Source organism: Nicotiana tomentosiformis, chromosome 6 (assembly GCF_000390325.3).
Source record: "Nicotiana tomentosiformis chromosome 6, ASM39032v3, whole genome shotgun sequence".
NCBI lineage: Eukaryota > Viridiplantae > Streptophyta > Magnoliopsida > Solanales > Solanaceae > Nicotiana > Nicotiana tomentosiformis.
Window position 1 is genome coordinate 131,864,992 of NC_090817.1, and position 144,179 is coordinate 132,009,170.

At 38.0% G+C, this 144,179-nt stretch overlaps 5 protein-coding genes, 2 long non-coding RNA genes and 1 pseudogene across 10 annotated transcripts; 6 read left to right on the forward strand and 2 right to left on the reverse strand.

Annotated features, from left to right (window-relative positions):
- The first annotated feature begins 30,871 nt into the window (after positions 1-30,871).
- LOC117273204 (cytochrome P450 734A1-like) lies at positions 30,872-46,694 on the forward strand (annotated as a pseudogene).
- A 1,702-nt stretch (positions 46,695-48,396) lies between these two features.
- Positions 48,397-54,666, forward strand: LOC104119264 (uncharacterized). Of its 4 annotated transcripts, none has more exons than XM_033652283.2 (3): positions 48,397-53,069; positions 53,242-53,334; positions 53,417-54,666. In XM_033652283.2, exon 1 carries the CDS (start codon positions 49,320-49,322, stop codon positions 50,346-50,348), a length of 1,029 nt encoding a protein of 342 aa, XP_033508174.2. In that variant the 5' UTR covers positions 48,397-49,319; the 3' UTR covers positions 50,349-53,069; positions 53,242-53,334; positions 53,417-54,666. The 4 variants fall into 4 exon arrangements, with proteins under 4 accessions (XP_033508174.2, XP_070033924.1, XP_070033925.1 ...); XM_070177823.1 differs by having other exon boundaries at positions 48,397-52,908; positions 53,017-53,069; positions 53,242-54,666; XM_070177824.1 differs by having other exon boundaries at positions 48,397-52,908; positions 53,021-53,069; positions 53,242-54,666.
- Positions 52,273-53,654, forward strand: LOC117273202 (serine/threonine-protein kinase SRK2H). The gene is made up of 6 exons (XM_070179511.1): positions 52,273-52,332; positions 52,520-52,612; positions 52,725-52,802; positions 53,242-53,349; positions 53,417-53,509; positions 53,598-53,654. Exons 1-6 carry the CDS (start codon positions 52,273-52,275, stop codon positions 53,652-53,654), a joined length of 489 nt encoding a protein of 162 aa, XP_070035612.1.
- On the forward strand, positions 54,501-58,582 carry LOC104119260 (putative cytochrome c oxidase subunit 5b-like). Its single transcript, XM_009630709.4, has 6 exons — positions 54,501-54,890; positions 55,009-55,091; positions 55,233-55,283; positions 57,623-57,689; positions 57,792-57,871; positions 58,257-58,582. The coding sequence occupies exons 1-6, from the start codon at positions 54,728-54,730 to the stop codon at positions 58,317-58,319; spliced, it is 507 nt and encodes a 168-aa protein (XP_009629004.1). The 5' UTR covers positions 54,501-54,727; the 3' UTR covers positions 58,320-58,582.
- Positions 58,583-63,240: 4,658 nt separating this feature from the next.
- On the forward strand, positions 63,241-64,415 carry LOC138895009 (uncharacterized). Its single transcript, XR_011409200.1, has 2 exons — positions 63,241-63,478; positions 64,149-64,415. It is a non-coding gene; the product is annotated as an uncharacterized lncRNA (long non-coding RNA).
- A 23,460-nt stretch (positions 64,416-87,875) lies between these two features.
- Positions 87,876-93,378, reverse strand: LOC117273201 (uncharacterized). Its single transcript, XR_011408861.1, has 2 exons — positions 92,867-93,378; positions 87,876-88,182 (listed from the first exon to the last, which is right to left on the reverse strand). It is a non-coding gene; the product is annotated as an uncharacterized lncRNA (long non-coding RNA).
- Positions 93,379-103,830: 10,452 nt separating this feature from the next.
- On the forward strand, positions 103,831-108,396 carry LOC104119258 (uncharacterized). Its single transcript, XM_009630708.4, has 10 exons — positions 103,831-103,936; positions 104,283-104,393; positions 105,063-105,177; positions 106,188-106,224; positions 106,349-106,418; positions 106,495-106,599; positions 106,878-107,028; positions 107,282-107,364; positions 107,831-107,924; positions 108,020-108,396. The coding sequence occupies exons 2-10, from the start codon at positions 104,363-104,365 to the stop codon at positions 108,102-108,104; spliced, it is 771 nt and encodes a 256-aa protein (XP_009629003.1). The 5' UTR covers positions 103,831-103,936; positions 104,283-104,362; the 3' UTR covers positions 108,105-108,396.
- A 530-nt stretch (positions 108,397-108,926) lies between these two features.
- LOC104119257 (monothiol glutaredoxin-S15, mitochondrial) lies at positions 108,927-112,624 on the reverse strand. The gene is made up of 7 exons (XM_009630706.4): positions 112,485-112,624; positions 111,720-111,826; positions 111,090-111,224; positions 110,837-110,936; positions 110,620-110,686; positions 109,218-109,296; positions 108,927-109,145 (listed from the first exon to the last, which is right to left on the reverse strand). Exons 2-7 carry the CDS (start codon positions 111,789-111,791, stop codon positions 109,086-109,088), a joined length of 513 nt encoding a protein of 170 aa, XP_009629001.1. The 5' UTR covers positions 111,792-111,826; positions 112,485-112,624; the 3' UTR covers positions 108,927-109,085.
- Positions 112,625-144,179: the final 31,555 nt, after the last annotated feature.

A 144,179-nucleotide genomic window follows, 5' to 3' on the forward strand; every position in this document is an offset into this window, starting at 1 on the left:
GTGATATTGTTCCTAAACTTCATAGCCTCTGAGAGATAAGTACAGATGTCTCCGTACCGATCCTTCAGACTCTACTAAGCTTTCTCGTGACTCGTGAGACCTATGTAACCTAGTGCTCTGATACCAACTTGTCACGACTCAGAATTCTCGCCGTCGGGACCGTGATGGCGCCTAACATTTCACTTGCTAGGCAAGCCAACGTTAGAGAATCATTTAAACCAATTCTTATTCTATTTAGTAAATAACAGCAATTAGCTAAGATAAATTATAGTGAGTGCGGGATAATATAAAGAAACTGTATTAATTAAGACCACCCGGATATGGAGTCACAATTCACGAGCATTCTAGAATTTACTACAAGAAATAGTCTGAAAGAAATACAACTATTTGGATAAAAAAATAGTAAAACAGAAAGGATAGACGGGGACTTCAAGGTCTGTGAACACGGACAGATCTACCTTGAGTCTCTGGATAGCGAGTCCAATAGCTAAAATCCCGATCAACCTGAGCCGGTACTAAAATCTGCACAGGAAGTGCAGAGTACAGTATCAGTACAACTGACCCCATGTACTGGTAAGTATCGAGCCTAACCTTGATGAAGTAGTGACGAGGCTAAGGCAAGGCACCTACAAATCAACCTGTACAATTTAACAGTGTATATACAAATAACAGTAATGAAGAGCTAAACAGGACATATCGGGAGGGGGGAAACATGCTGGGGAAAATACGAGATAAAGAACTATAGTAGAATGATAACTGAAACAACCAATATACTATGACTCAACAGAAATAACGAATACAGTAAAGGAAAAATGCACGGCATCACCCTTCGTGCTTTTACTCTCAATCTCACCATAAAACAATAGAAACGACACGGCATCACCCTTCGTGAATTAACTCTCATCTTATGGCACGACATCACCCTTTGTGCATTAACACTCACAATATGGCATGGCATCACCCTTCATGCATTAACACTCACAATATGGCACGACATCACCCTTCGTGCATTAACACTCACAATATGGCACGGCATCACCCTTCGTGCATTAACACTCAGAATATGGCACGTCATCACCCTTCGTGTATTAACACTCTCCCTTACCATAATGCAATGCATAAATAATAACAGGGAGATAGAATAACAAGTACAAGCCTTACTTCAATATTTGGTTCCACAATATCAATCTCAACTTTGAAATAAATACTCAATTATCACCAGAGAATCTGTAATCATGAAAGGAACGATAAATTTAACAACACCAGTCTAAACACGTAACAATTAGGCATATGAAAGAGACAATATAAGGAAAAGCGGGAGAAAACAGGGAAAACAAGTAAATTGGTGGTGCATAAGTACTCGTCACCTCACATATACGCCGCTCACATGAGTTTCACATAGCAAATAATCTGAGGTTCCTAATTCCCTTAAATCAGGGTTAGACACAACACTTACCTTGCTCCGAATGCTACTTAATTCTCAATCACAGCTTTTACTCTAGAATTCACCTCCAAACCACTCGTATCTATTCAAAATTGACTCAATAATATCAAATATTGCTAAAGGAATCAATTATATTGCATAAATTAAATTTTCCAAATTTACCTCCAAAAAGTCAAAAATCGATCCCGGGCCCGCTTGGTCAAAACCCGAGGTTCGGATAAAAATTCATTTACCCATTCACCCTCGAGCCCGGATATATAATTGGTTTTGGAATCCGACCTCAAATTGAGGTCTAAATCCCCAAATTTCCGAAATCCCTAGTTTCTACCCAAACCCCTAATTCTACCATGAAAACTCTAGATATTAGGTTGAAAATTCATGAAATGTAATGGGTAATTGAAAAAAAATGGTTTAGAATCACTTACCAACACTTTGGGGAAGAAATTAACTCTTGAAAATCGCCTCTAGCCCGTTTGTTTTTATGAAAGTTGCAAAAATGGCTTATTCCCGTTCTTGATTCTATTTTATGCACTGGGCGACATTGTGCATCGCGTTTGCAAGGCCACTATCGCGTTCGCAAAGAGTATCGGTTGACAAGCCTTCGCGTTCGCGATACCTTGCTCGCATTTGCGAAACATGGCTCGCGTTCGCGATGAGCCGGTCGCGTTCGCGAAGGGTAAATCCCCCATCACTTCGCGTTCACGACCAGGCCTTCGTATTCGCCGAAGAAGAAATTTCAGCCTCACCAGTTTACTCTTTGCGTTCGCGAGAGTACCTTCGCGAACGCGAAGAAAGACATGCCAGAACACCAGAATCTGCAGAAAACTAGATTTTTCCCAAGTCCTAAACATCTCGTGGCCTATCCGAAACTCACCCGAGCCCTCGGGGCTTATAAACAAACATTCACATAAGTCTAAAAATATCATAAAAACTTGTTCGCGCGATCCAATCGCCAGAATAACACCTAGAACTATGAATTTAGCACCAAATCAAATGAAATTCTCAAAAATACTTTAAAATTTCTATTTTCTCAACTGGACGTCCGAATCACGTAAAACCAACTCTGTTTCTCACCAAATTTCACAAATAAGTCATAAATTTTATATTGGACCTATACCGGGCTCCGGAACCAAAATACGGTCCCAGTATCAATAAGGCCAAACATCAACCAATTCTCAAAAACAACTAAATTTACAGACTTAATTTTCATCAAAAATTCATTACTCGAGCTAGGGACCTCTGAATTCGATTCTGTGCATACGCCTAGGTCCCATAATTCGATACGGACACACCAAGATTGTCAAAATACAGATCCGGACCCGTTTATCAAAAATATTGATCGAAGTCAACTAAAATCAACTTTTAAGACAAAAAATCTTATTTTTATCAATTTTCAACATAAAAGCTTTCCAAAAATATGTCCGAACTGCGCACGCAAATCTAGGAGGGTAAAATGAGATTTTTAAGGCTTAAGAGCGCAGAATCGAGTTCTTAAATATAAGATAACTTTTGGGTCATCACACTTGAGTTTATAGGCTTTTAGGCAATTCTATTTTTGAAGTCAATTCGGAATAGTTGAATCAAGGCTCATTTCATAACCTTTTTCATATCATTTCATTTCATTGGCTCCATTGGCCACAAGTATAACTTTCACTTATATCAATCATTGCATTTCATACTTCTTTCGCATCTTTTAATTCCATTGGCACCATTGGCCGCAAGTATAACTTTCACTTATATCAATTATTGCATTTCATACTTCTTTCACATCTTTATAGGTTATCAACAGTAAGACATTTCCAATCAAGGCTTTAGGTACACATATGAGCAATTAAAAGTCTTAAGCATATTGAGTTTTCTCGCATAATTTGGAATCATAACCTTCAATTGAAACACAATTCAAATACATAGCATTTTAATACACATATTATTCTTGAACACATTCCCATAGGATAACATAATGTGTTAGGAACATTAGGAACATAGAATAAGGAACTTGAGACAACCATACTTGAAACTTATGAGAACATAATTGAATTCAATTCTAAGAGAGTAGTTTAGCCAACATACCTTGCTTTGAGCTTTCCTTAAATTACTACAACGTTCCGGAAATTCTAGCAACCCCAAATCTATTTTGAGACATAACAAAATTGAACCATTATTAGGAAGATATTCATGATCTCAGCTCATCTGAGCATTTTATCAAATACTAGGTGTGCAAATTTGGCTACAAGGTTCTTCTACAAGATTTCCTTCATTCCATAACCCAATCCTTACTTATTTGAGCTCAACAATCTTCCCACAAACCTTATTGGTACATATATGTATACATAATACTCTCACACCTAAGAATCATACTTCTCATGACCTACGTTTAATCAAAATCCCAAAATTTAGGGCTAGGGAGTAGAATCTTACCTATTAGATGAAGATCTTATGAAATCTTCAAGCCTTGAGCAAGAATTGATGAACAAAATAGCTAGGTCTTCTCTTTCTCTCTCTAAGATAGCTATCTCTTCTCTATACAAAATCATATTTTACCTTCTAAAATGACCCCTAAGGCCTTATATCAAAATTGGATCGGATATGAAAATTTCCAAAAATAACCCCCGAAATCAATTATGTGGTGCAATTATGCTATAGCATAATCATTTTGTGGGCAGCAGAATTGCAGCATAATCAATTATGTGATAGAATAATTGCAGCATAATTGTTTGTCCGTCTCTACTCCACTTTGCGATGCTTATGCGGTCCGCGAAACCGTTTTGCGGTCGCGAAATTGATCGCAGATCCAGCCTTTGGTAATTTGGTCATAACTTCTTGTAAGAGTGTCCAAATAATGAACAGTTTGAAGCGTTGGAAACTAGACACATAGACCTTTCTTTTGATAGGTAATACACAATATTACGCTTCATATCAAGATAGGTATGCTCGTTTGTAGTTAGGTCTTGTGCGAACTCACTCGAAACTTTATCCCATCATAAAATTTTCAACTTGCCTTAGCCTTGGGGCTCTTCTTAGATCATAAACCATTCTTAATGCACCTCATACTTATATTATCATGATCAATTGATGTCATTCATATAATAGTCCTTGTCTACACACAAAATAATATAATTAGCGCACATCAACTTTCTTAATAGCACTTAAGTACTTCAAAATTTTTCAGGATGTTACAGTTATGGGTAATGTTTATCTTGAAAACAAATTAGAATCCGGGCGCGTGGGCCTAGGGGTTGACTCTGTTGACTTTTTAAGCGGGGTTGGGATTTGTTATGAATTGTTAAATTATGAGTATTGGAGTATATATTTATTGGTTTGCACGTTGTTTGACCAGTTTTGGATCGATGGGCATCAGTTTGGGGTGTTAGAGAGGCGTTGGAGCCAGTTACGAAACTTCGGAGTGAGGTAAGTCTCCTATCTAATCTTGTAAGGGTGAATTTACCCCGTAGGTATTATACTTATTACATGCTACATGTTATGGGAGCTACGCACGTATGAGGTGATGAGTTTCTGTGCGTATGCTAGAGTTCTTGATAATGTCCAGGTAGACTTAGATTCACGCCATGCTTTAATTGTACTAATTGAGTTATTCTTGCCTGTTTAATTACTTTAATTCGTATTATGACCTGAGACTAGACTCGCTATTTTAGATATTTGATGAGCTACTTGATTAGCCGTAAGAATTGTACTTCTCTTTCGGATTTCTCCCACGATGTGTGTATTCATCTGAAGGTTTCTCTTGAATTCCATAACTCACACGTATATTCGTAAGTGGGGTTTTATACCCGTAAAAGCTTCACACTCTTATGGGATCAGGTCGTTCACCTCGGCAGGATATTGTAACACTCTTATAGGATCGGGCTGTTCGCCTTGGTAGGATATTATAACACACACTTATGGGATCGGGTCATTCACCTCGGCAGGATACTGTAACACACTCTTATGGGATCTGGTCATTCGCCTTCGTAGGATATTGTAACACACTCTTATGGGATCGGGTCTTTCACCTCGGTAGGATACTGTAACACACTCTTATGGGATCGGGTCGTTCGCCTCGGCAGTATCACGTATCACACTCTTATAGGATCGAGTCGTTCACCTAGGCAGAATTATATATCACACTCTTATAGGATCGGGTCGTTCGCCTCGGCAGTTTTATGAAATAGTCTTATGGGATCGGGCTGCTCACCTTTGCAAAATCGTGCAAAAAACTTGATAAGGAGTCTGCGTACTCATGAGTTTCCTGACTTGAGATGTGACCGTTGATTTGGTATTTACCATTACGTATTACATTTGATGAGGTATCTGATAATTGAGGACTTTTGTGTTCATTGTTCAGTTGTAGACAGTATCATTTGCCTATATATATACTCATTGTTTACTTACCATGTTTCATACTTGTCTACTTGTTATATTTGATTTATTGAACCACTAGTAAGTGTCAATATCGACCCCTCGTCATTACCTTTTCGGGGTTAGGTTAGATACTTACTGGGTACACATTGATTTACGTAGTCATGCTGCACTTTTGCACTAAATGTTTAGGATCTGACAGGTTCATTTGGGCGCATAGGCGCAGTTGCGGAGGGGACTTTTTGGTGAATTGCATCCCATGCTACGATTCGCGACACACAAAGTTTCTATTATAATTATTTACTTTATCCTTTCTATCTTGTATTCCAGACAGATGTTGTATTGTTATTGTACTTCCTAGTAGATGCTCATGCACTTATGACACCGAGTTTTGGGGTGTTCTAGAATTTGTATATGGTTTGCGTTCTAGAATTTGTATATGGTTTGCTTTACATTGACACACTATTACTTCATATTGTAATTAAATTCTACGTATCTACGATTTTTTTATGCATTGATCTCTCTATCTAATAAGATTCAAGATTTTAAAAATAATAAAATGAATAATTCAGTTGGTAGTTCACCGTTGGCCTGCCTAACGGCAACGTTGGGCGCCATCACAACCTATATTGAGATTTGGGTCATGATAGTTTGGTATTAGAACACTAGGTTTACTTAGGTCTCATGAGTCATGAGCAAGTGGTGCTCCTTTAGAGGACCCCCGGGAGTATCTTGACAGCTGTCACGAGGTTCTGCGAAATATGGGTATAGTGGAGACCAATGGGGTCAATTTTGCTGCATTTCAGATGACTGGTTCCGCCAAGTAATAGTGGAGAGATTACATGTTGATCAGACCAGCTGGGTCGTCTGCTCTTACTTGGGACCAGCTCTCTGAGCTCTTCATAGAGTAGTTTCTGTCTATCACATTGAGAGAGGAGCATCGCCGTCAGTTTGAGCATCTCCGGCAGGGCAATATGACTATTACTCAGTATGAGATCCGTTTTGTGGATTTGGCCCGTCATGCCATTCTTCAGCTTCCCACCGAGAAAGAGAGGGTGAGGATGTTTATTGATGGACTTGCTCAGCCTATCAGATAGCAGATTGCTAAGGAGACTGGGAGTGATATTTCTTTTCAGGCGGCTGCTAATATCGCCAGACGAGTCAAAATAGTTCTTACTCAGGGAGGTCAGGGGTCTAACAAGAGGCCTCGTCATTCCGGTGAGTTCAGCGGTGCCTCATCTAGAGGCACGGGTACTTTTGGTAGAGGCCATCCTCCCAGGCCGTTTCATTCAGCGCTCCAGGCATCCCACGGTGCCTCAGGTGGTCGTGGCCCTCAGATGCATTATTCCGACCAGCTAGTCTACAGTGCACCACCAGCTCCTATTAGTGCACCTCCACTCCAGAGTTATCAGGGTGGTTATTCAGGTCGACAGGGTTAGCAGTCATAGCAGCCGAGGTTATGTTATACTTGTGGTGATCCGAGGCACATTGCTAGATTTTGCCCTCAGGCAACGGGCAGCTCACAGCAGCAGAGTTCTCATGCCATGGTTCCGGCACCAGTTGTTGCACCACCTGCTCAGCCAGTCAGAGGCAGGGGTCAAGCAGCCAGAGGTAGAGGCCAGACTGTTAGATGTGGAGGTCAGGCCGTTAGAGGTGGAGACCAGCCAGTTAGAGGTTGTCCCAAGGACGTAGTTCAGGGTGGTGGGGCACAGCCTCGGTGTTATGCCTTCCCAGCCAGGCCTGAGGCTAAGTCATCTGACGATGTTATCACAAGTACTATTTCAGTTTGCAGTAGAGATGCTTCAGTCCTATTTGATCCGAGATCTACTTACTCCTATGTGTCATCCTATTTTGCTTCCTATTTGGTTGTGCCCCGTGATTCTTTGAGTGCTCCTGTGTATGTGTCCACACCAGTGGGAGATGCTATTGTGGTAGATCGTGTTTATCGTTCGTGTGTGGTCACCATTGGGAGTCTTGAGACTTGTGTAGATCTTTTACTTCTTGACATGGTTGATTTTGCTGTCATACTGGGTATGGATTAGCTGTCACCTTATCATGCTATATGAGATTGTCACGCCAAGACGGTGACCTTAGCCTTGAAGAGGTTGCCTCGATTAGAGTGGAGAGGTAATCTTGGCCATTCTGCCAGCAGGGTTATCTCTTATGTGAAGGCTCAGCATATGGTCAAGAAGGGGTGTCTAGCTTATTTGGCTTATGTCCACGATTTTAGTGCAGAGGTTCCTTCCATAGATTAGGTGCCGGTTGTTCGTGAGTTTCCAAAAGTGTTTCCTACAGACCTGCCGGGGATGCCACCCGACAGGGATATTGATTTTTGCATTGATTTGGCTCTGGGCACTCAGCCTATTTCCATTCCGCCATATCGCATGGCCCCGCCAGAGTTGAAAGAATTGAAGGAGTAGTTGTAAGATTTGCTTGATAAGGGCTTTATTAGGCCTAGTGTCTCGCCCTGGGGAGCACCAGTGTTGTTTGTGAAGAAGAAAGATGGATCGATGAGGATGTGTATAGATTATCGGCAGTTGAACAAAGTCACTGTCAAGAACAAGTATCCATTGCCGAGGATTGATGATTTATTTGATCAGCTTCAGGGAGCCAAGGTGTTTTCAAAAATTGATTTGAGATCTGGCTACCATCAGTTGAGGATTAGGGCATCCGATGTTCATAAGACAGCTTTTCAGACTCGGTATGGGCATTATGAGTTTCTAGTAATGTCATTTGGGCTGACAAATGCCCCAGCAACATTCATGGATTTGATGAACTGTGTGTTCAAACCCTACTTAGATTTCTTTGTAGTTGTGTTTATTGATGATATCTTGATCTACTCCCACAATCGAAAGGAGCATGAGCAGCACCTTCGGATCGTTCTTCAGACTCTGAAAGACAGCCAGTTATATGCTAAGTTCTCAAAATACGAGTTTTGGTTAAGTTCAGTTGCTTTCTTGGGTCACGTTATATCAGCAGAGGGTATTCAGGTGGATCCTAAGAAGATTGAATCAGTCCAGAACTGGCCTAGACCCATATCAGTTACAGAGATCTGTAGTTTCCTAGGTTTGGCGGGCTATTACCGTAGATTTGTGGAGGGGTTTTCATCCATAGCAGCCCCGTTGACCAGATTGACCCAGAAGGGTGCCCCGTTCAGGTGGTCAGACGAGTGTGAAGCGAGCTTTCAGAAGCTTAAGACTGCTTTGACCATGGCACCGGTATTGGTGTTACCCACAGGTTCAGGATCATATACAGTATATTGTGACGAATCTTGTATTGCTCTGGGTGCGTATTGATGCAGGGTGGCAAGGATATTTCATATGCTTCACGAAAGTTGAAGGTTCACAAGAAAAATTACCCTGTTCACGGCGTGCCATGTGAGGTATTCGCTGATCATCATAACTTGCAGTATTTGTTCAAGAAGAAGGAACTCAATTTGAGGCAGAGAAAGTGGCTGGAGCTATTGAAAGACTATGATATCACCATATTGTATCATCCCGGGAAGGCCAATATGGTGGCCGATGCTTTGAGTAGAAAGTCAGTCAGTATGGGTAGCCTTGTATATATTCCAGTTGGTGAGAGACCGCTTGTATTGGATGTTCAGGCCTTGGCCAACCAGTTCATGAGATTAGATGTTTCTGAGCCCAGTTGTGTTCTAGCTTGTACAATTGCTCAGTCTTCTTTGTTTGAGCGCACCAGAGATGGGCAGGATGATGATCCTCATTTACTTGTCCTTAGAGACACAGTGCGACGCGATGGTGCCAAGCAGGTTACTGTTGGAGATGACAGAGTTTTGAGGATGCAGGGTCGTATTTGTGTGTCTAATGTGGATGGGCTTTCTGAGTTGATCCTTGAGGAGGCTCACAGTTCTCGGTATTCTATTCACCCAGGCGCTGCCAAGATGTATCAGGACCTGCGGCAGAATTATTAGTGGAGGAGGATGAAGAAAGATATAGTTGCTTACGTAGCTCGGTGCCTAAATTGTCAACAGGTAAAATATGAGCATCAGAGACCCGGTGGTTTGCTTCAGCAGATGGAGATTCCTGAGTGGAAGTGGGAGCGTATCACTATGGACTTTGTTGTTGGAATCCCACGGACCCATAGGAAGTTCGACGCTATATGGGTTATTGTGGATAGGCTGACTAAGTCAGCGCACTTCATTCCTGTGGCAGTTACCTATTTCTCGGAGCGGTTAACAGAGATTTATATTCGTGAAATCGTCCGACTTCATGGTGTGCCCATGTCTATCATTTCTGATCGAGTTACGCAGTTTACCTCGCACTTTTGAAGGGCAGTACAACATGAGTTAGGTACGCGGGTTGAGTTGAGCACAACATTCCATCCTCAGACGGACGGGCAGTCCAAGCCTACTATTCAGATCTTGGAGGATATGCTCCGCGCTTGTGTTATAGACTTCTGAGGATCGTGGGATCAGTTTTTTCCCCTTGCAGAGTTCGCCTACAACAACAGCTACCAGTCGAGCATTTAGATGGCTCCCTATGAGGCATTATATGGTAGGTGGTATTGGTCGCCGGTTGGGTGGTTCGAGCCGGGAGAGGCTCGGTTGTTGGGCACAGACTTAGTACAGGATGCCTTGGATAAGGTCAAGATTATTCAGGATCGACTTCGCACAGTTCAGTCCAGGAAGAAGAGTTATGCCGGCCATAGAGTTCGTGATGTTGCATTCATGGTCAGAGAGAGAGTGTTACTTCGGGTATCACCCATGAAGGGTGTAATGAGGTTCGGAAAGAAAGGCAAGTTGAGCCCTAGGTATATCGGACCTTTTGAGATTCTGGAGAGAGTGGGAGAGGTGGCTTACAGGCTTGCGTTGCCACCTAGTTTAGCAGTTGTTCACCAGTATTCCATGTGTCCATGCTTCGAAAGTATCACGGTGATCCAGTTGGACAAGGATTTGACTTACGAGGAGGAGCCGGTGGCAATTCTAGCCAGGCAAGTTTGCCAGTTAAGATCAAAGAGTTACCCTTTGGTTCGAGAGCAGTGAAGATGTCAGCCTATTGAGACAGCTACTTGGGAGTCCGAGTCCGACATGCGGAGTAGATATCCCCACCTTTTCACCAGCCCAGGTACTTTTCTATGTCCGTTCGAGGACAAACTGTTATTTTAGAGGTGAAGATTGTGATGACCCAAAAGGTCATCTTATATTTTAGAACTCGAATCTGTGCTCTTAAGCCTTAAAAATTTCATTTCTACCCTTCTTGATTTGCGTGCGCAGTCCTGACAGGTTTTCGAAAAGCTTTTATGTTGAAAACTAATAAAAATAAGAATTTTTGCCTTAAAAGATGATTTAGTTGACTTCGATCAATATTTTTGGTAAACAGGCCCGGATATATGTTTTGACGGTCCCGGTGGGTCCGTATCGTATTATGGGACCTGGGCGTATGCCCGGAATCAAATTCGGAGGTACCTAGCTCAAGTTATGAATTTTTGATGAAAATTAAAAGTTTCAAAATTAATTATTTTTAAGAATAGATTGATGTTTGGAATTGTTAGTACCGGGTCTTTATTTTAGTTTCGGAGCCCGGTACAGGTTCATTATGATATTTAAGACCTGTCTGAGAAATTTGGTGAGAAACGGAGATGATTTGACGTGATTCGGACCTTCGGTTGAGAAAATAGTAATTTTAAAGTGTTCTTGAGAATTTCATGCGATTTGGTGCTAAATTCGGAGTTCTAGGTGTTATTTTGGCGATTTGATCATGCGAGCATGTCCGTATGATGTTTTTAGACTTGTGTGCATGTTTGGTTTGGATCCCCGAGGGCTCGGGTGTGTTTCGGATAGGCTACAAGGTGATTTGCACTTAGAAAATCTGAGATTTTTGCTGCAGCAGCTGTTCTAGTGTGCCCTTCTTCGCATTCGCGTAGGTAGTGTCGTGAACGCGAAAGGTAAAATGGGGGCAGGGGAAATTTCTTCTTCGCGAACGCGAAGCGTTGGTGGTGGTACCCTTCGCGAACGCGATAGTTTAAGGGACCTGGGGGAGGGGGGGTCATGTTCTTCTACTCGAACGCGTCCACTGGGTCGCAAACGCGATAGGCCTCTCGCGAACGCGATGAAGGCCTGTCCAGTGACTTAAAACAGACTCTAAACACGGGTTTAAGCCATTTCTTCAACATTTTTCAAGAACCAAACGGGTAGAGGCGATTTTCAAGAGTCATTTCCTTCCCCAAAGTGTTGGTAAGTGATTCTAAACCATTTTCTTTCAATTACCCATTACATTTCTTGAATTATCAACCAAAAATCAAGAGTTTTCATGGTAAAATTAGGGGTTAGGGTAGAAACTAGGGATTTCAAAAATTTGGGGATTTAGACCTCAATTTGTGGTCGAATTCCAAAATGAATTATATATTCGGGCTCGGGGATGAATGGGTAAATGGATTTTGGTCCGAACCTCAGGTTTTGACCAAGCGGGCCCGAGGTCGATTTTTTGACTTTTTGGAGGAAAATTTGGGAAATTTAATTTATGCAATATAATTGATTCATTTAGCAATATTTGATATTATTGAGTCATTTTTGAACAGATACGAGTGGTTTGGAGGTGAATTCCAAAGGAAAAGCTGTGATTGAGAATTAAGTGGCCTTCGTAGCGAGGTAAGTGTCGTGTCTAACCCTGACTTGAGGGAATTAGGAACCTTAGATTACTTGCTAAGTGAAATTCATGTGAGCGGCGTATATGTGAGGTGGCGAGTATTTATGCGCCGCCAATTTACTTGTTTTTCATGTTTCTCTGTTTTTCTTATATTGTCTCATTCCTATGCCAAATTGCTACGTGTTATACTAGTGTTGTTTAATTTATCGTTCTTATCATGTTTACGAATTTTCTGGTGATAATTGAGTTTTTATTTCAAAGTTGAGATTGATATTATGGAACCAAATGTTGAAGTAAGGTTTGTACTTGTTATTCTATCTCCATATTGTTATTTATGCATTATATTATGGTAAGGGAGAGTGTTAATGTATGAAGGGTGATGTCGTGCCATATTGTGAGTGTTAATGCACGAAGGGTGATATCGTGCCATGATATGAGAGTTAATGCACGAAGGGTGATGCCGTGCATTTTTCCTTACTGTATTCACTATTCCTGTTGATTCATGATATATTGACTGCTCTGGTGATCATTCTGTTGTAGTTCTTTATCTTGTATTCCCCTCAGTATGTTCACCTCCCGACATTTCCTGTTTAGTTCTTCATTTTTGTTATTTGCATATACACTGTTAAATTGTACAGGTTGATTTGTAGGTGCCTTGCCTTAGCCTCGTCACTACTTCGTCGAGGTTAGGCTCGACACTTACCAGTACATGGGGTCGGTTGTACTAATACTGCACTCTGCACTTTCTGTGCAGATTTTGATACCGGCTCGGGTTGATCGAGATTTTGTTATTGTTCCGCTGTCCGGAGACTCAAGGTAGATCTGTCAGCGTTCACAGACCTTGAAGTCTCCGTCTATCTTTTCTGTTCTACTGTTTCTTTCATTCAGACAGTTGTATTTCTTTCTGACTATTACTTGAAGCAAATTCTAGAATGCTCGTGAATTGTGACTCCAGATCCGGGTGGTAGTAATTAAAACAGTTTTTATGATATTCCGCACTTATTATATTTTATCTTAGTTAATTATTGTTATTTACTGAATGGAAAAAAGGAATTGGTTTAATGATTCTCTAACGTTGGCTTGCCTGGCAAGTGAAATGTTAGGCGCCATCACGGTCCCGTCGGTGGGAAGTTTCGGGTCGTGACAATTTAACATCTAATTTCGGGATTTTGAGCTCATTTCTTCACTTTTATGTTCTTGGAGCTCATGTGGCGCGATTTAGGTGATTCTTGAAGATCATTTTCGCCATATATCATAAGGTAAGTTATTTCTACTCGTTTCGAGTTAAATACATGGGTTATATATAGATTTTAACATGGAATTTGATAGAAATTGTAGAAGTTTTGGAAGAAAACTTAAAAATGGTATTTTAGGATTTTGACCACAAAATTGAACATGGAATTAGGAATAAATTATATATTTGAGTTTGTGGTGTTATGGGTAATGTTTATCTTTAAAACAAATTGGAATCCGGGCGCGTGAGCTAATGGGTTGACTTTGTTGACTTTTCGAGCAGAGTTGAGAATTGTTAAATTATGAGTATTTGAGTATATTTTTATTGGTTTGCATGTTATTTGACTACTTTCGGATCAATGGGCATCGGTTTGGGGTGTTAGAGAGGCGTTGGAGCCGATTATTGAACTTCAAAGCGGGGTAAGTCTCATATCTAATCTTGTGAGGGGAAATTTACCCCGTAGGTGTTATACTTATTACATGCTACATGTTATGGGAGCTACGCATGTATAAGGTGATGAGTGTCCGTGCGAATGCCAGAGTTCCTGATTATGTCCGGGTAGACTTAGATTCACGCCATGCTTTAATTGTACTAACAGAGTTATTTTTGTATGTTTAATTAATTTAATTCGCATTATGACCTGAGACTAGACTCGTTATTTTAGATATTTGACGAGCTACTTGATTAGTTGTAAGAATTGTACTTCTCTTTCGGATTTATCCCACGTTGTGTGTATTCATCGGAAGGTTTCTCTTGAATTCCATAACTTACACGTATATTCGTGAGTGGGGTCATAGACCCGTAAAAACTTCACAATCTTATGGGATCAGGCTGTTCGCCTCGGCAAGATATTATAACACACTCTTATAGGATCGAGTCGTTCGCCTCGGCAGAAAATTATAACACACTCTTATGGGATCGGGTTCGCCTCGGTAAGATACCGTAACACACTCTTATGGGATCAGACCGTTCGTCTCGGTGGGATATTGTAACACACTCTTATGGGATCGGGTCGTTCGCCTCGGCAAGATACTGTAACACACTCTTATGGGATCAGGCTGTTCACCTCGACAGTTTTATGTATCGTATTCTTATGTGATCGGGTCGTTCGCCTCGGCAGAATTATGTATCACTCTTATGGGATCGGGTAATTCATCTCGGTAGTTCTATGAAACACTCTTATGGGATCGGGTCGCTCGTCTCGGCAGAATCGTGCGAAATACTTGATAAGCAGTCCGTTTACTCATGAGTTTCCTGACTTGAAATATGACCGTTGATTTGGTATTGACCATTACGTATTTCATTTGAGGAGGTATCCGATAATTGAGGACTTTTGTGTTCATTGTTCAGTTGTAGACCATATTAATTGCCTATATTTGTACTCATTGTTTACTTTCCATCTTTCATACTTGTGTGCTTTGTTATTATTGATTTACTGAACCACTAGTAAGTGTCAATGTTGACCCCCCGTCACTACCTCTTCGGGGTTAGGCTAGATATACTTACTGAGTATGCATTGATTTATGTAGTCATACTGCACTTCTACACTAAATATGCAGAATCTGACAGGTTCATTTGGTTGTCATTTGGGCGCGTAGGCGCAACTGCGGAGGGGACTTTATGGTGAGCTGCATTCCATGCTATGATTCGCAGCACACAGAGTTTTCATCATAATTATTTAGTTTATCCTGTCTATCTTGTATTCCAGACAGATGTTGTATTGTTATTGTACTTCCTAGTAGATGCTCATGCACTTGTGACACCGGATTTTGGGGTGTTCTAGGATTTGTTTATGGTTTGCTTTACATTGACACACTATTACTTTATATTGTAATTAAATTGTACGTATCTATAATTTTTTTATGCATTGATCTCTCTATCTAATAAGATTTATGATTTCAAAAATAATAAAATGAATAATTCAGTTGGTAGTTCACCGTTGGCCTGCCTAACGGCGACGTTAGGCACCATCACGACCTATATTGAGATTTAGGTCGTGACATCATGGAACATCAAGCAACATTGCCAATTCCATATCAATGTCCATCAAACATTATAGATCAATTAAAACGAAGCTATATAGGAGCTTACAAATATTAGTATGATAATTTATAATTAGCTACTAAGAGGCCTAGTTCAAATAAAACTCTTCCTAGAAGGTGGCTGCGTAGATTAGGTGCTCTTTAATAGATTTGTATTTGTATGTGAAATTTGAAACTTCTATTAATTAAACGGCTTTAGCCTTGAATGTTTTTTATGAATTGTCTTACTTAGTTACTTTATGGCTTGAGATTATATTAAATAAATTACAAGTCTATTATAATTACTAAAATATTTTGTTACAAGTTTTTTGTTTTAATACTTTATAATTTTTTACTTAGTTTCTTTATGATTTATTAAGTTTTAAGTTTATTTAAAAAAGTCAAAAAACTAGCCATTGCGAACTTTAAAAACTTAGTCATCGTCGACTTTAAAAAAAAATAATTGTTGCTATCTATAAAAAAAGTCATTGCCAGTTTTACTGCTTAAATATTTAAATGATTATTTTTAAAAAAGCCCATTTAGGGCTCACGTCCCGTCCCATCCCGTTTGTTAGTGGGACGGGAGGGGCCTACCGGATCGTCCCGTTTATTCCCTCCCGTTTAAGGCTCGTCCTGTCATTGTCCCGATAAAATTCTGTCCTGTTCCATCCTGATAATTTATCCCATCTCGTCTCATCCCGTTGGATAGCCATAGTATTACATCTTTCGTTAAAAGTTGGTAGTATCAATACCCTTATCGTAATCAAAAGTGCTCGTTTTTACCCTCCATTACCCCCTAGATGATAGAAAAATACTTTTGATATCTCAAAAAAGAAATATTCCAAAACTATGTCTAGATTCATTTTCTTACTATTATACTAATGATTCATTATTATAGTAATTATTTTAAATATATTTGTAACAGAAAATTAGTTTAATTTTGTAGTCAATTGGGACAAAATTAATTTGGCTATTGAATGAGACTTGAACGTTACTTTTGGTTACAACCGTTTGGCATATTGAGTAGCCTTAATCTTAATGGCTATAAAGTTTCTTAACGTCTATTACATTAAGCCTTAATGGCTTAAATCTTCATCAGATGTTCAATTTTTTTTGGGACTATTTATATATATTTCTTGTGATCATTTTGATGTATGAATAAAGTCTAAGAACAAAGTAAAAGCTTTTCTACTATTGTGTTGGTTATCTTTGTTAATCTTTGTTGTTTCTGCTCCTACTTTATACTAGAAGAGCTTGTTGAATCCTGGGGATACGCCTAATTTTATTTATCATGGTGTGGGCGAAATATCCTTTAGGACAGTGTCCTTGACATGCCTCAAGCTACATCTTATTCTCCATACTTCAATATTTTTACAACAATCTTAAGGATATTTTCACATTGTTATTATGGAGAATAACGCTGCTAATGTTGCTGTTGATACTACTACACCCGTTGCACCAACTGTTTCTGTTATAATTCCATCACCAATTACCTATGCCAAACATTTTTCTGATGTTTCGAAAATTGAGATTTTTGGTGGAGATAATTTTAAGCGTTAGCAGCGGGAACACGTGTATTCTATTTTGGATATGCATGGAGTTACTTTCGCACTTACTGATCCTAAGCCAACTAAAGCATCTTCTATTCAGATGGGTCAATGGATTCATGCTAATAAGGTATGGAGACATACTATAATTTCTACTATTTCTAATGAATTGTTCGATTTCTACGTTTCTTACAAGGCGGCAAAAGAAATTTGGGAGTCAATGATAACAAAGTACACTGCTGAATACGCTACCAAACAAAAATTCGTGATTGGAAAATTACTACAAGTGGGAGATGAGGATAAGGACATAACTGCACAAATCAACGAATATCACAAGCTGATTGAAGATCTCAAATCTGAAGATATCTCTGTGTCCGAATAGTTTGTTGCTGGTATGCTTATTGAAAAACTTCCCAAATCTTGGAGTGACTACAAATAACAATTGAAATACAGACACAAACAGTTGTTGCTGAAGGACTTGGTCAAGCACATTATAATTGAAAATACCAACCGTAAGCAAGTTGTTGCTGACAAAGGAAAGGAGATTGCTACAAGAGCCAACCTTGTGGAGGAAAACAAGTGGCTAAACAAATCAAACAACATGTACGATAAAAAAATGGTTATAAGCCCAAAACCAACAATCAAACCTTCAAGAAAAAAGGCAACTGCTGCTTTGCGCAATTATCTACAAGAATGTAGATGTTTGGCAAAGAAAAATTATCCTTTGGACTTGCTTTGTTCAGGTCTCTGTAGTCAACACAAACTCTAATTTTTCCATCCTTCTTTGGCACATGCACAACATTTTCCACCCAGGTGGTGTGTCGGACAGCTCTGACCACATTGACGCTTAGTTGCTTCATTATTTCCTCTTTGATTTTGTCACTCATGTCCGTTTTAAATTTTCGTTGCTTCTGTTGGACTGGTAGAAAATCAGGATTTGTGGGAAGCTTATGGACCACTAGATCAGCACTTAAACCCGGCATATCATCATAATACCAAGCAAACACATCTTTGTATTCAAATAAAAGTTGAAACAACAAATCTCTAGCTTTTTGTTCAGTGTGAATGCTTATCTTTGTTTCTCTAACTTCTTCCCGACTTCCGATATTAATTGGCTTAGTTTCATTGAGGTTGGGCTTAGGCATATTTTTAAATTGTTCCAACTCTCTTTTTATTTCCTCAACAGCCTCATCTTCATCATACTAAGATGTGATAAATGAGTGATAACGGTAAATCAAATTATGACAGGACGATGGAGTGTATACTCATGCGAAGGGAATAAAAAAGGAGACGGGCCTTGAAACAATAAAAGGGCATAAGCCATAAAGTCATATCCTCATTTCGAGAAATAAGTTGGTGACTCCAACGTAATTACCAAAAGGATAAGTTAGACCCCAGAGTAATAAAAATCTCTATGGGCTAGTGAACAAAATAAACTGAATATGAATTAGAGACCGAAGGATTTGATAATAGTTGGCATTGTGAGAATTTCAGAGACCGCGTTCCGCCAATAATAGAATGGACAACAGAAGAACAACATTTAAAGGCCATTCAGGAAGACTCTTCCCTAAAGCAAGCATTGTTAGTAGAGTTAAGCTTAAGGGACTACGTATGCCAATTACACTATATGTCACCCTCGCGAGATTGTGTAGCAAACCTGGCCACCATGCTGCTCAATGTCGGAAAAGGACTGGGAATGACAATCCCGCTAAGGCTAAAGTAAATTTAACTGAAGCCAAAGCAGATGGCATAATTGTTGCAGTTGTTTCCCAAGTGAACCTTGTGGCCAATGTGAAAGATTGGGTGTTAGATTCTGGTGTCCCTAGGCACATATGTGCTAACAAAAAAGACTTTGTGTCTTACACCCAAGTTGAGGAAGGAGAAGAGGTTGTATATCTTGGTGACTCAAGGACTACTCCAGTTCTTGGAAAAGGCAAAGTTCTTCTCAAAATCACATCTGAAAAAACACTGGCATTGAATGATGTGTTGCATGTTCCTAGTATCCAAGTCAATTTGGTCTCTGTGGGATTATTAGAAAAAGTGGAGGTGAAGGTTTCTTTTGAATTTGATAAGGTCGTGTTAACCAATAATAATAATTTTGTTGGCAAGGGTTATTATAGCCATGGCTTGTTTGTACTTAATGTTATGAATGAAAATACTAGTTCTTCTGCTTACTTGATTGATTCTTTTAATTTATGGCATGCTAGATTAGGACATGTTAGTTTATCTTATATTAAGAAAATGGATTCTGAAGGTCTTATTTCAAATATTGATAAGTGTGAAGTTGGTCCCGAAGCTAAACAAACTGAAAAATCATGTGCTTCTGTGTTTAGAGAATCTGAATTGTTAAGTTTAATCCATACCGATTTAGGAGACTTGAAACAAACTATGACTAGAGGAGAAAAAAATATTATGTGACATTTATAGACGATTTTTCTAGATATACAAAAGTTTATCTGTTGAGAAATAAAGATGAAGCTTTTGATAAGTTTTTAATTTATAAATCTGAAGTAGAAAATTAATTAGATAAGAAAATTAAAAGAGTTAGATCCGACAGAGGTGGTGAATTTATTTTGTTGAATGACTATTATGAGAAAGAAGGCATAATTCACGAGATAACTCTGCCATATTCTCCACAATCAAATGGTGTAGCGGAAAGAAAAAATAGGACATTAAAGAAAATAATGAATAGTATGCTTGTTAGTTCTGGTGCCCCGGATAATCTTTGGGGTGAAGCCATTTTATTTGCTTGTCATTTACAAAATAGGATTCCCTATAAGAAAACGGGTAAAACTCCCTATGAGTTGTATAAATGGTATCCTCCTAATTTGGAATATTTGAAAGTGTGGGGGTGCCTTGCCAAAGTTATGTTACCCGATCCTACAACAACAACAATAACAACATCCCAGTAAAATCTCATTAATGGGGTCTGTGGAGGGTAGTGTGTACGCAGACCTTACCCTTACCCCGAAGGAGTAGAGAGGTTATTTCCGAAAGACCCTCGGCTCAAGAAAACAAAAAGACAAAAGGACAAAAAGAGACAATATTAGTATCACCATATCAATCATAGGAAAAATTGGAATACCATGAAATCCAGAAGAGAGATGCAAAGCAAAAGTGATAGCTAGTAAATAGGACCTGTACTAAAAAGCGAAATAGTAAGATACAACATTGCCACTAGCTATCTTAGACAAAAACCCTACCTGTCTAGTCCCACAATGGTACGAAGTAAGGCAAGAATCAACTACCTCCTAACCTACAACCCTAATACTCGACCTCCACATCTTCCTATCAAGTGTAATGTTTCGGAAATCTGGAGCCTCGTCATATCCTGCCTAATCACATTTCCCCAATACCACTTAGGCCGCCCTCTACCTCTTCTCGTGCCCTCCACAACCAGCCGCTCGCACCTCTGTACCAGAGCATCTGGGCTTCTCCTCTGAACATGCTCGAACCATCTAAGCCTCGCTTCCCGCATCTTGTCATCAATGAGGGCCACGTGCACCTTCTCCCGAATATCATCATTCCTAATCTTATTTATCCTAGTGTGCCCACACATCCACCTCAACATTCTCATTTCTGCTACTTTTATTATTTGGATATGTGAGTTCTTAACGGGACAACACCCAGCCCCACACATCATGGCCGGTCTAACCACCGCTTTATAGAACTTACCTTTGAATATCAGTGGCACTCTCTTGTCACACAGGACTCCAGATGCTAACCTCCACTTCATCCATCCTACCCCAATACAGTGTGTGACATCCTCGTCGATCTCCCCTCCCCCTGGATAACCGAACCAAGGTACTTGAAGCTGTCTCTACTCGGGATGACCTATGATTCAAGTCTCATATCCACGTGCACTTCCCCCGGCTCAGCGCTGAACTTACACTCCACGTATTCCGTCTTCGTCCTGCTCAGCTTGAAACCCTTAGACTCAAGAGCCTGTCTCCAAACCTCCAGCCTCTCGTTAACACTGGCTCGCGACTCATCAATCAGAACTATGTCATCAGCGAATAGCATGCACCATGGCACCCCCCCTGAATATGGTGTGTTAACGAGTCTATCACTAGGGCGAATAAGAACGGACTGAGCACAGAACCTTGATATAACCCCATTACAACCGAAAAATGCTCAGAGTCACCTCCTACTGTCCTAACCCGAGTCTTAGCCCCATCATACATGTCCTTAATCGCCATAATGTAGGGAACCGATACACCTTTTGCCTCCAGGCATCTCGAGAGAACTTCTCTAGAAACTTTGTCATACGCTTTCTCTAGGTTAATAAACACCTTGCGCGGATCCTTCTTCCTCTCTCTGTACAGTTCCACCAACCTCCTAACAAGGTGTATAGCTTCTGTAGTCGAACGACCCGGCATGAACCCGAAATGGTTGTCGGATACAGACAATGCCATCCTCACCCTCGCTTCAACCACCCTCTCCCATACTTTCATGATATGACTCAGTAATTTGATACCTCTATAATTGTTACAACTATGGATATCACTTTTGTTCTTATACAATGAAACCACCGCACTCCACCTTCACTCATTCGGCATCCTCTTCACCTTAAAAATAACATTAAACAACCCAGTCAACCACTCCAAACCTGCTCTCCCCACACACTTCCAAAATTCCACAGGAATCTCGTCTGGACCGGTCGCTCTACCCCTACTCATCTTACGCATAGCTCTCACGACCTCCTCAACCTCGATACGCCTGCAGTATCCAAAGTCACGATGAGTCTCGGAATGCTCTAATTCGCCTAGCACAATATCCCGATCCCCTTCTTCATTCAGAAGTCTATGAAAGTAAGTCTGACATCTCCTTTTAATCTGGGCATCTTCCATCAATACTCTACCATCTTCATCCTTGATGCATCTCACTTGGTCCAAATCCCAAGCCTTCCTCTCTGTCAACTTGGCCAGTCGGAATAACTTCTTCTCCCCTCATTTTTTCTCCAGTTCCTCGTACATACAACTATAAGCTGCAGTCTTAGACTCTGTGACCGCCAACTTAGACACATTCCTAGCTGCCTTATACCTCTCCATGCACGCTCTCCTCTCCTCCTCACCTATACGTCCCACTAACTTCAGGTACACCGCCTTCTTCGCTTCCACTTTACCTTGGACCACTTTATTCCACCACTAGTCTCCTTTGTGCCTACCTGAGATGACCGTCGAGACCTCCTAACACCTCTCTCGCATCCTCCCTAATACAGTTTGTTGCCGCTGACCACATAGTGCTCGCGTCACCACTGCTCCTCCAAGCTCCCATAGCCGACAATCGCCCCTCCAACTCTTGGGCTTTATCCGTAGTTAAGGCTCCCCACCTGATTCTCGGTCTTCCTCAAGTAGACTTTTTCGTCCTCTTTAACATAATACCAACGTCCTGTTACACCCCATATTTTCATACATGAAAGTACGCCATAAGTAAATTGATATAAGCTCGAAAATAAGATATTATATTCCGCATTTTCGTACGTTAAAGTTTCGTCTTTAGTTAATCGACGTAGACTCGGGGATGGTATTATCTCGAGGTTATACGCATCTATACTATTTATAACGAGCGATAAGTAAGTGCCGTAAAAGATAAATGGTAAACGAATCAAAGAAAATGAGTTTCGTTGAAGGTTGTCGATTTGGGATAAAATACGGTCCTAGCTACAATACCCAGCATTTATGGACTAATGCCATACAAGGTACCCCACGACCACGATAGTAGGATACGTAAAGTGTATTAAAAGTGAGTAGTATTTTAAGTAATTTGAGATAATTTTTGATTATATGGATAATTGGGTAATTATAAATTTTTAGTGAAAGATTAACTAAATAATTAAGCTAATTAAGTAATTAAAGTTATGGATAACTTTAAAGGACCTAAATGTGGCAGCAAATTCCCTAGAAAATAATGGCTCTTAGTTCATTAAGGTTAGGTGGCATAGTTAGGAAGCCTTTAGGCAACACTTAGCCACAAAGTGGGCCCCATATGCTTACAAATTTAAGAGACTTTCTTCCCTTATCAAGATGGGATACAAGATTGCTAAGTTACGGATGAGGGCTCAAATTTTGTGTTTAAAACTTCATAATATGTCAAGAACAAAGACACCTCTTTTCTTATGATTTAAATACAAAGACTTGTAAGCAAGGTGGTAAGCACAAAACCTTTCATTTCTATTATTTGAATACAAAAGACTTTATATCAGAACTTAGCAACACTTCACTTCATAACGGAACGTTAGCAATTCTTACAATTCAAGTTCCTACAAAGACATTAATAACGAGATTTCTTCAACCAAATACAACGAAGAATTATTAGAAGCTTAACAACGTAAAAATTTTGCGGTTCTAAAAGAGTACGGTGCAACCTTTTTCAAGAATATTATACGGATTTTTTTTACTCCAGGTATGTTAAGGCTACCCCTTCTTTCTTTTGGCATGATCTATACGACACAAAAGAAACGAGCAAATGCACAATTTCCATAAATGACTCTACTCATAGAAATACTAGAGATGTCTATATTCTTGATTCCCATGTGAATTATTATTATATCTTGTGTTCATGGGTCTCAGAAAAATATGTATTTGATAAAGTTTATCCGAAAGGCATATTGATTTTTATGGTATTTTGAGAAAATCTTATTAACGTATTTCTTATGCATTGCATGCATTTATACATGTACATTGACCCATGACCAGATGACATTATATACACGTATATATGTATATTATATTTACATGGGATATGGGAAAAAGGATACGGTATTATATACGCACCACCACCTGATCAGCTGGTATACGTTGATGATTTTTCCCACAGTGGCTGAGATGATATGATGGGATGCCCTCAAAGGCCTGATGATGTTATGAAATATGTACCTATGCACGACATGACATTCATACGCATATGCATGATACTATGAGTATTTCATGATTTACAGAGTTATCCAGACTTACAAGTTGAGTCATTTACTCTATATTTCTCCCAGGTCTGTTATGTACTTATTTATGTGCCTTACATACTCGGTACATTATTCGTACTGATGTCCCTTTTGCCTGGGGACACTGCGTTTTATGCCAGCAGGTCCCGATAGACAGGTCGAGAGTCCTCCAAGTAGGCTATCAGCTCAGCGGAGGATGTTGGTGCGCTCCATTTACTCCGGAGTTTCTTGTTTGGTCAGTATGATTTACACGCATATTGTTTGATATGGCGGGGCCCTGTCTCGACCTTTATGTACTCTTAGAGGTTTGTAGACAGATGTCATGTATACGAATGCTTGTATGGCCTTGTCGGTCTATGTTTTGAGTATATGAAAGATCATACAGACCTTATCGGCCCGTATGTCATATGCATAAGTTTGGATTACATGTTGGGTCGTCCAATGTCGAGTATTTTCCCTATGTTTTATTCTATTTATCTCACGGCAACCTCTCTGGCTCATTTACCTATGGTAGTACGATACGAAAGATACGCTACGTAGGTACTCGGTTGAGTAAGGTACCGGGTGCCCATCGCTGCCCATCGGTTTGGGTCATGACACGTCCATTACCAAGAGCCTATGTTGCGTCGCGAGTATCTCACCCGGAATCACCTTACAATCCTTGCACATCCCTCTGTCACACCTCGTAAGGAGGAGATAATCAATCTGAGTCTTCGCCACTGCATTTTGAAAAGTAACCAAATGCCCCTCCCTCTTCGGAAAGCTAGAGTTCGCAATCACCAATCCAAACGCCTTAGCGAAGTACAACATCAATGTACCTCCTCCGTTCCTCTCCCCAAAATCGAAGCCTCCATGCACCTTGCCATAACCACCTGCGCTCGACCCAATATGCCCATTGAAATCCCCTCCTATGAATAGCTTCTCAGCAAGCGGAACCTGGCATACAATCTCATATAACCCCTCCCATAAGCGTCGTTTAACCTCCTCATCGAGGACCACATGCGGCGCATATGTGCTAATGACGTTTAGGGTGCACTCTCCAACCACTAACTTAATAATCATCAATATATCATTCACTCATCTAACCTCAACCACAGACTCTCTAAGTTCTCTATCCACCAAGATGCCCACTCAATTCTTACCTTTCTGGACTCCTGAGTACCAAAGTTTATACCCTTCTGTGTCTTTCGCCCTCGACCCTACCCACCTTGTCTCCTGGACACACGCTATATTGACCCTCCTCTTCTGGAGGATCTTCGCCAACTCTATGGACTTACCGGTCAATGTACCTACGTTCCATGACCTAATTCTCAACCTACAGACACCCTTGTTCCCTTTACCTCCCTTGCCTCATGCCCCACCCCCCGTTCCCCTGGAGGACATGACCTCACTCGACCATCCCAGACCACAACCAATATATCTACGGCAGAGTAAGGGGAATCACTATCATACGCAAGGCAACAGACTAAACCAGAAGAAGACAAGTTGCAACTACAGGCACACTAATACGGTGAATAAACTAATACGAACTAAGATGGCATCAATTTAACTAACACAACAAAGGGAAACTGAAAAACGGGAGGTACCAACTCCCGCGAGTAAAACCTTGTAATTGTCTTGGATAAAAGGATAAAAGGCAACTGACCCAATATTAACAAATAGCAAATTCTAAGCAAGAACAATAGAACCTGAAGTCACAACGAGTATCGAGAAAGGTGTTGTCCACAACAGCTATGTTTTGGAAGTTCCCGCCCGCTTCGCCTGAAGCTCGCTGGAAAATTATCTCAGCCTCCGCCGCCCCTAGGCTAGGTCAGTGCGCCAGAAAATAGGGGAACGAGGTGGAAGAGACGAGGTATAGGGGAGAGAAAAAAAAGAAGAAGAAGAAAAGTGAAATATAAGGGGGGGGGGAGATCTGAAAAGCAAGAGGAGGGGGGAGAAGCAGACAAGAAAGAAACAGAAGTAAAGAGGAAGAAGAAGAAAGCAGGAGAGAGAAAGAGAGGAAAAAAAGACAAGGGATGGGGTGGGTGGTGGTGGGGTGGGGGGGTCTTACCTGGTCCGGAGGTCCGGTGAAAGGGACGTTAGAGAGATCAGAGAGAGACGTTAGGAAATATTTGATTGTATCTAAAACATAGGATTTAAAACATTTGATTGTATGTTTATTGGGTATGCTGAAAGTAGTACATCATATAGATTTTTAGTAGTCAAAAGTGATGTGCTTGAACACAATACTATTGTTGAAACAAAAAATGTTAAATTTTTTGAAAATATTTTTCCTTTAAAATTTGAGAATATTTATGATGCTCCTATTATTCCAAGTGACAATATTTCACATCTTCCAATTATTCAAAATGATTTTGAAAGTGAGGACTTAAGAAGAAGCAAAAGACCAAGGAAAGAAAAATCTTTTAGTAATGATTTTTATACTTATCCTGTGGATAATGATCCTTTAACATATTCTGAAGCTATTTCTTCGTCTGATGCCTCATTTTGGAAAGAAGCTATTGATGTAGAAATAAATTCAATTTTACAAAATAAAACATAGATTTTAGTTGATTTACCTCCGGGAACTAAACCCATTGGCTGTAAATAGATTTTTAAAAAGAAACTCATTCCGGATGGTTCCATTGATAAATACAAAGCTAGACTTGTTGCAAAAGGTTTTACTCAAAAGCAAAATATTGATTATTTTGATACTTATGGCCCCGTAACTAGAATTTCCTCAATTCGTATTTTACTTGCATTGGCTTTTATTTATAACCTTTTTATTCACCAAATGGATGTTAAAACTGTATTTTTAAATGGCGATTTAGTTCTAGCCTTGATTTGGTACATAAATTCAATTTTTTCTGTCTTCTAATTTTGACATGAAAGACATGGGAGAGGCTATCGTTGTTTTAGGCATGAAAATTATAAGAGATGACAATAGCTTGATGTTGACTCAAGAACATTATATTGAAAGAATTCTTAAAAAATTTGACATTTTTGATATGGTACCTGTAAGCACTCCTTATGATGCTAGTAGTCAATTAAAAAATAATAAGGGAGATGTTGTAGATCAAAATAAATATGCTCAAATTATTGGTAGCCTAATGTATTTGATGAATTTCACTATACCTGATATAGCATATGTTATGTGTAGATTGAGTAGATATACCCAAAACCCGAGTCATAATCATTGGAATGCATTAGTAAGAGTATTGAAATATTTGAGAGGTACCATGAACTATGGTATCAAATATAGTAGATTTTCCACTGTATTAGAAGGATACATTGATGCTAACTGGATCTCTGATTCAGATGAGATAAAATTCACTAGTGGTTATGTGTTCACCCTTGGAGGGGGTGTTGTGGCATGGAAATCAGCTAAACAAACTATAATAGCTAGATCTACCAGGAAATCTGAGTTTGTAGTATTGGAATTGGCTGGCAATGAGGCTGAGTGGTTAAAGAACCTTTTGGCAAGTATTTCACTGGGAGTAAAACCGACACCTTCTGTGTCGTCGATGCATTGTGATTGCCAAGCTGCAATAGCCATTGCTAAAAATAAATCCTTTAATGGGAAGAGTAGACATATCCGATTGAGACATAATGTGATAAAGCAGCTGCTGAAAGATAGAATTATTTTCACAGATTATGTGAAGTCAGAAGTGAATTTGGCCGATCCTCTGACTAAACCTTTGGGAAGAAAATTAATATCTGAAACATCGAGGGAAATGGGACTATTGCCAATTTGAGTTATATCAACAATGATGGTAACCCAACCTATGTGATTGAAAATCCCATGAAGTAGGTTTATATGGGTAATAACAAGTCATTAGTTGATGTTTATATGGATAATAACAAGTCATTAGTTGATAAAATGTGCACTATTAGATTTTGTCCCTTCCTATGGTGTGTATATAGTGCAATTCTGCAAGGAATGAGAGGTTGAGTTATTAAAGTCTTAATCTAATCCATAGCCTAATTTTAGGTGGTGTATTGCGCTGCAGAATACACTTGATGGATGGACCTATATGAGTGTGGAGTGGGGTCGCTCCTATGAAATTTATGGCAAAAAATTTCTATAGCACTCATGAAAACTAGGCGCGCGCATGGCCTATTAGCGCAAAATCGCGATAAACAACAAAATGTGTGCGGGTGTAATGTGATAGATAAGACACTAAACTTACAAAAGAATTCTTGGTTCATAGAAGTTTTAAACTTCACCAATTATTCTGTAAGTTTAATCTTATTTTATCTAGGTCTTGTTCATAGTCCAAGAGACACGAGATTAGACGCATTATGCTCATTTGTAAAAATCCAGCAAATTATTTTATTATTTCATTATTTTTTAATATTCTTTTTGAGATATGTGGGGGATTGATAGAAAAATACTTTTGATATCTCAAAAAAGAAATATTCCAAAACTATGTCTAGATTCATTTTCTTGCTATTATATTAATGAGTCATTATTATAGTAATTATTTTAAATATATTTGTAACAGAAAATTAGTTTAATTTTGTAGTCAATTGGGACAAAATTAATTTGGCTATTGAATGAGATTTGAACGTTACTATTGGTTACAACCGTTTGGCATATTGAGTAGCCTTAATCTCAATGGCTATAAAGTTTCTTATCGTCTGTTACATTAAGCCTTAATGGTTTAAATCTTCATCGGATGTTCAAATCTTTTTTGGACTATTTATATATATTGCTTTGTGATCATTTTGATGTATGAAAAAAGTCTGAGAACAAAGTAAAAGTTTTTCTACTATTGTGTTGGGTTATCTTTGTTAATCTTTATTGTTTCTGCTCATAGTTTATACTAGAACTTTAGAAGAGCTTTTTAAATCTCGAGAAATACACCTAATTTTATTTATCATAGTGCGTGCGAAATATTCTTAAGGACAGCGTCGTTTACACGCCTCAAGCTACCTCTTATTCTCCGTACTTCAATATTTTTACAACAGAGGTCACTATCTTATTTGGCCAACAACCAAAAATAACCAAAAGCATCCACCTTCTATCTCCACCAAACTTAACCTCCGTCTTTTTAACCCAGATCTCATCAGTCTTCAGCTACGCCACCACCAATGGACAGACAAACCACCTTCAAATAAAAATAAAGAAGAGAAAGAGTAGTAGGGAGCCTTTAAATTAAATATTGAATTTAAAGTTTGTTTTAAATAAACTGAAAAAAATAAAACTCCATATTTATAGGTTACAAGCTCGAATCTAATTAGAGAAATCTGAAATTCTTGGTTCTAAATATTGTTTATTGCCGTTTGAGCTTAACTTCTTTGTAAGACACTAAATTTTGGTGTTGCCGTTGAAAATCGAATTTAAACTGGGTTTAGATTAAATCAATATTTAAAATTTGTGTTCAATACCTTAATTTAGTTGGTTAAGATTTGGATTGCAATTTATTGGATACAAATCTCGTTTGATAATAAATTCAAACCAATTAGATGATAGGAGTAACAATGAAATTGAGATTTAATAGAAAGATAATATATAATTAGGACAGAAAAGACTATATAGGTACAGAGTACAAAAATAATGAATATGGCTAAATAAGGTAGACTTATGAGTAAGAGTTCTAATAAAGTTGAGGGTAGGGGAGGGGATTTGGGGATCTAGTAAAAAGAAGGGAGAGGGGATTAATTTGGGACAGGTGGGTAAAAAAGTTTAGTTGGATTTAATTATACTGAAAAATGACTTTATTAGTCGAGAGGGGTATTTTTTTTTTAAACCCTTTTCCGTTTTTTGTATTGTCCCGTTTCAAATTATATAACTTGTTCTTCCTAGTTTACTTCAAAAGAACGACATCTTTTTCCTGATAAGTAGATTTTTAAATTGATCATTTTGTTTTATTCTTAATGAAACTTCGTTGCTGGAACTTATATGTAATATTTTTGGGATTGTCAATTATATATAATAATATTTTTTTCGAGTTTGTGAATATTTAATCGTTATGTATGATGTCATCACTTGTGAATTTGGACACGTCTAACTCCATTAATACCGCTTGGAGATTGTTATTCTCATTTCTTACTTTTAGCTAATTAAAAAAATTGTACGTGCAATTTTCACTTATTAGCGTTTGTTGATTAATTTCAACTTGAAATATTCTTTGAAGTTGGTATTTATTTGAGTTTTTTCAAGCAAAGCTTGCAAAAACAATCTTTCAAGTTCAAGTTTTTAAATTTGTACTTAGATAGTACGTTTATGAAGTATTCAGATCTTCAATTTTCAGAACTTCTTCTTTTCAAATAAATTATTCCTACTCAACTTTAACTTTCATAAATTTATTCCAACTGCAGCTTCTAAGTATTTTTCTGAGATTTATCTTCCTGGGATTTTTAAAAAGCGATTCTAAGTTATTCTTAGTTTCGGTGGCGTAGTCACATACATTGAATAGTGGTCAATTGAATATTCTTCATCAAAAAATTATACCGTGTATATAGAAATTTATATTATGTATATAGGTCAAAAGTTATATTTTATATGTATATTTTAAATTAGTTTAGTTTAGAATTTAAATAAATAACTTTGGAGAAAGTATGATTATAACACATATATAGTAATAGAATCTGAGATATAGTCAATCATTTATTTTATTTCATTATTAAGATAGTCTGATTACTTAGAAGTACTCTGAGATATATATAAGTAAAGCAAATATATGAAACAATTTCTGCTAGAAGAGAATCTTGTTGTTAATTGTACAGTAGTAGTGCATATATGGAAGACTGTGGTTACTGGTTATGTCTTCTTATACTATTTTCTTTCGTGTTACTGTTAATTGCAGAGAAAGTGGTGGTTAATCTCTGTTGGAAACCAAGGAGAATCCAACATCATTTCTTGAAGCAAGGGATTAGGGGTCTTAAATACCATTTCCTCTTGGGTAATCTCAAAGAAATTGCAAGTTTCAAACCTTCAACTCAGATCTTTCCTTTTTCCCATGACATTTTTCCTAGAGTTTTCTCCTTCTATCATCACTGGAAGAAAATCTATGGTAAGCTTACATTCTATGCACGTAGGTTATGAAACAAATATTTGCAAAATAAGGTCATTTATTAGATAATTATAGGTAAATTTTATGATAAATATTATTAATTAATTTCTGTTATAGCAAAAATGATAACTAACACGCTATAACAATTTAACACGCAATAATAGTGTTAAAAAAACAATCTCTACATTTTCAATATATATCGGCTATCACGTGTGAAACGACATACATTTTGAAAGTGAAAATATTTACACTTTCAGGTTACAAAATTTAAATTTAATTGTATTAGCTGTGCCAGTTTATATTAGCCTATTAAAGGAACTCTATTTTATTACACGCTAATGTCTTTGAGATTGTCATGTAGTATCTAATTAAGTTCTAATAATTTTTGGTTGTCTATAACGACTCATTAACTGCAGGTGCGATATTTCTTGTGTGGTTTGGCCCAACAGCTCGTGTCACCATCTCTGATCCAGCTCTTATTAGGGATATCTTCCTTCTAAAATCAGACTGCTTTGAGAAAACTGAAACATCTTCATTTGTCAAGAAGCTTGAAGGCGATGGTTTGTTGAATCTCAAAGGACAAAAATGGGCTTAATTACCACAGAAAGATATTAACTCAAACATTTTACACACAAAATCTTAAGGCAAGTCAGTGAATATATATATACAGTTTTTCATCTCTCCCTTTCTTACTTACTACTTTTACAGTTTTTGTCCTCTCTTTCTTTTTAAAATGAGTTTAACTTTTATACACCAACACGTTTGCCCTATTTGGAAGTATGACTAGTTTACAAAAGGTGGTAAAAATTCATCATTTTATGACTGCATTTATTATTTATTTTTCCTATTCCATATCTTAAACAGCTAATGATTCCTATGATGGGGAGGAGCATGAGCGATATGTTGGCCAAATGGTCGAAAATGTCGAACGGTGGCAAGGTGGAAATTGAAGTTTCAGAATGGTTCCAGACCTTGTCAGAAGATGTTATTACGCATATGGTGTTTGGAAACAACTATGAAGATGGGAGAGCCATTTTCGAGTTGCAAGCTCGGCAATTGATTTATGCTACTGAATCTTTTCAGCGAGTTTTAATCCCCGGATACAGGTAATTCCTCACAAATTTAACTTAGTGTAAAATTTAAATTAGTGAAAGAATTTGGTACGTAGTGATCCTTGTTGAGGTTTTTGTTATTTAAGATGAAATAGTCTTAAAATGAGGGTGAATGGGAAATGGAGGGAAAAATGAAATTTTTGAGTAAAATTTTAAGTTTCCCCCTCTTGACAATGAGACATTATCCCATATTGGAAGATGAAAAGATTTTTGGTGGGTATATATGTAATTGCTCTTCTTGTAGCTCTTAAAGAGTTAAGAAGAAAGCAAGCCTCGCGCCGTCGTCGTCGCTCGCTCTGCTCCGGCTCCGGCTCCGGCTCCGGCTCCGGCTCCGGCTCCGGCTCCATGAAAGGTGGAATGATCGATTGATTGATTGATTAATTTTTTGGACCAAATTTATTTGTTAATTGTAAATATTCCATGGAGGGTGGAGGGTCGTTCATCTTCAAAGCTGACTGCTATAAATATGTGCAGCAGCTGTTGAAGAAAAAAATACCAAACTGAAAACGCTCAACTTTGGCTATACATTGCACTCCTTCCTCTCAGCATTTCCATACGATTTTCTGAGTTTCTACTCCTTTGTTCTGCATTGTTTTAACTTCAAACAAAGCAAATGTAAGTGTGATTTGCTACCGAACTTTGTGTTCGCTGAAACACTGGGGTTTGAAGTACCGCTACACTAGTGTGTGATTCGTTCTATCCTGGGAGGAAATAATTTATAACCTTGGGTACTAGGAGGGGATTAAATTCCTTAAGGAAACACTGTGAATTCAGTGGGCTCGAATTAATTACTGTTTCATTACGATAACTTATATTTCCCAGAATTATTATTTACAAATACAGCAATATTGGCGGGACTAATAATCTTAAGAAATTTAATATTTATTTCTGTATTTGTGTTATTCTTATTATTCTGCAAACTAAAACCTTTGTGATTTTGTGTACTCCCGTTTTGGAGAGTAAAGCCTTCGTGGCGTTTTGTTGGAGATTAAAATCTACGTGATTTTTACTCCAATTTGAAAACGTTTATTAAACGTTTGTTTGTGTCATTCTTTTACATAAAAAATGACGACTGAAAGCAAAAACCAAGATGTTTCGACGGTGACTGCCAACGCATCGATAAGCCGAACACCGGCGTTGGCACCGGCAGAAAAACTCGAAAAATTTTCCGGGATTGATTTCAAGCGCTGGCAGCAGAAGATGTTCTTGTACTTAACTACGTTATGTCTATAGAAGTTCATCAAGGAAGATGTTCCTGATCTGCCAGATAAAACTCCAGAGAATGAACGCTTTATCGTGATTGAAGCGTGGAAGCATTCTGATTTTTTATGCAAGAATTATATTCTTAGCGGACTGGATGATAATCTGTATAATGTATACAGTGGCGTGGAGACGTCAAAAGAATTGTGGAATGCGCTTGAAAAGAAATATAAAACTGAAGATGTCGGGATGAAGAAATTCGTTGCCGCAAAATTTTTGGACTACAAAATGGTAGATAGCAAGTCTGTTATTACTCAAGTCCAGGAATTGCAAGTGATTATTCATGATCTACTTGCTGAAGGTCTTGTCATCAATGAAGCATTCCAAGTAGCAGCAATGATTGAGAAGTTGCCTATGTTGTGGAAGGACTTCAAAAATTATTTGAAACACAAACGAAAGAAAATATCCCTTGAAGATCTCATTGTTCGGTTGAGAATCGAAGAGAACAATAAAGCTGCTGAAAGGAGAGGCCGTGAAAATTCAACAATAATGGGAGCAAATATTGTTGAAGATAACAAAAAGAGGAAGAAGGCTTCTGTTCCGAAATACAACTCAAGCAAGAAGCGGTTCAGTGGAAACTGCTACAACTGTGAGAAAATCGAACACAAATCTACGGAGTGTCGTGCTCCGAAGAAAGACAAGAAAATAGGTCAAGCAAACATGGTAGTAAAGCATGATGATGTTGATAACTTGTGTGCCATGCTTTCTGAATGTAACTTGGTAAGAAATCCTAAACAGTGGTGGTTTGATTCTGGAGCCACTCGCCATGTTTGTGCAGTTAGAGAAGCTTTTGCTACTTATGCTCCTGCTGGACCCGGAGAGACAGTTTATATGGGAAATGCTTCAACAGCAAAAGTTGAAGGATATGGGAAGATATTTCTGAAAATGACTTCTGGCAAGGTCATGACTTTGAACAATATCCTTCATGTTCCCGAAATGAGAAAGAATTTAGTCTCTTCTGGACTTCTTGTTAAGCACGGTTTTAAATGTATTTTTGTGTCCGACAAGGTTGTCATAAGTAAGAATGAAATATTTGTACGAAAAGGTTACCTCACCGAGGGCCTTTTCAATTTGAATTTAATGGTTGTGGAAAACAATAATAATATTTCAGCTTCTTCTTACTTACTTGAGTCAAATAATTTATGGCATGTACGTTTGGGTCATGTCAATTATAAAACCTTGCGGAAAATGATTAACTTGGAAGTACAGCCTAAGTTTGAATGCGAAAAATCAAAATGTCAAACATGTGTGGAATCTAAGTATGTTAAACATCCTTATAAGTCAGTTGAAAGGAATTCAAATCCTTTAGACTTAATTCACACAGATATTTGTGATATGAAGTCAATACTATCTCGCGGTGGAAAGAAGTATTTCATAACTTTTATTGACGATGGTACTCGATATTGCTATGTTTACTTACTGAATAGTAAAGATGAAGCAATAGACGCATTCAGGCAATACAAAAATGAAATTGAAACGCAACTTAACAAGAAAGTAAAAATGATAAGAAGTGATAGGGGTGGTGAATATGAATCTCCTTTTGAAGAAATATATTTAGAATATGGAATTATTCATCAAACAACAGCCCCTTACACGCCCCAATCTAATGAGATTGCGGAAAGAAAGAATCGCACATTAAAGGAGATGATGAACGCGTTGTTGATAAGTTCTGGTTTGCCACAGAACTTGTGGGGGAAGCCATTCTTACGGCTAATCGAATATTAAATCGAGTGCCCCATAGCAAAACACAATCCATTCCATATGAAAGATGGAAAGGAAGGAAGCCCAACTTGAATTATTTTAAAGTGTGGGGGTGTTTAGCAAAAGTGTAAGTTCCTAAACCCAAAAGGGTAAAGATAGGACCGAAAATCGTTGATTGTATTTTCATAGGATATGCGATAAATAGTAAAGCATATCGATTTCTGGTTCATAAATCAGAAAATCCCGACATTCATAATAATACTGTTATAGAATCAGATAATGCTGAGCTCTTTGAAAATATATATCCGTATAAAAAGGAATGTGAGTCGTTTGGTGAAGGATCTAAACGACCTCGGAAAAAAACAAAAGAAAGTATATGTAATCAGGAGGATCCAAAACGTAGTAAACATCAAAGAACGTCTACTTCATTTGGACCAGATTTTGTGACTTTCTTATTGGAGAATGAGCCTCAAACATTTAAAGAAGCTATGACTTCTTCCGAATCATTGTTTTGGAAAGAGGCAGTCAATAGTGAAATAGAATTCATATTGAATAACCATACATGGGAATTGGTTGATCTTCCTCCTGGAAATAAAACTTTGGGTTCTAAATGGATTTTTAAGAGAAAAATCAAAGATGATGGCACTATTGATAAATTCAAGGCAAGACTCGTAGTCAAAGGGTATAGACAACGAGAAGGTCTAGACTACTTTGATACATACTCTCCAGTTACAATAATTACGTCCATATGGATGTTAGTAGCATTAGCTGCAGTGTATGGTCTTGAAATTCATCAAATGGATGTTAAGACGGCCTTCTTAAATTGAGAGTTGGAGGAAAAAATTTACATGGAACAACCTGAAGGGTTTGTGATTCCAGGTAAAGAAAAGAAGGTATGTAGACTTGTTAAGTCTCTTTACGGACTAAAACAAGCACCCAAACAATGGCATGCGAAATTTGACCAAACAATGTTGTCAAATGGTTTTAAGATAAATGAATGTGATAAATGTATGTACATTAAAAATGTTCCAAATCACATAGTCATTGTTTGCCTATATGTGGATGATATGCTGATAATGAGTAATGACATTGCCAACATAAATGCTACTAAGCATATGCTCAATAGCAAGTTTGATATGAAAGACTTGGGAGTTGCTGATTTAATTCTGGGAATTAAGATCCATAAGACTCCTCAAGGTCTGGCATTGTCACAATCTCATTATATTAAGACAGTACTTGAAAAATTCAAGCACTTGAGCTTTAAAGTTGCAAAGACTCCAATTGACGTGAATCTTGCATTAGCAAAAGAATAAAGGCCAAAGCATATCACAATTGGATTATGCTCGTGTGTTGGGATGCTTAATGTATATCATGAATTGTACACGACCAGATATAGCTTGTGTTATAAGTAAACTGAGTCGATATACGAGCAATCCAGGCCAATCTCATTGGATGGCAATGAAACGAGTTTTGTGATATTTAGAACATACCCAGAACTTTGACTTGCACTACAGTAAATTCTCTGCGGTGATTGAGGGATACTGTGATGCAAATTGGATCACCGGTTGAACTGATTCTAAGTCCACGAGTGGATATGTATTCACTATTGGTGGAGGAGCGGTATCTTGGAAGTCGTCCAAACAAACATGTATTGCCCACTCTACAATGGAGGCTGAATTCATAGCCTTAGATAAAGCCGGTGAAGAAGTTGAATGGCTTTGGAATTTCTTGGAAGACATTCCATTTTGGCCCAAACCGTTGGCACCAATATGCATACATTGTGATAGTCAAGCGGCAATTGGAAGGGCTGGGAGCGTTATGTATAACGGTAAATCTCGTCATATACGACGAAGACATAAAACCGTTAGGCAATTACTCTCTAGAGGAATTATCACGATTGACTATGTAAAGTCAAGTGATAATGTGTCGGATCCACTTACAAAAGGCCTAACTAGAGAGGTAGTTGAGAAATCATCAAGGGGAATGGGGCTATGGCCGAGAACAAGTCATTGTGGCGGTAACTCTACCTAGAAGACTGGAGATCCCAAGATCTAGGTTCAAGGAGATCAAACAAAGTCATTAATGACGGTTCAACATTGTCAAATAAAATTTTAGTCTGTTCTCGTGATGAGACAATGTTCAGTACCAAGGATAAAGCATTAAGGCTTTTTAATGATTTCTAAATTTGATACGGGGTATATCAAATAGTGTATCTACAGGATGACACGTTTAGGAATCATCTATGTAAGTGTGAAGTGTTAGCCACTTCAAGGAGAACTTTGTAAGGCCAGTTTTCTACGCACTTATGAAACCAGGCGGTGTTCATGGCTGAAACGAACACAACAATGAGAACCAAAGACGGTTAAGGGTTGATTGTATGACTTATGGTTGTCTAGGTATACACCAAAGATCGACGGAAAGATATCAAATCTACCGATTGACCGAGTATATCCGACATAAGTTCACTACGGAAAGTTCAAAGGGAAACCTACTTATCCAGATGCGATTAATCTTTACTTGCAAATCACACAGTTTTTCCATGCATACTTTCGTGATATAGCCATTCCCCATTTATGTGGGGGATTGTTGAGGTTTTTGTTATTTAAGATGAAATAGTCTTAAAATAAGGGTGAATGAAAAATGGAGGGAAAATAAAATTTTTGAGTAAAATTTTAAGTTTTCCCCTCTTGACAATGAGACATTGTCCCATATTGGAAGAGAAAAAGATTTTTGGTGGGTATATATATAATTGCTCTTCTTGTAGCTCTTAAAGAGTTAAGAAGAAAGCAAGCCTCGCGCCGTCGCCGTCGTCGCTCGCTCTGCTCGGCTCGGCTTCGGCTTCGGCTTCAGCTTCAGATTTGGATTTAGATTTGGTCAAATGATCGATTGATTGATTAATTTTTTGGACCAAATTTATTTGTTAATAGTAAATATTAACGTAAGATTATCCGTATTTGTAACGGATATATTCCAATCCGTGTATTGACCACCAGCTGCAATAGCAGCCGCCTAATGCTCTTCCCACCATGGCCAAGTGCTTGCTCCACAAACAAGCTAGTGCATGCTCCACCATGTAGGGTAGAAGGTCGTTCATCTTCAAAGCTGACTGCTATAAATATGTGCAGCAGCTGTTGAAGAAAAAATACCTAACTGAAAACGCTCAACTTTGGCTATACATTGCACTCCTTCCTCTCAGCATTTTCATACGATTTTCTGAGTTTCTACTCCTTTGTTCTGCATTTTTTTAACTTCAAACAAAGCAAATGTAAGTGTGATTTGCTACCGAACTTTGTGTTCGCTGAAACACTGGGGTTTGAAGTACCGCTACACCAGTGTGTGATTCGTTCTATCCTGGGAGGAAATAATCCATAACCTTGGGTACTAGGAGGGGATTAAATTCCTTAAGGAAACACTGTGAATTCAGTGGGCTCGAATTAATTACTGTTTCATTATGATAACTTATATTTCCCAGAATTATTATTTACAAATACAGTAATATTGGCGGGACTAACAATCCTGTCGCAAAATCGCAATCTTAATATTTATATAACTCAAACTAAAAAGAATGTGTATGTATACTATTCCATGGTTCTTGGCTACTAAGAAGAACAAAATTTCTTGGAGATTGGATAAAGATGTGAGAAAATCTTTGATGAACCTCATTGAGCAAAGGAGAAAAAGTTTGGACTGTGATAAGGTGCAATCATCAGACGAAGGTCCTAATGATTTGTTGGAAGTAATGATCAAAGCTAGCTAGAGAGAAACAAGTGAATATACAAACAGTTCAGCTTCAAATCCTTGTTCGTCTTCGATTATTCAAGTTCATGACATTGTTGAGGAATGTAAGACTATGCTTTTTGCTCACAAATATACAACGTCTTGTTATAAATTCTATATTGCTGTAATAAATAATTAAACTTTCTGAAAAAATAAAACAGAAAGTTAGTAATACTTGTTTAACGAAATAGATTCTGAAAAACAAAAAAAAAACAGTATAGGAATAAATCGAGCCCACTGAATACACAGTGTGTCCTTAAGGAAATTATTCCCCTCAAGTACCCGAGGTGCTGGAATATATCCTCCCACGATAGAACGATTTAACTCACCAGTGTATTGGTACCAAAAACTCTGATGAACTGCGAACCACTCAATGGTCATAAAACACACTGAAAAATATTGTGCAGAAGAAGAGGAAGAAGAAGAAGAAGAAGAAGCTCAGAAAAGTTCGTAAGGAAAGATTCTGGGATTCAAACTCTATTTATAGAGTTGCTGGCAATGTCAACCTTTCAGAAACAGCCATGGCTGTTGGAAAAGGGGTGTTTGAAATATTGCGGGAAAGGAATTTTGTCCAAAAAGATTAATCAATCAATCGATCTTTGACCAAATCCAAATCCGAATCAGAAGCCGTAGTCGTAGCCATAGCCGTAGCCGAAGCCAAAACCGAAGCCGAGCCGAGTGAGCGACGACGACGACGGCACGAAGCTTGCCTTTTTCTTAACTCTTTAAGATCTAGAAGAAGAGCAATTATATATATACCCATCAAAAGCCTTTTCTTCCTCCGATATGGGACAATGTCCCTTTTCCAAGGGAAACTCAAATATTTTATTTTCCCTCCATTTCTCATCCATCCTCTTTAAGCTACACAAGCTTAAAATCCCAACAATCCCCCACATGAATGGGGAATGGCTATAAAATAAAGGAATGCACAGACGCGTGTGTATCAAGAATTAATTGTATCTGGATAAGTAGGTTTCCCTTTGAACTTTCCGTAGTGAACTTATATCGGATATACTCGGTCAATCGGTAGATTTGATATCTTTGAACCGTCGAGCTTTGTTATATACCTAGACAACATAAGTCACACAATCAATCCTTAACCATCTATGGTTCTCACGGTTGTGTTCGTTTCAGCCATGAACACCGCTTGGTTTCATGAGTGCTTAGAGAATGGGTCTTTACTTTCATTCCCCTTGAAGCGGCTTACACTTCACACTCACATAGGTGATTTCTAAACGTGTAATCCTATAGACACACTATCTGGTCATATCCTGCCAGACTTAGCAAATCATTAAAAAACCTTTAAGCTTTGTTGACTCATCAAAAAGCCTTAATGCTTTACCTCGATTTCTGAACATTGTCTTCATCACGAGAATGGGTTGAGTTATTTGACAATGTTGAACCGTCATTCATAACTTTGTTTGATCTCTTTGAACCTAGCTCGTGGGATCTCCAGTCTGCTAGGTAGAGTTACCGTCATGATGACTTGTCCTAGACCTTAACCCCATTCCCTTTGATGATCTTTCAACTGCCTCTCTAGATAGGCCTTTTGTAAGTGGATCCGACACGTTATCTCTTGACTTTATGTAGTCAATTATGATAACACCACTAGAGAGTAGTTGTCTAACGGTATTGTGTCTCCGTCGTATATGACGAGATTTTCCGTTATACATAATGCTCCCTGCCCTGCCTATTGCCGCTTGACTATCACAATGTATACAAATAGGTGCCAAAGGTTTGGGCCAAAATGGAATATCTTCCAAGAAATTCCAGAGCCATTCAGCTTCTTCACCGGCCTTATCTAAAGCTATGAATTCAAATTCCATTGTAGAACGGGCGATGCACGTTTGTTTGGATGATTTCCAAGACACTGCTCTACCCCCAATTATGAAAACATATCCACTCGTGGATTTAACTTCAGATGATCCAGTGATCCAATTTGCATCACTATATCCCTCGATCACGGAGGGATATTTGTTATAATGCAAAGCGTAATTTTGGGTATATTTGAGATACCCCAAAACTCGTTTCATTGCCATCCAATGTATGTGATTGGGATTACTTGTAAACCGACTCAGTTTACTAATAGCACATGCTATATCTGGTCGTGTACAATTCGTGATATACATCAAACTTTCCAATACTCTTGCATAATCCAATTGTGAGTCACTTTCACCTTCATTCTTTTGAAGTGCATAACTCACGTCAATTGGAGTCTTGGCAATTTTGAAATCCAAATACTTGAACTTGTCAAGTACCTTTTCAATATAGTGAGACTGTGATAATGCTAGACCTTGTGGAGTCTTGTGAATTCTGATTCCTAAGATCACATCAGCAACTCCTAAGTCTTTCATATCGAATTTGCTAGCCAACATGCATTTAGTAGCATTTATACCTGCCATGTTTTTGCTCATTATCAACATGTCATCAACATATAAACAAACAATGACTTCATGACCTGGAGTGTTTTTAATGTAAACACATTTGTCGCACTCGTTGATTTTAACCCCACTTGCCAACATTGTTTGGTCAAATTTGGCATGCCATTGTTTGGGTGCTTGTTTAAGTCCATAAAGTGACTTAACAAGTTTGCACACTTTCTTTTCTTTACCAGTTACCACAAAACCCTCAGGTTGTTCCATGTAAATCTCTTCCTCTAATTCTCCATTTAAGAAAGTTGTTTTAACATCCATTTGATGGATTTCAAGACCATACATGGCCGCTAGTGCCACTAACACCCTAATAGATGTTATCCTCGTTACTGGCGAGTAAGTGTCAAAGTAATCAAGGCCTTCCTTTTGTCTATAACCTTTGACAACAAGTCTTGCCTTATATTTGTCAATAGTGCCATCAGCTTTCACTTTTCGTTTAAAGATCCATTTCGAACCTAAAGGCTTATTTCCTGGAGGAAGATCTACCAATTCCCATGTATGGTTATCCAAAATTGATTGAATCTCACTATTGACTGCCTCTTTCCAAAACGCTAAATCAGAAGATGACATAGCTGCTTTAAAAGTTTGAGGCTCATTTTCAAGCAAGAATGTCACAAAATCTAGTCCAAAGGAAGTAGATGTTCTTTGACGTTTACTACGCCTTGGATCTTTTATACTTGGAGTATTTTCCTTTGGTTCTTCCCGAGGTCGTTTAGGTCTTTCACTTAACAACTCATATTCAGTTTTATACAGATAGATGCTTTCAAAGAATTCAGCATTATCTGATTCCATTACCGTATTAACGTGAATTTCAGAATTATTGGATTTATGAACCAAAAACCGACATGCTTTACTGTTTGTAGCATATCCAATGAAAACGCAATCAACAGTTTTTGGTCCGATTTTAACCCTTTTAGGTAAAGGAATTTGTACCTTTGCTAGACAACCCCACACTTTGAAATATTTCAAGTTGGGTTTTCTTCCTTTCCATTTTTCATATGGAATAGATTGTGTTTTGCTGTGGGGTACTCTGTTGAGTATTCGGTTAGCTGTAAGGATAGCTTCGCCCCACAAACTCTGCGGTAATCCGGAACTTATTAATAAAGAATTTATCATTTCCTTTAATGTCCGATTTTTCCTTTTCGCAATTCCATTGGATTGAGGTGTGTAAGGTGCAGTAGTTTGATGGATAATTCCATATTTCGAACATATTTCTGCAAAAGAAAATTCATATTCTCCACCCCTATCACTTCTAATCATTTTGATCTTTTTATTAAATTAATTCTCCACGTCATTCTTGTATTGCTTAAATGCTTCAATTGCTTCATCCTTACTATTAATCAAATAAACATAATAATATCGAGTGCAGTCGTCAATAAAAGTAATAAAATACTTTTTCTCACCTCGAGATGGTGTCGACTTCATATCACAAATGTCAGTATGAATTAAGTCTAAAGGATTTAAATTCATTTCAATAGACTTATAAGGATGTTTTACAAATTTAGACTCAACACATATTTGACATTTTGATTTATTACACTCGAATTTAGGCAACATTTCTAAATTAATTAACTTCCGCAAGGTTTTGTAATTGACATGTCCTAAACGAATATGCCATAAATCATTTGACTCCAATAAATAAGAAGAAGCTGCAATTTTATTCATACTGTCAACAACCATTACATTTAGTTTGAAGAGACCCTCTGTGAGGTAGCCCTTTCCAACATACATTTCATTCTTGCTTACAACATCTTTATCAGAAACAAATACACATTTGAATCCGTTCTTAACAAGCAAAGAAGTAGAAATTAAATTCTTCCTAATAGTAGGAACATGAAGAACATTGTTGAGCGTTAACACCTTGCCGGAAGTCATCTTCAGGAATATCTTCCCATAACCTTCAATCTTGGCTGTTGCAGTATTTGCCATGGAAAGCTCTTCTTCGGGACCAGCAGTAGAGTAAGTCGCAAATGCTTCCTTGACAGCATAAACATGTCGAGTGGCTCCAGAGTCAATCCACCACTCCTTCGAATTTCCAACTAGGTTGCATTCCGAAAGAATTGCACACAGATCATCAATATCATAATTCTTCTCCACTATGTTGGCATGTCCCTTCTTCTTATACTTTTTCGGGAGACGACAATCAGGGGCTTTGTGACCGGTTTTTCCACAATTGTAGCAGCTGCCCTTGAATTTCTTTTTGTTCTGCTCCTTAGTCTGTCCAGAAGACCTCTTTCTCTTTTTTACTTTTTGGAGCAGTCTCCTCAACGATATTAGCTCCCATGATCGTTGAATTTTCACGAGACTTCTTCTCGGCTATTTTGTTGTCTTCCTCAATCTTGAGACGAATCACAAGATCTTCCAACTTCATTTCTTTGCGCTTGTGCTTAAGATAGTTATTGAAATCTCTCCACGAATGAGGCAATTTTTCAATCATTGCAGCCACTTGAAATGCTTCATTTACGACCATACCTTCAGCAATAAGGTCATGAAAAATAAGTTGAAGCTCCTGAACTTGGGTTCCAACAGTTTTACTGTCTATCATTTTATAGTCTAGAAACTTGGCAACCACGAACTTCTTCAAGCATGCATCTTCAGTCTTGTACTTCTTCTCAAGTGCATTCCATAATTCTTTCGAAGTATTCATCGCACTGTACACATTGTACAAGTCATCCTCTAAAGTGCTTAAGATATAACCTTTGCAAAGAAAATCTGCCTGCTTCTACGCCTCAACAATGATGAATTTCTCGTTGTCTGGCATGTCCGCAGCATGCACTGGAGGTTCTTCACTAGTGAATTTCTGCATACCAAGTGTGGTAAGCCAGAAGAACACCCTTTGCTGCCATCCTTTGAAGTTGGCTCCGGAAAATTCCCCGATTTCTCTGCCGGTGGAACAGCAGTCTGGCTTGACGAGGCTATCGTCGTTGCCGCAATAGTCGTAGAAGAATTTTCGTTATCAATTGTCATTTCTCACTGTAAACAACAGAAGAGTTCAATTAATGGCAAAATCAGAACAGTAAACAATACAGTTATTAACAAAAACAGTATGTATAATAAATAAAACTGAAGTTTTTATATACTGTTTCACAGAAAAATGATGAAGTTTTTATGTTTTTCAAATCGTTTTACGAATTTCAATACTCTGATGAAGTTTTTTATATCTTCAAATCAGAATAGTAAAATTCAGAAGGAGTAGAAAATCACACAGGTTTTAATCTCCACAAACAAAATACAGAATATAAAAAAAATTAATTTCCTTAAGAATGTTATAAATTCTGTATTGCTGTAATAAACAATTAAACTTTCTGAAAAAACAAAACAGAAAGTTAGTAATACTTGTTAACGAAATAGATTCTGAAAAATAAAAAAAAATAGTATAGTAATAAATCGAGCCCACTGAATACACAGTGTGTCCTTAAGAAAATTATTCCCCTCAAGTACCCGAAGTGCTGGAATATATCCTCCCAGGATAGAATGATTTAACTCACCAGTGTATTGGTACCAAAAATTCTGATGAATTGCGAACCACTCAATAGTCGTAAAACACACTGGAAAATATTGTGCAGAAGAAGAAGAAGAAGAAGAAGAAGAAGAAGCTCAGAAAATTTCGTAAGGAAAGATTCTGGGATTCAAACTCTATTTATAGAGTTGCTGGCAATGTTTCTGAAAAGGTTTGCAACCTTTCAGAAACAGCCATGGCTGTTGGAAAAGGGGTGTTTGAAATATTGCGGAAAAAATATATTTAAAATAATCCGGGAAAGAAAACGGGCCTGGCCGAACCGGGTCGCGGGTCATGGGTTATTCTGGATTGAATTTTTCGTTAATTATTTAATTAATTAATTAAATAATTGAAAGGAATTTTGTCCAAAAAGATTAATCAATCACTTCCGAAGCCGAAGCCAAGCGAGCGACGACGACGACGGCGCGAGACTTGCCTTTTTCTTAACTCTTTAAGAGCTAGAAGAAGAGCAATTATATATATACTCATCAAAAGCCTTTTCTTCCTCCGATAGGGGACAATGTCCCTTTCCCAAGGGAAACTCAAATATTTCATTTTCCCTCTATTTCTCATTCACCCTCTTTAAGCTACACAAGCTTAAAATCCCAACACGTCTAATTTGCTGACTTGGACGACCATTTTATTGGCCATGTATCCTACGTGGCAGGAACTTGCACGTGACGAGGTCTTGAGGGTCTGTGGAGCACGTGATACCCCACCTAAGGACGATATTGCAAAGCTGAAGACGGTAAGCGTAAAGTTTTAATTACAGCTTCACTTTTGTTTATTTACAATAGCAATGCATAATGATCAAATGATTTAGTTAACTTGTTATCACTCACAGTACAAATGAATGTTTGCACAATTAATAAAAAATTAGTATGTTATAAAAATTATTTGTCTTATTTTTCTAGTCATTTGTATAAAAAAATACCCTTTTCTTAAGTATTTAACGTACATACGTCAAGAGTGGAGAGAATTTGTGTATTATTGATTTAATTTTTAACAGGTAGCTGCTAGCAGATAACTTGGCCCCTTTTTTTGGGGGGTAACCAACTGGTATTCAGTATCCATTGATCCAACTAATTCGAATGTGTTGTAAGGTTCCTATATTTTAGCTAGGTGATTAGTCCTTTTTTTATATAGATCGATGATTAATTTTTTAAGTGATCTTATCGTATAAAATTATTTTACATTGTCAGTATATAAAAGTTCACTCGTAATTGTGGTTGAACTTTGTTATGGATGCAGCTTGGGATGATCGTGAATGAATACCTCTGGCTATATCCACCTATTGTGGCAACAATCCGACGGGCCAAAATCGACACAAAATTAAGAAGCTTGAAGTTGCCTCAAGGGACAGAGCTACTCATACCTATTGTAGCAATGCATCACGATTCAACATTATGGGGAGATGATGTCAATGAATTTAATCCAGCAAGATTTGCTCAAGCAGCGAAAAACCCCATGGCATTCATGCCTTTTGGTTTAGGCGCCCGCCATTGCATTGGACAAAATTTAGCTGTCCTACAAACTAAATTAGCAATAGACATGATCTTGAAACGCTTCTCCTTTTACCTTGCTCCAACTTATCAACTTGCTCCTACTGTTTTTTTGTTCCCATGTCCACAATATGGAGCTCCAATTATCTTCAAGAAATTGCAGTACCAGACATAAAATTTAGCATCTAAATGCGAATACATCAAATAGTTTTCCATATTACAGATTTCATGTCCCCAATTCAAACCCCTTTAAATTTCTTCTTCTACCAAAACAAAAACTTAGCACTGATTAAGATATCTTTGATTTTAAAAAATTTCATCTCCAACTAGCTGTTTTCCTATATGTTAGAAATATAATGTGCCCTAGATCCAATATGTCATGTAATGTTTCTAAAAATATAATTGGCAATTATTATTGTTTTATTTATTAGTGACAATTTATTTTAGTTATTATCATACTTATATTCCAATATATATATATATATATATAAATTAATACCGTTTTCTTTGACTTGAGATCGTCAAAGTAATCAACAAGTTAATTATTTTATACTTTAATTCCAAACACACCTACACTAGGGCAATAGTGGAATGAATGTTGGTATGATTCATTAATATATGGAAATCCAAAGTGGTAATGGAGTAAACTGTCATATATAAATTAATACAATGACTGAATTAATATCTTGGCAGAGCATTTTAAATGAACGAAGAAATTTGTTTCTTAAATCATTCGACTTTGTTGTAAGTGGTATGAAAACATAGTTGGTAGATACCCAGGGTTAATAAGAGTTGTAATGATAAAGGGAACATTATATTATTTTGCTTGTTATGTTAATTAAATATTTGAAATATTCGAAAATGATGAAAAAAGGTGACATAATAGATTTTTATAAGATCTATCACAAATACTTACTTGCATCTATGCATGTTCAAAGTAATAAGTGCGTGACATATTGCTATGTAGTAAGATTCTTCACTTAACTTATATCTTAATCGTACCATTCGATCATAATAAATTAATATAATTTGGTGTCTTTATCAAATAATATTCTTTTTCAGAATGCTATGGTACTTGAAGTTCAACTATTTTCAGCATTTTGACCAACAAAAAAAAAACTATTTTATCTATATAGAATAGAAGAAGCAAAGTCATATTATTGTGCCAAGTGTCAAAATATAAATTAAACATGTGTCCAATTTTAGGACAAATCTCCAACTAATTCGGAGGTTCAAAAATAATTTAAAATAGAAATTTAAATATATGCTAATGCAATTGTACATCTGATTCTCATGTTTGATTTGAGGTTTTTTTTATTTGTTAAAAGAAGTTCAGGTTTAAAACTTCCATGTTTGTTCTGTTATTTTTTTTAATTTGTTAAAAGAAGTTCACAACGTTTAAAACTTTCACATGTTTGTTGTTCGGGTTTTTCTTTAATTTGTTTATAGAAGTTCACAAACTTTAAAACTTCTAATTTAGTATACGTCTACTTCGACTTTCACGTTTGTTGGTATGCTTTTCTTAATTTGTTAAGCCAGAAAATTTTAAAAAAAAATTACTTTGATCCACGTCTGGAGTTGACTCCCATGTTTGGAATTGGCCGTTTTGCAATATAAATAGATTTCACAAATAAACAGGAAGAAACATTTTTTTTTAAATCACGATCATCTTCCCAAACGTGGGCATCCTAACCTAACTCCATAAATTATCCACTTTCTCCATAACTACATCAACAGTTTTATGCGGCTCCTTTTAATTCCTTTTTCATTCTCTTTTTTGCGTTGGTCAGAATACAAAACTTTACAAATATGGCTACAAAACTTCATGACATCAGACAAATTTCAAGCAACTCCATGCAATGAAATTTAAAAGTTAGAGTAGTTCAAATGTGGGAAATTTCGGATCGCTACAAGCCTGAAATACCTTATTCGATAGGGTTGGTAATACAAGATGCAAAGGTAACATATTTATAATTACTTTTACTTTTTTCTTCCTCTTCTCTACTGCTATGGTTCATAAGTTTTCCAAAATTTTCAAATAAATGAAAATTTCTACGTGAAACTATTTGCGTAGTACCCTTATTTCTCTTTCTGTTTCTAACGTTGTTTTCCCATTTGCTTATTAGTTTCCAGCAATCCTCAAATAGATGAAACTACCTACTTGAATTGATTATGTGGTGTAGTCTTATTTCTATTTTTGTTTATGAACATCTGATTGGTAATTGTTTACTAATTTCCAGCAAAAGCAAATTATTACCAATATATTACATCTTATATAATCCATCTCAGAAACAAAATATGATGTTCCTCCTGAAACTGCTGCAAATTCTAACAATATGCATATATTCTACCAAAGGAAGTTACAATGTTTGTTGACAATTGTTTAATCTCTATAACTACTGCAAATTTCTAAAAATATGCGCATTATGCCTAAAAAATTTACAATGTTTGTTGACAATTGTTTATTAATTTCAAGCACTAACAATTTATACCAATCTAATACACCCTAACAATTAATATGATTTTCTAGTGTGATCGTATACATGTCTCAATCGGGAAGTATGTTACTAAGTTCGTTAGGAATAAGATACAGGAACTCGGCTTATATCGCATGACCTACTTTCTTGTCAGACCAAATAATTTGAAATTAAAGACTACGACATACAATTTGAGGCTAACAATAACGCAAAGGACAATAGTTGAGGAAATTATTGATGCTTCAAATTCATGTAAACCACTATTAAATATTTTATTTTTTCGTTAATCTTATTATTAATTTCATGTAGCTAAACTAAACTTTAACATTTTATTGTATTTAATTATTTCATATTTTCTGTTATTTCATAAGCTGACCTAACAAGGCAAAGTTGATTATTTGGGATGAGGCACCCATGATGCATAGATATTGTTTTGAACCTCTTGATAAAAGTTTAAGAGATATTCTTAGATTTAGAGATGCATCCAATTTAGACCGACCATTTGGAGGTAAAACAATTGTTCGTGGTGGTGACTTCGGAAAAATATTACTTGTCATTCCAAAAGGTACTAGGCAAGATATTGTTAATGCATCTCTCAATTCTTCTTATTTGTGGCCTCACTGTCAACTCTTAAAGTTAACAAAGAATATTAGATTGCAAGGTAATGAAATAGGAACTCATCTGGATGAGTTGAGAGTTTTTTTAGATTGGATTTTGGCAATTGGCGATGGCATGGTTGGTACTTCTGTTGATGGCTATGAAAAAGTCCAAATACCAGATGATCTTTTGATAAAACAATCTGTTGATCCAATATCTGCAATTGTAGAAAGTACATATCCCGATTTCAACAATCGTTGCAGTAATATAGGATACCTCCAACAAAGAGCCATTCTTGCTCCAACCCTTGATACAGTGGAATCGATCAACGAATGTATGATTTCACTTAATGAAAGTTCTGAGAAATCATATTTGAGTTCCGATACAATCTGCAACTCTGACCATACTTGTTCAGCATTGGAACATGTACACACACCAGAATTCTTAAATACTATTAAATGTTCAGGAGTTCCAAATCACCCTCTTACTCTAAAGGTTGGTATTCCAGTGATGTTATTAAGAAATATTGACCAGTCAGCAGGATTATGTAATGGAACAAGGTTGATCATAACCAAACTTGGAAATCAAGTTATTGAAGCCAAGGTTTTATCAGGACAGATGGCTGGACAGAAAGTGTTTATTCTAAAAATGACACTGACTATATCTGATGCTAGAATTCCATTTAAGTTCCAGCGAAGGCAATTTTCAATCGTTGTATCTTTTGCCATGACAATCAATAAAAGTCAAGTACAGTCATTGTCTCGCGTGAGATTATTTTTGAAGAAACTTGTGTTTACACACATACAGTTATATGCTGCTCTTTCCCGGGTGACAACTAGAAAATGATTAAAAATATTGGTTTATGATGACAATGGGCAAATAAGTATTGAAGCTACAAATGTAGTATTTAAAGAAGTTTTTCGAAATTTAATTTGATACTCGAAAGATAATCAATATCTTTTTTGAGGTTTAAGTACTACTTTTCTTGCTGAGATTCATGAACCAACTGGGAAATTGGCTGCTGAGATGATTCCTCAAACATGGAATATGTACGATTTAGTTTTTGGTAATTTTTAAATCTTTTTCTGTTACACTATTCTAGATATATAAAATAATATTTCATGAAATATTGCACATACAAATTGTTCAGCAAATGCCATTACATGGATTAACTGTAGTTGTTACATCGCATTGATGAAGAATTATTGAATGTCATGTGCGCAAGTGGTTTGAATGTGGTAATTCATCAACTGGATAATGTGACATTCTATCAATTGTGATATATTTTGACTGGATAAAATAAAATTATGGCGGTTTTCATATACTGCTAATCGATCTACTCAATTTTTTTATGTCTTTTATTGGAGTGATACAACATGACTGCTTCTCAATAGCTTACTGCTACGTGTTGTATTTTCTACTACTTTATTATTTGATTATGCTCTTTCTTACTTTAACAACAAAAGTATGATCAAAGTCACCATTCTGTTAATGATGCATTCTCCATTTAGTGCTCGAATTGTTAACGTGATCTCACGACTGAAAAAACTTAATGACATACGGAATGCAAGTGTCTTACACTTCCTTTTCATTATTATTATTATTATTCTCACTCTTCAAGTAATTAATTTATAAAGTAAAATTTCCCTGATATAAAGAAGTTTGGCTTTAGTTCCAGCTCAATAGTTCCAAGAGACAAGTGAATTGGCTGTCAGACAACTCAAAGAGTTGAAGAATGTAGGAACTAATGACGGTTCCTCAACAATAGTGTCGTCACCCTTTCTATCCATAGACCTAGCTACTCATGCTGCTTTTTCCTCTGTCCAGGGCCTCAGAAAAATTCTTTTGAGTGAGTAACATGGCATGTATGAATGTTATGCTGTTCTTTGTACACATTAGAATAGTGGTGGACACGAAGCAATTTTCACAATTACTGAATCTGTAAGTTCAAAGACTGCGTTATTAAAGCATGAGGTTCATTTTGTATTGGGTAAATTAAATACTAAAATCGCTACAGATGGAATATCTAGCACTCTTAAAGATGTCAATAAGCATCCAATATTTAGACATGAAGCAGACGAAACGATTGGTTCTTGTAGCACACCCAAACATAGATCTTAAATTACTACAATTTATGTGTTGTATTTTAAATGATTTTGATGTCGAAGGTCCATTTCTCTCCAGACTCCAGGTATGAGAATTAGAATTTACTGCTAATTCTGCACCTATATATGGATAAACCTTAAACTCAATTCAATGATTTATGTTGTTGCATTGGAATTTTATTTTGTGTACTTCACATACTTTTCACCTTTGATTAAATGTGAGACTTCAAGTAGGTAATCGTTATCTTGACGCAGATGAAAGTTTTCGACCTTGAAAGCAAAGTTATCAGTCTATACATTTCAGCTAACCGGTATCTACCATGTACAAAATTTACAGATATGTTGATCAATGTATACCAGCAATTTAAAAATCACAGCAATCCTGATTTTGAAATCGTCTTTATTTCTTCTGATGAAAACTTGGATGCATTTAACACTTATTGATCCTTTTTGTATTAAATTTAAAACCTTAATTTCCAAATTTGGTATCTGTCATCAGAATTTGGCTTTGATTGGTGTTTGAAAGGTTTTTATGGATTTGTCGTTTTTAGTAAGGGATTCGGTATCTTATTGTAATATATAGTGAAGTTTGTGAATGATAAGAAAATGGAAAGTACGAGCTTGTGAAAGATATAGGATAAAGGAATGTTTGTGTGACAAGGCTTATGAGGCACAAGGAGACCAGAGAGCTTATGGCTATGAAATACATTGGGAGAGGACACAAGGTTTGCATTATTATTGTCATCAAATCAATTAATTGAACTAAGCATCTTCCAATTGATATAAATTTCTTATGCTCGTTATCTTACTATTATTGTTGTTGCATATTTTTCTAATTATCAATTAAACATGTATGCAATTAGCAATATCATGTAATGTTCTATGAAGTTGAGATGTCACCTTTTATTGTAGATTGATGAGAATGTAGCAAGGGAGATTATTAATCACAAATCACTTCGACATCCAAACATAATTCGATTCAAGGAAGCAAGTTTGTGCGCTTATGTTTTATTATTCTGCAATCCCTTATTGATAATATTGGTTTGTTTTGAAAATGGCAAAAAAAACTAAGGAATAACTGGCCTAATTGTTGTGCATTTGTTTTTGTGAGATACAGGTGTTAGTGACTCCCACTCATCTTGACATTGTTATTGAATATGCAGCTGGTGGAGAACTGTTTGAGCGCATTTGCAATGTAGGAAGGTTTACCGAAAATGAGATATATTTTTAAATTTTAACTTTGTTAGTAATCAGTCTCACATAGACTACCATATAGAAGGATTCTGAAGGATAAAGAAATGGTAATGATGTATGTGATTTTAAAAGGTCACATTTTTGTGATTTTAAGAGCCTTGGTTTACTATCTTCAATGTTTCTCTCATCTGGTTTCTTGCTGTTGTCATTTCAAGCCAGGTACTTTTTCCAACAGCTTATTTCAGGAGTCCACTACTGTCACAAAATGGTGAGAAACTTACAAGAATTTACCTAAAAAAAAAAATTCTTTATGTATGAACGTATGAACATAAATTTAGATACATCTTAGGCCCGAACTTATGTGTGTAAGTTTTATTCCAAATGCCAGTTTTTTAGTTTAAAGGAGCTTAATCTTCATCAAGCTTTTACTGCCTCTGCAGCAAATATGCCATACAGATTTGAAACTGGAGAATACCCTTCTTGATGGAAGTCCAGCTCCACACTTGAAGATATGTGATTTTGGATACTCAAATGTTAATGATATTCTGGTGATTTGTATATATAGACTTATTATCCCCCTTAGAAAGGCTCATAGTTTCCGTCCTGCAATTGCAGTCAGCCCTGTTGCATTCGAGGCCAAAATCAATTGTTGGTACTCCAGCTTATATTGCTCCTGAGGTCCTATCCAGAAGAGAATATGATGGCAAGGTATCTGTGTAATTACTTATGTGATCTTTTACATTTGGTGGAGGGGCATTATGCAAATGATTGTTGTCTGGCATCTATTTGTGTGCAGCTGCATTTGCATCCATATGGAGCAATCTATAACATATGGTCTTTATTTCCTATTTAGTGTATATGCTTACTTTTGTTAAAGATCTAACTGATGAGATCTCTTATGGTCATGGACGCTTACACTTGATAAGTACTGATACTCAATTCTGATACCTCTGATGCCTGATGACTTGCGCTTCTTGAAAATTGTGACAAGGATATTGAACCTATTGTTTCGCAAAGTTGAGAAGTTGTTGTTACCATGCTTGAGTTCGAGAAATCAGGCAATTCATTTGACATTCTCTTCATGCCGATACCCAGATTGTGAAACTGTACCATGTCACCAGTTTGATGCGACATTTAAGATAATTGTGTGTTTTCGACCAAAGTGATTTTGTTCCTTAAGAAGCTTCGGAATTTCTCACACCTTAATACTATTACTTCTCATTTCTCAGGCAGAATTGTGGTTACTATACAAAGGTGTACTCCCAATTGATAACTTAGTTGGTGGGAGCATCCATCGTAACTACGATTTACTCCTCCTGCATAGGCTTTATATTGTGGGAGTTAACTAATTAATGGGTTACTTGATTGATCAGATTAATGTCTTATAATAAAAATGACCAATCATTTAAGGTTGCATTTCTTACGAATATTGTCCTCACTAGATATATTTACAACAAGATATTCCTTCATGAATTGAATGTATGAATACCCAATGTTTTTATATATTTATAAAATAATATCATTTGCACATTATGTCTACTGTATTTTTTAAATAATATTTTCTTATAAAAATTATATTTAATATTTTTGCGCAACGCGCGGGTACGAATACTTAGTAATACATAGAAATGTAAATTGTGTAAGGGTAGGTTAGTAAAAATTTGAAATTTGACGAAACAAGCTATCCACTCTCCGTGGGGAGAAATTGTCGCACGAGCGAGTCAACCCTTGGGCCTCGGGCCTGTGCCACCCTTACGCGCTCTCTCTCATTCCCATTTCATTTCATTTTCTACGCCCAAAAAGCTTCTAAAAAAGCACCATAACGAGAAAGAGTGTGATAAAGGAACTCTTGATCTCATCCATAAGGAGCCACACCTGATCTGAGAGACTGAGATTGAATTGAAACCCTAACTCTTGAAGAAAACCATGTGGAGAAGACTTTCTACCCAGTGTCGGACTCTAAGCCAACTCCGATCTACCCCTAAATCCAATCGGTTTTCCGCCGCCGCCGCCACCTCCTTATCGCCGTCTCCGGCGGATTTCCGGCCCGCGGTTCCTTTCTCCTCTCGCCACTTCAGTACTGCTTCTGGTAACGCTAATTTCATCAGATCTTAAGCATTTACACACACATATATGCGTTTATTTATATATATATGTATTGTATATTTGATTTGTTTTTGTTGTGAATTCATTGTTGTGTGGAGCAGAAAATGTTGTTAAGAAGAGCGTGGAGGATGTAATGCCAATTGCGACCGGTCACGAGCGCGAAGAGCTTGAAGCTGAGCTTCAAGTGAGTGATTTTTAATCGTTTTGGATTTTGATGTTATATGTTTGCTTCTACTAATAGTCTAATTGAAATATATTGATTTAAGCATACTTGTGAGTTGTGACTGTAACTTATACTTGATATGTGTGTTTGTTTCGTGCTTAGGGAAAGGAACTTCTCGACATTAACTTTCCTGAAGGTCCTTTTGGCACAAAGGTCAGTGTGCATATTCTTTTTGTGTATAAATTGGCAAAACGTGGTTGTTGCTTCTTGTTTTTGTTACCTTTGTTGTCAGTTAATGAAGTTTTTATCTTATCCGATGGGTATCATTGTATTAGATAAAGCCAGTAGTTTGCATTTGTAATGATACTTAGCTCTTCCTATCAAGGATAATGTGCATCACTCATGAGTCATGAATAGGTATTGTTGGAATAGCCGTTTGTTTAGGTATTTGACTGAGTTTCTCTATATACTGATATGTATGAGTACGGTTTCTATTAGGTCATATTGAGTATAACTAAACTGAAGTTTCGTCCAGCATTCAGTATTGCTTTTTTAGGGTGTATACATTACAAGTGTCTGAAAGAAGATGCCCATGTTCGCCTTGTAAAGATTCCAATTTCTGTTCCTTCACATATATCTAGTTCTGAAATGTTCATATATTTTCTATAGCCACTGCGACTTTCTTAAGTAAAGTACTCCCTCTGTTCCATTATACGTGGCACCATTTATTTTCTATTCCATTAAAAAAAGAATGACGCATTTCTATTTTTGAAAACAATTTACCTTTAAACTTCCTATTTTACCCTTAATGGCATGCCTTTATAGCAACAAAAATCTCATGGCATGTTTAAGACCACAAATTTCAAAAGTTTTTTTCCTTTCTTAAACTCCATACCTAGCCAAATTATGCCTCAAATTGAAACGGAGGAGTAATAAATTGTAGGTAGGTGCTGCTTTCCCTCTTTCAAGTGCAACGGTGAGCATTTGATCCATAATATTTAGCAAGACCTTTATTACTGTTTTGAACTTAGATAAGTAGTAAATGTTAAACATGATGCTGTATTTCGTATAAGGAGGGGAGGGGCATCAAAGCTAGTTCTTGCCCCATGTTTTCTGGCACTAGTGAAGTAGAAGTAGATGAGCTTCACCTCCCCTCTTATGTGCAATTTTGAAAGGGTTGAAAAAGATGAGTGAGGACTGTGAACTCTCTGTGCTTTCACTTTCTAACCGAATGGCAAATCGAAACGTGTTCCACACTTCAACAGTTCAACTTCTTCTCCTTCTATTCTTGCTTCAAGCGACCATGATCAAATTTAGATAAGAATAAATCTGTTTAATTGCAGTGCAGTGCAGTGCTGCTTACTTCTTTGTCTTTGTGTTTGCTGTGGAATACTGAATAGTCAATACTATCTCCTTCTATGGATCACTCTCAGTAATCTAATGATGTGCCAGCTGTTTGTTGGCAGGTGAGCTAATGGCTAGTGTTATTATCACTCAAATATTGCCCCTAGTTCACGTGCTTATGTTCTTTTTGCTTTGCTCTTTCACAAGATATATTGCTATTAAGCTGGACGCAATATTGTCAGTTTCTGTAATTAGCTTGTACATGGAAACAAAAAGTGATCATTTTGGATGGCATCTTCCATTAACACTTGTACATGGCTATAAATTATGGTCAGCTTAGATGGGTTGTATCTTGAAAGCAATGGGTTTCGTAGTATTTAACCTTTCATCATCATTTTTTATTCATAAGGCATAACCATTCACCTACAAGAAAGACATGTACATGTGTGAATAAGTGCACATGCATACAAGTATGTAAACTTGCGCAGCTTAACATTTTCTTTGCTATGAGAAGCTTAAACAGATCAGTTCAAATTCTCAGACTGTTACAAAGTCTTCCTTTCTGCCTGAGGATGGGTACTTCGACTAGATCTTTCAGAATTCACTAGGAACTTGTCAAACATTGAAATACTCATGTCAAACTCATACCTCAATCGAATTCTTCACATGTCTTTCAGTACTCCAATGTTTAACTTGTTTTGTGTGAGTTGGCTAAAATCTTTGTTATATTTTTTGTGTCACATTTTAAAACGCACAAATGTAATTATCATGTCGCCCTTGGGCTTTGGTCTAGTAGCAAGAGCGCGGCAAATGATGTGTGGGTTAGGTACACGTTGTGAGTTCGAACTTTGCCGCAGAGGGGTTTAAGTGGAGAAAGGGTAGAGAGGCGACCCATTATCCACCGAGTTTCAAACCGTCTCTCAGGAATTTCTCGATATAAAAAAGTGTAATTATCGTCGTGTTGTCAACAATGAGGTCTGCGAATGTAAAACATTGTGTGCCTATGAGTCCTCAAACAGGTCTAATTTGGACGTGCACTGCTATTGCTTCTTATGTATGGTTTCTGGATAATGAATTATTTCTCAACAAAAATAAAAGGATTATGCGTAAATAGATTGTTTAGATTGATAAACTACTACTGTTGTAAGTTTTCGTTCCAATTAGATATGTAGGAGTATGATCAAATAATTGAATATGTTTAAATGTAGGAAGCACCAGCTGTTGTTAAATCCTACTATGACAGAAGAATTGTAGGATGTCCAGGAGGTGAAGGCGGTAAGTCTCCGTAACAGATTCAGAGAAAAAAAAAGTCTCCATTACAGATTTTTCCTTATAGCCGGTTCACTCAATCTTCTGAGTCTTTTTCTAATTTAACAGAAGATGAGCATGATGTTGTTTGGTTCTGGCTCGAGAAGGGCAAGCCACATGAATGCCCAGTATGCACACAGTATTTTGTGGTAAGTACAAAATTTCTATCTTGGGCCATATTATTAAGTTCTAGGCTGTTAGGGAATTTGTAGATACATGAATTCATATCCGTCTGTATGTGAAAGGCAGCTGCTTTCGTTAATCAGCTGAAATTTCAAATTCCTTCCAGCAATAGGGGTGACATTTTGCATCTTCTTTTTTTCAAATATTGAGAGGGGTAGGTGGGAGGAAGGGAGGGAATCTGAGCTGTAAAGTTCTACTTCTAGCCAACAATTGTCCAAGTATGGTGATGGTATGCTATGTCTCAGCATCAATAATGCCAGTCAAAATAATGAGCTGATCCATGCTGACTTTAATTTCTTAAGCTTGTACTCGTAATGAAGCTCATACTGGGAATGATTTAATTCTATGCAGTTGGAGGTGGTTGGACCTGGAGGACCTCCGGATGGACATGGTGATGACGATGATCATCACTGATAGTGGTTTGCAATTTTTCTGCCGGAATAAATCTAGTTGAGATGATGAGAGATTTAGTTGCTCTACAAACTCGGGATTCAAAAGTTTTGTGGTTTTGTTTGCTTTTTGTGGATCAGTTGTTCTTATGGCTGCTGTGGCAGTGAAGTTGAATAGTTTTGCTTTTAGAATTTAATCTTAGACTTGACATACCCTTGGAATTACACACCCAGTTTCTCCGGATGCCGAGTTCAATAATCAATAGCCACATATTGGATTTTTTGTAATTCTTCCTTTTTGTTCGTTGAAGTGCTTATGTTGGCATAACTTGGACTTGAACCAAATGGTTTTTTGTCACTACCCAACTGCCGCAACATGCTTTCATAACGCTTACTTTATAAATTGGTAAACTGGTAAAGCGACAACAGGTGGCTCCTCGCTCATATGACTCGCAAAAGATGATGTGAAATGGAGATGTTACCCCTATTGTGCAGCTTCATGTTCCGTCGTACAAAATCATAAATATACGAGCCTTTTTCATCTTACCAGTGAGTACTTAACTTCATACTGAAGGTTAGGAAATGTAATCTGAGCTTATAAAATTGTGAATTGAGCTGCTACAAGTCCCTTTCTCTGTTATAAATTGGACTAAGCCCAACCCAGAGAGCTGACTCAGCTTGTCCTAACCGAATAACCGAGTAGAGTAAGCATCACAGGGGTCGGGCTTCAGTCCAAATTAAGCAACTTGACATTTCAGCCAAGGTTTAATCAAATTTGGTCTGAATAAAGATATTTTATACTAGCATTTTTTTTTTCTTTAATAGAATGATGAATACAGAAATGTCTACTATTTGGGGTTCATAAATTCTGAGTAGACTAACTAAATGTATTACATAAATTAAAAGTATCTCGCATATGAAAAGAGTTAAGCGCAAAATAACACACGACTTTATCTTAGCTTCTTAGCACCCCTTGCAAAGTCACATTTGCACTCGTTCAAAAAGACAAAAATAGAAAACTGCGTGTGACAGTCAGGCAACATTCCTTCTATTTTTGACAGAACCAATTTTATAACCTATCACTGCACACGTATGATGTACCCAAACAGCTTTCTATTGAAGAAAAAAAGAAGAAAATAATGTGGTGCTTTGAACAAGAATGTTGCTCAAGCGGAAAGCACTCAAAACCTCCAACCCGAAGATCTTGGTTCTATTCACCAAGGGGGTAAAAATGGAAAGTTTTTGGAAAGAGGTAAAAAATAAAAAAACCGTGTGTACGCATTGGTGGAGCCACTTATAACTAAGAGGTGCCAATTGATACTCATTCCCCAGAAAATTACACTGTGTTGTTACATATTAATTTTTGTTTTATGCATATATATTATATGCTAACACTTTTTAATGAAAATACTAGCTCCGCCATTAAGTGTACGTATTACCTTGATACCTGCCCAAGTTTTGCTTCGCAGAGGTTCAAGCATGGAATAACAAACAACTATCTAACTCCAAATTATAGAATAAGGAAAAACGGAATATTAAGTGAAGTATATTATTGAGATGGACATGGAAAGAACTATGAAAAAAAATCGAATAAATAAGACAATAGAGGGGATTGGAAGTTTTTCCTTTTCTGGTACAAAATGAATATTTTCCTAAGTTAAAACACCTTTTTAATTATTTCCTTAATCAAGGACAAGTTCTTTTCATTTTTAGGTTCGAAGGTTAAAGAAGAAGCAATATTCTATGATGCTTGACTCATAAGGATTGATTATCTTGTAATGGTAGCTCAGAAAAGAAAAGTACTTAAAATAGTGCTCATAGTGTGAGAGGAATAAAATGGAATTCATTCTCAATTTCTCATTATAAAACAGAGAGAGAATTTTTTACCAATTATGGACAAACACCCAAGAATATTGCTAGCTGTTTTATATGCGCTTCTATTGGTTTATTTTGAGTTTAAAACAGTAAAAAAGCAGAAAATCAGAATTAGATCCAAAGTTTTAACTAGTGAGTGTCACACCTCCTTTTTTTTTGAGGGGTAGAGAGTTTTTTTCCAATTGAAGTGACATTATTCAAAATGAGATTATTTATTGAATTCAGAGTCGCAACTCGGAATTATTTATTTACGGTGTTCCGAGTCACCATTTATTTTAAAATCCCAAATCAAGGAAGTTTGACTCTCTTTAAAAGTCTGCGAATACAGAAGACCGGGTAAGGAATTCTGTTAACTCGGGAGAAGGTGTTAGGCATTCCCGAGTTTCGTAGTTTTAGCACGGTCGCTTTTAATTAAACTTGGCTTAATAAATTATTTAATTACGTATTTTTAGAATCTATGTATATTTTACCTTTTACCGCTTTTAATTATGGCATTTATGGATTTAATCTTTGAAACGGATTACATATGGGTAAGTCTATTTTATTTGAGGCGCTAAAATCATGTCACGCGTACGTGTACACAATTAGTCACGCTTGCTTTATTAATTTAGGATTGTTTGGCCGAAGTTGCGCGAACGCATACCTCGATTTAATTTTGGAAATCGTAATTATGTCACGCGAACGTGTACATAATCACAATACTAATTTAAGCCGCGCCTAAAAGCGTTTCTACGAGTGTTCATTTTTAAAATCGTAATCGTGTCACGCGAACGTGTACATAATCACAACAATTTAATTAAATGCGTGCCTAAAAGAAACCTTTCTACGGATATTTATGAACTGTTAATTCATCTAGTTTTGGGGCTGTTTGTAGAAAAAATCCAAAGAGATAGAAATAGAAGTCCACCTCACATGCTAAATAATTAAACAACCTATTGCCAATAATAATTGGCGTCTATCTTTGGATACATGCGTGGATTGGGTCAAAGCAAGCTGATTTTTTATTCATAACAACGAGAAAAAAAATAAAAATAAAATAAAAATATCATGTCTCACAATTCTAGTAGTCTCGAAAGGAAGGAAAGCATGAATTAAAGGGAGGCCCAAAAGGTCCAAAACCATAACAAGGATTAAATAGCAAGGCCTGTAATTGATCACGTTAAAAGAGCCCAAATTTATAAATTCTGGAGGTCTAACATTAATTTCCAAATCCAAACAAAACATGTAAATAAAAATGAATATGGTTCATGATTTGTCATGCGATTACATCAAATAACAATAGACAATTGAAATTACAAGGTTGATTAATCGAAACTAATGATGCCTTCTTTTACAACTTTCCAAGAAGAAAGAAAAAATGACTTAAGCTAGTGACTTTTCAATCTCCTTGTTGATCTTGATTTACAATGAGATAGCCATTGGGCTACCCTCATAAATCACTTGACCATAAGCAGTAGCTAAACACACAAATGCAAATGAGATTAGTCTAACTGTTGAATAATTTCTGAGTTTAACCAAAGAACAATTTCACTTTAAACTCAAAAGATCAAAACAAACTAATTCTTACTAATCAGCCCCCTGCAAACACTATTTCAAACATGAACCACCTATTTCCAGTAAATAAGTCATTATTCATGGTACAATCAATTAGACATGGAGGTGTTTTGAACCTCAAAGAACCTTTAAGCTAGATCAATGACCTATCTATGACATTATGCTTGAACCATGAGTAAACTAAAAAGATAACATGTAATTGAAATGATTCATGAGCAACAGTAGGATCAACAAAGTTAGACTTTCTTATTTCAAGTCATTCAAACCCTTTTTAGAACAATTCATAAAGAAGGTAAAATATCAAGTAAGCACAACGACCATCTAAAATTCATAGATTTCAAGCTTAATTTTATTGTGCTAAGTTCAGAATCGTACAAAGTTTATCAATGTGTACCTTAAAGCAGCAAAGGTAAGTAAAAGAGAAAATAAGTCTCTGAAATTCTGAGAAGAAGCAGCAGTAAGCACACAAACAATAGGAACAACATAAGAATGCTTTGAAGCTCAACCCTAAAAATTTAGAAATGAACCAAAATAAAAATAATGAAACAATGTCTATGAACACTGATTCTTTCCAGAAATGCCCAGATTTCTTCTTGTTAACGTGTGAAATTTCAGATTTTCAGAGAGTATTTCTTTATGTTTTTGTTTCTGAAATCCCAGAGTTGGTTTTCCAGAATTTTCTTTGCTAAAATGAAAGTGAAGAAAAGAGGATTCTCAAAAATCAATGCAGGATCAGTGTCAAATGAAAAGGAACTTTTAGGTTTTTAGGGAATTTTTTCGTGTGTAAAATCTTATATAGAATATATGAGAGCCCTATGAGGGAATCCGATCAGCTCCAAAGAATCTGTTACACTCCATATTTTTATACATGAAAGTACGCCATAAATAAATTGATGAAAGCTCGGAAATGAGATGTTACATCCTACATTTTTATACGTTAAAAATTTCGTCGTAGGTTAATCGACGTGAATTCGGGAATGAGGTTATTTTGAAATTATAAGCATTATGCTATTTCAAACACGTGATGAGTAAATTCGTGAAGGAGAAAGGGTAAGCAAATCGAAGAAAAGGAATTTCGTCAAAGTTTGAAATTTTGGGATAAAATACGGCCCGAGCTATAATACCCGGTATTTATGGACTAGTACCATACAAGGTACCACATGACCACGATAGTAAGGTGTATAAAGTATGTTAAAAAGTGAGTAGTATTTTAAAGTAATTTGAGATAATTTTTAATTATGTGGATAATCGGATAATTATTGATATTTGTGGGAGATTAATAATTAGTGAATACTTAATTAGGATCTTGGATTGGATAAGCCTAAGAGGTAAAAACGTGGCAGCAAGTAAGGATTAAATAATGACTAAGCAAGTCTTGAAAGTTAGGTAGAAAGATTTGAGAATTGTTTGGTCAAGTAATCCAAAAGGTAGGCCCCACTCGATTTGACAAAGAAATAACCTCCCTTCAATCATTAAATAGAAACGGGAAGTGCATATGTTTAGCAGCGAATCTTTAATAAGAATTCAACCAAAGTTGCTTATCATCTTAGCAACGTAGTTGCTTCAATATTCCATTCAAAACGGGAGATTTCATAGCATCTTCAAGCAATTCTTACAAGATTTCAACCAAACTTCTTGCAACCAAACAATTCCAACGAGAATTGTTATAACCGTAGCAACGTAAAATTTTGCAGTTCTTAAGGAGTATGGTGTAACCTTTTCCGAGAATATCATACAGATTTTTCCCTACTCCAGGTATGTTAAGGCTATCCCTTCTTTCTTTTTGGCATGATCCGCACAATACAAATGAAACGAGCAAAATACGCAACTTTCATAAATGACTCTATTCATAAAAATACTAGGGGTGTCTATATTCTTGATTTTCCCATGTGAATTATTATTATATTCTCTATTCATGGGTCTTAGAAAAATACGTATTTGATAAAGTTTGTCTGAAAGGCATATTGATTTTATGATATTCGAGAAATCTTATTAATGTATTTCTTATGCATTTCATACATTTATACATGTACATTGACCCATGACCAGAAGGCGTTATATACGCGTATATTATATGTATATGGGATATGAGAAAAGGTTATGGCGTTATATACGCACCACCACATGATCAGCTGGTATACGTTGATGATTTACCCACAGTGGCCGAAATGATATGATGGGATGCCCTCAGAGGCTTGATGATGTTATGAACACATATACCTATGCATGGTATGACATTTATACGCATATGCATGACGTTATAAAAATGAAATGATTCACAGAGCTATGCAGACGTACATGTCGAGTCTTTTACTCCATGTTTCTCTCATGTATATTATTTACTTATTTTCATTCCTTACATACTCGGTACATTATTTGTACTGATATTCATTTTGCCTGGGGACGCTGCGTTTCATGCCCGCAGGTCTCGATAGACATGCCGAGAGTCCTCCAAGTAGGCAATCAGCTCAGCAGAAGATGTTGGCACACTCCATTTGTTCCGGAGTTTCTTATGTGGTCAGTATGATTAGGACATGTACTGATTAGTATGGCGGGGCTCTGTCCCGACCTTTATAATATTTATGTATTCTTAGAGGCTTGTAGACATATGTCGTGTACGTGAAAGATTGTACGACCTTGTTAGCCTATGTTTTGAGTTTATAAATGATGATGTTGGCCTATTAGGCCCGTATGTCATGTGTATGTGATGATGTAATAAGAAAGATATGTTACGTTGGTACTCGGTTGAGTAAGGTACAGGGTGCCCATCGCGGCCCATCGATTTGGGTCATGACAAAAGTGGTATCAGAGTAGTTCTGTCCTAGAGCGTCTACAAGCCGTGTCTAGTAGAGTCTTGTTTATGAGTGTGTCGTGTACCACACTTATAAGCAGGAGGCTACAGGGCATTTAGGACTGTCACTCTTTCTTCTTACTCTAGATCGTGTGGTAGAGCTCAGTCGTAGAAATTCAAATTTCTAAATTCTATTATATTCGTAATACGACGATACCGACATCTAGAAAGACGGTTGGTAAGGGATTGAATATGGCTGTCGAAGAATTGAGTCAGAGGAACTCGATTTTGCATCATGTTTATGATGAGTAAATGTAAGGTCTCCAGCAGAATATGTGGATACTAAGACGTGCAAACTTCTTGATAAGGTTCCTTAAGGCAAGAATATCTATCCACCCCTATGGTGAAAGGCAATGAGAGATTTAGAAGATAGATACAAATTTCAACAAAGTAAAAGAAGCAAAGGTGAAGAAGGGTATGAGGTACCCAGTTAGTAAAGATGAACATTATCTACAATTTAGGAAGAGAGATATAAGCATTTTGAGTTACCTTCAACAGTAATAGAGGTATGTACAATTGGCCACACCCATTTCAGTTATGCCCTATGGGGGCTAACATGTGTAGTTTAAGGGAAGGACGGGATATCAGGATCCGGCTTGGGTTAGAGTAACCCAAAATGGTGAATGGATTGTTTGCGTTAGTTGACATTTCCAAAGGATATAGCAAATGTGCTAATAGATCTCCTTGTGAGACACCCAGATGATGCACCCTAAAATAGTACAGCTAGATATGAGTACTACAAAGATAAGCACTGGAAGCCTGGAAGGAATAAATATTATCTTAGTGTGGCTCCCGTCCCTAGCAGAGAGAGAATGTCAGGCAACCCGAAGGGCCGGTGGATGGAGCAAGGGGAACTAAAAGCAAAAGAATATCTTGTTGGAGTTTTCAGAATAAAGTGATAGACATAAATATTAGCAGGGGAATAAGAAGAGAATTAATGAAGCATTATGAATAAGATGTGATACATGGATGACAACGGTAGATCAAAAAGATAACACTATTACAGAGTCTATTGTCAAGTGAAGGAAAAGACGAGAGGTGACAGGCCTTGATACAACAAAAGAGTATAGGCCATAAAGCCATATCCTCATTCGAGAAATAAGTTCGTGACTCTAACGCGACTACCAAAAGGAAAAGTTAGACCTCAGAATAATAGAAATCAGTATGGGCGGGTGAACAAGATAAACTAAACATGAATTAGGGTCTGAGTGATTTGATAGTGGTCGACATCATGAGAATTTCAGATTTTGTTCCGACGATAAAAGAATGGACAACAGAAGGAAATTCATGAGAAATTCAGAGAATGGTCATTCAGGAAGACGCTTTCCTAAAGCAAGCAATGTGAGCAAAGTCAAGGTTAAGAGACTGTATGTGCCAGTCATAGTAATTTCCACCCTCGCGAGTAAGGAATTTCGTTATCCTTAGTTCAGAAGGACTACCGCAAGGCGAGTAAGGGTTATCGATGATGTGAAAAGCCGCCAAAAATGAAGAGGTAAAATATCTATACGTAGATCATCGTAGCACTAAATTTCAGTACTCCTCTAAAGGGGGGAATATGGAGTGATGTAGCATTAAGTCAGAAATAAATTGTTCTAGTAACTATGGAATGATAAAGGAAGAATGCGATAAGAATGAGAAAAGGATAAGATAGCACTTATTCAAAGCCTACAGGTATGCTACGATTCCAGAACATTACGCTAGCATGACGGTAAGGAGAGGAAGTAAGGGTTCCGGCCCGGGATGTTATTGATAGATAAGGATCCAGAGCAAGACGTAAGTTAAGACAAAAGAAATAACCCAAGAAAGATTACGCGGAACATTACGCTAAGATAATGGGCCAACGAGTAGTTGGTAGTTGATTCAGGAAGAGCCTAGCTATGGCTAGACAGGAGGTTACAGACTAGTCGGCAGATCGTGCAAGATAAACATAATAAAACCCAATATGGTGAATTCAGCCTCGCAGTAATGTCATTGTAATACTTGAGAAATATTTAGATAGGAGTTGGGGTAGTTAAAGGTACCGTATGAGTATTACGAAAATAAAAGAGAATTCCACTGGGAAATAGTCAAAAATTTCAGCTCAAAAGCAACCCTACGAGTACAAGGGCGTATAGGTAAGTAACTACGGATAATTATAGGAGAGGAAGGACATCAAACATTCCGTCGAGTATACGACGTAATAAGCTCGCAGCTTTACAAGAGTCAGAGGGTCCTCCCTAAGTACTACAATGAAAAACTAGCTGAGGAAGTAAGGAAGAAGGCTTCAACCTAAGCACAGTGACCTAAAGAGGAAATGTTCATATAACATCAGGCTCACAACAACATTGTATGTACTCCATGAGAAAGTGGCACCTATCGTGGCTATGAACAGGAAAAAAAATCAAAATCAAAAGGTGATATTCAAGATCATATGGATTGTACGGAATTCCAATATGTATGGGCACTAAGATAAGCCAAGCATTTATGCAACAAGTGGCATAACGACCACGAAAATTAATTCCTTACATTTAAAGAAAGATGAGAAGGAACGAAAGGAATTATTCGATCAATAATCCAGAGTTAGTTACAATCTGAACGCACTTAAGATTTTGGAGTATTATCCATGTAGCATATATATTTCCAATCATACAGCCATAGAAGACTCCGATATAAGTTAAAAGAAAGAACAAAGTCCAGGTCATAGACAAGGGATTGAATTGTTAAAAGATTATATCCTGGATATTCCATAGCGTCCATGAAAGGCTAAAGTAATACCATGAGCAGCATATCGGAAGATAGCTTAAGCCTACATAAAGGTTGATCAGAAGGAAGAGGAAACTAAAGAGTTATATCAACGAAGTAAATCAGGAATCTGATTATTGGACCCAGAAAATTATAGACCTCGCAATTGAGAACATTACAGGATTACTCTTAAATATTAGAGGTACAAGAGAGATAGTACAATAGCCATATTCTATAACGGCTCTATTATAAAGCCAGTCAGAAGAGTACCAGTCTCCTAAGAAGTTAGTATGAAGCTCTCACCGGATTGTGTATGCACCAGAGGTGCAAGTATTATAATAGAGCTTTAAGTTGTAGATGTAAATCATACCTATATGGAAGGGAAGTTATAAAAGAGATAGACTATGTGATGTGAGATTTTAAAGCAAGTAAGGTAAATGTGAATAACGTACGAGATATTCAAGTGCAGAGGATGGTGAATAGTCCATACTACAGATAAAAGGCTAGAAGCGCGAGTATTCAGTACCTAGGAATGATAGCGTCGTCGTTAGTAGCATATCTTCTAGCCTATGGTTTCTAGGTACCGAGAGACCTAGCCGAGAGAGTAAAGAAGAGTTAGATACGATGCGATGTCTCACTTGATGTTCCAGAATAATACAAGGAAATTTGTGGTGCAAGCAAGATTGCGAGCAGTATAAATGGATATATGTAGGTCGCAAGCTAAAGTATGGTAAAGCGACAAGGTTTTAGGATGACAGAAGTAAGGATAAGAAAGGGCAAGCGAGAAGGTGACGAAAATGGATAAGTCCTCGGGATTAAGCCCATGAAAACAAGAAGAGCAGATGGTTTCTCTAAGTTAGACAAAGCTCACAATAGCCTGAATTAACTCAAAGAAGTCTAATACTAATAGCATTTAGAAGAGATAGAATGCTACACCGGTAATAGAATGAGGGTGTAATTGTGATAGATAAAGGATGACGTTTGGGCCTTCGATTGAGTAATTATCTGACGAAGAAAAGTAAGGGATCTCATAAATTGGACAGGATTAAAATACCCATGTAAGGTGAATCACATTGGGATGCTGTGAGATACGGATATGAAAGCATGATATCGCCCCAGGTGGATCAGTCTGATCATTTCAGATGTTCCCCGATGAGACGTGAGCCCTAGTGATTACATAAAAGGTCAAGTTACCAATGGAAGATTATAGATCAATATTGAGGTGAATCAACAATGGATGGATAAAAGTTACAAAGTATGAGATGAGAATAGGCCATCACTCTTAAGATGAATAGTGACGAAGAAGCATTAAAGGACTTAGATTTATACATATAGGATAAGTAATGAAAATAACCTGGAGTTTGGTAGAAGACCTCAGTAACGATAAATCAAAGTAAGAGTTATGGTATTAAATTCATACGGATAGATAAACGGACCTATGAAATAAGGTATAACGATATTCGTAAGTTCAACAAAGTACCGAGCAAAGAACTTCAGTATACTCATAGATGCCCAGAGGGACATCTTATCAAGCTCTGTATATGTTTACGAAGTGAAGCCTAAAGATTGGCTAAAAGTTGAAGGGAAGAGTCACATATGAGAACATGCAAAAAAAAAAAAAAATGTCCTACAGGCTGCATGGCAGAAAGTAGCAAGAGTTACGAGATTGGAAGAATTCCGACCACAAACCGTGGGGAATGCCCTGGCCTTTTGGATTTATTCAAAGAACAGTTGCCTAAATGACAAGGAGAATAATAAAGTATTCGGAAGACATAAGTTATGAAAATGATACGTGCATCATTCAACATCCGAGCACGAATGTTCCAAAGGGGAGAATGATGTTACACCCCATATTTTCGTATGTAAAAGTACGCCATAAATAAATTGATGAAAGCTCGGAAATGAGATGTTACATCCTACATTTTTGTACGTTAAAAATTTCGTCGTAAGTTAATCGACGTGAATTCGGGAATGAGGTTATTTTGAAATTATAAGCATTATGCTATTTCAAACACGTGATGAGTAAATTCGTGAAGAAGAAAGGGTAAACAAATCGAAGAAAAGGAATTTCGTCAAAGTTTGACATTTTGGGATAAAATATGGCCCGAGCTATAATACCCGATATTTATGGACTAGTACCATACAAGGTACCACATGGCCACGATAGTAAGGTGTATAAAGTATGTTAAAAAGTGAGTAGTATTTTAAAGTAATTTGAGATAATTCTTAATTATGTGGATAATCGAGTAATTATTGATATTTGTGGGAGATTAATAATTAGTGAATACTTAATTAGGATCTTGGATTGGATAAGCCTAAGAGGTAAAAACGTGGCAGCAAGTAAGGATTAAATAATGACTAAGCAAGTCTTGAAAGTTAGGTAGAAAGATTTGAGAATTGTTTGGTCAAGTAATCCAAAAGGTAGGCCCCACTCGATTTGACAAAGAAATAACCTCCCTTCAATCATTAAATAGAAACGGGAAGTGCATATGTTTAGCAGCGAATCTTTAATAAGAATTCAACCAAAGTTGCTTATCATCTTAGCAACGTAGTTGCTTCAATATTCCATTCAAAACGGGAGATTTCATAGCATCTTCAAGCAATTCTTACAAGATTTCAACCAAACTTCTTGCAACCAAACAATTCCAACGAGAACTGTTATAACCGTAGAAACGTAAAATTTTGCAGTTCTTAAGGAGTATGGTGTAACCTTTTTCGAGAATATCATACAGATTTTTCCCTACTCCAGGTATGTTAAGGCTATCCCTTCTTTCTTTTTGGCATGATCTGCACGATACAAATGAAACGAGCAAAATACGCAACTTTCATAAATGACTCTATTCATAAAAATACTAGGGGTGTCTATATTCTTGATTTTCCCATGTGAATTATTATTATATTATCTATTTATGGGTCTTAGAAAAATTCGTATTTGATAAAGTTTGTCTGAAAGACATATTGATTTTATGATATTCGAGAAATCTTATTAACATATTTCTTATGCATTTCAAGCATTTATACATGTATATTGACCCATGACAAGAAGGCGTTATATACACGTATATTATATGTATATGGGATATGAAAAAAGGTTATGGCATTATATACGCACCACCACATGATCAGTTGGTATACGTTGATGATTTGCCCACAGTGGCCGAAATGATATGATGGGATGCCCTCAAAGGCTTGATGGTGTTATGAAGACATATACATATGCATGGTATGACATTTATACGCATATGCATGACGTTATAAAAATAAAATGATTCACATAGCAATGCAGACGTACATGTCGAGTCTTTTACTCCATGTTTCTCTCATGCATATTATTTACTGATTTTCATTCCTTACATACTCGGTACATTATTTGTAGTGACGTCCCTTTTGCCTGGGGATGCTGCGTTTCATGCTCGCAGGTCTCGATAGACAAGTCGACAGTCCTCAAAGTAGGCGATCAGCTCAGCGGAAGATGTTGGTACACTCCATTTGTTCCGGAGTTTCTTATGTGGTCAGTATGATTAGGACATGTACTGATTAGTATGGAGGGGCCATGTCCCGACCTTTATGATATTTATGTACTCTTAGAGGCTTGTAGACATATGTCGTGTACGTGAAAGATTGTACGGCCTTGTCGGCCTATGTTTTGAGTTTATAATTGATGATGTTGGCCTATTAGACCTGTATGTCACGTGTATATGATGATGTAATAAGAAAGATACGTTACGTTGGTACTCGGTCTAGTAAGAGACCGGGTGTCCGTCGCGACCCGTCGGTTTGGGTCGTGACAGAATCTGCCACCCTTATCTTAAATTTAAAGAAATGGCATCTTTTTGTACCAGAAAATGGGCAGCTGTATCTAATTTCAGCATCTTTTCTAACAAATTAAGACAACTGTCCCTTTCTAGAAGTTTTCTCTCATTTTCTTATTTCCTTTAACTCCCTCAAGTCTATGTTAACACCTTCCATTTAACCTTTTCTTTTAACTCATCATTTTATTACCCTATACCCAAAATTACTGCCCTCTTTCTCATATCAGAACCAAACGTTTAACAGATAGCAATTAACTAAACTGAATTAACAGTAAGCTAACAAACATAAGCTAAACTTGAATCAACAACTGATTAAACAAGTTGATTAAGTAGATATGCAATTTAAACCAACAAGTAATTATCAATTGACCAACTTCAGGTTCAATTCAACAAGTAGTTACTCAGAAGATTAAAATAATTTACTAGTGATTAACTATTAACCTTAGAATGGTGTCAAGCAAAATTATGATTTAACTAATGATTAACAATTAAACAGCGAATCATCAATTCTAGGAAATGAAGATGAGAAGAAAAGACTAACAGTAGAAGACAATGCTGCCGGAAAAAAAGAAGTCCGGCTAATAGCCGGCATCGCCACACGAACACGAGCACTAGCTCATACTCGAAGCGTAGCCAATGCTATATGTGACGATATCTGCCATACACCGACCAAGAGAATCACAGTTATGGGAGCTCCAAATTTCTTGCCGGTCGACCAGGTTTTAATCAAGTTCTGGTGACCATTAGTCGAATCGAGATTGATACCAATTGATAGTCCCCAATGAGATTAATCGATTGGTATAAATTTCGTCGCCACATGACCCAGATTCAGAAGAAATCAATAAAAGAAAAGGATTAGGGTTCTTCCCTTTTAGATCTAAATATCAAGCAAATATAGGAGGTTTTTGACGAAACTAATGGTAAGAAAAGAACGAGGAGATAACAAGGGTTATGGGATGACATTTTGGGGTTAATTGGAGTAGTGCCGCCGCCGTGGGCGATTTTCGGTGGCAGCGAAGGATTAGGGTAAGGAGAATAGGGTTAGAGAGGTGTGTGAGATGAGTTAGGGGCATGGGGGTTTCTTCAGACAGTTTTAAGATAATAAGCAAATGAGTTCCGAGCCGTTCGATTAGAAATTACGAACGGCCGAGATTGCTTAGGGCCGAAACGACGTCGTTTTGATTGAAGGGGTATCTGGACCGGTTAGGGGGAATTGGGGCTTGGGCGGATGGAATTGTTTTGGGCCTTTGAGGCTTGGCCCAATTCCAAATAAGACACCCTTCTTCTTTCTTTTGTTTTTCTTTCTTTTCTTTAATTTTAAAAATCTAATTTCATTAATAACTAAACTAAATAAAATCCTAAATTAGACTCTAACTTAATCTATTTGGTAGAATTAATCTTACTTATTTCACTAATTTAACACTAATTAATTTAAAACTAAAAGCTAAAATATAGACATGACTATTTTATATATATATATATGTATATTGTTGAAGATTTTCAATTAATAATGCACTTGATTAAAAATAATTAATCCTAAATGCAATAAAGATCTAAAATGCTATGCAATAAAGAATTAAATATTTTTGGTATTTTTCATGACTTTAAAATATTAAAAGTGCACAAAAATGCAACTACATGCAAACAATTAACAAAAATTCCTAAAATTTCTAGAAAAACTAAAAACAATTGGGAAAACATCTATTTATTGATTTTTGTAAGAGTATTTTCGATGAGACAAAAATTACGTGCTCACAGCTGCCCCTCTTTGCTCGAAAACATGAAGAGTTTTTGGGCAAAGATAAAGTGAGCAATCATGAACAATTTTTGCCTATTTGATACTCCATGGGAAGCACTTTGAAAAAGTTTGACCGAACCTTGCTTCAGAGGTTGCCTACATATCCTTGGTTATAAAGGAATCAGGTTAGTATAGTTTTGGAAATTTTGGTAGCTGGGATTACCGAGAAACTGTGATTTCACTGTTGTTGCTGCTGTTACTACTTGCTGAGCTCTTTATTACACCAAAAAACAAAAATAAAAAAAGACTAACTAAGCCTGCCAGCTACGAGTTACAAGATTCATATCCCTATGTCTTCTGAAGCTTGATCTTGAGTCTTGGCTGGTTCTTCATGCAAACTCTGATCTGAATCTTGATGCTTGTTAGCTGCAAGTGCTTGTTCATTCTTTTTCAGCTTTTCGGATCAAGGCGGGACATGCAAAGCTTGTGACTTCAATCATGTCTTGAGCAATCCACATATTTTCTCCGCTCATGCACTTTGAGTTCACTTCTTCCTCTTTCTTTTCTTTATTTTGGGATTGAGACTTCTTTTTGGTCATCTCGAACCTTGTGCCTCGAGGTAAAACCTGCTCATACACCAAGACAAATAAACAAACAAAAATTTTCTGCCGCAGTTTTCACTAGAAAACTTTCGTGAGTTATTGGTAACAAAACTCTATACTACTTCATTGTTGAAAGAAATAAAAGGTCGGGATTAGTGTACCCTGTGAAAACAGAGATTAGGGAGTGGAGACCCTATATCTAACAATAAAATTAACTAGGGATTGGAGACCCTATGTTGGAAAATCATCAACTAGGTTGTGGAGACCCTATGTTGGCATCATGTTATGTTGGCATCAACTAGGGAGTGGAGACCATATGTTGGCATCAACTAGGGAATGGAGACCCTATGTTAGAAAAGCGACTAGGGAGTGGAGACCCTATGTCTAAAATAAAATCAACTAGGGATTGGAGACCCTATGTTGGAAAATCATCAACTAGGGAGTGGAGACCCTATGTTGGAACATCATCAACTAGGGAGTGTAGACCCTATGCTGGAAAATCATCAACTAGAGAGTGGAGATCCTATGTTGGCATCAACTAGGGAGTGGTGACCCTATGTTGGCATCAACTAGGGAGTGGAGACCCTACGCTGACATCAACTAGGGAGTGGTGACCCTATGCTGTCATCAACTTATGTTGGCATCAACTAGGGAGTGGAGACCCTACGCTGGCATCAACTAGGGAGTGGAGACCCTATGTTGAAAAATGCAGCTAGGGATTGGAGACCCTATACTGCCATGATTTTGAAATTTCTTTGTTTTTTTTTTGTCCTTTTTTTTTAATTATCATTTTTATCATCATTTCTTCCTTTCTTCTTCTTCTTTTTTATTATTTTAGAGAATGAGTAAATGCGGAAATTTTTTTTGGAGAAGACTTCCCTTTTTGGAGTTGTTGATGTGAAGTTGTTTCTAGCCCTTGCGCAATTTCTTTTAGTTGCACTTGCTTCTTGCAAGGTTACTTTTAATTACACTTGTTTCCTGTTTTTCAAACAAAGAGTAATTTGTCAGTTTGAAACAGTGGTTGGTTTTGTGGCTTTGGGCGTTTCAGTCACTTGATCTCGGCTCGGCTTCTTTGATGAAGATCTCAACTGCTTGCTTGTTCCCTGAGTACCGATTTTATTTCTGGCCCTGTAGAAACTAGCTTTTCCAAAACTTTACCATGACGGTTAATCACGTGGGACTTAGTCTTTTTCAACTTTATTTTGCCTTTGTGGGCGTTAGACTTTGATTTCCTTTCTTTTCAGGAGTTTTTGATTTCAAAGCATCGGCCATCATGGCCAGTCGAAATCGACTCAATGCACCTGTCGAGGCTGGGTGCCTTCTTGAATATTGGATTGTGTCAAACAAAAGTCCTGTAAATCAATCTTGCCATCCTTTTTTTGTCTTAGCTTTAGAATAGAATTAGACCGAAAGGGGTTCAAAGAAAAGCAAACAATGAAACGGACAAGTGGATTTGGACGAGAGGTATCCCTTTCAGGGAAAATGAAGAAGGAATTATCTGGAATGCATGCGGACTTCAATGAACATGACATGTCTCTTGGACTGGATGCCTGATCTGTGTAAACCATCTAGCTTTCAGAAATTCATCACAACTTTTGCCTCGAAATCGAGAAGCCTTGCCCCAGACTATGTCGATGTAGATGGTTGTGAGGATCCTCTTTTCGATCAGTGGCGCCCTTTGCGGGTTTTCACTAGCTGACCTCTCTTATTTCTCTTCTCATCATCGCCTTATAGTGCTCTTTGTAAGTTTTCACTAACAAGACTCTCTAATTTTCAATTTCTCTGCTTACCATCGCCTTATGGTGCCCGTGAAAGTTTTCACCGATAAGACTCTCTCATTTTATTTCTCTCATTTGGTGGCAACAGATCCAAGTAACATTCTCGCTGATTGATCAGAAGGACTTAAAAGTGATTTGGGTAAAAGGTTTTGGACCGGGTTACAACTTCGAAACCTTTCAGGTGGAACCATCGCCGAACCGTTATAACTTCTGCCCCAGTTTCAACTTTGGGGAAATGTGGATTTTTATTTTGGTGTAACTGAACCCCAAAAAGAGGCTGCCTACATATCCTTTTGGAATCAAGTCGAACGTAGTTCAAGGAACTTTATTTTTGATTTTTGTTTTGTTTTTCTTTTCTTTTTAATTTTTTTTATCATTTTTTTTACATGACTTTCAGGTTCCAAAGAGGGTAATTAAAGAAAAGAGAACCGGCTCAAAGGGTTTGCAAGGGTTGGTAGTGTTTGGGTAGCGAGAATGAAAGCTTTTGTCATCCCAATCGGAGAGTATTAAAATCGCGAAAGGGGTTAAACATAATACCTTTTCACCGAGTCCACATTGACAGCTGTTCCCAATGTCTCCCAAGTACAATGCCCAATGTCTCCCGAGTACAATGCCCCTTTCGGCAACAGTTTTCTTATAATGTATGGACCTTTCCAATTTGGAGCGAACTTTCCTTTTGCTTCATCATGATGCGGGAGAATACGCCTTAGAACGACTTGCCCCACTTCAAAGTTTCTAGGCCGCACTTTCTTATTGTAGGCGCGGGCCATTCTTTGTTGGTACAACTACCCGTGACAAAATGCGGCCATCCACTTTTCATCAATCATAGTTAATTGTTCCACCCGGGTCTTGACCCATTCATCATCCTCGATCTCAACTTCAACAATGATTCGAAGAGAGGGAATTTCAACTTCTGCAGGTATTACAGCTTCAGTGCCATAAACTAATAAGTAAGGCGTGGCCCCAACTGATGTGCGATATCCCAATAATGCAAAAGGCAACTTCTCATGCCACTGTCTAGAACTTTGAATCATTTTCCTGAGGATCTTTTTGATGTTCTTGTTTGCCACTTCAACGACGCCATTGGCTTTGGGTCGGTAGGGGTAGAATTGCGATGCGTAATTTTAAACTCTTCGCATACCTCCCTCATCAAGTGGCTATTCAGATTTGCAGCATTGTCTGTAATGATAGTTTTAGGAATACCAAAACAACAAATAATATTGGAATGCACGAAGTCCACCACCACTTTCTTGGTGACGACTTTGAAAGTGACTGCTTCAACCCACTTTGTGAAGTAATCAATGGCAACCAGAATGAATCTGTGCTCATTTGAAGCTTTCGGCTCGATTAGCCCAATAACATCCATACCCCAGGCAACGAACGACCAAGGTGCTAACATAGGATGCAACTCTGAAGGTGGTGCATGAATCAGGTCATCATGTATCAGAAACTGATGGCATTTTCGGACAAAACTGAAGCAATCCTTTTCCATGGTCATCCAGTAATAACCCGCCCGAAGGATTTTCTTTGCAAGGACATGTCCATTCATATGGGGCCCACATACTCTCGAATGCACTTCGTTCATGATCTTTTCAGCTTCTTGGGCATCTACGCACCTCAAAAGATTCAAATCTGGAGTTCTTTTGTACAAGACTTCTCCGCTCAAAAAGAAACTGCTGGCAAGCCTTCTGATAGTTCTCTTTTGATCTCCACTGGCCTGCTCGGGATATTCCTTTATTTTCAAAAACCTTTTGATATCATGATACCATGGCTGAACATCTAGTTCTATTTCAATTGCATTACAATAACCATGCCCTTCTCGAATTTGGATTTTCAGCGGGTTAATATGGACATTGCCCGGATATGGTAGCATTGAGGCCAAAGTAGCTAGTGCATCAGCTAACTCATTATGGAATCGAGGAATATACTTGAACTCGACGGACTTGAACTGTTTGCTAAGATCTTCCACATGCTGTTTGTATGGGATAAGCTTGATGTCTCGAGTTTCCCATTCGCCCTAAACTTGCCGGATAATCAAGTCAGAATTTCCCATGATTAACAACTCCTCAACATCCAGATCAACTTCCATGTTCATGCCCATAATGCAAGTTTTCATACTCGGCAGTGTTGTTCATACAGAAGAACCGAAGCCGGACTGTGGTCGGATAGTGCTGACCAGTGGGCGAAGTCAAAATTTCCCCAATCCCGACACCTTTTGCATTTACAGCTCCATCAAAGAACATTTTCCAAGCATTTGTGTCTTCTAGAATTATTTCAACTGAGTTTACTTTCTCGTCCGAAAAGTATGTACTTAGGGGTTGGTATTAATCATCAGCCGGGTTCTCAGCTAGATAATCCATCAAGGCTTGAGCTTTCATCGTCATGCGGGTAACATAGACAATGTCGAACTCAGTGAGCAGGATTTGCCATTTTGCTAACCTTCCCATGGGCATTGGTTTTTGGAATATGTACTTCAGGGGATCCATTCTGGTTATGAGATATGTGGTGTAGGCCAACAAATAATGTCTGAGCTTCTGGGCGACCCAAATCAGGGCACAATAAGTTCTTTCCAACAAAGTGTACTTGGCTTCATAATTAGTGAATTTCTTGCTCAGATAGTATATGGCTTGCTCTCTCTTCCCGGTCACATCGTGTTGCCCTAGGACACAGCCGAAAAAAAATTCCAGGACTATCAGGTACAAAATCAAAGGCCTCCCGGGCTCGAGTGGAACCAACACTGGCGGATTTGACAGATATTCTTTGATTTTATCAAAATCCTCTTGACATTCATCTGTCCATTTGATCGCTGCATCTTTCTTCAGTAGCTTAAATATGGGCTCACAAGTGGTGGTGAGCTGAGCAATGAATCTGCTGATGTAATTCAATCTTCCTAGTAGACTCATAACCTCTTTCTTGGTTCTCGGAGGGGGAAAATCCCGAATTTATTTTACCTTTGTAGGATCTAACTCAATACCCCTCCGACTGACTATAAACCCCAGATGGAACTTCGAATGCACATCTAGCTGGATTCAATTTCAAATCATACATGCGCAGGCGCTCAAAGAACTTTCTCAAATCCCTCACATGGTCTTCCTGCGTTCTGCATTTAATGATCACATCAATCACATACATATCAATTTCCTGGTGTATCATGTCATGGAAGATGGCAGTCATAGCTCTCATGTAGGTTGCCCCGGCTTTTTTCAGACCAAATGGCATGACCCTGTAACAGTAAGTGTCCCAGGGTGTGGTGAAAGCCGTCTTTTCTGTGTCTTCTTCATCCATCAGAACCTGGTGATATCCAGCATAACAATCCATGAAAGACTGTATCTCATATTTGGCACAGTTGTCAACAAGAATGTGGATGTTTGGCAATGAGAAGTTGTCCTTAGGGCTTGCTTTGTTCAAATCCCGATAATCAACACACACTCGGGTTTTCCCATCTTTCTTCGGCACTGGGACCACGTTAGCCAACCATGTGGTGTATCAGACCACCCGAATCACACCAGCTTTCAATTTCTTGGTGACTTCTTCTTTGATCTTATTATTGATGTCCGTTTTAAACTTTCTCTACTTTTGTTGGACGGGTGGATAACCGGGATAAGTTGGCAATTTATGTACCACCAAATTGACACTCAGCCCTGGCATATCATCATAGGACCATGCAAACACGTCTTTGAATTCAAACAAAAGTTGGATCAATGCATCTCTGGTTCTTTCATCGGCGTGAATGCTTATCATGATTTCCCGGACCTCTTCTGGACTACCCAAATTAACTGGTTCGGTTTTATTTAAGTTTGACTTAGGCTTATTCTCAAATTGTTCCAGTTCTCAATTTATTTCCCTAAAAGTCTCATCTTCATCATATTCTGATTCTTGATTCATTATTTCACAGTTAGACAGCGTTTTAGGATCTGGGCATGAAGTCTGCAGGCATGTCATGTTATTTAAGTCCGCATTATTAGAACTGAAAAGGAAAAGATAAGAAAATAGCAAAATCAGAAATAAATTAAAAAAAAGAGATCTATAGACGATGAAATACTGATTTCATTTCATTGAATAGAAGATAAGAGGGTTTACATTGGAATTAAAAGACACAAAAAAATAAAAATATTCGAGTTACACCCTGAAATAACTCGGAATGCAGAAAAGATGGTAAGACTAGACTATCGGGATTCCTGCCTGATACGGAATAGAGTAGCCTTCCAATTTTGAAGCTTAGCATTTGGTCCCACGTACTGCACCTCGGAAGTGCTTGTGCCTTCCCCCGGTTGGGCCATGTGAACCTCGTACAACATTTGTTTTCATTGCCTCACAAATGTCCTCAATCTCTTCGGCTGTGAAGGCCTCTTCTTCTTCTTCTACATACTTTGGCTTAACAAATGACTTGGCGAGATACAGGATTGGCTGGGGCAGGACCCATCCATTTTTCTTACGCTCATCGACCCATTTTATGTCGGCATTGGTAGCTTGGAAACCTAATCCAAAGAACTTCTCATTGGCAGTCAAAGTGATGGGCTCTGTGATGCCTTGTAGGGATACCTCGAGCCCTTTCCCAGGCTTGTACCCATGTTTGATCATTTCACTAGCAACCATGATAGATGCATTTGATAAGCAGGGTTGAGGAAACGGGGTCCCTTCTTCGCACTGGTCGGCGACCACAATTTCAAAGGCTTGATAGACAATGTGCTCACTTCCTTCACTAGCCTCGAGACATGGGATAGATGGGTCCCTGTAAATGGACTGTTCATCCTCCCCGTGGACGACAATTTCTTGGTTTTCATGTTCAAACTTGACCATTTGGTGGAGAGTAAAGGGCACAGCTCATGCGGCATGGATCCATGGTCTTCCTAGAAGAAAATTATATGAAGTATCCATGTCCAGAGCCTGGAACGTCACTTCAAAGTCCACGGGGCCAATGGTTAAAATCAAAGTGATTTCCCTTATCATATCTCGCTTGACGCCATCAAAAGCGCGCACACAGATATTGTTTGGTCTAATCCTTTCTATCCCGATTTCCATCCTCTGTAGCGTTGAGAGAGGGAAAATGTCGACTCCGGACCCACCGTCTAGCATAACCCTCCTCACATAATAACCTTCATATTTGACAGTCAAGTGAAGGGCTTTGTTGTGGGCGTCTCCCTCTGGAGGCAAGTCATTGTGGCTGAAGGAAATCCTATTAACTTCGAAAAATCGTTCAGCCATTCTTTCCAGTTGTTCGACTGAGGTTTCAATCGGGACATACGTCTCATTCAATATATTCAGGAGCACCTTCTGATGTTTATTTGAGCTCATCAACAAGGATAAAAGTGAAACCTGTGAAGATGTCTTCCTGAGTTGATCAATTATGGCATATTCTGAAGTTTTCATTCTTCGGAAAAACTTCTCCGCTTCTTCAGCACTCACCGGCTTCTTGAGTGGAAACCGTTTCTCTTTGTTTAGCTTTGATTTGTTCATCTCTTCTGGGTTGTGGTACTTCCCAGATTGGTTCATTTTATTTACTTCTCCCATGACTTCCTTTCCTTTGTATGTGACCACTGTCTTGTTGTAATTCCAAGGGACGGCAGTGGGGTCTCTCATGAGTTTCTACGGTGCGCGGATGATGACCACATGCTCATCCAGCCTGGGTGGAATTATTGGCCCCCACGCCACGTAAGTCCCTTTCGGTACATACAACTTTGGCACATTCAGCATGACTTTCCTTTGTTCAAATCTTTTGGAAGGGTTCAACATGAGTTGTTCCTGTCTTGGGGCTCTAGGAATGTAGAGAATGGCGTCCTTAGCAGGCGCTGCCCCTGTCTTTGTTTCCACAGCTTTTTCTGCAACTTGAGGAGTTGAATTGATCTTTTTTCTCATTTCTAGCTTGTTTTGCCACTGCTTTGGGTTTCTTTTCTAAGTCGGCGATGGCAATGATAGCTTTCAGAGTTGGATTGAATTCCTTGTCCTCACAGATCATTCCAATGACTGGCCCGTTGTTGTGAGCCGGTAATGGGTTGTTAGTCATATTGGGGACTTCCTTGTCCCTCAGCACCAATCGCTTTTGTTCTATCAAATTCTCGACGGCCCTCTTAAAAGTCCAATAATCCTCCGTATCATGACCCTCTGCCCCTGAATGATAGGCACACCTGGTATCGGGCCGGTATGATGGAGATTCCGGATTTTGCCGGTTTGGAGGCACAAGTTGCAATAGACCCATCTGGACTAACCTTTGGAAACAGGCTACAGTAATACTCACCAATAGGGGTGAAGTCGCTTTTCCTAGGAGGCTCATGAGGGCGTGTATTATGTTGGTAGTTATTTTATGGTGGAAGGGGGTTATATGGAGCTTGATGAGGATGGTTATTTCTTGGAGGTGGAGCTCTGTTTTGGTTGTAATATTGTTGTGCTCGTGTGTAGGGTTGGGCATTCATCACCGCATAGGGAGGCGATGCCACGGCATACGCTGCATCTTGATGGGGGTAGTAATGTTGCGAGGTTCTGGAAGGCGGGCAAGAATAATCGCGGGATCGACGAGAGCTTCTTGAACTTGAAGCCATCATAGCTCATTCTTCCCTCTTCTTTCAATTTGCTAAACCTCCCGAGACGTTCTGGATGGCTTGGGAAGTGGCTCTTAAAGCAGATTGACTTATGATGCGACCAGTTTTCAAGCCGTTTTCTACCATTTCTCAAATTTTTATGGCCTCCGCGAACGGTTTGCCCATGGCAGACATCATGTTTTGGAAGAAATTGACCTCTTGGGCCTGCAAGAAAACATTGACCATTTATGTCTCATCCATCGGTGGGTTCACTCTGGCAGCTTGCTCACGCCACTTGATAGCGTATTCACGAAAACTTTCCGAGGCTTTCTTCTTGAGGTTGGTCAGGTAATTCCTATCTGGAGCTATATCAACATTGTATTGGAATTGCCTGACAAAATCCCGGGCCAAGTCATCCCATATATGCCAGTGGGAGATGTCCTGGTCCATATACCATTCTGACGCAATTCCCTTCAAGCTCTCTCCAAAATAGGCCATCAAAAGTTCTTCTTTTCCACCCGCCCCTCTCAGCTGATTGCAATATCTTTTCAAATGGCCGATCGGGTCTCCATGCCCATCATAGCTTTCGAATTTTGGCGTTTTAAAGCCAACGGGCAAATGAACGTGAGGAAACATGCACAGATCGGCATACGAAACACTATTTTCGATGCTTTTCATCTTCAGAGCTATCTCTTCTTGCTCGGGGTTCCTCACGGTTCTTTCCTATTCCATGGGAGACTCATACTGTGGGGGCTGAGGGTAAGAGTTTGGGGTAACCCAAGCGGTGTCTAGTTGAAATTGGGGGGCTTGAAAAGTAAAAGTTGACAGTTCAAAGCATGGCCTGGGCACTGTTGGCTGTGCCATAGTAGAGGTTGGTGGTGCAGTGAATACTGTGGAAGATATTCCTGAAGACGGTGCTTGGGGGCGAACCTCAAAAGGCATACCGGTGAAATTAGCTGATATAGTGGGGTACCCAAACGGGATGAATTGTCTGGTCACCGGGATGGGGACATTGGTGGTTCCTCCCGCCCTGGGGAGAAATTCAGGAAATCTGGGGATTGTACTAGGTGGTTCTCTGTCGTTGGACCAGGCGTCCCACATTTCTAACATACGGTAACGCAACCTTCTATTTTCCTCAGCAGCTGCTGACTCTGACTGTGGGATGGCTGATACAGGGCTATCCTCAGTATAATGGGTAAATGACTTTCGGAGGCCATGGCAATACTTCCCTTAGATCTCGTGAAGTAAGGATGTGAAGCCAGATTACCACAAAACCAACCACCTAAAAATAGGACATGTCTTATTGCACACACAATAACTTGGTGAGTTTGAGACATTTAACACATAGGGAATCGCATATTGGCAATGCACCTGAACAATTAAATATTTTTAAATATTTTTGCAACGGCTGTGTTTTTCATCCCGACTCTGCTATCCCTTTTCTCAGATTTCAAATCTTGATTTCTTTTCCTTTCCCTTTTGCTGTTTTTCGCTCTTTTATTATTTTATCACTCAAATTTTCTCTTTTTTTTATTCGTTTCTAGTTTATTCTTTTACTTAGATTGTCTATAGCTATGATCGAATCCGATGGGGACTGCCTATGTATCACAACGCCGCATGAATTAGATCATTATGTAGTTCAGGGAACAAATATGGAATAAAAGAAAAAACAAAATTTTGGGTTTCTCAATATTTCATTAAATAAAAATCTTTTTGGGTTTTCTATTACAAAGACTTAAAAGTACTGACGACTAAAAAAGAAAACATGCAGGCTCGAAATAAACCACAAAACAGCTTTGAACAAAACTCAAAAAAAGTAAAGTACATACTCAAAAACTAAAAACTCAAAAGTACATAAGAGCCTCCACTGGTACTCTGGGAGACTGCGAGACATCAGCCGGTCTTGGCGCGGGCCTTCGTGCAATATCTTCTTGAAGACGGTCTAGGTCAGCCATCACCTGGTGAACGAATGTCATCATAGAAGTAAAAAAACATAGACCTGGTCATGTCTTCACATTCGTGACATTTCATTACGACATAATCAGCTATATCTTTAATCCCCATTCTGATGACACCTTTCTCTTGAAGCATATGCCCAATTTGATATGCCCGAGCTTCCAATACTTGTGTATCTGTGTTGTTTTGGTCCTGTAACTATTGCATGCTTTCTTCTAGTCGACAAATTAATGCGTAGCAATGCTCTCTTTCTGCCTTAAAATCCTTTGTTTGCTGGACCATTTCATTCTAGAGGACAACCAGCTTTTTCTTCAAAACTGTTACTTCTCTGTCGTATTTCTGCTTCAACTAGTGGGCTAATTTAGCCTGTTCTTCCGCTCCTTTGGCCAATCTTGCTTGAGCATTTAGCAAATCATTTTTGGCCTTTGTCAAGTCAGCTGCATAGTCATGTACCTTTATTCTTAAGTTGTTGATGAGTTTTTCATATCTCTCGCTCCTTACAGGCATTTCGGCGGCTATCCTCATGTCCCGGAGTTGGGCTCGGAGCACCTCATTCTCTCGGGTCAATTTTCTCTTTTCATCTTCGGCCACCTGCGCCTGTAGATCATTGTCGAATGCGAGGTTCCTCAACTTTTCCTCTAAGGCATGGATGGTGGCTTGATATTTCTTTTCCTTTTCTCTTCAGGCTAATCGTTCTCGGACTTTGTCATCAAAAGCCTGACTATGAAGCCTTTTGGCGGGCCGTTCAAGCTCGGGCTCCGGCTCCTCATTAATGCAATTCCTTCTCTTGAACCATGTGGCATAGCCTGGATCTACTTCATCTCTTGCAAGATCGGGTACTTGGGTATCCTCTTTCAAGTATCGATAACTATTCCAAATTTGTTGGATTAAAGCCTTGGGAAGTGGGGCCTCGGGGTGTAGCTCAATAACTTGGACACTCAAATCTTCATCCTCAGGCACCACTTGATATCTTCCCAATTATCTTAGAACTCTTTGCGGTGCATATGGTTGGACACTTATCAAGCCCATTAATAGCAAATAGTTCTTTGTGGCTGTCATGTGCATGACTTCCCTCACCGGGAGCCATCCTAAAGTCCACTCAATCTAATTCGCCTTTAGAGTTCTTAGGTGGGAGATCCAAGCTTCAACCCCTTCTAAAGAGTTATAATCTTTTACCTTTTCCTCATAACTCTCGATGAAGTTGTTCTCGCTTGGGCCCTAACTCATGAATTTTGGGTGATGGCGAAGATGTTCAATTAGCCACATTTGCTAAAGAATATTGCAACCTTCAAAGAATGTCGCCCCAGACCTACGCAGCGTCAGTGGTCGATAGATGTCCGATAATATAAGCGGAGCAAGCGTGTGATCCTCTTTGGCAGTTAGGACTTGCGCAATTCTGGCCATGCGGATATCAATTGTCCTTTTTTCATTTGGGAAAACTATAATGCCCAGAAACGCCACTATGAAAACAAAGCGACGATGAATCTTCTAGGTGTCCTTGCTTTGCTTGTTGTCCAACCCCTTTTCATGTGTTTCAAACCTATTTGGATGCCCATATCTAGAGTATAGGAAGTAGAAGGAACAACATCCATTGTTTACATTGTTCTTCCTTATTTGTTTACTGATGTTCAAGATATCAAAGAACCGGCGCACAGAGAGAGGCCTTGGGAATATAAGTTGCTGATTTCTCAAGTCCCGGCCGAAACAAGTATATCCGGCTATTTCCTCCAGGGTGGGAGTGAGCTCAAAGTCTGAGAATCGGAAGGCATTGTGAACAGGATCCCAGAAAGTCACCAAAGCCTTGATCAGATCATTCTGGGGCTTGACTTTCATAATATCCGTGAGAGCACCCAAATATTCTACTACCCAGTCTTGACCCTCTTTATCCAAATCATACCACCGCATTTGAAGCTGCAGTGAAGCCTGCTCTACAACATTTAATGGCGGGTTTTGGACAGTGTTCATTCTGTACATGTGAACGGTTAGGGTTAGGGTTGACTCTAGTATAAAAGACAGAGCAGGCGACTCTTTTGCAAAACCAGTTTTCAGTTTTTCAAATAGAAATCACATGAAGGTGGCTATTTGTACAGCATTGGCCAAAAATGATCATCTTTGCAATAATGGCCCCTTCCCACTTTTAAATAAAGTTTTCAGGCCGGGGTAAGGCACTTTATGGGAAAAGTAATGCCTTATTGACAGACATGTCCGTTCTTGGCGAGAATAGCCCTTTGACAATTTAAAGGTATTCTAAGGCTATTCCGTCAAAAACGGCGCAGGACGCAACTGAAGTTGGGTCGGCTTACTCTTTTGACCAAAAACAAAAGGACACACTTTTTATTTATTATTATTTTTTTTGGTTTTGGTTTTTTTTTTTTTGTTTTGTTTGGGCCGGTACCGACGAGGTTTGCCTACGTATCTCATATCCAGTGAGAATCAGACTCGCGTAGTTCGGTCAGTTTTGACATAACTGGAAAAATATGATATTGACAATTTTTTTTCTTTTTCTCTTTTTTTTCAAAATTTTTGGCAGAGTTTCGAGGCATTTTCAAATACCGAGGTTTTCAAAACCGGGTGAATTTTCTATCCTACCTCACTCTTGGTTTTTCTGCTGATTTTCTTTCCTTAGCCGGTCAACAAACAAGCCGAAATAAATAAATGCATACATAGCAGGTAAGATACATCAGGATAGTCTTTTATTTTGGGTACACCTATCCTAGACGGACCCAACCCCTATGTTGAGTCCCCTAAGTAAAATGCACGTGATGCAAACAAACGTACCTACTAGTGATCCGGCGTGAGGCTATGTTATTCTAGGTTTAAATCTAGGGGTGCGTTCTAGACATGGCTTACCCAAGCGAACAGCTTGAGCCGAGGTGGGAGCAACGTATCGGGAGCACGAAAGTCTACCAGGCCTAGTGGCTGATCCATCCTCGTTCTATTTGGTATGACCTCTAACAGAAAAGTGGGACACGCATACGTGTGCACCATATTTTTAGAAGACTCAGAAGGGAGGCGTAAGAAGACAGTTTAATACAGTTCAAATAATATTAAAGCAGTAAATGAGCGGCAAACATAGTAGGTACGTTTGTTTGCATGTTAACAAGCTCGAATTCTTGAACCTTGAACCAGAGATTCTGGGTTCGATCCCCAGCAGAGTCGCCAGAGCTGTCACACCTCCTTTTTCCCGAGGGGGGTAGGGAGTTTTTCCAATTAAAGTGACATTATTCGAAATGGGATTATTTATTGAATTCAGAGTCGCCACTCGGAATTATTTATTTACGGTGTTCCGAGTCACCATTTATTTTAAAATCCCAAATCGAGGAAGTTTGACTCTGTTTAAAAGTCTGCAAACATAGAAGACCGGGTAAGAAATTCTGTTAACCCGAGAGAATGTGTTAGGCATTCCTGAGGTCCGTGGTTTTAGTACAGTCGCTTTTAATCAAACTTGACTTAATAAATTATTTAATTACGTATTTTTAGAACCTATGTACGTTTTACCTTTTACCGCTTTTAATTATGACGTTTATGGATTTAATCTTTGAAACGGATTACATGTGGGTAAGTCTGCTTTATTTGGGATGCTAAAATCATGTCACGCGAATGTGTACATAATTAGTCACGCTTGCTTTATTAATTTAAGATTGTTTGGCCGAAGTTGCGCGAACGCATACCTCGATTTAATTTTGGAAATCGTAATTATGTCACACGAACGTGTACATAATCTCAATACTAATTTAAGCCGTGCCTAAAAGCGTTTCTACGAGTATTCATTTTTGAAATCGTAATCGTGTCACGCGAACGTATACATAATCACGACAATTTGATTAAATGCGTGCCTAAAAGAAACCTTTCTATGGATGTTTATGGACTGTTAATTCATCTAGTTTTGGGGCTGTTTGTAGAAAAAAATCCAAAGAGATGGAAATAGAAGTCCACCTCACATGCTAAATAATTAAACAACCTACTGCCAATAATAATTGGCGTCTATCTTTGGATACAGGCGTAGATTGGGTGAAAGCAACCTGATTTTTTATTCATAACAACGAGAAAAAAAATAAAAAAAAATAAAAAATATCATGTCTCACAATTCTAGTAGTCTCGAAATGAAGGAAAGCATGAATTAAAGAGAGGCCCAAAAGGTCCAAAACCATAACAAGGATTAAATAGCAAGGCCTACCATTGATCACGCTAAAAGGGCCCAAATTTATAAATTCTGGAGGTCTAACATTAATTTCCAAATCCAAACAAAATATGTAAATAAAAATGAATATGGTTCATGATTTGTCATGTGATTACATCAATTAACAATAGACAATTGAAATTACAAGGTTGATTAATCGAAACTAATGATGTCTTCTTTTACACCTTTCCAGGAAGAAAGAAAAAATGACTTAAGCTAGTGACTTTTCAATCTCCTTGTTGATCTTGATTTACAATGAGATAGCCACTGAGCTACCCTCAGAAATCACTTGACCACCAACAATATCTAAACATACAAATACAAATGAGATTAGTCTAACTGTTGAGTAATTCCTGAGTTTAACCAAAGAACAATTCCACTTTAAACTCAAAACATCAAAACAAACTGATTCTTACTGATCAGCCCCCTGCAAACACTATTTCAAACATGAATCACCTATTTCCAGTAAATACGTCATTATTCATGGTACAATCAATTAGACATGGAGATGTTTTGAACCTGAAAGAACCTTTAAGCTAGATCAATAGCCTATCTATGACATTAGGCTTGAAACATGAGTAAACTAAAAAGATAACATATAATTGAAATAATTCATGAGCAACAGTAGGATCAACAAAGTTAGACCTTCTCATTTCAAGTCATTCAAACCTTTTTTAGAACAATTCATAAAGAAGGTAAAATATCATGTAAGCACAACGACCATCTAAAATTCACAGATTTCAAGCTTAATGTGATTGTGCTAAGTTCAGAATCGTACAAAGTTTATCAATATATACCTTAAAGCAACAAAGGTAAGTAAAAGAGAAAATAAATCTCTGAAATTCTGAGAAGAAGCAGCAGCAAGCACACAAACAGTAGAAACAACACAAGAATGCTTTGAAGCTCAATCTCAAAAATCCAGAAATGAACCAAAAGAAAAACAATGAAACAGTGTCGATGAACACTGATTCTTTCCAGAAATGCCCAGATTTCTTCTTGTTAACGTGTGAAATTTCAGATTTTCAGAGAGTATTTATTTTTGTTTTTGTTTCTGAAATCCCAGAATTGGTTTTCCAGAATTTTCTTTGCTAAAATGAAAGTGAAGAAAAGAGGACTCTAAAAAATCAGTGCATGATCAGTGTTAAATGAAAAGGAAATTTTAGATTTTTCTGGGATTTTACTGTGTGTAAAATCTGCAGAGAATTCCTCTATTATGTAGAATATATGAGAGCTTTATGAAGGAATCCGATCAGCTCCAAAGAATCTACCAGCCTTCCCTTAAATTCAGGAAAATGGCATCTTTTTGTACCAGAAAATGGAGAGCTGTATCTAATTTCTGCATCTTTTCTAACAAATTAAGACAGTAGTCCCTTTCTAGAAGTTTTCTCTCATTTTCTTATTTCCTTTTACTCCCTCGAGTCTATGTTAACACCCTTCGTTTAACCTTTTCTTTTAACTCATTGTTTTACTACCCTATACCCAAAATTATTGCCCTCTTTCTCATATCAAAACCAAACGTTTAACAGATAGCAATAAACTAAACTGAATTAATAGTAAGCTAATAAACATAAGCTAAACATGACTCAACAACTGATTAAACAAGTTGATTAAGTAGATATGCAATTCAAACCAACAAGTAATTATCAATTGACCAACTTCAGGTTCAATTCAACAAGTAGTTACTCAGAAGGTTAAAACAATTTTTTAGTGATTAAATATTAACCTTAGCATGTTGTCAAGCAAAATTATGATTTAACTAATGATTAACAATTAAACGGCGAATCATCAATTCTAGGGAATGAAGAGGAGAAGAAAAGATTAACAGTAGAAGACAATGCTGCCGGAAAAAAAGAAGTCCGGGTAATAGCCGGCAACGCCACACTCATAAATGACTCTATTCATAGAAATACTAGGGGTATCTATATTCTTGATTTCCCCATGTGAATTATTATTATATCCTCTGTTCATGGGTCTCAGAAAAATACGTATTTGATAAAGTTTTCTGAAAGGCATATTGATTTTATGGTATTCGAGAAATCTTATTAACGTATTTCTTATGTATTTCATGCATTTATACATGTACATTGACCCATGATAAGAAGGCGTTATATACGCATATATTATATGTATATGGGATATAAAAAAAGGTTATGGCGTTATATACGCACCACCACCTGATCAGCTGTACGTTGATGATTTGCCCACAGTGGCCGAAATGATATGATGGGATGCCCTCAAAGGCTTAATGATGTTATGAAGACATATACCTATGCATGGTATGACATTTATACGCATATGCATGACGTTATAAAAATGAAATGATTCACAGAGCTATGCAGACATATATGTCGAGTCTTTTACTCCATGTTTCTCTCATGTATATTATTTACTGATTTTCATTCCTTACATACTCGATACATTATTTGTACTGACGTCCCTTTTGCCTGGGAACGCTACGTTTCATGCCCCCAGGTATCGATAGACAGATCGAGAGTCCTCAAGTAGGCGATCAGCTTAGCGGAAGATGTTGGTACACACCATTTATTCCGGAGTTTCTTATGTGGTCAGTATGATTAGGACATGTACTGATTAGTATGGCGGGGCCCTATCCCGACCTTTATGATATTTATGTACTCTTAGAGGCTTGTAGACATATGTCGTGTACGTAAAAGATTGTACGGCCTTGTCGGCCTATGTTTTGAGTTTATAATTGATGATGTTGGCCTATTAGGCCTGTATGTCACGTGTATATGATGATATAATAAGAAAGATACGTTACGTTGGTACTCGGTTGAGTAAGGTAACGGGTGCCCGTCGCGGCCCATCGGTTTGGGTCGTGACAGAATTTGCCACCCTTCTCTTAAATTGAGGGAAATGGCATTTTTTTGTACCAGAAAATGGAGAGCTGTATCTAATTTCAGCATCTTGTCTAACAAATTAAGACAACTATCCCTTTCTAGAAGTTTTCTCTCATTTTCTTAATTCCTTTAACTCCCTCAAGTCTATGTTAATACCCTTCGTTTAACCTTTTCTTTTAACTCATCATTTTACTACCCTATACCCAAAATTATTGCCCTCTTTCTCATATCAGAACCAAACGTTTAACAGATAGCAATTAACTAAACTGAATTAATAGTAAGCTAACAAACATAAGCTAAACATGACTCAACAACTGATTAAACAAGTTGATTAAGTAGATATGCAATTCAAACTAACAAGTAATTATCAATTGACCAACTTCGGATTCAATTCAACAAGTAGCTACTTAGAAGGTTAAAACAATTTACTAGTGATTAAATATTAACCTTAGCATGTTGTCAAGCAAAATTATGATTTAACTAATGATTAATAATTAAACAGCGAATCATCAATTCTAGGGAATGAAGAGGAGAAGAAAAGATTAACAGTAGAAGATAATGCTGCCGGAAAAAAAGAAGTCGGGGTAATAGCCGGCAACGCCACACTCATAAATGACTCTATTCATAGAAATACTAGGGCTCTATATTCTTGATTTCACTATGTGAATTATTATTATTTCCTCTGTTCATGGGTCTTAGAAAAATACGTATTTGATAAAGTTTTCTGAAAGGCATATTGATTTTATGATATTCGAGAAATCGTATTAACGTATTTCTTATGCATTTCATGCATTTATACATGTACATTGACCCATGATAAGAAAGCGTTATATACGCGTATATTATATGTATATGGGATATGGAAAAAGGTTATGGCGTTATATACGCACCACCACCTGATCAGCTGGTATACGTTGATGATTTGCCCACAGTGGCCGAAATAATATGATAGGATGCCCTCAAAGGCTTGATGATGTTAAGAACACATATACCTATGCATGGTATGACATTTATACGTATACGTATGATGTTATAAAAATGAAATGATTCACAGAGCTATGCAGACGTACATGTCAAGTCTTTTACTCCATGTTTCTCTCATGTATATTATTTACTGATTTTCATTCCTTACATACTCGGTACATTATTTGTACTGACGTCCTTTTTGCCTGGGAACGCTGCGTTTCATACCCGCAGGTCTCGATAGACAGGTCGAGAGTCCTCCAAGTAGGCGATCAGCTCAGCGGAAGATGTTGGTACACTCCATTTGTTCCGGAATTTCTTATGTGGTCAGTATGATTAGGACATGTACTGATTAGTATGGCGGGGCTCTGCCCCGACCTTTATGATATTTATGTACTATTAGAGGCTTGTAGACATATGTCATGTATGTGAAAGATTGTACGGCCTTGTCGGCCTATGTTTTGAGTTTATAATTGATGATGTTGGCCTATTAGGCCCGTATGTCACATGTATATGATGATATAATAAGAAAGATATGTTACGTTGGTACTCGATTGAGTAAGGTACCTCGTGCCCATCGCGGCCCATCGGTTTGGGTCGTGACAGAATCTGCCACCCTTCTCTTAAATTCAGGGAAATGTCATCTTTTTGTACCAGAAAATGGAGAGCTGTATCTAATTTCAGCATCTTGTCTAACAAATTAAGACAACTATCCCTTTCTAGAAGTTTTCTCTCATTTTCTTATTTCCTTTAACTCTCTCAAGTCTATGTTAACACCCTTCGTTTAGCCTTTTCTTTTAACTCATCATTTTACTACCCTGTACCTAAAATTACTGCCCTCTTTCTCATATCAGAACCAAACGTTTAACAGGTAGCAATTAACTAAACTGAATTAACAGTAAGCTAACAAACATAAGCTAAACATGACTCAACAACTGATTAAACAAGTTGATTAAGTAGATATGCAATTCAAACCAACAAGTAATTATCAATTGACCAACTTCAGATTCAATTCAACAAGTAGTTACTCAGAAGATTAAAATAATTTACTAGTGACTAACTATTAACCTTAGCATGCTGTCAAGCAAAATTATGATTTAACTAATGATTAACAATTAAACGGCGAATCATCAATTCTAGGGAATGAAAGATGAGAAGAAAAGACTAACAGTAGACGATAATGCTGCCGGAAAAAAAAAAGTTCGGTTAATAGCCGGCATCGCCACACGAGCACTAGCTCACACTCGAGGCGTAGCCAATGCTATATGTGATGATATCCGGCATACACCGACCAAGAGAATCATAGTTATGGGAGCTCCAAAGTTCTGGCCGGTCGACCAGGTTTTAATCAAGTTCTGGTGACCATTAGTCGAATCGAGATTGATACCAATTGATAGTCACCAATGAGATTAATCGATTGGTATAAATTTCATCGTCACACGACCTAGATTCAGAAGCAATCAATAAAAGAAAAGGATTAGGGTTCTTCCCTTTTAGATCTAAAAATCAAGCAAATATAGGAGGTTTTTGACGAAACTAATGGTAGGAAAAGAACGAGGAGATAACAAGGGTTATGGGATGACATTTTGGGGTTTATTGGAGTAATGCCGCCGCCGTGGGCGATTTCCGGCGGCAGCGAAGGATTAGGGTAAGGAGAATAGGGTTTGAGAGGTCTGTAAGATGAGTTAGGGGTATGGGGGGGGTCTCTTTAGACGGTTTTAAGATAATAAGCAAATGAGTTCCGAGCCGTTCGATCAGAAATCACGAACGGCCGAGATTGCTTGGGACCGAAACGACGTCGTTTTGATTGAAGGGGTATCTGGACCGATTAGGGGGAATTGGAGCTTGGGCGGATGGAATTATTTTGGGCCTTAGAGGCTTGGCCCAATTCCAAACAAGACACCCTTCTTCTTTCTTTTGTTTTTCCTTCTTTTCTTTAATTTTAAAAATCTAATTTCATTAATAAATAAACTAAATAAAATCCTAAATTAGACTCTAACTTAATCTATTTGGTAGAATTAATCTTACTTATTTCACTAATTTAACACTAATTAATTTAAAACTAAAAGCTAAAATATAGACATGACTATTTTATATATATATATATGTATATTGTTGAAGATTTTTATGTATATTGAAGATTCTCAATTAATAATGCATTTGATTAAAAATAATTAATCCTAAATGCAATAAAGATCTAAAATACTATGCAATAAAGAATTAAATATTTTTGGTATTTTTCATGACTTTAAAATATTAAAAGTGCACAAAAATGTAACTACTTGCAAACAATTAACAAAAATTCCTAAAATTTCTAGGAAAATTAAAAACAATTGGGAAAACATCCATTTATTGATTTTTGTAGGAGTATTTTCGGTGAGGCAAAAATTACGTGCTCACGATGAGTACAAAATATTATTGTACCCAATATGTAAGTATTCAAATTTCAAAACACTACAATTATTCGAGGGTAAATTATTAGTTAGCCCTTAAATTTGACACAAACTATCAGTGAAACTTTCGTAGTAACCATTTAGATAGTTCTAGTTGTTCAGACATATGTTTCACATGAACACTACACTCATCAACACGTAACCATAAGTGATAAAAACTACCTCATTCATTTCAAAAAGATAGATATTATTTTCTTATTAGTCCGTTTTAAAAGATTTATGTCTTTCAATATTTTTTTAATAGGTAATATTTATAGTTATACAAATACTATGCCTAATTTAAATCACAAGTTTTAAAAATTTTACAGTCACACAAATGACTTATTTAAGACCACATACAGTCACCTATGAAGTAAATTTTTTTTGTTATTGTTACAGTGAGAAATTAAGTTTAATGACCATAAATGGATTTAACTTTACATTTAATTAGTTTCTTCTAGATGAATTATTTCCCTTTAGAGTTACGCAAATTAAATCAAACGTGATTTGCGTATTCCTGTAAACTAAAACGAAGTGACATGAAAATTCCCTTTTGGTTACGGCATCTCGATTATAAGTCCTTTTCCGTTTAGACAGTCACATCAGAGCTTTTAATGATTAAAGGAACTAACCCTGTTGTTTTGTTCACTTTCTGTAAGTACTTGACAAGAAAACTTACATTTGCGATCCATGTCAATAGACCCCTCAACGTCGAACTTGCCATGAGAATTATAAGATACCTACTGCTGGACAATGTGGAGTAGGATCAATGATTTTTATAACCAGAGATTTCGAATTCGAGCTCTGATATATGAAGTTACCTTTATTAGAAAATGCTTAACTTTCCGACACATTGTTCGGTCCCAACGAGCATATCGGACGAAAAAATAGTACTAATATGATATATATTCTGATTGGCACTGTTCACACGCACACTTCCGCAGTACTTTTATACATGCATGATATGGACTTTTATTCCATTCAACGTGTCAAAAATCTAAATCTGGCTTCTTTAGTGTATTTACCTAACTTCTAATTAATCGAGCAAGTGTATTTCCACCTGTACAAACTCAAGGAGGGATTGGATTTATTCAATCTATTTTGATCTAAACAAATTTTAAATGTCTTATTTCATTTTACTCATCTTTTTAATCCACTCAAATTTCTCTAGGTGCTATCTGTTTGATACCTTTGGGATGTCAATATAATATTGGTGCATACAAATTATGTAACTTGTTTATCTTAAGTTCTGAGTTAAATCGTGATGTGTGTTTCTACTTTCTACATCTATTTGGTCCATATATTTTGTGTTAAACAAACTTTTAACCAATTGAGCGATTGCGCTTATTGACTTGAACCTATTTAAGCATGTGAATTTAATTAATTTGCCCATTTAACGCCATTTGCTGTCTCTAATTACAATTTCTTTCGTAGCTCGGTCAGCCTTGTGAAAGACCATAATTCTTCTTCTACTTTTTTTGGGTTTTTTTTGTTGAAGAATTAATCTAAATAGCTGTTAATTCTCTCAACCGCTTACACTAAAAATAATTTATGAATATAAAATATATTTATAATCTATGCATAACATGTGTATAACCATGCATGTATAATTATATTCTCTCTTTATTTCTTCCTATTGTACAATAAAGGAAAATAAAATACAAAATCAAGTTTGGTGTTTTATTATAAGCTCCCTGCAGAACTGAAAGTTCACCAAAGACATGACCCTAGGTAGGAGAGTATGGAGGTCGATGATTAGGGTAGAAAGTTAGTAGGCAGTTGAACGCTTTCTCTCTTCTTTGGGAGAGCTTGGTTCTAATTTAAAGCACCTTATTTGCTCCCTCTTCTCCTTATCAGTATTAGTAATATTAATCTATCATTATGTTATTCTTTAATTTTATTACTATCGTTATTTCTTTTACTTTGGTTATCTTTACTATAATTCCTGTCAATACTTTCCTTTCCTTCAATATTTTCAATCATATATTTTTCTAATCATGTATTTTCAAGCCTGTTTTGAAAACATTTAATTTCTTAAACCGGAGTCTATCAGAAACAACTTCTCTATCTCACACAAGGTAGAGGTAAGATTACGTACTCCTTATTCTCTCAGACTATACTTGTGAGATCATACAGGATATATTGTTGTTGTTATTGCAGAACTGGAAGTAGTCATCAAGAAGACAAGAACTAGTAAGGGGGTGCATGATTCATGCATTGGTATAGAGTCATAAAAAACTAGAATGAATGATTCATGCATTGGTAGAGTCATAAAGAACTAAAAGGGGATGATTCATGCATTGATCAATTCACTAGGCCTACAATTAATCAAAATTAGATGTTAGGTCATGGAATAACATTATCCTGCCGTCCTGCCTTTTGTTTTCTTTTTCTTTTTGTTATTCTTGTCTCTTCTTTTTGAAGTGAAGAGACATAGAGTTCCAAAAAGTAGATTAATTAAAACATACGTCGATCACACAGTATTATAAAACCATCGTACACGATTGATAGTTTAGCATGTTATAACAGTTTATTTATCTTACTTATGAAGTTACTAATTCACATTTATTATAAAAGACTTATAATTATCTTTTAAATGACTAGAATATAAAAAATTAAAAAGTCCAGAAGTTATACTATCAGATTCCAATCTTTTAGTTACAACCGTCCCAAATAGCATAAGGAATAAAGGTCACACGGGAAAATTGCAACCGTGTAAAACAAAATATACAAAAAAACAAAGAATAAAAAAGGGACAGCCATCATTTAGAAGTTGAAGAGTTTTTTTCTTAATCTAATTCTTTAGATAAACAACTTTTTTCTCCAAGTGAATCACGCATTCACATGTATTAAACAATTTTTGGGGGTTCAATCTGGACAAATTAAAGAGTGATATAGCTATATAGTAAAAAAAAATAGGCGGTCCAGTGCACAAAATATTTTATATTTATATAGTGTCTGGAAAAGGCCGATGTAGACAACGTACCATAATACAAAGGGTAATGCAAGCATTAGTAGCTGCTTCCAAGACTTGAAAACGTGACCTATAAATCACACGACAACAACTTTACCGTTGCTCCAATGCTCCCTTCAAATATAGGTATATAGTGCCAACAGCATATCTTGTCGTTAAGTTAAAAATTAACCCCACCAAAACCTGATATTGATTCTTGAGTATCAACAAATATGATTATTATCCCTATTTAATTCTACTCATGTAACATGGATGATACACTGTTCTTTTTTAAGTAGGGTAATGGAGTTGACATTCAAAAGATTTCATTATAATTACTCTCAAAGAAAGACTTCTTTTCAACGGAATAATTGTTGTGTCCGCAAACTGAAATCTTTTTAGATCAGTTGGACCAGCTGACAGATACTAAAACTCATCTATAACTAAGATTGTTTGAATAAACATAAATACGAACTCCGTTTCACGATACTTTTTTTTAGTTTGTTCCAAGAAAATATTTTTTTATATTTGGTAACTTTTTCTAACGTGCAAAAAATTTCATTTAACTCTTTATCCATAAATATCATAACGTGTTTAAGATCACTAGTTCCAATAATACTCTTGATATGTATAAAAAAATCGTAATTTCTTACATTGCTTGTTCAGTTAAAGATTATCACATATAAGGAGAAGGATGGACTCATTTTTAAATTTCCTACCTACCTTGGTATAGGCTTCAAATTTAGGGTGAAAAGGGTTGCTCAGTCTTTTTTTTTTTTCCCCACTTGAAAAGATTTTTGACGCTCTTCTTAGATTTATGTCCTTATGCGTTCAACATCCAAATGATAATTCTTTATTTTTAGGTCAACAACTCCAATCATGCTCTATGTTTTTGTTACTCGTACAAATTCATCTAAATATGTACTTTTCACAATGTATGTAATGACCCAATCGGTCATTTTGACTTTTAGAATTCCGTTCCCCTAAATAAAACTTTCCGAATATGTTTTTAATAATTTATGACTTGTGGGGATGGTTGGTTCAGAATTTGGAAGTGATCGGGTTGAAATCGGAACAATTGGTTCCTTAGTTTGGCTTTAAAAGGCCAAGTTTGATTTCGGTCAACATTTTTAGAAAACGACCTCGGAATCGGGATTTGACGGTTCCAATAGGTTCGTATGATGATTTTGGACTTGGGCGTATGTTCGAATCGGGTTTTGGATAACTCGGAAACGTTTTAGCGCTTAATAGTGAAAATTAACTATTTGAAGGTTTAAATTTCTTTAAATTTGATTTGGAATAAGTTTTAGAGTAATCGAGGTCCGTTTGGAATTTCGAGTTTGGGAATAGCTCTGTATAGTAGTTTAAGACTTGCATGCAAAATTTGGTGTCATTCCGAATAGTATAAGTATATTTCGGCTCATTCTGAGTAAGTTTGAAGAATTTGAAATTTCTAAGTTGAATCAATTTGGTTTGGGGTATGATTCTTAGTTTTGATGTTGTTTTACACGTTCTGAGAGTTCGAGCGAGTCCGTTTTATGATTTCAAACTTGTTGGTATATTCGGGTGGGATCCCGGGGGCCCCAAGTGTTAACCAGATGAGGCTCGGACCAACATCGGACTTGGGAGAAAAATACTGAAGCTTTCTGCTTCTAGTATGTTTGCACCTGCGCTTGTACAACCGCATGTGCAACCCTCGTAGATACGAGCTTCAATCGCAGAAGCGGAAGGGGAAGGGAGGCCTGCCATCGCAAGTGCGGAATTTTGGGCGCACCTGCGAACGCAAAGGTGCGAGAATTGTGCGGAGATGCGAGGCTTGGCAGGCGAGGTAAAACTCGCACCTGCGAGGCTTTTCCGCAGGTGCGAAACCACTGCTTGGCAAAATGATTAAAAATCGGGGCTCATACATTTTGAGCCCATTTTTCCTCCATTTCCTGACGATTTCAGAGCTTTTGAGAGGGGGATTTCAACTAGCAATTAGAAGGTAAGTTAATTCTACACCCCTTGAGTTAAATACATAGATTATAGGTAGATTATAACTTATAAATCTTAGAAATCAAAGGTTTAGATGAAAAACCTAGATTTTTATAAAAACGAGATTTTAACCACGAAAATGGTTATGGAATTGGATATAAATTATATATTTGAGTTCTTGAGATTATGGGTTATATTTTCATCTGAAAATTTCCGGAATCCGGGCACGTGTGCCCGGGGCAAATTTTAGAAATTTTACCATTTTGGATTGGGTAATTTATTTAATAGCCTAAATTCGAATTATTAAACATGTATTAATCATTTTGTATAACATTTGGATAGTTTCGGATTTTTCGGCATCGAATTGAGAATTTAACGCGACGTGGTAATCGAAAAGTGGACTTTGAGACAAGGTAAGTCTCTTGTCTAATCTTGTGAGGGGGAAATTACCTCATATGTGATTAAATTAAATAATTATGCTAAATTGCAGGGGCTACGTACACACAAGGTGACGAGAGTCCGTCCGTAGCTACTATTTATGCTAAATTCCGGGTAGTTTAGAACTCAAATCATGAATTACTTGTGTAAATTATATTCCTTGTTTAATTAAAATTATTTGAAATATATTGTGAATTGTTAGGAACAGATAGTAAAAAATGGGAATATCATATACTTAATTTTCTATTTAAATTAATTAATTATTAAAAGGAATTGTTCATCCTCGTGAATTGATCTTATAATAAATATACTCTCCTTCCCGAGGTATATAAGAAAATGTCCTCATTTTTTGTGGAGCGGGCCGAACGCCTCGGCAGGATAGGTGCATCTATGGATCGCACCGCACGTCCCTCGGCAGTGTACACGACACTCTGGATCGGGTCGTACGACCTCGGCATAAATCGTGCCTAATAATAATTATTATTATACGATACCTTGACATTTCAATTGCAGTTTGTGAATTTAATTAATAATTTGGAAATTGTTGCATTTGAAGGAATTTAATTGTTTCTGCTGGTTAAATAAATTATTGTTAACTCTGTGAATCATGTTGATTTAGATATTCTAATTTTATTTCAATTATTATTATTGACCCATAGTGAGTGTCAAAGTCGGCCATCCCGTCTCTACCTCTTCGAGATTAGGCTTGATACTTACTGGATACACGTTATTTACGTACTCATGCTACACTTGCTGCACTTTTTGTGCAGGACCTGAGGCAGGTACTATTGTTGGACCTATCGGTGCGCACCCGCGTTATCCAAAGACTTAGTGGTGAGCTGCTTTCTGAGCCGTTCTTCAGCAACTAGTGCCTCTTCTGGGAGTTTTATTCTGTCTATTTCATTTCATACAATCTTTATAATTTTTGTATAATCTATTAGATGCTCATACACTTGTGACACTAGGTCTTGACACACACATTGGTAGAATGGTTGGATTTAAATTATGTTCTTGGTTATTTTAATTTATTAAATTCTTGCAAGTAAGAAGAGTTTAATTACTCGGTTAATTTTCAAAGAATTGAATATGGGTTTAAATTACTAGTTGGCTTGCCTAGTTGTAGTGTTGGGCGTCATCACGACCTATAGGTGAAATTGGATCGTGACAATGTATCATCATCATATCGATAAGTACTTATGTTTTTATGATGCAAGGATATTGCTAAAATATCGATAGACTCGAACCATTTGGATGGATTCATCGTGCGTAGTCTAAAACTAATCGATTTAAATTTCCGTGTCTCTGTTTTTTCCCCTCTCCAATTTAATTACAATTGAATTTAAGTTATATGAACTCCTCAGAAGCTGTCACCGGTATGAAAAAGATGCATAATTATTTTTCTAATCAGGGTAGTATAAATAAATTTATCTTATCATTATTAATTTAACTGACTATAAAAAGTTATTACTTTATCCTTCAAATAATATTATTGGATTTGTCGTTAAAAATTACCTTCTATTATGTCCAATTTAATCTAGTAGAATAAAAATTTATACATTGTTTCATTATTTGTGTAGAGAAGAACTTGAACTTCATAGAGTTTTAGTGGGATATGACTTTTGTATTTTCTTCGTCCACCTTAAAGTAAGGATTCCCTAACATAAGTCCACGATTCCATCATAACGGGCCCAGGGGACAAGACTAAGCGGCGCGCATAATGGGCCGAGGAATCCATCTATATATTACCGAACTTGAACAAAGCGCATTTTTTAAAATAATAAGTATCTTTCAATAATAAAATTTCAAGCAATTAAGTTGATTTACTTATTGGATGTGTCAGTCTTACCTATATAATAAAATTTTGACGATTTATTTCATAAATAAAGGAATAGTACAGTGTTGAAGAATAAAGGATGAGATATTTAAATAGAAGAAAATGTAAAGGTTTTAGGAGTATTTCTTTTTTCTTTTTTTACGGCAATGGTGTTCATGTCAGCTTACCGACACCTTAACTAATCTATAAGTAGAGCCGTCAATATGAACTTGGCCCGTTGGGCCAGCCCAACCCGTGATTTAGCAGGGTTGGGCTATAATTTTTAGAGCCTATTTAAAAACGAGACTTTTAAGCCCGGTCCGAGTAAGCCCAAAGCCCGTGAGGCTTGACTGAGGCTGGGTTGGGCCAGCCCGCGGGCTTAATAAAAATATTTATTTAAAATATATAAAATATAAAAAGCTGTCTCTAGCGATGGAAAGTCAAAATTGAATTTTTACTTAGAGGAACCAAAGCTTGATCTTGAGAAGTTTCAAGAGATGTTGTCATGTATTGGAAGGACCATTCTAGAAAATATCCCGATCTTTTAGTGATAGCGCGTGATGTACTTAGTATTCATATTACCACTGTAGCATCAGAATCAACATTTAGTATTGGTGGGCTTGTTTTGACAAAGCACGAAAGTTGCATCCGTCATGAAAATGTCCAAACACTCGTTACTACTCGAAATTGGCTGCACGACTTTTTCCAAACTCAAACTGGTAATGTTTTTTTTATGTGAATTTGAATATTATTAGTTTTTAAAATTTTATTATTCTTAATATTTAACTAATTAATATTACATATGAATTGTAGATGTAGATGAAAGTGAAGATGTTAAGACAATCTTGTCACAAGCGGATTCAAATGTGTTTGATGAAGATGATGTGTTGGATACCCCATAAACATCATGGACATTCTCTTGAATAGTTTGTTTTGAGTTTTGACTTTTAGTGAATGAAATATAGTCTTGTATTTTACTTTTTTAGTGTTTATTGTGATATATTGAAATATTATAAAAAGTTATCAAATTTTGCAAAAAATTTCCAATAAGATATTTTTTAACTTTTAAATATTTGTCTTTTTTTAGGTTAGAACTTAAAGAAAAAATATAAAATTATATTTTAAAAAATAATGGGCCGATGCGTGGGGGCCCGTGGCCCTCATAGGGTTGGAGTGGGCCGACCAATATAAGGCCCATCAAAATGCTGGGCTAACCCAACCCGTCAATTGCTAAAGCCCATGTCGGCTAAATTGGACTAACCCGGCCCGACCCACATTGACAACTCTATAGTCTGTAAGATAACTTACTACAACCTACAAATGTGTTTTAGGAAATGCCGGAGAAGATGGGTTATCACTATAGCCAAAGGCGGACCTATATATATATATTAGAGGGGTCACTAGATCCAGTTAACCTCGACAAAAGTCCCAAACATATATATGTGTATATATATATTGAAAATAGTTATATATTTTGCTTAAAATCTTTACGGTCAAAAATTCGATGACGGCATGGTTGAAATCCGCTCATGTAACAATTTATACTTAAGACCTTCAAATTGTTACTTTTTAGAATTTAAACTCAAATAAAATGATGTGCTCACCAATAATAAGAAGCAGAGGTAGAGTGAAGACAGATGAGTATTCGGTCATACAATGAACTTATGAAAGGTTCAACTTTCTGGTTATGGGTAGTCCCTTATCAGTACAAACGAACAAAAAACCTAATGATGAACTTTTAGACTCTTAGGAGTAGTACCACAAGAAAAGGACTTTGAGCCACTAATAATTATAGGTGGCAAATCCAGAAAGCATTTTTTGAAGATAAAAAGTTCATTTACTTTTCTCAAATGTTGTCCCAACATTTCCAGGTTGGTGGGCATATCTATACTCGTATCTCTACAGCCGAAATTTATATCATATGGTACCTTTTTTCTAAAAGAATTTTTTGAACGCCCCAAAAACTTTAACATTATTATTATTATTATTATTGCTCTTTCACTATTTCTACAATGTGTATGTGTGTGTCTAATGTCTCTCTCTCTATATATAAACTAGCATTTTGAATTATGTATAATGGGGGCGTATGTACCAAATAAGGTAGGAGTTCAACCAAATTTAGTAACTTTGTCCAAATATATATATCTTTAATTTTTTACTAAATATATTAAATATTAAAATATTCCACACATAAAGTTCAAATTCGAAATCTGCCTTTGCATATAATACAGGACAATCAGAGTATATACTGTGGCGAAGTCAAAATATTTAATAAGAATGTTTAAAACTTGACCCCTTTGTTAGTGGGTTATACAAGTTTGTTTAACGTTTATATTTTGATCAATTTATTTATAGCCGATGAAAATAGCAATATGGGATTTGTGCTGGCTTCTTCAAGTTCTTGATTATTCCTATTATTGTTGGAGGCATAACAATTTCACAATGATGATAAATTGGAAAATTGAAATTTCACTTTTTTAAGTTAATGGGTATCCATCAATCAGCAATAATACATAAATAAATGATTGATAGATATTTTTTTAATACCAAATTGGTAGTAGTGTTATTCTTTCTTGTTTTCAGAAATATTCTTAGCTGTAGGTTGCTTTATTTAAGGCCGTGTCAACAGGTATAGATTCTCTTTAAATGCTGTAACTCTAGAGCTCTCTGCTTCTTGACTTGAGGGGGAAAATGGACGGATGAATTTTTGTGCTCTGTTTTGATTCTTTCTTTCTCTTTTGCTCTGTACAAAAGATTGCCTGCTTTTTTCCTTTGCCTTTTGCCACTCTTTTTCATGGATGCCCTTTATTTCTTTATCAGTTTCTAGGTGGTATTAATTTAGGCACAATGCGCAGCTGGTTCACACATACTTAAGTTTTTTTCTATTTTCTGCATATTCACATGCCTTATTTTATTTTGGACCTACTCTTTTGGGTATAAATAGGGACTACTGGTTTGGCTTGTCTTCATTGCAGTACCATTTCTCAGTTCACTGGTGTAGCTGGTCTTTGAGGTTGTGTACTAAAGTTGCATTTCATATCTGAAGGAAGATATCATGAGTTATTTAAACCCTTCAACTGGCTCTGGTTAGTTGCAATGTACAAGCTTTTCATTTCTTTTAGATTCTTGATATCCACCTAGTTTAGCATTGAGGGTGGTTCCCCCATTCTTTGAAAATGTCCCGGGATTATAATCCCAGGACCAATTTATAACACATGAGTGATGGATAAAATAATCTCACATTTGATGGGATAAGGTGGGATAAGATGGGATAAGATGGGATATCCTGGATTAAGTCTGGGCTTGTTTGGTTGGAGGTATAAATTTAATCCTTCATCTTGTCCCACCTTATACCTCATACCAAACGACCCTATGATGGTACATAAGCGACATGTACAATGAGGATTCATATAGCCGATCCCAATTTGCTTGGGATTGAGGTGTAGTAGTAGTAATTGTTGTTGTAGTTTCAGTAAAGCCGCTTTGACATTGCAATAGCTACAAGCAATGTGGGAACATTTGAAGGGTAGCCTTGGCGTAACTGGTAAAGTTGATGACATGTGACTAGGAGTTCACGGGTTCGAGCCGTGGAAACAGTCTCTTGTAGAAATGCAGGGTAAGACTGCGTACAATAGACCCTTGTGGTCCGGCCCTTCCTCGGCTGCCTTTTTTCTCTAATATTAATCTTTGCTAAAGCTCTTTGTTTCTTCAAGCATTTGCTAGTGGAGTGATAGCTTAGTGAAACAACATTACAGGAAGTAGAACTTCTAGAATGACATTTGAATTTGGGAGGACATATGTAGTGAGGCCCAAGGGAAAACACCAGGCTACAATAGTCTGGCTGCATGGCCTTGGTGATAATGGCTCCAGGTAAATTCCAGTTTCCTTTTAATCCAGAACTCTATGGTTAACATTTATTGAATTGTTAATTTCTTGTGCTTAGATATGCCAGCTTTTGTTTCTGTAGTTTGACTTAAAAGCAGTTTAACATTGATAAGCCATCAGTAATCAGAATACACATAATCCGAGCTATTGTTGCAACCTTTGTGCTTTTTTGATTCTCCAAATTTTTAGTGTCACTTTAAGCAATTATGAATTTATAATCATAAATCACACAAACAACATTGATATTAGTATTTTGTGGGCGAGATACATTATTCTGTTAGTATGGAGAAAAAGAAGGATTTTTGCATACTGTTGTCTTTGTATCTAGTTCCCCGTATCAAATCTTTGATATCCTCTATAAGGGAGCTTGTTATTCTTTTTGTTTTTGTGTTGTCTTTTTTCTTTCTCCTTCCTGGAATGAGACTCATAAGGTGTTCATGTTTAATCGACTGTTCTTATTATGAGACTCAACATAATAATGTGTTATCTTTTCGGGGCAACTACTTCATTAACATGGCCATATGTGGTGGATATTCAACATACTCCCTCCGTTCACTTTTACTTGGCACGTTTTGACGCCCCTTAAGAAATAATAAATGAAGTGCATAATTTACCATGATACCCATATTAATTGATGCATATTTTATTTGATTTGAGAAAATGATTTGAAATGAGTAATAAATACTGTGGGTATAAATGTACTGTGGGTATAAATGGAAAAAAAATTGTCATTCTCTTGATATGCGTAAAGTGACAAGTAAAAATGAAAATCTATTTTTAGTATACATGCCAAGTAAAAGTGAACGGAGGGAGTATTAAGTAAGAAAGTTTAATCGATCGTTCTTATCCTGAAAATCAGTTGAGCAAATGGAACATATATATCAAAGCTTCTTCATTGATGCTGGCCCTTTCATGTTTCTCTTATTTTATATGTTATGTTTTTTCACCCTGAGATATTCTGAATTCATTAGCTGATTGATTTTTGCTTTCTGCAGTTGGTCCCAACTTTTGGAAAGCCTACCCCTTCCCAATGTAAGCAGTGAGCTCATAACTCCTTAATTTTGCTCTTTATGGTTACACTTACATAACTCTATCTAAATTATACATATCCTTCTTTATCCTAAATCATTGTTTCCGAAATTTTATAACCTTGCAGATCAAATGGATATGTCCAACAGCGCCAACTCGTCCTGTAGCTATACTTGGTGGATTTCCTTGCACTGCATGTAAGAATGAACCCCAAATGTATCAACATGTTAACTTTCATAACTGTCATTATAGGACCGTTGTATGTTATTCCAGGGTTTGATGTGGGAGAACTTTCTGATGACGGTCCTGATGATCTTGAAGGCTTAGATGCTTCAGTTGCACATATTGCGAACCTATTGTCAACTGAACCCGCTGATGGTATTTAAGTTCTATATTATCCTTCATTGTGAGCTTAGTTTTTCTCCTTGCGAAGCTTAATTCTTTTCTAAGGTCTGGAGTGGCAGAGTTGCTTTGCAAGAAATTCTTAGATGTTTTATTAGTATTAGAATGAAATGGGCCACATAGAGTGGAATAGATATGGGGGTTAACCTCAACTAGATTAAGATTTATGCCTAGTTGATTGGTCTTTTTTTAGTGTTATTCTGTTAGGTCTGTGTTATACATTTGATTAACAAATTTAAAATTATGTGGTACAGTTAAACTTGGAATTGGAGGCTTCAGCATGGGTGCAGCCACTGCACTCTACTCGGCAACTTGCTTTGCACAAGGAAAGTATGGAAATGGAAACCCTTACCCGGTCATCTTAAAGGCTATCATAGGTCTAAGCGGGTGGCTTCCAGGTTCAAGGTGTGATTGCATATCATATCCGAGAAATAATACAATCTGCACTAGATTTTTGGACAAGTTATGTTTATGAATTGTGCAAGATATTAGTCTTGGAAATTAGCTTCCTAGTTCTCTAAAGCTTCTGTTATTGAAAAGCTATAAAAAGGCAGGTACCGAAAAAGTTAAAAACAGATGACTTATATGGTTATTTTTTAGTATTTTTAATCGATTTTTCTTCTTAGACAACAAAGAGTTAACGACTAGAATTGTGCAGGAATGTGAGGAACAAGATTGAAGGATCACTTGAGGCTGCAAGACGTGCTGCATCTTTGCCCATTCTACTCTGTCATGGAATGTGTATGTACCTTGCAAAATTTGTTTTATAACCTTTTAGCTATTTCAGCGCATAGAGCATCTGTCCGAGTCCTCAAGGGTCCTTACCTCTGATCTGAAATACAGAGTTGTCAAAATGTACCTCAACCTTTTTATTACTCCACAACCACACATGAACAAAAATTATGAGGAAAGATGCTAAATTGCTATTATATGAGAGTATACAGTACTGCTTTGAAGAATATAACAAAATTCTGGAGCAGAAAACCGGACTAGTTGGATTAGGCTTATTTTTTCAATTTTTAGTTCATTCTTCTTATTTACCTACTCGGTACTAATGTGCTCCTTGAACTTCTCTTATGAATTATCTTGACCTTGTTCCAAGGAGGGCCTCTTGTGTTTACTGCGCACAAACTCCAGACTGTTAGTAACGTAGTGAAGTTTGCACGATCTGCAAAACCATTAAGACCCTTTTGTTTGTTGTTTATAGGCGATGAAGTAGTTCCTTACGTATATGGAGAGAGGTCTACTCATGTCTTGAGCTCAGCTGGATACAGGAATCTTGCATTCAAAAAATATGATGGGTATCCTTCATTTTCCTTTTTCTTTCTTTGCAAAACTGTAGTATTCATGATTTAAGGGAAGTAATGTTTTCTTAAATTACCATCTTTTTCTGCAGGCTTGGTCATTACACAGTGCCAAAGGAAATGGATGAAGTCTGTAATTGGTTGAGTGCAAGGCTCGGGCTTGAGGGTTGCCGATGATAAACTCAGTCAAGAGTTTCATGATCCAAGTAGTTCGTGAGTGAGGGTAAATGCATGAAGAAGCAATAATATGGGAGTACACACAGTTTTTATGTAGTTAATTATATGCGTTTGGTGAAGTCTAGGACTTAGTCTTCCAGTTTTGACTCGATTATGTGCTGCAAAATAAAGTTTTGGATGTGTTTCTCTTTTTATCACTTGTAGACATCACCTGGATTTTTTTTCCAATTCCTCTCATAATTTTGTGGTCTTTGTACCATGATGTATCAATATTTAATGGATATTATCCCTACTCTCTCTCTCTCTCTCACTCACACACACACACACACACATATGTTTAGTTAAAAGCATCATCCATTTTTCAGCTAACTAATGGTTTTCAAAATCCCAGTAGTCTCATCCACAATTCTCAAGTCATTCTCTCTGATAAACTAAAGCAATTTTATCATCCATTTCTACTGAGTTTGAAAAGTTTGGGGTAAGCTCCAACTTATGGGTCACAGGCCTGAGTTTCCCTGGTAAACATAGTGCAGAATTTTATTAGAAATTTGCTGGCTCAAATTATTACAAGGCAGCTGCTTTTTCTACTTAGAGTTGTTGGGAGGAGCTTGGGGACTCCACGAAGAGCCAATCAATGTTTTAGGATTCTTTTTGCTAACATAAGGCTACCAGAAAAATCAACTTCTGTAAGTGACTACTGTATTGTCATACTTGGCCTCTGCATATGTCAATGGTGTATCTCACATGCAAGTTATAGAGACTAGGAATACTACTCCAAGCAAAAAACATCGAACTGGAACAATTTTAACAGAGACAAAAGTGTGGAGAAATATTTTCATCATTTCCACAAAAATATGACAAATGGAATCAAGTGCATATTTTATTACAGCTCGCAAGCCAAAAGACTACAAACTTAGCGCTTGAAGTACTACAACAGTTCACACATAGGTAGAACTATTCTATTGTCTGCAATAATATATCTCATTCTGCTTTCCCCTGGTTGGCTGCGATAGTTTTTAGCTTTTCCTTGAGTTCACCACTCTGCATGAAAAAAATGTTGAGCACGTTATTTTTACTCGGCCTAACTAGATTCAAATAAACAAGTGAAATTACCTGGTGCATATTCAGGATGATATCCGATCCACCAATAAACTCCCCGTTGATGAATATTTGTGGAAATGTGGGCCAGTGGCTGCAATATATACAGAGATTATGAGTCCTTGAGCAATAAGTTGCACCTTCTGAAGTGCAACACTTGTCTTAGTGCAACTACTTTGGATTGAATACAGATCTCACAATCTATAAATCTCACAATCACTGCATAGACAATACTCTTGCAAAATTACTAGTTTAAAATTGATCTACCAGATACATCTCCTCAAGATAGAGGCCAGATATTCCTACTTTAAATTCAAGTTCAGAAACACATGCATCACTATGACCAACTAAGAGCAGTTAGAAGAAGTCAGAAATCAGAAATCAGAAGAAGAAAACTGATGATTACAACATATTATCATAAGTTCCATTATGCAAGCAGTTACCAAAGGGAAAACTAAAGGAAACGGAAAAAAATGAGAGAGCTCCTTTTTCCATATCAACAACCTTAAAATCTAGGTTCTTGAAGACGAAAAAATGCATAGGTTGGATAGGGAGCATGAAATAGAAACTTCTATGTGGAATATCAGCCCCCCAATTCAAAGGATAATTCCCTTCTTAAGCATGAACTATATTGCAGCCTTGTTAAACATGTCACAGAAAATAAAGTCCAGAAAAAAGAATCAAGAACATGTGACACCATTCATTCAAGAGGTTCTGCATATCGTGGTAATGTTAGAAAACCTTTAAGCACATTATAGATGCTACAGAGAGAAAGAAATATGTGCTTCGGAAATGTGACAGAGACAACACAAAGCTTGAAAAATAGATGTACAAGATTTTTTTTTTTTTGTGGTGTAGTCAAAATGATGTTCTATAGTATGGAGGATTGCGTTGATCTTTTGAGCTCTATAGAGATAAACTACTCGTAAAGCTATGTAGCACCCACTTGGTGCTCTTTAAAGTACGATATATAAAAAGAAACATGTTAAAGCTACTAAAATGTAGATATAAAACCTACATACATCTCAAGTAACTATAGAGCCACAGAGTCATCAGCAAGATTATGTAAATGTTGGTCCTGCCCAGCTAAATCAATGTCACACCATAAGGTAAAAACAATCAATTGTATCTGCACTTCGTCACAAGACAAAAACATGAGCTGGCTCAACCTCAAATCCTCCATCAGGGGAGGTCATCAAAAGATCATCTGACCTTATGGACAAACCATTAATCTCGTTTCCAGAGTTTACTAAGATATAATATGGTAGCTGATATCCCAGCTCAGCACAGTTTCTCAAAAGGATGTGCGTTAATGTTAACATCTAGATGTTGGTATCCATCCCTTGAAAAAAGTTGCAATTACAAATTCATTAATCAACAAATTTCACAACCGCAGACCATCTAGCGTCAAACATACCTGAAGGCTTTTACAGCATTCTTAAGCTCAGGATCTTCTAAGATATTTCTAGCACTTATAGGAACGCCTGCAAAGACCACATCAATTGGTAAGAAGATGAATACTATTTAAGGCATGGACCTCTACCAGAAACCTATGCCTTGCAAGTCAAAAAGATGCAAAAATCAACAATGTTCTTTCAAAGAGAATTCCCCCTTCAGAGACTGCTTGGACTTACTATATTCTTTCAGCACTCTGACAGCCAATGAGCTGAATCCACATCGAGGAAGCTCTGGCACACCTTTCATGTATATCATCACAGGATTTTCCTTGACATCCTATGTAGAAGGACGACAGAATAACTAAATCTAAAAACTTAAAAGAACAGCTTATAAGCCAAAAGGGTAACACCATCTCTATATTCAAAGATTGAATACGACAGAGCTTTTACTTGTCAGCAAGCAGAAAATGTACAGATAGTGACAAAATACCTGCTCAACAATGTTCTCTAGGGAAAGACCTGAACTCTCAACCTTACTAGTGGGTCTAAAATCTTCGTGAGTGTCAGGATCACTAGGCACAGTAGTTGAAAACCACACTTCACCCTGATTGATAGATCTGGATGTCTATTACACAAATGGAACAGCTGTTAAGAATATTACTTTTAAAACAGATATATAAGAAAAAGTCTGAAAAAATCCACTTTTGTCTTATCCCGTCTACGGGCTAAACCCTTTAGCATCAAAGTCGAGCATATGCCCCAAAATTTGATGAGTAAATGCCAGAATCCAGATCGCGACATATAACAGATGGGGTTCAAGCAAATGTTTTTTTTTTTGGAAAAGGGACTCTAGCAAAAGCTCATAGTTTATAATAGATGCTTTACAGATGCAACATGAACCCCAGATTGTATTTAACTAGTAAGAGATAAAATATAGTGTCTACGGAGCACAGAGCAATGGGGTCCACAAAGTTCAGACGAAAGAAAAAAAGGTAAGGAACTCTTTGTATTAAGCTCAAATTTTTATTTTGCATGTCAGATAAACCAGTAGAAAAAAGGCATTAGTTGACACATTGTTAACAGAAAGCACAAGCAGGAAGATAGTAGTATCTATTCTCACAATAGCAGACGAACGAGCAAGTGGATTGGCTGCAAAACGCTTCAACAGCATTTGAGATAATGATCTCGCCATAATATCAGAACCAAAGTTTGCTCAAACTCTTTCAGCTGCAGTAAGTGAAATAAGAAAAATCACAAATCAGTTCTTAGTGCTTCACACTCTCAGAAACCTAATGAAAAACCTGAACTATAACGCATAGCCTTATGAGACCAATGAAGCTAAACTATCCAAATTCTGTTCAGCTAGAGACTAATTTAAAATAGTACTGGCATGAATAGGCTCCACAGGATTGAGGCATTTTTGTATTTGCAAAGACTAATATAAAAATGGAATTATCAAAGACATCCCATCTCTAAGACCCAAGAACTCATATTAAAGCATAACAAGAAGTTCAATATAATATCTGATCCGAGATTTTTAATCTAGAAAAAATGTTTTATTTCAAATTTGGGTAGAGATACAATATTATATCAACACCAAATTCGTAGAGGCAATTCGTCGAACACCTGGAAGCAGAGGAAAGTGAACCAAATTCACATACCCACTTCAGCAAACAATAAAAAGGTTGGATTTTGATTTTCAGCCAATAAACCCAATTCACAGTTCAGAAAAAATCTAAGAGAGCATTCAAAATTGAAACAAAAAATTGGAAGAAAAAAAAAACCATGAAGCAATTGCTACTGAACACTGGCGCCTTTAGAAATCTGACAAGGAAGTGATAACAAAATAGGGAAGTGGGAATAACGAATAGACGGGAAAAATTACCAGTCGAAGAAGAGAAGATTACAGTGATTTGGGGTTAGGCTTCGTTTTTTTGTACTTTCTAAACCCCTCTTCAGGTTTTCATTTAACGTATTTCGGCGAGAAGGTGACGAGGGCCAAAAAAACAAGTATTACCAATTCTGCCCTTGAAGTGTTCCACTCTTTTTTGTTTTTTTTTCTTTTTCTTTTTAATATACTAGTCTCTACCTATAACCTTAGGCCCACATAACCTTTGGCCAGTCTAATAGTTAACGTAAGTTATTTTAAAAGATTGAGCAGGTTGAACCATATAAACTTAGCTTTTATGTCTTTTTATTATGGAATTTTTACATTGTTGCTCCCTTTTTAAAGAATTTTCTTATAAATAATACTCCCTCCGTTTTAATTTATGTGAACCTATTTCCTTTTTAGTTTGTGCTAAAAAGAATGATCACTTTCCATATTTGGAAACAATTTCCCTTTATGCAATGATTTATAGCCACACAAAATAAATGTGCATCATCTTACACCACAAGTTCAAAAGTTTTCTTTCTTTTCTTAAACTCTTTGCTCATTTAAATGGGTTCACATAAATTAAAACGGAGGGAGTACTAGTATTTTCTGTTTATTCCAAAAATAGCAAACTTTTTTACTATTTTAGCAGATCTATTTTGAATTTAAATTTTAAAGTTTGACCAATTCTATTAGGCCCCTAAATATAAAATGTTCTAATTAAATAAAACTAAGAAAATACTTAATCCACAATTCTACTAGTGTGTGTGCCAAAACCTAGTGTCACAAGTATACGAGCATTTAGTAGATTATACAAAAGAAATCCAAAATAGTGCCTAAACACAAAATAGACAGAAAACAAATACAAAGGGAGACACTAGGTGTTGCGGAACGGCTCAGGAGAAGCAACTCACCACTAGGCCTCGGGATAGCGTGGGTGCGCACAAGTAGGACCGCGTAAGGTTCTTATCTCAGATCCTGCACAAAAAGTGCAGCAAGTGTAACATGAGTACGTAAACAACGTGTACCCAGTAAGCATCAAGTCTAATCTCGAAGAAGTAGTGACGAGAGGTCGACTTTGACACTCACTATGGGTCAATAATATTAAAATAGAAATATTTAAATAAACATGGTTTATGTGATTAACAATAATTTTTCTTAACAAGCAGGAATAAATAATTTTTTCAAATTCAATAATTTCAAATAAATCATTTATCTTCACAAGCGACAATAGAATGTCAAGGTATCGTGTAATTATTATTATTAAGCATAATTTTTGTCGAGGTCGTACAACCAAATTCAGAGTGTTGTGTACACTGCCGAGGGACGTGAGGCATGATCCATAGATGCATCTATACTGCCGAGGCGTTCGGCCCGCTCGACAAGAAAGGAGGATATTTCCATATGAACCTCCGGAATGAGAAGTTATTATAAGCCTAACAAACAAGGTTGTACAATTTTTATTAACAGTCAAGTAATTTGCACAAAAATTCAAGTTTGTGAAATTTCGGTCTTTTACATTTTTCCCAAATAATTTTCAATATAATTCGAGTACTTTAATTAAAAAAAAAGATGCAATTATTACATGAAATTCATGATTTGAGTCCTAAACTACCCGGACATAGCATAATTAGTAGCTTCGCACGGACTCTCGTCACTTCGTGCATACGTAGCCCCCATAATTAGCAACAATTATCAATTTAAATCACCTATGGGGTAAATTCCTTCTTACAAGGTTAGACAAGAGGCTTACCTCGTCTCAAAGTTCACTTTCCGATCTCAATTTCGCGTTAAAGCCTCAATTCGGTGCCGAATAATCCGAAACTAGCCAAAAAATTATATAAAATAATTAATACATGCTTAACAATTCGAAATTAGAGTATTAGATTAATTACCCAACCCAAATTGGTAAAATTCATAAAATTCACCTCGGGCCCACATGCCCGGATTCCGTAAATTTTTGAAAGAAATCGTTACTCATAATCTCCAAAATTTATGTATACAATTTTTATCCCATTTCATAACCATTTTCGTGGCTAAAATCTCATTTTTATCAAAACCTAGGCTTTTCATCTAAACCCTTGATTTTCATAATTTACTTGTTATAATCTACCTATAATCTATGTATTTAACTCACAATAGATAAAATTAACTTACCTCCAAGTTGTTAGGTGAATACTCCTCTCAAAAAGCTCCAAAGTCACCCACGAATGGAGAAAATGGACTCAAAAATGGTTGAGCCCCGTTTTTAGACATTCTGCCCAGCGATTTTTCGCTTATGCGGCTAGCCAACCGCATATGCGGCTCCGTATCTGCGGAAAGGACCTCGCAGATGCGGATTTCCCCCCTTAGCCAGCTCGTCCGCTTCTGCGATCAACGGTTCGCTTCTTGGGTGCATGTGTCGCACCTGCGCCCTCGTCCGCACCTGTTATGCCTTTCTCGCACATGCGCCTTCGCAAGTGCGGTCCATTTCCCCGCTTCTGCGATCACTGGCAGCCCCCCTCTTGGCCGCTTGTGTGGCTCGTGGCTCGCTTGTGCGAGCTCGCACCTGTGGCTGCCTATGCGCAGGTGCGGTTACACTAGAAGCTGGAAGCTTCAGTTGTTCCTCCCAAGTCCAAACATGGTCCGAGCCTCATCTGATTAACTCCCGAGGCTTCCGGGGCTCCGTCCGAACATACCAACAAGTTTGAAATCATAAGACGGACTCGCTCGAACTTTCGGAATGCATAAAACAACATCGAAACTAAGAATCATACCCCAAACCAAATTGATTCAACTTAGAAATTTCAAATTCTTCAAACTTACTCCAAACGCGCTGAAACATACTTAAACTACTCGGAATGATACCAAATTTTATGTGCAAGTCTTAAATCACCTTACGGGACTATTTCGAGGCTCGAAATTCCAGAACACACCTCAATTACTCCAAAACCTACTCCAAACCAAATTTAAATAACTTTAAAACCTTCAAATAGTCAGCTTTTCACTGTTAAGTGCCGAAATGCTCCCGGGTTGTCCAAAACCCGATCGTTACATATGCCCAAGTCAAAAATCATCATACAAACCTATTGGAACCGTCAAATCCCGATTCAGTGGTCGTTTTCTCAAAATGTTGAACGTAGTCAAACTTAGCCTTTTTAAAGCCAACTAAGGAACCAAGTGTTCCGATTTTCCACCTGAACCCTTCCAAATCTCGAACTAACCATCCCTACAATTCATAAAACAGTAAAAGCACATATGGGGAGTCTTACTTAGGGGAACGAGGTTCTAGAAAGCAAAACGACCGGTTGGGTCGTTATATGCTCCACCTCTTAAACAAACGTTCGTCCTCGAACGTGTTTAGAATTATACGTGGAGCGCTGAATAAATATGGATATCTGATCCGCATGTCCTCCTCGGCCTCCCAAGTCGCTTCCCCGACTGGTTGGCCTCTCCACTAGACTTTTACCGCAGAAATCTTCTTGGACCTCAACTGGTGAACCTGTCTATCAACAATGGCAACTGGTTCCTCTTCATAACCCAAGCTTTTATCTAGCTGAACTGTGATGAAGTCTAACACATGTGATAGGTCGGCATGATACCTCCGGAGCATAGATACATGAAAATCGGATGAACTCCCGATAGACTGGGAGGCAAAGCAAGCTCATAAGCAACCTCCCCAACTCGTCTCAACACCTCAAATGGGCCTATAAACCTTGGGCTTAACTTGCCCTTTTTCCCAAATCTCATGATTCCCTTCATCGGCGAAACCTTCAAGAGAACTTTTTCACCCACCATAAATGATAAATCACGTGCTTTCTGATCCGCGTAACTCTTCTGTCTGGACTGTGTTGTACGAAGTCGCTCCTGAATTAACTTTACCTTTTCCAAGGCATCTTTCACCAAATTAGTACCGTATAACTTAGCCTCACGGGTTCAAACCATCCGATGGGCGAACGACATTGTCGACCATACAAAGCCTCAAATGGAGCCATCTCGATGCTAGATTGGTAACTTTTGTTATAAGAAAACTCGGCCAAAGGCAAGAAACTATCCCACTGACCTCCGAAGTCAATCACACATGCCCTGAGCATATCCTCCAAAATCTAAACTGTCTGCTCCGACTGCCCGTCGGTTAGCGGATGAAATGTTGTGCTGAGCTCTACACGGGTCCCTAATTCACTCTGTATTGCTCTCCAGAAATGTGAAGTAACTAAGGGCCTCTATCTAATATGATGGAAATTGGCACACCGTGCAACCGAACTATTTCTTGAATATAAATCTGGGCCAAACTCTCTGAAGTATACGTAGTCACAACCGGAATGAAGTGTGCCGACTTGGTCAACCTGTTGACAATGACCCAAACTGCATCAAACTTCCGCAAGGTCCGCGGCAACCCAACTACGAAGTCCATAGTAATGCGCTCCCATTTTCACTCCGATATAGTCATCTGCTGAAGTAGGCCACCTGGCTTCTGGTGCTCATACGTAACCTGTTGGCAATTTAGGCACCTAGCTACATAATCAACTATACCCTTTTTTATCCGCTGCCACCAATAATGATGCCTCAGGTCATGATACATCTTCGTAGCACATGGATGAATAGAATATCGAGAACTGTGTGCCTCCTCTAGGATCTTTTCCCTCAGTCCATCCACATTAGGAACACATAGATGATCCTGGAGTCGTAGAACACCATCCCTGCCAATAGTAGCTTCCTTGGCACCACCCCGTAGTATCGTTTCTCGATGAACCAATAAGTGTGGATCATCAAACTGGCGAGCCTTGATGTGCTCAAATAGTGAAGACTAGGCAACAACACATCCAAGAACTCGGCTGGGCTCTGAAATATCCGGCCTTATAAGTCTGTTAGCCAAGGACTTAATGTCCAAAGCCAATGGCCTCTCTTCTGCTGAAATGAAGTCCAAACTACCCATACTCTCGTCCTTTCTACTCAAGGCATTCGTAACTACATTTGCTTTGCCTGGATGATAAATGATAGTAATATCATAATCTTTTAGTAACTTAAGCCATCTGCGCTGTCTCAAATTCAAATCCCTCTGCTTGAACAAATGCTGTAAGCTGCGACGATCCGTGTAAACCTCATAAGACACCCATAAAGATAATGCCTCCAAATCATGTACCGGGTAATTGTTCTCGTGAGACTTCAGCTGTCGTGAAGCATATGCAATAACTCGCCCTTCCTGCATCAATACGCAACTCAGGCCAACGCATGAAGTGTCGCAACACATTGTATACATCCCTGAACCGGAAGGCAACACTAACACTGGTGTTGTAGTCAATGTTATCTTGAGCTTCTGAAAGCTCACCTCACAGTCATCGGACCATCGTAACGGATCACCCTTCTGGGTTAATTTGGTCAAAAGTGCTGAAATAGATGAAAATCCCGCCACAAACCGATGATAATAACCTGCTAACCCCAAAAAACTCCTGATCTCAGTCGCCAAAGTGGGACGATGCCAATTCCGAACTGCCTCGATCTTTTTGGGATCAACTTTAATACCCTCGCCTGACATGATATGTCCCAAGAATGCTACAGAAGTTAGCCAAAACTCACATTTGGAGAACTTAACATATAACTTTTGTTCCCGCAATGTCTGAAGCACCACTCTCATATGCTGCTCGTGTTCCTCCTTACTGCACGAGTGGATCAAAATGTCATCAATGAAGACAATGACAAATGAGTCAATATATGGCCTGAACACCCTGTTCATCAGATCCATAAACGCCACCGGGGCGTTAGTCAAACCGAAGGACATTACAGAAACTCATAATGATCATATCTAGTCCGGAGAACAGTCTTCGGAACATCCGAATCCCGAATCTTCAACAAATAGTACCCCGATCTCAAGTCGATCTTAGAAAATACCCTAGCACCCTGCAACTGGTTAAATAGATCATCAATACGCGGTAACGTATACTTGTTCTTAATTGTAGCTTTGTTCACTTGGTGATAATCAATACACATTCACATAGTTCCACCCTTTTTCTTTACAAATAATACCGGTGCACCCTAAGGCGACGCACTCGGCCTGACGAACCCTTTGGCTAGTAAATCCTCAAGTTGTTCTTTTAACTCCATCAACTCTATTGGATCCATGCGATACGGTGGGATAGATATAGGATGGGTATCCGGAGCCAAGTCAATACATAAATCAATATCACAATCTGGTGGCATGCCTGGAAGATTTGAAGAAAATACATCGGAGAACTCCCGGACTACAGACACTGAATCAATCATCGGAGTCTATGCAGTAGTGTCTCGAACATAGGCTAGATAAGCCAAATAACCGTTCTCGACCATGTGTCGGGCCTTTAGAAAGGGAATAACCTGGTTAGATGCGCTGACAGACGAACCCTTCTGTTACATCTCGCTTTTCGTACGATTAAAGTTTTGTCTTTAGTTAATTGACATAGACTCGGGGATGAAATTTTCTTGAGATTATAAGCATTTATGCTATTTATAACAAGCAATAAGTACGTGCCGTGAAAGATAAAGGGTAAACGAATCAAAGAAAATGAGTTTTATTAAAGGTTGTTAATTTGAGATACAATACGGTTCGAGCAATAATACCCGATATTTATGGACTAGTGCCATACAAGGTACTACATTACCATGATAGTAAGGTGTACAAGGTATGTTAAAAGTGAGTAGTATTTTAAGTAAGTTGAGATAATTCTTAATTATGTGGGTAATTGGTTAATTATTGGGTAGTGAGATATTACCTAATTAATTAAGAATATATTAGATAAGGATTAAGTGGCATGACATGGCACCCCGGCAGCCCCACATTCAAATTAAGTGACTCACAATCTTGATTGAAAGGTGGCCATCTAAAGTAACATACATATGACACTTACGTGTAAGACATTTAGTAAGTTTGGCTTCATTTGGACTTAAAATAATCAAGTAAGAAATCATATAACCTTCTTCCTAATTCAAACATTTCAAAACAGACACTCCAACAAGTTTTCAACAAAATTTCTTGCAACAAAACAATTCCAACGAGAATTATTAGCATCTTAGCAACGAAAGATTTTGCGGTTCTAAAGGAGTACGGTGTAACCTTTTCCAAGAATATCATACGAATTTTTTCCTACTCCAGGTATGTTAAGGCTAAGCCCTTCCTTCATTTTGGCATGATCTCGTAATTACATGTGTTTGATAACGAGGCATAAAGAGAAGTTCATACTCCCGAATTTATGTATATTTTCCTAGTCTCGTAAGTTACAATATTATCCTTATCGGGACTTCATATTTAATTGAGTATTGTCTTGTTCTAGTCAATAGAGCAGAGAGCATATATATGCAGTATTATAGTATTTTCATTACCATCGAGCTATAATCGATAGACATGCCCCTGTTGGGCAACCTCTGACCAGATGGTAAGTTATATACCAAGCCTGTTATGGCCGAGTACCTATGAGAGAGCCCAGTTGGCCGAGATACAAAGTATAGTATGGCCGAGCGCCTATGAGCGAGCCTACTACGGCAGAGCAAATATATATATCGAGCCTTATAAGGCCGGACAACTATTCCACTTACTATATTGAGAGAGTTGAGTCAATATCAGCAGGTGAGCATATCTTTAGATTATCTTTGACTCCCAGTTACTTTCAGCTATTATTATTATTATCAGTTTAGTTTCAGCTTTCAGTTATATTATTGCCTTGCATACTCGGTACATTATTTCATACTGACGTCCTTTTTTCTGGGGATCTAGAGTTTTGTGTACATTCTGTATACACATGTATATAGGTTATGGGTAGGTCGGGGCCCTGTTCCGATATCCATCAGTAGAGACTTGTAGACATTTCGTGTCAGTTAGTGCAGTATATTGGGCTTGTAGGCCTTGTATATATAATATGTTGGTTTGTCAGTTGTAGTAGCTATGACGGCCTTATCGGCCCCGCCTTATATTGATGTTTAGCCAGTAGTATTTTTCGTTCAGTTTTATATTTTTCTTCGCAAATCGTCTTGCAATATGTGGCCCCATGGCCAAAGGATGACATTATATGTTCAGAGTCCTTTATTCGCAAGTTGATACGTAAAGATAGATGAGGCATCGGGTGCCGGTCTCACCCCCCGGGTTCGGGGCGTGCCAAAAGTGGTATCAGAGTCATTATATCCTAGGGAGTCTACAAGCTGTGTCTAGTAGGGTCTTGTTTATAGATGTGTTGTGCACCACATTATATAAGTAGGGAACTACAGGGCATTTAGGAGTTGGTTACCCTTCTTTTAAATCTAAATTGTGCTATAGAACTGAGTTATAGGAAATTTGAGTTAAACTTACGCGTTGGCATTTGCATGCACAAATGACGGTGACTAGGAAGACTACAGCTAGCCAGAGAAGAGATACAACACTAGGTGAGGGACCTAGCAGAGTACCCCAGTAGATGGGCCCCAATCGGAGGCCCAGGGAGAGACCCCTACTCAGCCATTACCGGCTCCTCCACTACCTGAGGAGATTACTAGGGAGATCTCACATCCAGTTCCCCCTCCGCTTCCATCCGATCAGGACTTGAAGAGTGCGGTGCATTGTTGACACAGTTGGTAGCTACCCAGCAATAGGCTCGGGCATCCGCTAGTGCAGGATCTTCTGAGTGCTCTGGGAGTTCAAGGGTCCGAGAGTTTATTGCTTTGAGTCCCCTAGAGTTCACGGGGACAGATTAGAGAGAGGACCCGCAGGATTTCATAGATCAGCTTCACAGGATCTTTCGGGTTATGCATGCCATGGAGAAAGAGGCAGTTGAGCTAGTAACTTTTCGACTACGAGATATAGCCATCCTTTGGTACGAAGGATGGGCTAGGTCCAGGGGACGTGATGCACCTCCAGCTATTTGGGAGAATTTTTCGGATACTTTCCTTGACCAGTACTTACCGCAAAAGATCCGACAGGCTCGAGTCGATCAGTTTCTAACCCTCAAGCAGGGCAATATGAGTGTTCAAGAGTATAGTCTCCATTATGACTCATTGTCCAGATATGCACCATCCATAGTTGCTACTATGCAGGACAGGATTCGCAGGTTTATAGCATGGTTAGCCCCAGAGTTGACTGAGGCATGTGCCACCGTTGCATTGCAGGATAGTATGGATATCTCCCGGATTCAGGAATTTGCCAGAATATAGAAAGGGGTAGGCATCGACAACAGGGTACAAAGAGGACTAAGTCAGAACAACATAAGAGGATGAGGTTTGCCAGGTCTCAGGAGCAGTTATAGGCCTCAATACTTCAAACGGCCACCTAGGCCTCCGCCGCCTCATCTACAGGGTTACAAGTATGACCGCTATACTCAGTCAAGACCAGGTGAAAGCTCTCGGGCATCGGGTTTACAGCGATAATAAGGTTCAGGGCAGACATGGCCATTTCCTTCGCGGTGTGACATCTGTGGTAGAGGACACTTGGGCCAATGCCGAGCCGATTCTGATGTTTGTTATACATGTGGACGTCTGGGGCATATGATGCAAGATTGCCCAAATAGAGATTCTGGGGGTATGGAACAACCATCGAATTCAACAACAGGATCATCTATATCTGTGCATCCTTCAGGGCGCGAGTCTCAGTCTCCAACAGGTAGAGGTAGAGGTTCCAGTTCAGGTGGTAACCAGAATCGTAGCTATGCTTTAGCGGGTCGACAGGACCAGGAGTCCTCACCAGACATTGTGACGGGTATGTTAACCATTTGCTCTCACTATGCTTATGCCTTGATAGATCCAGGATCTACTTTATCGTGTATTACCCCATTTGTTGCGGGGAAGTTTGGTATAGTGCCTAAAATACTAAGTGATCCTTTTGCAGTATCTACACCGGTCAGAGAATCGATTATTGTTAGATGGGTTTACCGAGGTTGTACGGTGTCAGTTTGTGGTCGTCAGACCTCAGCCGACCTAGTTGAGCTAGAGATGTTGGATTTTGATGCTATCATGGGCATGGCCCGGTTGGCAGCTTGCTATGCCACAGTTGATTATCGAGCAAAGATAGCTAGTTTTCATTTTCCGGGTGAGCCAATCCTTTAATGGGTAGGTAATACAACGACACCCAGATGTAGGTTTATTTCTTATCTGAAGGCGAGGAAGATGATCGTCAAAGGGTGCATTTATCATATTGTGCGAGATAGAGATGCAGATGCTGAGATACCTACACTTCAGTCTATTCCAGTAGTCAAAGAGTATACAGATGTATTCCCTGATGAACTTTCAGGTATTCCTCCAGAGTGAGAGATTGATTTTGGCATCGATTTGCTTCCGGGAACTCAACTAATATCTATCCCTCTGTATAGAATGGCACCTTCCGAATTGAAGGAGTTGAAGGAGCAGTTAAAAGATTTGCTGGAGAAAGGTTTTATCAGGCCCAGTACTTCACCTTGGGGTGTACCGGTACTGTTTGTACGGAAGAAAGACGGCTCGCTGAGGATGCGTATCGATTATAGGCAGCTGAACAAGGTAACTATAAGAATAAGTATCCACTTCCAAGGATAAATGACTTGTTTGATCAGTTGCAGGGAGCTAGATGCTTTCAAAGATAGATTTGAGGTCGGGGTACCACCAGGTCAGAGTTCGGGAGAAATATATTCCCAAGACAGCCTTCATGACTCGATATGGCCACTTCGAGTTCCTTATCATATCCTTCGGGTTGACGAACGTACCTGTCGTATTTATGGACTTGATGAATAGCCTATTTCGTCCATTTTTAGATCTGTTCGTGATAGTATTTATTGATGATATTTTGGTTTATTCACGTTCAGAGGATGAGCATGCGGACCACCTGCAAGCGGTACTTCAAACCCTTTGTGATAGTAAATTATATGCTAAGTTTTCTAAATATGAGTTCTGGTTAAAGTCTATAGCATTCTTGGGGCACATTGTATCCGATGGAGGTATAAAGGTAAACACTCAAAAGATTGAGGCTGTGAAATCCTGTCCTAGACCTACCACTCCAACAGAGGTTCGTAGCTTTCAAGGCTTAGCAGGATACTACCGGAGGTTCATAGAGGGTTTTTCTTCTATTTCGGCACCATTAACGAAGTTGACGCAGAAAGAAACTAAGTTTCAGTGGACGGAGGCTTGTGAGCAGAGTTTCCAAGAGCTTAAGAACAGGTTGACCTCATCACCAGTTCTAGCACTTCCAGAGAGTCTAGATGGTTATGCTATGTATTGTGATGCCTCAGGTATCGGGTTAGGGTGTGTCCTGATGCAATATGGGAAGGTAATTGCGTATGCTTCAAGGCAGTTAAGGAAGAACGAGAGGAATTATCCGACCCACGACCTCGAATTAGTTGTAGTTGTCCATGCACCTAAGATATGGCGGCATTATTTATATGGCATTCATGTTGATGTATTTACAGATCATAAAAGCCTGCAATATATCTTTAAGCAGAAATAATTGAATTTGCGACAGAGGCGATGGCTTGAGTTATTGAAAGATTACGATATTAAAATTCTCTACCATCCAGGCAAAGCTAATGCGGTAGCAGACGCCTTAAGTCGCCAATCTATGGGTAGCTTAGCACATGTAGAGGCCGAAAAAAGAAAATTAACTAGAGAGATTCATCAATTGGCTTGTTTGGGGGTTCGGTTAGTAGACTCTGGCAATGGTGGAGTTGTACTCCAAAATACTATAAAATCATCTCTCATAGATGAAGTAAAGGAAATACAGTACGAGGATCCAGAATTGGTCAAGTTGAGAGAGCGAGTTCCGCAGCAGAAGAAGACATTGTTAGAGATCAAGGGAGATGGAGTTCTCAGATATAGGGGGTCGTCTGTGTGTTCCAGATGTAGCAGGGCTACGAGACATGATTATGTCAGCGGCACATTATTCGTGGTACTCCATTTATCCTGGGTCGACAAAGATGTACCATGACATTAAGGATATGTACTGGTGGAACGGTATGAAGAAGAACATTGCTGAGTTCATCGCTCAGTGTCCTAGTTGCCAGCAGGTGAAGGTAGAGCACCATAAGCTCGGAGGGCTAATGCAGACTATAGAGATCCCGACGTGGAAATGAGAGGCGATAAACATGGACTTTATCATGGGTTTACCTCGTTCTCATCGTAAATTCGATTCCATATGGGTGATAATTGATAGGCTCACGAAATCAGCTCATTTCCTACCGGTCAGATCTACATATACGGTAGAATACTATGCAAGGTTATATATTAAGGAGATAGTTCGGCTACACGGAGTACCAGTATCTATTATATCTGACCGTAGGGCCCAGTTTACAGCATATTTTTGGAGGTCATTTCAGAGAGGTCTAGGGACTCAGGTGAATCTCAGCACAACTTTTCATCCACAGATTGATGGACAAGCCGAGCGCACAATTCAGACGCTCGAAGATATGTTACGAGCATGTGTGTTGGATTTTAAAAGAAGTTGGGATGAACATTTACCTCTTATCGAGTTTGCATATAATAACAGTTATCACTCCAGTATCCAGATAGCTCTGTATGAGGCTTTGTATGGGCGTAAGTGCAGATCTCCTATAGGGTGGTTTGATGTTGGAGAATCTGGGTTACATGGGCTAGACTTGGTTCAACAGGCCATAGAGAAAGTAAAGCTTATTCGGGAGCAACTGTTGACAGCCCAGAGTCGTCAGAAGTCATATTTGGACGTGCGGCGACGAGACTTAGAGTTCGGGGTTAATGACTGGGTATTCTTAAAGGTGTCGCCTATGAAGGGCATGATGAGGTTTGGCAAGAAAGGCAAGCTTAGCCCACGGTATATTGGGCCTTATAGGATCATTCGAAGAGTGGGCCAAGTAGCTTATGAGTTGGAATTACCGTCGGAATTGGAGTTTGTCCATCCGATTTTTCAAGTATCTATGTTACGGAAGTGCATTGGTGATCTTATCCGGGTGGTGCCCATGGATGATGTACAAATTACGGAGGACTTGTTATATGAGGAAATTTCGGTTGCCATCCTAGACATACAAATCCGCAAACTACAGAATAAGGAGGTAGCCTCTGTGAAGGTTTTATGGAGAAGCAAGGATGTGGAAGAGATGACATGGGAAGCAGAGAAAGAAATGTAGTCTAAATACTCCCACCTATTTCAAACTGAAGATATGACTTGAGGTGGGATACCTCAGCACAGTTCTATTCAGGCCAGTAGGTCATCAGGTAAGCTCTCATTCTTTACTCTCAGAATTTATAATGGATAGTTGTGTGAAGCCAAGTGTTGCTATTTATAGACAGTGGCCATGTGTGGCATGTATAGTATGTTTTCCGGTTGCGTACATGTTAGTTTTAGTCTAGTGTACGGAGGAGACTATGGCAAAACAAAAAAAAAATCCCAAAGTATCTAAGAGTAAATATTCGAGGACGAATGTTTCTAAAGGGGAAATGATGTTATATCTCGTTTTTCGTACGATTAAAGTTTTGTATTCAGTTAATTGACGTAGACTCGGGGATGAGATTTTTTTGAGATTATAAGTATTTATGCTATTTATAACAAGCAATAAGTACGTGCCGTGAAAGATAAAGAGTAAACGAATCAAAGAAAATGAGTTTCATTGAAGGTTGTTGATTTGAGATACAATACGGTTCGAGCGATAATACCCGATATTTATGGACTAGTGTCATACAAGGTACTACATGACCATGATAGTAAGGTGTACAAGGTATGTTAAAAGTGAGTAGTATTTTAAGTAAGTTGAGATAATTCTTAATTATGTGGGTAATTGGTTAATTATTAGGTAATGGGTTATTACCTAATTAATTAGGGATATATTGGATAAGCATTAAGTGGCATGACATGGCAGCCCCCCCCCCCCTCCCATTCAAATTAAGTGACTCACAATCTTGATTGAAAGGTGGCCATCTAAAGTAACATATATATGACACTTACGTGTAAGACATTTAGTAAGTTTGGCTTCATTTGCACTTAAAATAATCAAAGTAAGAAATCATATAACCTTCTTCATAATTCAAACATTTCAAAACAGACGCTCCAACAAGTTTTCAATAAAATTTCTTGCAACAAAACAATTCCAACGAGAATTATTAGCACCTTAGCAACGAAAGATTTTGCGATTCTAAAGGAGTACGGTGCAACCTTTTCCAAGAATATCATACGGATTTTTTCCTATTCCAGGTATGTTAAGGCTAAGACCATCTTTCATTTTGGCATGATCTCGTAATTACATATGTTTGATAACGAGGCATAAAGAGAAGTTCATACTCCCGATATTTTTCTAGTCTCGTAAGTTACAATATTCTCCTTATCGGGACTTCATATTTAATTGAGTATTGTCTTGTTCTAGTCAAGAGAGCAAAGAGCATATATATGCAGTATTACAGTATTTTCATTACCATCGAGCTTTAATCGATGGACAGGCCCCTATTGGGCAACCTCTGATCAGATGGTAAGTTATATACCGAGCCTGCTGTGGCCGAGATCCTATGAGAGAGCCCAGTTGGCCGAGATACAGAGCCTAGTATGGTCGAGCGCCTATGAGCGAGCCTACTACGACAGAGCAGATATATATATACTGAGCCTTATAAGGCCGGACAACTATTCTACTTACTATATTGAGAGAGTTGAGTCAGTATCAGCAGGTGAGCATATCTTTAGATTATCTTTGACTCCCAGTTACTTTCAGCTATTATTATTATTATTATCAGTTTAGTTTCAGCTTTCAGTTATATTATTGCCTTGCATACTCGGTACATTATTTCGTAATGATGTCCCTTTTTCTGGGGACGCTACATTTCATGCGTGCAGGTTGGGGACGCTACATTTCATGTGTGCAGGTTCAGATAGACAGATGGGTAGACCTCCTCTGTAGGTGTTGCCCGAGTTCAGCTTTATCGGTAAGATCTACATCTTTCGGAGTTGCCGGGTCTAGAGTTTTGTGCACATTCTGTATACATATGTATATAGGTTATGGGTAGGTCGAGGCCCTGTTCAGATCTCAGTACATCCATCAGTAGAGACTTGTAGACATTTCGTGTCAGTTAGTGCAATATGTTGGGCTTGTAGGCCTTGTATATATAATATGTTGGTTTGTCAGCTGTAGTAGCTATGACGGCCTTATCGGCCCCGCCTTATATTGATGTTTAGCCAGTAGTATTTTTCGTTCAGTTTTATATTTTTCTTCCCAAATCGTCTTGCAATATGTGGCCCCATGGCCAAAGGATGACATTATATGTTCAGAGTCCCTTAGTCGCAAGTTGATACGCAAGGATAGATGAGGCTTCGGGTGCCGGTCTCGCCCCCCGGGTCCGGGACGTGACACCTTCCACTCCAACTTAGGCAGCTCTGGCATTGCCAAAGTAACAGTCTTAACTTGGAAATCTAGGATGGCATGATATGGGGATAGCCAGTCCATGCCTAGGATGATCTCAAAATTGATCATATCAAGCAGTATAAGATCCGCTCTAGTCTCGTGAGTCGTGACCATAGAAAGTAACAATGCAGGACTGGTAGATCCAATCTACTACAATAGAATCGCCCACAGGAGTGGACACATAAACAAGAGTACCCAAGGACTCACGAGAAACATCTAGGAAATGAGCAAACAGAGATGACACATATGTATACGTAGACCCTGGATCAAATATTACGGAGGCATCTTTGCCACAGACAGAAATAATACCTGTGATCACGACATCTGAGGCCTCTACATCTGGTCTGGCCGGAAAAGCATAGAACCTAGCTGGTGCGCCATATGACTGGCCTCCACCTTGATGGTCTCCACCTCTAGGATGGCCCCTACCCATCTACCCTCCGCCTCTGGGCGGCCGGATGACTGGCGGAGCAACTAGTGCGGTAATCATAGGCTGCTGACCCTACTGCACTGGTCTACCCCGAACCTGGGGTAGAATCTCTGTATGTGACTGAAATCTCCGCACTCGAAACAACCCCTCGATACGGTAGAATGCTGACCTGAAGTCTGGCCCTGACGACCTGAATACCTACTGGAGGAACCCTGAATCGCTGGTGGGCGGTAAGAACTCTCTGGCATAACACTGAAATAAGGTCACACTGGAGTGCCCCGAGGAGGCGGTGGTGCTGGATATGGGGGCCTGCTAGACTGCTCTCTCACGAACTGACCTCTACCCCTAGACGGGGCATCTCTGAACTCCCCAGAATATCTAAACTGCTTATTTCTCATAACCTTCTCTCGGCTACGCTGACGCACACCCTTAGTCCTCCGGACTATCTCTACAACCAGCTCATAAAAAAGTCCTCATCTCAACTTCTCCGGCCATAGTGGCCTGAATGCCAGTGTGCAAACCCGCAATAAACCTCAATACTCTCTCTGCATCAGTATGGAGTATCATAAGTGCATGGCGAGAAAACTTAGAAAACCTCGCCTCATAATCGGTCACTAACATCTGACCCTACTGGAGCTGCTCAAACTGAAACCGCAACTCTTTCCTCTGGAAGGGTGGAATATACCTATCCAGGAAAATACAGGTGAACCTATCCCAAGTCATGGGAGGAGAATCTGCTGGTCTACCAAGAAGATAGGACTTCTACCACCTACGAGCCCTGCCCTCCAGCTGAAAAGTAGCAAAGTCTACCCCATGAGACTCTAATATTCTCATGTTATGCAGTTTGTCCCTGCACTGATCAATGAAGTCCTGGGGATCCTCATTCCGCTCACCCCCAAAGACAGGAGGATGTAGCCTGGTCTATCTGTCCAATAGCTTCTGCGGATCGTCGACCGCAGTTGGTCTGGGATCAGGTGTAGCTGCTTCCACTGGCTAGGATCCACCCACGGGTAGTGCACCATGGGTCTGATATATAGTAGCTGCCTGCCCATGAGCCTGTGCAGTAGGGGTCTGTGCTCCCCCTCCCGCCTGATATGTGGCTGGGCTTGCCGGAAATAAACTGACCTGAGTCATAATATCCATGAACTGCAACATACGGCCCATGACCTCTTGAAATCCTGGTACGGATGTGAAATCCATCGGAGCTGGCTCTACTGCGGGCACCTCGCCCTGCTCCTTGATGATATGATCCTCTACTGGATCCACTGATGGCATAACTGGAACAACTCTGGGACGTCCTCGTCCCCTACAATGGGTTGGAGCCCTCCCTCGGCCTCTAACAACATGGGGAAAAGCTCTTCCCTGGTCTGGAACCTCAATAGAGCACGTTATCACCATCTGTAAGACTTAGTACTACATCAACTACACGATAGGAGATGAAGAAAGGTAGTTTCCTAACACCATATAGCCTCTCAAAGATAAGACAGATGTCTCTGTACTGGTTCGCAAGACTCTATTAGGCCTGCTCATAACTTGTGAAACCTACATGAACCTAGTGCTCTAATACCATATTGTCACGACCCAATTCCACCTATAGGTCGTAATGGCGCCCAACATCACAGCCAGGTAAGCCAACTAGTGAATTAAACATATATTTTCTCTTTTCATAAATTTCTAAGTAATTAAATTCTTCTTACTTGCAAGATTTAAGAAAAATATAAAAGGTTATAATTTAAAAAAACCAAGAAAATACTTAATCCACAATTCTACTAGTGTGTATGCCAAGACCTGCTGTCACAAACATATGAGTATCTAGTAGATTATACAAAAGAAATCCAAAATACTGTCTGAACACAAAATAGACAGAAAGCAAATACAAAGGGAGACACTAGGTACTGCGGAGCGGCTCAGGAAAAGCAGCTCACCACTAGACCTCGGGATAGCGTGGGTGCGCACCGGTAGGACCGCCTAAGGTTCCTATCTCAGATCCTGCACAAAAAGTGCAACAAGCGTAGCATGAGTACGTAAACAACGTGTGCCCAGTAAGTATCAAGTCTAATCTCGAATAAGTAGTGACGAGAGGTCGACTTTGACACTCACTATGTGTCAATAATATTAAAATATAAATATTTAAATAGACATGGTTTATGTGATTAACAATAATTTTTCTTAATAAGCGGGAATAAATAATTCTTTCAAATAAATCATTTATCTTCACAAGCTCCAATAGGATGTCAAGGTATCATGTAATTATTATTATTAAGCACGATTTCTGCCGAGGTCGTACGGCTTGATCCAGAGTATCGTGTACACTACCGAGGGACATGCGACACGATCCATAGATGCAACTATACTGCAGAGGCGTTCGGCTTGCTACACAAGAAAGGAGGACATTTTCTTATGAACCTCTAGGATGAGAAGTTATTATAAGGCCAACACACAAGGTTGTACAATTTCTATTAACAATCAAGTAATTTGCACAAAAATTCATGTCTGTGAATTTTTGGTCTTTTACATTTTCCCCAAACAATTTCCAATATAATTCAAGTACTTTAATTAAATAAAGGATGCAATTATTACAAGATATTCATGATTTGAATCCTAAACTACCCGGACATAGCATAATTAGTAGCTACGCACGGACTCTCGTCCCCTCGTGCATACGTAGCCCCCACAATTAGCAACAATTATCAATTTAAATCACCTATGGGGTAAATTTTTTCTTACAAGGTTAGACAAGAGACTTACCTCGTCTCAAAGTTCACTTTCCGATCTCAATTTCGCATTAAAGCCTCAATTCGATGCCGAAAAATCCGAAGCTGGCCAAAAGTTATATAAAATAATTAATACATGCTTAACAATTCGAAATTAGAGTATTAGATTAATTACCCAACCCAAATTGGTAAAATTCCTAAAATTCACCCTGGCCCACGTGCCGGATTCCGAAAATTTTCGGAGAAAATCGTTACCCATAATCTCCAGAACTCATGTATACAATTGTCATCCCATTCCATAATCATTTTCGTGGTTAAAATCTCATTTTTATCAAAACCTAATTTTTTCATCTAAACTCTTGATTTTCACAATTTACATATTATAATCTACCCATAATCTATGTATTTAACTCACAATAGATAGAATTAACTTACCTCCAAGTTTCTTGGTGAATACTCCTCTCAGAAAGCTCCAAAATCACCCAAGAATGGAGAAAATGGGCTCAAAAATGGCTGAGCCCCGTTTTTAGACATTCTGCCCAGCGATTTTTCTCTTCTGCGGCTAGTCAACCGCATATGCGGCTTTCCCCGCTTAGCCGACTCTCTGCAATCAGCGGCTCGCTTCTACGAGACCGCTTCTGCGGTGCATGCACCGTACTTGCGCCCTCGTCCGCACCTGCGATGCCTTTCTCGCACCTGCGCCTTCGTAGGTGTGGTCCATTTCCCCGCTTCTGCGGTCACTGGCAGGCCCCCTCTTAGCCGTTTCTGCAGCTCGTGGCTTGCTTCTGTGAGCTCGCACTTGCGACTGCCCATGCGCATGTGCAGTTACACCAGAAGCTGGAAGCTTCAGCTGTTCCTCCCAAGTACAAAACTTGGTCCGAACCTCGTCCGATTAACTCCCGAGCCCCCCGGGGCCCTGTACGAACATACAAACAAGTTTGAAATCATAAAACGGACTTGCTCGAATTCTCGGAACGCATAAAACAATATCAAAACTAAGAATCATATCCCAAACCAAATTGATTCAACTTAGAAAATTCAAATTCTTCAACTTAAACAACTCGAAATGACACCAAATTTTGCGTGCAAGTCTTCAATCACCATACGGAACTATTCTCAGGCCCGGAATTCCGAACGGACCTCAGTTACTCAAAAACCTACTTCAAACCAAATTTAAATAACTTTAAAACCTTCAAATAGTCAGCTTTCACTATAAGCGCTGAAATGCTCCCAGGTCCAAAATCATCATACGAACCTATTGGAACCGTCAAATCCCGATTCCGGGATCGTATTCTCAAAATATTGACCGAAGTCAAACTTAGCCTTTTTAAAGCCAACTAAGGAACCAAGTGTTCCGATTTCAACCCTTCCAAATCTCGAACTAACCATCCTCGCAAGTCATAAAACAGTAAAAATACATATAGGGGGTTATACTTAGGGGAACAAGATTTTAGAAAGAAAAACAACCAGTTGGATCATTACAAAAGCCGTATCCAAACTTCTATGGCTTGATCCCGTCCAAAGGATTGTTAATTACTGATATGTTCTTAGTTTTTTCCAGTACATGCAGTAAAATCAAATATAAAAGGAAAGAAGCACGTCTTTTCACTAAAATTAAGAAGCCAAATATCTGACTTGAACCATAGTCAATTGTTTTTAAGCTTAACTAAACCAATTTCAATAAATATTTATAGTACGCATGGTTCTTTTTGGATGTAATACTTCCAGTTGGTTAATAAAAATATTTTATTTACCAAAAAAATAATTATTTCAGGCTCAAGACACAACTACTACTCTTCAACAACCAATAAAACATCAGATTGCAGATACTAATAACTTAGGTGATTAAAAAAAAGCACATCTAAAGTAGATTTAGAGGTATTATATCACGCACAACAATCAATTTTAAGGCATAAAGGGAAGGTTGCAGTAACAATTTACGAATTGCTTCCTGGAGAGAAAAGTCTGTCGAGTGTCTCTCATGAATTTGTAGATAAGAAATAGTTTGTCTCTTGTCCACCATGAATATATATAGTTAATGTACGTGTAATGTGATTTCGATAGAAGTCTTGCCATACTCAATTTCGAATAGGACTAATCTAGAATTTATTAACAATTTAAATTAACAGAGTTTAGTTAATTTCAAAGTCCACTATTGAATATTACAATTTTATCCAATATAAAATTATTGCTTGAATAAATAATTAAATATTTAAGGACATAAAATTCGATCAATATTTGAAAGATATTTTTGTACGTACCTTGCACGTAATATCCCAGACAGAAGAAAAAAATATTTAAAATATACAACAACATGTGCAACTAATAGTTTACGTAGGATATGTTAATAGTTTAACCAAAAAATATTAATTTCGTGCAATATGTTATGAAAATATTAAAGGTATTATTCTTTTAAGTAATTCATACCATGTACAATTTGTTATCGCTATTATTTTTTAATTGGTTATTAACTTATTATACGAATAAATTTGGAAAGAATTTTTTGTGAATAAATCAGAAGACTTAGCATATTGAACCATAGAACTTGCTTTTCGTTGCCGACTTTTTACTTATTATGGAAAAGGGGAAAGCTTTTGGCCTTTGAATATGCCAACATTATCGGCTTTACATTTTATTTACATGTATTACCATTCAATCTTCTAATTAATTAATAACTACCTTCTTTTTCCTTTTTTTCATTTTTTTTCTCGGTCTTCTCTCTCACACAAAACATATATAATTTAGAAGAAATTAACTTATGAGTTGCAACTCAGATCTATAGTTTAGCAAGAATAACTTATTAATACTTATTTTAACACAATGAAGCACGCAACAACTAACTATCTAGAACCAGTGGAACTTGTGCGTAGCCCTCAATAATTGTTGCGTTCCATCCACATTCACAGAATATCAATCATTTCATCTTTGTCAAAATATTAATAAGCTGATTTCTTGATGGCTCTATCGGTTTCTGACATGATGCAAAATTCTTATTGCTTAGTTAGGAATAAAGACGATAAAAATTAATGTTAATATTATGACAAAGAAAGTATCATTTACTTCCTTTTATGCCTATGCCACTCAATAAAGCTTCGACTTTCTGAGTTTATTTATTGAGTTGATCCCATATTAATAGCACTTTTGCAAAAGTCACATGCTCCAACAACTATTTTTCTTTCATATTGATTAACCTGTGTAACTAAAGTTTTGGTTTACACGCGCACTCGTTGATAGAGTAAAACACAACAGAATTCGTTTCATGAATATTGAGGGAATCATAAAAGAAAGTATGCGTAATTTTAAATTACAAATCCCGCTTGTTTCAATCTTTAAAGCATATACCTTCCAGCATGCATATAAACTAACAAAAAAATTTTAACAACCAACAAAAACTTTCAATGAATCGGTTAACGAGAGAGTCCAGTTTCTTTTAACATATTTGAACTCCAATGCAACCTATAAAATACGATACAAAGGTAGACAAAACAACCTCTTAAAGACTGGTCAATCAATATAGACATTTTGAGTTGCACTTAACACAATGTGCCAATAAAATTCATAATATAGATCATGTAGCATATAATTAATGGTTCAACTAATCCTATTATGATCGGCATGAAATATAAATATATAAGTATGAAAATCACTAAATTTTCAATAACAAAAAAAAAATAATTTGAAATCTATAATTTTGTATATTGAGTTCAACAATAAGAACATAAAGATTGAACTCGTATTAAACTTAGAATTTATATATTCATAATAGTATAATTATCTTTCTGAAATTTTGGCTCTACCTCTGATCGGATAGGCTCTACCTCTGATCGGATACACTGAACAATAGAGCTCGCAACTTCCTAAATACACATGATACTCGGGGCAGACCATCCAATGAAGTTTTGCTATACAGGTTTCAATGTGCTGATTTCATTACTACCGTCACTCTGCAATCAACAATATCGATATGCATTACTTTATGGTAAAGAATGAATTCTACTAATACAACTAACAAATAACATCCAAACAAAATAAAATAAAAAAGATTTATAAATCTGAGTTTACGTACATGTCATGTCAGAGACAAAGCACGACCACGGATGCACCTGCTCACAAAATATTTGGATCTTCCAGATATATTATGGCTAAAGGAGAAGAAAGTAGAAGGCAGAAGGATCTAAACGAAAGGACTATTTAAGCAAAATTAAGTTAACGATAAAATTGCAAACCACCCCTATTCAAAATGAAACTCTTAAACACTTATGTGATTGCCGGATTGGGATTTGTTATTCAATGTTCTTGTTCATGTGAAATTAGTACGGTATTAGAACTCTATGTCTATTATAATAATTTTATATTAAAATTATATTATTTAATTAACTTCAAATCCCTAAATATTAGGCAAATTATTAAATATAGATATAGATATATATAGATACATAAATATGGATACAAATTAATAGTATGTTTGGCCATGTTTATTTTATGCTAAAATACTTTTTTTGTGCCAAAAGTACTTTTGTATTTTACGTTTGAGAACAAATACTTTTAAAAATAAATTGATTTTAAAATTTTGGTCAAAAAGACTATAACCTCGGTAGCTATAAATATCCAAGTATGCAACGAATGAGTATAAGAAATTGAATAAATACCCTCACATGTGATATATGGAAACAGACTTGAAATAGAATTATTACGGGAGATCACTTAGTCTAATATTTTCCCACCTTTCATCCTTGGGTGATTTTATAATTGTATTCTTAAATTCTATAAATATTTTAGGGTATAAAAGTCAATCAACGTTTCAAGGATATTTTTGTTGTTCAACATTTAACCTAAAATATTCGTACTTTTATAATAATAATATAGATAGATAGATATTGTTTACCCTCAAAATCGGATAACAATTAAATTTGTAGGTGGTTTTAAGGACACGCGGATCAACTTGATACAAAGCGATAACTTAAGTTGTTATTGAATAAATAAAGATAAAACAAATTCAAACCACACGAGTTGGATAGTTTCGGCTTTGATGGAATAATCATTCTCGAGCCTCGCTCACCACGACCGGTGTCAGTCAAAAAAGAACAAGAGCTTAAAGACAGAGAAAATAGTACTCCCTCTGTTCTAATTTATGTGAACTTGTTTGACTGGGCACGTAGTTTAAGAAAAAATGAAGACTTTTGAAATTTGTGGTCCTAAACAATTCAAAAAGGGGCTCAGAATATTTGTGTGGTTATAAAAGCTTCTCATTAAGGGTAGAATTGTAAGTTTAAGTAAAATTATTTCCAAATTTAGAAAGGGGTCATTCTTTTTGGAACAAACCAAAAAGGAAATAGGTTCACATAAACTGGAACGATGGTAGTAATATATTACTTCTGAGTGCGTGTTACAATGTGTCCAAATGAATTATTAGACCCCCTTTATATAGTAGGGGAGTCCTATTTTAGGTACAACTCTATAAAAGATAAAATATCTTCTGATTCACTAATTGCCGACTTCTTATCAATACGTAGTGAGATCCCCGTCGTACTATTTGGCTGGTCCCGGATATTTCAGCCTTATATTGGCTATGATGGATTGTCTGACAATGTTCTTCGAAGTCGCTCGAGACTAGGACCGATTCCGGGATCATGGCCTCGATATTCTCGAAGACAGGCATCATGCCCCCGTGTTCTAGTTCGGTGGGACTTTGGCTTGATTTCGGTCCCTTATTGCTATATTTCGAGCTTGGCTTATCTTATCGGAGGCTAGGATGCATCATGAGCTCGGTTTCACCCGTATACAAATAGTCCCCTCGTTTTTCAGAGAGTAAACAACGAGAAAATGACATGAGCTCCCGATTCTTACTTCGATGCACCATGACAGAAACGACAAAACAACTGGAACGTCTCGTCAGTCAAGTCTTAATGGCATTAAATGTATGTCAGTTGTCGGTCGGTCATCCCTGGGTGTGAAACGCCGCTGAAATACTATAAATACCCACTTCTTTATTCATTTTAACTTTACATCCAAACCTTCTACCCTCGTACCTTTAAGAGTTCAATACTTTCTAGCACTTTTACTCCGATTTTTCTAGATCCTTCACAAGAAATTTTACCCGTCTTTATCTTAAGCCATCAAGTCCAATCTTTCAAATTCCTTTATTTTTCCACCTTTCTCAGATTTTTCTCCATTTTTTAAAGAAATGGCAAAGACTTCAAAAACTATTCCCCATAAAGAAACCCCTTATACTTCGCGGTCGGCTACAGAGGCCGAGGAGACTGTTTCGCTCGCTGCCGTCGACGAACCGGTACCTGAACCCCCTTTGAAAATGTTCATCCCCTGGGGATGCTTGGTCAACGTCGACTTCAAGGTTGAAAAACCTTCCTCCGTACAAGGCCGACATGAGGAGGTCTCGAGATACCTATGCTCGATCACTAAAAAAAGTCCAGGTCCTACCCTACCGTCCGAAAAGACTGCAACTGGGCTGATAAGGACATAGTGATCCCCGCCCCCAATGAAGACATTACCATCCATGTAGAGGGATACCTGAGTGTTTACACTTATCCCTTTACATTGGGCCCGATGGATCCAGTCATTTTGGATTTCTGCAGAAGGTACAACGTATGCCTAGGCCAGATTCACCCATCGCTCTAGAGGATTGTGATCCATCTCCGGTTATTTGTGAACAAAATCGATGGTTGTTTGTTCACCATCGACCATCTTCTACGCTTATACGACCCCCGAATCTTCCAGGGTAGGACTGATAAAGCTCGTGCGGCGGGCCAGAAAAGCCTTGTTCTCAAGTATTGATGAGGACTGGGATCGGGGCTGGCAAGGCCATTTTGTTTGAGTGAGGAATTTAGACTTAATCCCAGCCGAGTGCAGACCATTCCCCGAGAAATGGAATACCTCACGTAAGTATGACTTACTTTCGAATGCCGATTTTACACTCACTTCTCTTTTTCTTACCGATGCTTTGTGGTGGTGTAGCCGTTGCTCGGGTCCCGAACGCTGTCCCTCGACTCAAGGAGTGGGTCAAGGGTATCGTATCACAGATTCAATATTCTAAGCTCTCGTGGCGCAAGCTCTCGAAGGGCCGTTGGGAGGCCTGTTCCTATGGTGAGACTTCTTTCCCGAGTAGGTAGTATTAGGATTCCTCATCTAATATTAAGACCTTACTCCCTTTATTTCTTATTGCAGACTTATCTAAGGATGTCGATCTAAGGTCTCCAGCCGGTGGAGAGGACTTACCTACTGAGTCCCCTGCTCCGAGACAGGACGAAGAGAAGAATATAAAAAGGGCTCCGAGTTCCCCGAGCTTGGAGAAAAAGAAAATAAGAATAAGGTTGGTGCGCAATTCAAAAGAAAGCACCAGTGTCCGAGCACCATCTTCGGATTAACTCTATTGGTTGAGAGACGAATCCGAAAAAGAAGAAGAAACCTTTGTTCTGGTGGCCCGCGTGTCGTCGTATCTTGAAGGGAAGGGGGTCTCAAAACTAGTGAACCGCGAGGTCGATCTGCCTCAAGCTAAAGAGGTCGATGAGGAGGCCGGGGCCGAGGCTTCCCGGGATGTGGGAAGTACCCCGAAGGAGGCACTCGGTGTGATAGACATCACCAAGTCACCCTCATTTACTGAGTCTATGTACAACGAGGCCCAAAGGGTGAAAGAACGCCTCAACAAGGGGGCGCATGGGGCGGACGACCCTTTCCGCAACTCTTTTGATGGTGTGGATTCCACTGCCACGGAGGACGTCACCGGATTGGGTGACTTAGAGGTACCGAAGATGAGTCCGTCTTTTTGAGCAAGTGGGCCTACCTCTAGCCCGAAACTAATTAACTGGCTCCCTGCCCCGAGCGTGGATCCTGACCGGAAGTGATCCATCATCATCTCTATTCCGGATGATGCCCAAGTTCTTTCTGCCCCCGTAGGGGTGGCTAGTTACCTTCGGTGCCTGGTAACCGATGAATACCAAGACAAAATTAATGAGGTAGACGCGCCCTGCCTATTCAACGAAGCACAACATGTGTTGAACCGGTAACTTTAGACAACTTTGGATGATTTCAATCCGTCCTCTTATACTTGAATTAATTCATTAATAATCCTAATATTCTTCTTCGTATTTGTAGGCCTCAATACTTCACCATGAAACTTTTCTCCGGTATCGGGATGAGTTGAACCAGCTCGAAGCCGAAGTCAGAGGGCTTACTGGGAAGAGAGATACCTACAAACTTCTCAACGAGCAGTGTGAAAAAGAGGCTAAGAGCCTTCGAGATGAATTGGAAGTAGCTAGGAAAGAACACGCCGACCTGGTTGAACAGGTAAAAATTTTTGAAGTTAGTGATGATGAGGTAGACACGATGACTAATGGTCGGAACCTGCAGGTCCAATAGAAGATTGATCGGATCGACCAACTTCGAGCCGAGATGGATGCAATCAAGGTCGAGACCAAAGAGTGGAGAGGCATGATGGACCGCCTGGCCTTGGAAAAGGAGACTGCCCTGGCGTAGTTGACCTCGGCATATGTCCAACTTCGAGTGACAGGGGAGAAGGCTGAGGTACGGTCCCAAAAGATTGAGAAGCTCTAGTCTTAGTTAAACTCGGTTGTTTCTGATCAAGAGACCCTAGCAAAAGAGTTTAAGGCGGCCAAGTTGATGGTTTAAGTAACCAAAGCTGATGCCGACGAGATTATGGCCCAGTATAAGGCCGATGCCGAGGCAGACCAGGACCGACTGAAAGATATCACCGAATACGTGAAATGGCAGTCCCGGAGGGAGGCCCTCGAAGAAATTCATGCTCGGGGTTTTGATTTATCGGCCGAGGTCGAAAGTGCTAAGGGGTTTGAAGCCGAGGCCAAGAAACTGATGTATCCCGAGGATGAAGAAGACTCTGAGGGTTCGGACGGATCCGGGGGTAGAGAAGACTCTGATGGCGCCGGTGACGAGGAAGGCTCCGGTGGAGACCAGGCCATTTAAGTGCCTTGTATATTTGTCTTTGCTTTTTGTATGCACTTTTGTACTTTTTTGTCAAGGCCGTTTGGCCTTTGTAAATATCTTTTCATATATATATATATATATATATATATATATATATATATATATATAAGGCTCCTTTTTCCCTTCGACATTTTTTAAGCTTTTTTCCTTTCGCTTTGTTCTTTATGATTGCAAAGATATCGAAATGCCTTAGCATGTAATATTTAGGTCTTGCCCAAAGGTTTGAACAAATCTTTCTTTCAATATCATTTTGTTTACAATTCGTTGGGGAACGATATGACCACAAAATATCCCCAAAATACTTAGAACGTTTTAGATTATAATTTTGCTGAGGGTAGCCTTTCGAACCTGTTTAGAAATTTTGAAGACCTTGTTTTTTGTTATGGGTATCGGACGTCTCCAAGCCATTTTAATATGGTCGTAGCCTTTCTAGTTCGGGTGTTTCCCAGCGGGCTTGTTACCCCGAGTCATCCGGGCTTAACCGAGATAATCGTTCTCGAATGGGAGTGGCCGTAGCCTTTAAAGTTCGGGTTTGCCAAATAAGCTTTATGCCCAGGGGATTCATTATACCGGGTTATCCGAATTTTCCTTGGGAGGCAGTCCCCGAGTGAGGTGGCCCTTGGGCTCGATGTCTGTAGGGGATCAGATTTAAGAAAGGAAAAAATATATTTTCAATGGGCAAAATATTTATCCGCAAGGTAGAAACTTCCTTTCAATTTTGTGCGTAATATACAAAGTTACACATGTGTTCAAGATTTTGCGTCCGGACCCGAGCAGTCTATGTGGTCACGGTTCATTCAACCGTTTGGCCCTTACAATAAATCCTATCAATCGAACCTAGACTATTCGAGCACAAAATTTCTTTCCTTGCCATAATTGTTATCTGGGTGATGCCCTCCAGTGTTCGAGGTCGATCATAGACAAGCCTCGAATACTGTTGACAACCAATCTTCGATTCTAAGTTATCACAATCCATTGCTGCCTCGTTAAAAACCTTGCCGGAAAACCCATTTGGGACAAATTCAGTTTAAGGAAAAAAGAGTGTAACGCGTGCTTTCAGGCCTAAAAATTGTATCGTTATCTGATGACTACCTGCAAGCGTTAGTTCAAAATATAGATAAATAAAAGGAATAAAAGGGTCGTACCTTAGCAGTAATACCGTTTCAAGTGAGTTACGTTCCAGTTGTTCAGTAGTCGTTCACCGTTCATTGCTCCGAGTTTGTACGACCTTTTTTCCGGTGATCTCGATAATTTGATACAGATCTTCCCAGTTCGGTCCCAACTTTCCTTCGTTCAGGTTCCGGGTGTTTAATATGACCTTCCTCAACACTAATTCCCCGACATTGAAGTGTCTAAGGTTGGCTCTCCGATTGTAGTACCTCTCAATTCTTTATTTTTGGGCGACATTCGCACGAGGGCCACTTCATCCTTTCGTCTAACAGTTTCAGGCTCGTATTCATGGTCTCGTTGTTTTATTCTTCGGTTGCATATCATAACCTGAGACTCGGTTCTCCGACTTCGACCGGTATTAGAGCTTCGGCATCGTAAAGTAACGAGAACAGGGTGGCCCCGGTACTGGACTTCGAGGTCGTACAGTATGCCCATAGGACTTCAGGCAACATTTCTTTCCATTTTCCTTTGGCGTCGGTCAATCTCTTTCTGAGGTTCTGGAGTATGACTTTATTCGTGGATTCCACTTGCCCGTTCCCCTAGGGTGATAGGTTATTGACAAGATTCTTTTGATCTTATGATCTTCGAGAAACTTGCTTACTTTGCTGCCGATGAACTGCTTCCCATTATCACATACGATCTCGGCCGGCATTCCGAACCGACATATTATGTGGTCCTAGATGAAATTAATGACTTTCTTCTCCCTGAATTTCTCAAACGCATGGTCTTCCATCCATTTAGAAAAATAGTCAGTCATAAACAATATAAATTGAGCCTTACCGGGTGCCCATGGGAGGGGGCCGACGATGTCCATTCCCCATTTTATGAATGTCCAAGGGGACAAGACCAAATGCAGTAGCTCGCCGGGATGATGAATCATCGGAGCATGCCTTTAACATCCGTCGCATTTTCGTACGAACTCCTTCGTGTCCTTTTCCATGTCGATCCAATAGTAACCTCTAATTATTTTTCGAACCAATGATTTGGCACCTGAATGATTTCCACAGGTGCCTTAGTGGATTTACCTTAGAACATACTCGGTGTATCCGGGTCCTAGACATGTTGTGAGTGGGCCATTGAACGTTCTCTGGAATAGTGTACCTTCTTCGGACATGCTAAACCGGGCTGCCTTCGTACATAGAGTCCTCAATTCCTTAGGGTCCGAAGGCAGTTTTTCGATCTTCAGATATTCTATATATTTGTTTCTCCAGTCCCAAGTCAGTCTTGTTGAGTTTATCTCAGCGTGGCCTTTTTCCACTACCGATCTCATGAGTTGCACGACCACCCCCGAGTTGAACTCGTTGTCATCGATCGACGATCCCAAGTTAGCAAGGGCATCAGCCTCGCTATTTTTATCCCGAGGCACGTGTTGTGGAGTCCACTCTTTGAACCGATGTAACATTACCTGCAATTTATTCAGGTACCTTTGCATTCGTTCCTCTCTAACTTCGAATGTCCTATTAACTTGGTTCACCACAAGGAGGGAATCGCACTTAGCTTCAATCACCTCTGCCCCCAAGATTTTGTCCAGTTCGAGACCTACAATCATGGCCTCGTACTCGGCTTCATTATTAGTTAGTTTACAGTCCTAATAGATTGTCTAACTATATTACCTGCGGGTAGTTTCAATATAATTCCAAATCCGGAACCCTTCGCATTCGAAGCACCGTCTGTAAAGAGGTTCCAAATTCTCGAAGATGTCCCCGAGTTCAATAACAACTCTCTTTCAACCTCGGGTATTAGGGCCGGTGTAAATTCGGCCTCAAAGTCTACCAAAATTTGAGACTTAATGGCGGTCCGAGGCCGATATTTGATATTGTACCCACTGATCTCTAAGGCCCATTTGGCCAACCGTCCTGAGAGCTCGGGTTTATGCATTACATTCCTCAATAGGTAAGTTGTCACGACACATATGGGGTGACATTGAAAGTACGATTTTAGCTTCCTAGAGGCGCTTAGCAAAGCAAGCGCCAACTTTTCTTGGTGAGGGTATCTAGTTTCGGCCTCATCTAGAGTCCTGCTAACATAGTAATTTGGAAATTGCGTACCTTTTTCTTCCTGAACCAAGACTCCACTTACCTCTATCTCTGATACTGCCAAATATAGGTACAACTATTTGTCTGTCTTCGGTGTGTGAAGCAACAGTGGGCTCGATGGATATCACTTGATTCAATAGTGAAAAACAATGGTGGCTCTTGTTGGATAACCTCAAAATAAATCGTCCCAAGGCGGCTATGCGTCCGGTTAACCTTTGTACGACCTTCACGTTATCCATAACAGTGATATCTTCAGACTTGAAATAGAATTATTACGGGAGATCACTTCGTCTAATATTTTCCCACATTTCATCCTTGGGTGATTTTACAACTATATCCCTAAATTCTATAAATATTTTATGGTATAAAAGTCAATCAACGTTTCAAGAATATTTTTGTCGTTTAACATTTAACCTAAAACATTCATGCTTTTATAATGATATAGAGAGAAAGATATTGTTTACCCTCAAAATCGGATAACAATTAAATTTATAGGTGATTTTAAGGACACACGGTTTAACTTGATACAAAGCGATAAATTAAGTTGTTATTGAATAAATAAAGATAAAACAAATTCAAACTACACGAGTTGGATAGTTTTAGCTTTGATGGAATAATCGCTCTCGAGCCTCGCTCACCACGACCGGTGTTAGTCAAAAAAGAACAAGAGCTTAAAGAGAGAGAAAATAGTAATATATTACTTCTGAGTGCGTGTTACAATATGTCCAAATGAATTATTAGACCCCCTTTATATAGTAGGGGAGTCCTATTTTAGGTACAACTCTATAAAAGGTAAAAAATCTTTTGATTCACTGATTGCCGGCTTCTTATCGATACGCGTCGAAATCCTCGCCGCAATATTTGGCCGGTCCCGGATATTTCGGCCTTCTATTGGCTATGCTGGATTGTCTAACAATGTTCTTCGAAGTCGCTCGAGGCTAGGACCGATTCCAGGATCATGACCTCGATATTCTCGAAGGTAGGCATCATGCCCTCGTGTTCTAGTTTGGTAGGACTTTGGCTTGATTTCGGTCCCTTATTGCCATGTTTCGAGCTTGACTTATCTTATCGGAGGTTAGGATGTATCATGAGCT

Coding starts and splice junctions, on each gene's coding strand:
- LOC104119260 (XM_009630709.4), top strand. CDS start 54,728: ATGTGGAGAAGACTTTCTACCCAGTGTCGGACTCTAAGCCAACTCCGA. Junction 55,092..55,232: donor AGCTTGAAGCTGAGCTTCAA/GTGAGTGATTTT, acceptor TTTCGTGCTTAG/GGAAAGGAACTTCTCGACAT. Junction 55,284..57,622: donor AAGGTCCTTTTGGCACAAAG/GTCAGTGTGCAT, acceptor GTTTAAATGTAG/GAAGCACCAGCTGTTGTTAA.
- LOC104119258 (XM_009630708.4), top strand. CDS start 104,363: ATGAGTTATTTAAACCCTTCAACTGGCTCTG. Junction 106,600..106,877: donor GTCAACTGAACCCGCTGATG/GTATTTAAGTTC, acceptor TATGTGGTACAG/TTAAACTTGGAATTGGAGGC. Junction 107,029..107,281: donor GGGTGGCTTCCAGGTTCAAG/GTGTGATTGCAT, acceptor AGAATTGTGCAG/GAATGTGAGGAACAAGATTG.
- LOC104119264 (XM_070177822.1), top strand. CDS start 49,320: ATGATGCATAGATATTGTTTTGAACCTCTTGATAAAAGTTTAAGAGAT.
- LOC117273202 (XM_070179511.1), top strand. CDS start 52,273: ATGAGGCACAAGGAGACCAGAGAGCTTATGGCTATGAAATACATTGGG. Junction 52,333..52,519: donor ACATTGGGAGAGGACACAAG/GTTTGCATTATT, acceptor CTTTTATTGTAG/ATTGATGAGAATGTAGCAAG. Junction 53,510..53,597: donor GAAGAGAATATGATGGCAAG/GTATCTGTGTAA, acceptor ATTTGTGTGCAG/CTGCATTTGCATCCATATGG.
- LOC104119257 (XM_009630706.4), bottom strand. CDS start 111,791: ATGGCGAGATCATTATCTCAAATGCTGTTGAAGCGTTTTGCAGCCAAT. Junction 110,937..111,089: donor TAGAGAACATTGTTGAGCAG/GTATTTTGTCAC, acceptor CCTTCTACATAG/GATGTCAAGGAAAATCCTGT. Junction 109,146..109,217: donor TCATCCTGAATATGCACCAG/GTAATTTCACTT, acceptor TTTTTCATGCAG/AGTGGTGAACTCAAGGAAAA.